The 144,179-nt window shown below is 38.7% G+C and overlaps 1 protein-coding gene across 1 annotated transcript; it reads left to right on the top strand.

Annotated features, from left to right (window-relative positions):
• Nucleotides 1–44,180: 44,180 nt before the first annotated feature.
• KLHL4 (kelch like family member 4) lies at nucleotides 44,181–128,991 on the top strand. Its single transcript, XM_032771354.2, has 11 exons — nucleotides 44,181–44,851; nucleotides 97,645–97,818; nucleotides 98,276–98,412; nucleotides 102,530–102,726; nucleotides 108,893–109,105; nucleotides 112,458–112,644; nucleotides 117,743–117,967; nucleotides 119,764–119,926; nucleotides 123,160–123,372; nucleotides 126,284–126,455; nucleotides 128,301–128,991. Exons 1-11 carry the CDS (start codon nucleotides 44,433–44,435, stop codon nucleotides 128,358–128,360), a joined length of 2,160 nt encoding a protein of 719 aa, XP_032627245.1. The 5' UTR covers nucleotides 44,181–44,432; the 3' UTR covers nucleotides 128,361–128,991.
• Nucleotides 128,992–144,179: the final 15,188 nt, after the last annotated feature.

Raw genomic sequence — 144,179 nt, 5'->3', positions numbered from 1 at the left:
GGGACTCTTGCTTGGCTTTTTATCATAAGTGTTCTCAACGTTAGTGGCTAAGATAATAATCTGACAGAGAGTAAGTAGAAGCCCATTGCTGGAATGAACTCATTCGTGAATGCAATCCCTAGAATCATAGATTAATTAGGGTTGGAAGACCTCAGGAGATCATCTAGTCAATCCTGCTCAAACGCAGGATCAATCCCCAACTAATCCCCAAATGGACCCTTCAAAGGATTGAACTCTACAACTGTAGGTTTAAACAGGCTAGGCTCACACTGAACATCCCTCCCCAGTTGGTCTCCACTGTACAGCCTACTGGAGATGCGAACACTGGGACACTGGATTGGGGGAGCCAGTGCTCTGAGGTGCGGCACTAAAGCATGTCCTCTTTCCTAAATGCTTGTCTGGCCTGGTGCTTTGCTCACAGGTTAGGGTCAAACTGATGCACAAATAGTAAGGTCTGGCAAGGAATTGTCCTCTCGGTCAGATTTTTGGGGTGGGGTTTCACATTCCTCTTCAGTATGTAGGTTTGGGAAAGCACTTGTCAAGATTATGCTGGGTATACCTTACTAATCATTGTGTCCTGCCACAGGAGGGGCCTCAGGCAACTAGTGCACCAATCTCCTCCTATTATCTTCCTCTTGCACATAATCAGACCTGTTCATGATGACAACAGCACTTCCTTTATCAGTCTCTTTGATTATAAGGTCAGGGTGGTTTCTGAGGCTGTGGATGGCATTGCGTTCTGCACGACTTAGGTTACGAGGCAAGTGATATTGTTTTTCCACAATTTCTGCCTGTGCACGTCGGCGGAAGCATTCTATGTATAGATCCAGACTGTCATTTCGACCCTCAGGAGGAGTCCATGTGGAGTTCTTCTATCTAGGCCCAAGCTGGTTGAAAATGATTGAAATGCATATGGAGGCATATTAAAGGAAGTGAGTAGAATGAGGAATTCAAAAGTCATACACAAGAAAAATGTTGCAATAGTCAATTTTGGTGAAAATTCTTTTTTTTTTAAGTATTTATGGACAATAAAATGTGCTAATAAACTAAAAATTCTTGCCCTCTTGGGGTGTTTTAATGCATCAATATTTTCTACAATCATAAGTCTAAAAGCTAATATGCAACAAATTAGAATCATAGAATCGTAGGACTGGAAAGGATCTCAGGAGATCATCTAGTCCAGTCCCCTGCACTCAAGACAGGACTAAGTATTATCTAGACCATCCCTGAAGAGGTGTTGGTCTAACCTGCTCTTAAAAATCTCTAATGATGGAGATTCCACAGGCTCCCTGTTGTGGAATCCAGTGCTTAACTACTCTGAAAGTTAGGGATTTTTTCCTAATATCCAACCTAATCTGCCCTTGCTGCAATTTAAACCCATTGCTTCTTGTTCTCTCCTAAAAGGTTAAGATGAACAATTTTTCTCCCTCCTCCTTGTCACAACCTTTTATGTACAGTAAAAGCTTTTTTTATCCAGCATTTTGGGGCAATGTGGGATGCTGGTAAGTGAAAAATGCTGGTTAACTAAGAAAAAGGGAGTTTAACTGTGGGAGGGGGCTCAGGTCTGGGGGTTGGGGCAGGGAGGGGGCTCTGGCTCTGCGAGGGAGTTTGGGTGCAGGAGGGACTCTGGTCAGGGGGTTGAGGCATGGGAGGGGTTTTGGGGTGCTGGATCTGGGGGTGCACTCACCTCAGGCAACTCCCCGCAAGCAGCGGCCTGTCCCTGCTGCTTCTAGGTGAAGGTGTGGCAGAAGGCTCTGCACACTGTCCCCGTGCCACCCCGAGCACTGGCTCCGCAGCTCCCATTGGCCAGGAACCACAGCCAATGGGAGCTGTGGGGGTGGTGCCTTCAAGTGGAGGCATAATGTGGAGCCACCTGCCATGCTTCCGCCGAACTCCCTCCCAGAGCCTGTGCCCCACACCCCCTCCCACACGCCAAACCCCTTGTGGCCGTTCCTCTGCCTAGGAGCAGCAGGGATGTCTCGCCGCTTCTGGCCAGCCACACGGAGCCAGGTATCGATCCTACTGCCCCCCCCCACCAGACTATAAACTGGACTTTCTATGAAGATTAAAAATGCCAGTTAATAGACATTTCAGATTCACATAGGGCTGGATAACACAGCATTTACTGTACTTGGAAACTGTTATGTCCCCTCTGAGTCTTTTCTCCAAGCTAAACAAAACCAATTTTTTCAATCTTCCTGCAGAGGTCATGTTTTCTAGACCTTTAATCAGTTTTGTTGCTCTTCTCCGGACTTTCTCCAATTTTTCCACATCTTTCCTGAAATGTGATGTCTAGAACTGGACACAATACTCCAGTTGACGTCTAATCAGCATGGAGTAAAGCAGAATAATTATTTCTTGTGTCTGGCTTACAACACTCCTGCTAATACATCCCAGAATAATATTTGCTTTTTTTGCAACAGTGTTACACTCTTGACTCATATTTAGCATGTAATCCACTATGTACCCCAGATCGCTTGCTGCAGTACTCCTTCCTAGGCAGTCATTTCCCAGTTTATATGTGTACAACTGATTGTTCCTTCTTAAGTGTTTATCTTTTGGTAGTTAGTATAGGTTAAGGTATTACCTCATTCCCATAATTTGTTTTCATTGGCAATACTAATCTTTCACTGTAAGACTGGATTATGTTACCATTTACCCTCAAGAGAAATGTTTATACAACAGTCTAATTATGTGACATGAAAAATTTAATATATCTGATACATTTTTCTATGTAAATATTATTTTCCTTGACAACCAGCAAAGTTTCCTCAGCAATAGCACTAAAAAAGTAAAACACAAACCTTTTAACTGGAATCCTTTTGTATATGACATTTATTTCTCAAATATTTATAAGTAACAGCTTATTTGGATTGTTATGAACTGACATAATTATTGATATAAATCAAAATTTTATTTCCTTGTTCAATTCCACTGCTCATTACAAATTATGTGTACTGCTATTGGCACTGTGGTACTTATTCCCCAAATAAAATAATTTTTTATTTCCCAGTCTGTCACGTCATCAGTGTGAATGACAGGTTCAGCAGCTTGTCACTACTCTTGTACTTCTGATACTTACACAAGTCTGTGCAAGAAAGCTGAGCAGCAGAAGAGGAACACATTTCATAATGCACTGCCTGCAACATACTGTCTGGTACTAGACTTCCTGTCATCCAGCTGATGGCAAGTTCCTTGTTTTCTAAATGCTATCCATGGCCAACGTGGGAAGGAGCATGAATCCAGTTGATAAGAGAGAGCACCTCATAATAGCAGCCTGGTAATTTGCCTGCTTACTGCGTTGGTATAGAGCATCAGATGTTAGCAGCAGGCTCCATTCAGGCATGAAAATGATGCTAGGTAGAACATCTTGTATCGGGCTCCCTTGACATCCTGCGGTGAAGCTTGGCCATACAGATGAACAAAATTTCTCAAGCACAAGGAATGTTGAGTCTTGAAGTGTGAAAACCTTCCCAAGGTCTGTGAGAACATCAAATATCTTCACTCTCAAAGACCACAGCAAATGCCTTTTTCTCTTCCCATAGAAGGCACATGTGAATGTGTGGAGTCCTATACGGGGGAGGTAAAAGACCTTTGGATCTAGAGTTGAAGGGACTTTCTCCACATCAATAATGCGGCTTTGATTCCCAGCATAAGTGATGAAATGCAAATTAACTAGCAGTTATGACTTAAGACTGATGCCTATGACTGCAACATCTGTACCTGGGCTCCTAATGATCACATTCTGGTAGTCCTTGGCAGCATGTTTCATTTGAAGAAATAGACATGTGTCACATTTTTCATGGTCATCATTTACTTCATGAACAGTTGTGGCTGTCACTGAACCCTTCTGCACAGCCAGTGACAAGCCTACAGTATGGAAATATGCATCTCTTCACACTGTGTACAAGAATATCTGAAGTGCTTTATTTTTGTTGTCATCAGAAAAAAAAAACTAACTGGTGGTTTTCTAGTCCCTTCTGTAGCTATATATAGTTTGGGAGCAACCAATTCCACATTTTTGATGCTCATATTAGAATATTGATCTATGACAAAATCTTGATACTGATCTATGACAAAATCCAAATGAGAACACTTGTACTTTCCTGCTAGCTTGATCGTATACAGTAAAATGGTGTCTGCAAGCTCACCAAATGTTGAAGAAATATCATGTAGTGTTTGGATGACAGACATTCCAACAAAAAATATTGCACCATTCGCTGGAACATGGTCAATACATCAGTCTTCACCTCTTGATTGAAGCAGATCAAGCAGAGTTGATTTGTTGGTTTTTGCCAGAGTACTGTCAGTACTAGCAAAAAGGCAGGAAACTGCTCCCAAATAATACAACAAGATTTCCCTGAGATCAATTTTCCTGCTTTGATCTAATACAATAAGTCTTGCAAAGTGTTTCTTGTCACTGTGAAGAATCACATCTTTGTTTTTCCATCAGATTTGTTGTGCATAAGCACATATTGCTTGGTCAATGACCAAGACTTCATGCTTAAGTTCAAGCTGTTCAGCTATAGCAATACTTCTTTTCAGAGTAATGTAGATGTAGACATCTCTGTTGGTGATACATCAATGACTGGAAGGTAACGGATAACTGAATTCTTGAGACTGCACTGCCGCCTATTGCAGTGTGGGCAAGGGAAGGCAGCTATTATTCCCTTTCTTCAGTGACTGACCAAGATTTTGGGTGGACAGAGGGCAATGGCACTGCTTAGCAGCCCCTGAAGACAATGGATGGGAGAGCTGCCCATCCACCAACAATAGAGTAAGGACATTAGTCTTCACACAGAAGAGGATAGTGCTAGTAATGTACACCTGAAAGGGGACTCCATGGAGACAGACAGTGTGAAGTGATGAATCTCCCACAGATTCAGTTTAGGTAAGCCTCTAAATTCTCAAATTTTTGGAGTTTTCCCCCATCGCTAAACTGATATGGAGTTTGACTGAATGAGGGCTGGTTAATAATTAATTTTACATGGAGTTTTGGCAATAAAAAAGCCTGTTTTGGCTGTGTTTTTACATGTAATATTACTGAGACTTGTTCACAGTGTGCTGTTATATAGTTTGGGTATTGTGCTGCTGGTTTAAAACATTCTTTCACACACATATGTTGACTATAATGCTTGAGGTTTGTAACTGTTTTTTGAAAGATATTACTTTCCCTGTAGAATATTGTATAGGAATAAGAATCCATAATACTTTAGGTAAACTGGTGGGAACACTCATGGGATCTTAACAGGAAAAGCTGTGATTAATGTACTGCCACGCTATAAAAAAAACAAAAACAAAAAAACCCACACACAACAACAATAATCACAGCCTCATACTTCTTTCTTTTACTCCTGGTTTAAAGCTGCATGCCTGAATGGGTATAGAGTCTAACAGATTCCTAGGTTACTTCTAGTAGTTAAATCAGATGGCATAAGTCCCTGGCTTTTTCTGTCCCTGCCTGCCCTGGTGTACATATCTGTGTGTCTCTGTACTACTCAATATGCATAGGGGTCATTGAATCAGGCGATTAAGAAGAAACATTACAGTTTATGAAATTCACCAATGGCTGGCTCAGGTCCTGGCATCAAACCATACAAAACATTCAATCTTAGGCATGTACATTATGCATGACTAGGTAATAATATGATCCACCTCAGAACCTCAGAGAATCCTGTGGCACCTTATAGACTAACAGACGTTTTGGAGCGTGAGCTTTCGTGGGTGAATACCCACTTCGTCAGACGCAGGTATTCACCCACGAAAGCTCACGCTCCAAAACGTCTGTTAGTCTATAAGGTGCCACAGGATTCTCTGCTGCTTTTACAGATCCAGACTAACACGGCTACCCCTCTGATACTCAGAACCTCAGATACCTCTATCCCTGGAGCTTTGAGCTACATGCTTTTCCACATTAATTTCATTATTAATTAATTATTGATTTATATGGCACCTTTCAAACATTTCAGAAGTGCATTATTGATTGAAAAACTGTACAAATCTAGGGATCATTTCATTTCACCCGTCACTGAAATGCAACCACCTCAGGGGCATACTCTTTGAAGATTAGAAACGTTGTTCATTGTGTTTTAAGTGACAGTGAACAAAAGATACTCTCTGAAAGATGAACATGAGAACTATCAGAGAATGGAAGATTGACCTCAGGCATAAGTCCTTATTCTGTCAAGGCCCTGAGATGTCATTTAATGAAAATCTATGCTGATGAGTGCCAAGCCTACACACTAGCTGTGTTTAGAGGTATGCCTGCTCCCTTGCACACTCTTTATCACTAGTGAATAAATGAAAAATTCCAGATATGTTGCACATGGAAATTCCAACCATCTATGGATGCTTGAATCCCTCTGCTCAAATTATTTGCTGACACAAGGTTGGACAGTTCATATTTCAGTCAAAAACTTATTATAAATGTATTGATTAATTAGTTGTTGGATGACAACAGTGCATGTGGTGCTATGCAGAAGAATGCATTTCTTACAATTTTATGAAGACCCATTCAATAAAAAGGTTATTTACCTTACAGTAACTGGAGCTCTTCAAAATGCTTTTCTCCACACAGACCCCACTATGGGTGTATGCACCCCATTCACATAAACTTGGAATCATTTAGTCAGCAGTGTCCGATGAGGCTGAGTATGCACCCTGAAGACCCTTGCATGGCCTCCTTCAAGGGCATAAAGGGTGGAACAGCCCTACCTGCCAATCAATTCCTTTGCTAATACAGATATCCAGGTATAGGACTTTGCATCAGTGGGGAAGAAGGGCAGATCATTGAATCCATGTGGATAAAGGCATCTTGAAGAACTCCAGTTACTGTAAGGTAAGTAATCTCTTTTTCTTCATCCATTTGTCTAGACGGATCCCACTGTAGGGGAGTTACCGCTCACCTGCTACTAACGTGAATTCTTCACCTTTCTTCACATGAGCCTGAGTAAGGTTTAAGAGAGACTTTTCACTGTTGTGGTCATTAATCTAAGATATTCCTCATGAATTACCACTGAAATACCACTGAAACTAGATAAAATTACTTACTGTACAAATAGAACACAGGCAGAAATGTATCAGAGTGAAAATATAATGGAAATATCACCATACCTCTCAGACATTTGTTTTTACCCACTCACGTTTTACATGGTTTGTTCACCCTTAAAAGTCATCAAAGATGTTGAGTTAAGAAGATGTCTTTGGAAGTGACAGTGAAATGATGGCAAAACATTCAGTGTCTGATCATGTTGACCATCTCTGACAAGAGGCCTGCTCATTTCAACAGGATCAACATCCAAAGGGGAGGTAAAGTAACAAAGAGAGTTCAATAAAATGACTAAAATTATGAGGCTACTGAAACAGGCCCTGAAGTTAAAAGTAAAGAAAGTACAATCCATGGGGTATGGATGCTACTCAGAAAACACAAAATATCAGAAGTCATGTGTACTACTGAACAAAAACTATGTGATCTCTCATCAAAAATAACTTCTATTCTGAAGGACTGGAAGGTAATGTATAAATGTAACAATTTTACAAAAGATTGAGCTCTACCAGTGAGGCACTGAATGCGATACACTCACAAAGAAAACAATGGGTGTTAAAGTGTAGAGAACTTTAAAGGAGTGGCTGAGCAAAACGTGAAATTTCTGTTCCATGAAAAATTCTGCTATTTCAACATTTGTTTTTTGCCCTGAACCAGAACAAAAAAAGTTGAAATATCAACATTTTCAATGGAATCAAAACATTTAAACTCAAAACATGTTGCTTTGGCATTTCCAGCCAAAACCAAAACATTTAGAGATATTCAAAATGTTTCATTTCAGTTTGTTGAACTAATTTGAAATGTCTTGTGTCAAGTCACTTTATCATTAAACTACATTATCATATTGTGGCACATAGTCACATGGAAGTTGTAGATCAAGTTGCCTGATGAAACCATTCTTTCATATTGACCAAGATCCCTGGCCAAAGTCTTCCATGATGTACCTGCAGTCATGGGACTACCATAATGCACCCACACTGCTCTGTCAGCAGGAAGACTGCATTGTGTCATGGGAGATGAAATCCAATCAAAGAGCCCAGCTCAGAGGAGAAAATGGGAGCCCAAACTACAACTCCCAGGAGGTAATGCACAAGAATATGGAAATGCAGTTTAATGTTGAACTGTCTCAAAAAGAAAAATTTTGAGTCAGTTCACCAACCTGAAATATTCCAATCTGGGTCAAACTCACCTAAAACAAAATTTTGGTTTTCCTGCCAGAAAACTGAAGTTTCAGCAAAATCAAAATTTTCACATGGAAACTGCATTTTCCATCCAAAAATAATTCCAAAGAAAAATTCCTGACTGGCTCTACTTGCTACAACTGTTTTATATAGAACTGGTCAGAAAGTGCTTTTCCCTCCACTTCCCCACATAAATGTTTTCTGATTTTCAGGCAATAAATGAAAACAAATAAATGAAGATAATTTTTTTTACTCCAAGTCAAAATTTCCTGTGGCAAACAGATACTTTCTCTGAAAAAAATTGCTTAGTCAAAAAAAATTCCCACTAAAAAACAGCTTTGTCAGAAAATTTTTGACCAATCCCAGTTTCATGTCTTAGCAAATGTCTTGAAAGTAGAGAAATGACATTAAATTGAACATTGCCAAGAAGAAAAATCACTATAAAGAAAACGCACACATGAAACTATCTGAAGTGTAAATTAGTGGCATATAATAACAAAAAATACCCATCTTTCTCTGACTCTTATTTTACGGTAATTTTATCTGATGAAATTACCAGATTTTTGTATAATTTTTGTCATCATTTTGATGCTGCAGTTTAGTTTCATTTTCTTTAATAAAACTTCACTTAATGCATTTGAGAAAGTCATATCACTTAATGAGCAAAGTAACAGGAAATAAAATTCTTACATCTCAAGACAGTGTAATATGTCATATATTGTTCATTCTTTAAAAGAGCAACATTTACTCAGAAAGTTCAACAATCAACTGTATTTATTCACTTTTCTCCATTAATTTAGTGCACTCAAAGGGCACCACAACTGGGAAAATATTTCTATTCCCAAAGCTGCTTTAATAAACTCACGGGGAGACTTACACATCTCCAGGTACTATGAGAGGGATCACAGAACATCTTCTCCATAACTCACTAGAGCAGGTGCAGTGGGAGTAAGAGAGTTTAAGTTATCATGCATTACCGTTGGGGAAGGAGCCTCCCATGACCAAGATAATTCATCTTTCAGTTTTGGAGTGGCATTGATTTATTTTGAAAACCCTGTTGAGACGGTCATCCCGGCATCCCCTCTCAAGAGATAGGTTCCAAAACAGAGAGAGCAGCCACCATCCCCTCCCCAATAGACATGAAATCAGAACAAGGTTTTGGGGGAGAAGGGAATGGGTTGGGCCCAAATGCTGTTAGGGCCATCTGAATAGTATCACACTATAGTTGTGAGTAATCCTGAACGTGGACTGATGCTCATGAATACCCTCATCTTGGATGGGTTCTATGTAAACTGTTTATGCAGCTCTAATTGGGATATTTCTAGTAGTTCCAGTACTTGTCTGGTCTAGGAGGAGGTATTGCTTTTCTGGCAGTACCCCCCAAATGAGGAAAATGCAAGGTATGTAACAAATTAAAAATGAGAGTAGACAAAGCTTTTTTCAAAACAAAAGTTGTTTTGAGTTTTATGCATTTATTTAAGTGCTACACTGGTTAAAATAAAATATTTTAGTGAGTTAAGGAGCATAACTTTTCCCTATAAAAGAACATGGCAGTGAAGAACACTTTAATCATTAACACTGATCCTAACCCCGTGCAAAGGTAAAAGGAAACTCTAGGATCTAGTAAAATTACTGCACCTCAAATTATCACCTAAGTGACCTCTTGGACACAGAGGAATGAACTCTAGACAAGTTTACAGACAGGGCAAATGAGTAATAGAAAATGAAGAGACTTTATAATGGTTCCACAGGAAGTCTGTGGAAAACTAGAGTGCAACCTCATATCTTGTGTGGTAGAGCCATCTTTTACCCATTAGTACCTCTTCTACAGAACTGTGTCCAGTTCTGGTATCCACAATTTTACAAAGATATTGAAAAATTGGGAAAGGCTCAGAGAAGAGTTACAAGAATCATTCATGAGCTGAAAACATGATTTTACAATGAGTGAACTAAAGGAGCTCAATCTATTTAGTTTAACAAAGAGATGGCAAAGGTGCGATTTGATTTTAGATTGCAAGCCTACAGTGGAAAGAGAGATGATACTTGTGGGTTCTTTAATCTAGAATCTAATGGCTGAAAATTTAAGTCAGCAAAGTTTAAACTGGAGACAAGTATAGATTTTTAACAGTGATGGTAATTAACCATTGCAACAGATTACCAAGGGATGTCATAAAATTTCAGTTATCTGGAGTCTTTCCTATCAAGATGAGATGCCTTTCTAAAATTTAAGTCCTTACTCAGCAACAAAATGCTGGGCTATATCCAGGAAGAAAAATTCTATGGCCTGTGTTATGTAGGTGGTCACACTAGATGATCATGATCCTTCTGGCCTTAAAGTCTGTGAAATAGGTTTAAATTAGGTTGACTTTAAAATGTGTTTAATAATACTTATTCACATTTGTAAAGTGCTTTGAGATACATAGTTGATATTAAATATAAAACCATATTAGCTATACTTTTCAGATGCAGTAATTTAGACTTAGAAAGATTCAGCAAATGAGCTTGGAGACAGGGTGTCTTATTGGACTATGCAGTAGCTCTGCAATGAAGATTCATAGGTTCTAGCCTTGTATTTTCTAAGATATTTTAGCACATTTTCCAAACATTGTGAGTGAGGGTGGGCTGTTCCACATATGTATTTGTGGCTTATTTAGATATGTAGTATTTTATTAGCTGGATGCCAAATGTGGCATCACTCCATCAAGCCATTAGCTTGACCACATCCACTGAATTCTTTAATTACGTAATCTGATAATACATATATCCTATATATTCAAAATTTGAATAGACAGACAAAATTGTGAGACAGATCATCAGCTTGTTTAAATTAGTATAATATGCTTATGAAAACAATCCTAAAGATTTTAGGATTTAGAAAAATCCTATAATATTTCACAGAAAACAGTATCTTTTCTGCAGAAATTTTAAACTAATCTGCAGGTTTTGAAGCAGGATTATAATTAGTTAATAAATTTGATAATTTAGTTTAGATTTTAATAGAAAATGTCTTCAGAATTTTTAGAGGTGATTAGTGTTATATTGATGTTTTAGCTAATAAGATTTTTCCCTAAGCAATGGAGAACAAGATCCCCACAGAACATTCATAAAACTATTTCTTTGGGGACAGAAGAAAGAGGGAAGCACAGCATGAAATCAGCATTCCTTTCCACGCCTTCTCACTTGCCAGGATTCATGGTGATTTTGGTATTCTCCACTTGTAGAACAAGAGGTTATTTGGCTGAGAAAAAGAAGACTCAGCTTGGATTTTTCATTGCTTGTACACTTTGTTTTAATATTTAGTGCATTTAAGCACTGTTTTTCCTCATTCTATTACAGACTAAGATACTGTCACATTCTTGTCAATCCAGGATGATAACTGTAGATCCTTTGGGGGATGGAAAACATCTAACTGAAGCACACTCAAATTTATGCAAATAGCATGCTTCCCTTAAAAAAAAAAACAAAAACAGTTATTAAATGACACCTTCATCCTTTCAGACAGGACATGCTGGTTATAGCTGCTGCTGCCACCCTGCCAAAGAACAGGAAAGTCAGTTGCCTAGTGGTTAGAGGCAGGAACTTGGAGTCAGGTCTAACTTCACTTTCCAACATTAGCACTGCCACTTGACCTTAAGCGAACTATTTTAACCATCTGTAAAGAAAGTATAAAAAACCTAACTAACTTCCTCAAAGTGATATTACAAGACATAATATGTTAGCGTGCTTTGAGATTGTTAGATGAAAGAAGCTAAAAGTGTAAATATTTAATACAGAAATAACTCCGTTTATAAGAGCAGAAGAAAGCTGTTTGACCAATTTTTAATTTCACAATTCAATTACATCTAAATTACAGGATGCTGAGGAAGCTATTGTGCCTCCAATTTTTACTTTTTTTCTTTTTGTTTTTGTTTTGCTAAGCTTATCCTTACCTCTGATTCATTCACTTCCCTTAAAGTTAGATAACAGAAATATTCTAGCTGAAGTGCACAAAGCACGTTTAGAAAACAAACTCTCAGGTATGCTGAATTGCGGCAGATGCTATCTTTTTAAAAGACATTAGATATGAACACTGTTTTGTGTTGCATGAACTGAACACTTCTTACCAGCCACACTGCAGTTGTTATTCATACATAGACATGGAAGCTGCATAAAAATGCAACTATTAATTCTAGTCATATTCTTCTCTCAAATTTTATTTTTAAATTGAGAACTTTTGCAACTTAAAAATAAGCATTTCCAAAGATCATGGTGGCATTATAGAAAAATGGACAGTGCCATCTTTTGCTCAACATAAGATTAATGTATCTGATCAAAAGTTATAATTCAGTTTTATTTAAAAAGTAATGTCTTTTTTTTGAATTTCCTCACCAGAGAGGCACAGGACACTGAAAAACCACAAGTAGAAATTGTCCTTGCTTTGTCCAAACAGTAAATGATGAGCAATTTTTCTTTACTCGGTAAGCTTTGAGTTCAAGGCTCTGGACCAAATTCTGCTCTACTACATTGGCGTAACCTGGAGTAATGTCAATGAAGTAAGTGTTTACACTGATGTAGCTGAGCAATATTTGACTGTCCAGGTACCACTTTTGTTGGTAAAATTGCTAACTCTAAGGCAGTGCATAAGCTTTCTGCATTGTTTAGATATTTGCGCTTTCACTGATACTTTCAGGGGGAAATATATCTGAACTCATGTCTTGGAAGGGAAACTTCCTTTCAGGTCACCTTTAAAATGTATTATTCTGCTTCTGAGGTGTCAAATCGGATTTAAATTAAGGAGTTGTTAATTCATGTTGATGGAGAAACTGGTGAGGCATTCTTTTCTATTCTGTTTTTATTGCCGTTATGTGCATTGTTCCTGTTGCTTTGAGCAGCGATAGTAAACGAAAAAAGAAGAAAACTTAAAACATACCTGTGATATTACGCTCCATATTCTTCATAGAAATATTGTCATGATATGAATATGGCATAATTAAGATATGTTTTATGCAAGATGGGTCACGTGAGATATTATTGGAAAGGTTGTGATTGGCTGAATGTGTTTATCCCATTTGTATGTATGTATCATTTCTGTATCCGGAATTAGGAATATTAACTATGTAACAATTACAACTGTGTTTTCACCTGGGAAGCGCCCACCAGACAGTAGGTAAAGAGCCTGGATGAGCCATTAAGGAGAACAATAGAATTTTGAAAATGCTAATATCACTCCTTCCTGAGAAGTTTACTGGGATGCTACATTAACCCAGCAGGGTCAGATGACCGTGTCACCTGGTACTGGACAATATGTTAACTTGCTGGTATTTTTCCACTGTATGGGGATGTGGATCAAACAAAGGATTCCCGCCTTAGATAAACCCTTTTTAAGGCTGGGGGTGGGGTGTTTTAATCTTATCTCACCCTCCATTGCATGCCCAAGAAGGAAGACTGCTAAAAACAACTAGGGGGAAAGGCAGGGTAGAGTCCAGAGTAAGATACGGGTCCAGTCTGTAAAGAGAAATAACTGCAACTCTAAGCTATGGAAACTCTGCAACTTGCCTTAAACAACATTGAGAGTGAGAAATTACATTCTGTAACCTGCTTGTTGAGTGTATTAAGCCTAGTTTGTTTAATCTGCTTTGTTCTGTTTGCTATCCCTTATAATAACTTAAAATTTACCTTTTGTAGTTAATAAACTTATTTCTTGTTCATAACATAACCCAGCTTGTGGAATTCATATCTGGGGGAGAGGGTGCAAGAAGCTGTGCATAGCTCTCTCCACATTGAGGGAGAGGGCAATTTTTACGAGCTTGCGCTGTGCAGATTTTTCTATATAATGCCAGATATTATTATTTTGGGTTTACTCCCTGAAGGGGGTATGCAAATGAGTGCTGAGTAAATCTCCAGACTGATTCTTCCCACACAGTACTGATTTCAGTCAGTGTCTGCACCTCTGTGTGGCCTTACCTGTGTACATGCTAGAAACGGCTTGAGGGGCTGGCACAACTAAGACAGGGTGAGGAAACCCAGGCTGATGGAATGGGTGGAACCAGTGGGACCCCAGCACATTAGGTGACATCCCGGATGGAGGGGGCTAACATGTCACAATACCACTACAATATATTCTCACTCCAGCAATATACAGTGGTGTCCAAAATCTCCAGCCATTCTGTTTCTCTCATTGCCTCTTTTCCAAGGCACTGCTTCAAACTGCTATAGTCCAAACACACTGAAGCCCTGATATAGGAACATATGCTTGCCCTGTCACCTAAAAATTATTACTCTAACATAGAAGTAAAAAACTGAATTTGAGGCTTGTGCAAGTGAAATGCCATCTCCAGACATTCTTAACCAATCTAACTGGAGTAATCTTGCTTACAAATAAGGAATAATTTTAACATACTACATCTGAAAGCAATTCCTGCCCAGCACGCAATGTGGTAATTATCTTCTAAATTCCTCATTCAATACAAGTGCATTAAGAAGTGATTCATTATCCACAGCCAAAGGAAAATCAGAGCTGCTTTTCATAGAGCCAGTGCTAATACATTGTTGCTTTTACTACTTGGTTACTGTATTTGGACCCCAACCTGAAAGAGACTTGAGTGCTCCCTGCAAATTATTGAATAGCCTCAACCTGCAGTGCTGTCACTGAGAGATGAGAGTACTCAACTCCCTACAGCAGTAGTTTTCAACCTATGGTCTGCGCCCCCCTGTGGGTCCGCAGACTATTTCTAAGGGGTTCTCAAAAAGTTGTCATTACCATAGAACAGTGGTATCTGCAGACTATGTCTAAGATTTCCAAAGGGGTCCATGCCTCCATTTGAAAATGTTTGGGGTCTGCAAATGAAAAAAGGTTCAAAACCACTGTCCTACAGGATCAGGCACTTTATTTTTAATCTGCTAAAGCAATGTAGAGTGCTAAATTATATAGCAGTGTTTCCAGTAGGAATTGTAGTGAAATTAACTCATTTAATTTAGTCCACTGAACTACCATGCATAGGAATGACTCTCACTCTCTATCAAACTGTGCTGGATTTTAACAGCTGATCTGGAGGTAAAAAGCTCTATATCACAACATTCTTTAGACCAGTGGTCCTCAAGCTTTTATTTTCGCAGACCACTTGAAAATTGGTGAGGGTCTTAGCGAACCACTTAATGATCTTTCCAAATGTTGTTTGTATCGTTAGCTAACTACTGAAAAGCACTTTGGATAAAAGCCCTAAATAAAAAAAACCTTAATAATAATTAACATTTTTTGTTCTACAAATAAAAGCACAGAATTAATATTTTACTATCAGTAGTATTTCCTTTCTAATGTAATGAATGTGCCCTCTCTCCTCTGCCATAGCAGCCACAGAGCAGAGGCTCAGAAGGAGGGCTATCTGTCCCCAGCAGCCACAGCCCTGGATCTTGGGAAAGTTGCCTCTTTCTCTGGCTGCTGCAGCCCTGCATATCCCAAATTCTCCCCATCCCCTCCTCTCACCCCACTGCCCCCTCCCACCTACCCTGTATTCCCCCCAAGGTCACCACTTCACCTTACATGTGCATCTTCTCGAGGGTCCAGGCACATAATTAGTGGAGCCACACCTGCGCGACTCCATTAATTAGGTGGGTGGTCCTTCATTCTCTCATGTGCGTCCACCTAGGCCCGCACTTTACAGGGATCTATCCACGGACTACCTGAATGGAGCTCACGGACCACAGTTTGAGAACCTCTGCTTTAGACAATTAGGGCTGGCCTACAGTAAAGCTGTAAGTCGATCTAAGTTGTCTACACCACACAATGTTGTGCTATGTCACTGTCCTCCTGACTTACCTTCCACCTCTCAGGGAGAGCGCTTTCCCATTGACTTAGCTTGTTTTCACCAGACCCACTAAATTAATACAACTGCATTGAACACAGCAGTGCCTATTTAGCCAGAAGTGTAGACTTGACCTTAGTCCCTACTCATAAGTTACACTGAAAAAGCGTCTTATGACTTGGAGCATGTGATAGGTAGTGGATTCATGCCAATTCTAAATTATTGCACTGATGTGTCATAGCATTAAACTGGATAGTTACTGGAGCTTTGTACACTATACATGTTTCATTTTCCCCCAAGAGCCAAGATATCCATAGATTTTAAGGTCAGAAGGGACCATTATAATAATCTTTCCTGATCTCCTGTATAAACACAGGGCAAAGAATTTCATCCAATGATTCCTGCATCAGGACCATAACTTCTCTAACAGAATAAGGAAACATTTTTTCCTAAGTCTTCAATCTTGTTTTAAGGATTTTAAGAGACTGAGAATCCAGCATTTTTGCAGGCAAATAGTTCCAAAGGTTAATTACTCCCATGGTTAAACATTTACACATATCTAGCCTGTAGTATTCCAGCTGTTGGTTCAGCTTCCAGCTATTGGATCATATTGTGCTTCCTCCTGCTAGACTGAAGAGCTCCCTCCTATCAGAAAACCTCTACCTACATAGGTACTTATGGACCATGATCAAGTCACTTCTTAATCTTCTCCTGGATAAAATGAACAGACTGAGCTTCCTTAATCTTTCACTGTAAGATTTTTATTCTAGACCTAAAATAAATTCTTGCAGGACTTAATCCTTTTCAATTGGTCAACATCCTTTTGAAGTGTTCGCACCAGAGTGGGACACAGTATTCCAGAAATGATCTCATTAATGCTCTGTACAGAGCATTGCCTATACTCTGAACAGAATAATGTCACCCCCTTACCTAATCAATATTCTCTTGCTTATCCACCCAGGAATTACATTAACCCTTTTAGCTACACCAGAAGCTAATGTTTGGTTGCTTATCCACCATGAATCCTAAATCCTCAAAGAATCACCTGTTACACTTTGCAGAATACAATCGTCGTCCTTGAAGTCTGACCTACATTCTTTGTTCCTCGATATATGAGCCTGCATTTGGTTGTTTTTAAAAGGTATGTTGTTCAAATGACTCAATTTTACCATGAAATCCAAATTGCCCTATATAAATGACCTATCAATATTTGCCACTCTGTCAAATTGCCATCTGAATACTTTATCAGCAATGATTTTATATTTTTCTTCCAAATCATTGAATCATTATACACCAGCAAAAGAAGCACCATGTTACCTTTAAATTATCAGTGCTATTGATGAATAATAATTGTTGAACATTTAGGTACATAGTCAAGGATCAAAGAAAAAAAGTAAACAACTTCTGAAAGATATAAAAGGACATACATTTACCTAATGCATTTACCTAGGACAATGTAATGGATTATGGCTTTAAATTTTGTTGTATAATTTTCTGAAATGCCAACTCAATGTACCAGCTGCTAGGTTAAATTGCACTGCAGGTGTAGTGAGGATGCTTAGAAATATGTAGGACTCATGCATGAAGAATGATTTTTTCTGTCTTTCTAAAAATACATTTTTGTTCCGATAGATATTAATGAGCTATGGCCTTTCTTAGGATGGAAAATACACAATCATCTTTCTAGCAGGCTCACCCTATTTATTCTTTAGGGAATGACATATTTTAAATTAAATTAGCAGACATATTAAAAAACAAGTCAAATGAACACTGAGTGAAATTGTTGAAAAACAATCACATCTCTCAATACTGGAGAGTTTGAAAATAAGAATGCACATCTCAATCTATTACCATTCTCATGAATCAAAGTCAATTATGGAATATTTACAGTCATTACTAACAAAGCATAACGTATCATATACTAACTGCATGTGATTTGTTAGTGTAATTAAAAGTTAAACAGATCATCTTATTACTTACCAGTTCCAATAACAGTAAAGATAAAATACATGGTATCAACTGTATTTTGATACAGTGTATGTTAGGTTAAAAATAAAACTGTAAACAGTGTGTTGATTTGAATTTCCTCATGACTAACAATGCCAAATTCTCAAAATCTCAGCCTCAGGGGAATTGTTTTCCCATTTGATTCAGAATAGCAATGAAATAAAAAGTAGTACCCCAGCTCCTCTAACAATCTCAAAGCAAGGGCCATGCAATTCAACTGCTGACACATTTAACAAGCAACCAGTGTGGGTATGTTTGCAAATGCTCCAATCTGCTTTCCTGAAAAACTGCTTTTGTAGATTGAAAACACAACCACCAAAAAGGAAAATGTCATCACTCAACAAAAATTGGATGCAAATACACTTTAAAAAAAATCCACTTGCAACAATTACTTCTCAGATATTCATCTCCTGTTGAAGTTATCTGGTCACTATGTTTGTTTTCAGAACTAGAGCAAAGACTTTGTATATTACCAACATTGACAGAAAAATACATTCAAACCACAACAGGCTAATCAGCATTCAAACTTATTACAATATATGACAAACTAGTTCTTTGATGCATTCTTGTGTTTATATGCTAGTGATTTGTACACTGTTTTTTGTAATAGAAAGAGGTAGCTTAAATTATTTAAAACAATACATACAAGAGAGCTTCATGAAAAGGTAATTACAGATAGCAGTGATTTTGTTCTGAATTACTTGAAATTCTTAGGACACATTTGGGACATACTTGCCAAAGCAAAAACTGCTTCATCAACAATGAACTCATCTGAGAGGGAAACTCAGCTTTATTTACATTTATTACTAGGTGATTTCACATTTCCATTCTTGTCAAGGTTAACAGGGATAAAGAGAGACTTCCTACATTCATAAAAAGAAAGACAATGTTAGTTTTCCAAGCAGGAAACATATGCTATAAAATATAAAGTAGTTCTAGTGAAAATAAAAGTATGGTTCTTTGTCTCTTTCACTATTCAAATCTGGCAAATAACATTGGCACTTGCTTGAACAATGCCACCAGGCTTGTTTTGACAAAGATGGTTCAATTCTGGTACTCAGTAGCCCTGTCTGCCTATTGGTAAAAAAGGTGGTGTGTGTACATGGGTTTTCCCCCCTCGAGAGATTTAAGATACCTTAGGCTCCCACTAAGCTACAACATTAAGACAGTTTGTGTTTGTTAAGATGTTAAACCATGTTTCTGTGGGTGTTAAGTGAGGGGGCAGGTTCAAATGAGTTAAGGAAACTTGATTGAAAATGAACACCCCCTTTTTTGGCCTATGTAGAGACAGGGCCACTGATACCATTTTGTTCAGCATAAAGTTCATGTGAGTGTGATATAGTTATGTTATTGAACCATAAGCTCAGATTAGCTCTAGAATGGTCTTTCTAGACCTTCTCACTGAAAGTGCCATTGACTCTGATACACTGTAGTGCTTTAGTTGAATTAAACTTGGATTTATGATGATGATTTTTATGGTCCTCTAACTTCCTTGAGACTCTGCCCCTTGATTGCTTATAGTAAGTAACAGTATCATAGCCACATTATAACATACATTAATAACGTATTATGGCAAGAAAAGAGAATGGCAACCATCCTCAAATGGACAGAAGTTTTGTTTTTTTTGAGAAGACATCTGTTGATGAGGGTGTTCTTGCTTCACTGACAAAAGAAATTGCTTCTGTTTCTGGAATTGTCCTCCAGTTGTTCAATGTCTTGCCCCTTTTTAGGGAAGGTGACAAAGAACGTGGTGGCTATTCAATTACAGGTGTGGTCAGACACCAGTAGGGTTCTGGCTTTGCTTAGCAGTTGAGAACGCTCTGCTGATTTTAAATGAAGGTCAGTACGCCATTTTGGTTAGCTATTATGCTTGATACAAAAGAACATGGGTGCTGTTTTGATGACAAAGGAACATGACTCAACTGCTGTCCAGTGGTTCATGTTATAACTAGAAGACCTTGTAAGAGTTCGTCACTGATTGATATCTCTGTATCACAACTTAGGGGTTTGGTATGTGGCATCTCAAGGATCTGTCCATCTTCCACTACATATGTGCAAAACATCTGAGGCCTCTTGGCAAGATAGTTTGTAAACACATGATGGAGTATTATCAAGATGCCATATGTCTTGTCCTATAAATATTGTAACTTTCTCCTTAGGGTTATTTAGATAATAGTGCTAACTAAATGTATCTTAGCTTCCATATCCTCACCATGGGAAAACATATCTTGCAGCATGGTGGAAGTTGCCATTGTGAAGATATTCTCATTTTCTTCATGTTCTGTGAATGGACTTGTTTACAAGGAGTTGAGGTGAAGATCTCAATGTCACAGTAGAACTTTCCCTTTGCCTAAAGAGCCTCATGGTGCAAAATATTTTTTCGTGTCATGGGTTAGTGAGGCTGCACACCAATTTATCACATGCTGACCTGCAACACTTACATACTACTGATTACAAGGGGTTTGATTATTGAGATTCTCTGTTATCAGGGCATCTCTTTTACCTGCAGATTGTTCAGAATACAGCAACATATTTAGTCATTGGCCCTAATTTATGTTCTTTACATTGACTATCTATAAAGTGGCAAATTGACTAGTTTGATCCAGTTTATTTTAAAACCCTAAATATTGTAAGCCATATATATATTCAAACCTCCTATTGATCAGTAGCTGAGCAGACACATATCCTGTATCGCACAATCACATTCTAAGTTGGCCTGTGAACATGCCTTTTTTGTAGTAGGCAGTAGGATGTAGAACTTCTTCCATCACAAATTTCTTCTGCTCAGCTTAACACTTTCCTGTTAGAAATCTGATTTTATTATTGACTCTATATTTTGCACTGGAACCTATTGGCTTTTATTTGAACAAGATTTTAATAAAGGTTTCAATGTATTTAACCACATTTAAATATGTTGTACAGCACTCTGACATATTGTAGAGGGTGCTTCCAAAATAAAATTATTATTTTTGTAAAGCAGCATGCTAACAACATTGGTTCCAGCTTGAAACATATTGCACATTCCAGCCTGCTTTCCTCTTTGGTGATCATAAATATCTTGTAGAAATTATTTGCTTTCCCCAGCAATTTCATAGCCAGGAAAAAATAATTTAATGGTAATATCTGACAATATACAATTAAAATATTGTAGAGGAAAAATATTGGGTAACTGTAACAGTAATTAAATTCAGCCTAATGTCTCTACAAAGTAGAGGGCAAAGCTTATACTTAATTATTAAGAACTACATTTAAGTAAAAGGAAGATTTTTGTGAAGTCATAAAATAAAAGTCTGATTCTAAGATGTGCTGAGTATAGAATCATAAAGATTAGGGTTGAAAGAGACCTCACGAGGTCATCTAGTTCAACCCCCTGCTCAGAGCAGGACCAATCCCCAACTAAATCATCCCAGCCAGGGCTTTGTCAAGCTGGGCCTTAAAAACCTCTAAGGATGGAGATTCCATCATCCCCCTAGGTAACCTGTTCCAGTGCGTCACCACCCTCCTAGTGATATAGTTTTGCCTAATATCCAACCTAGACCTCCCCCACTGCAACTTGAGACTATTGTTCCTTGTTTTGTCATCTACCATCACTGAGAACAGCCTATCTCCATCCTCTTTGGAATCCCTCTTCGGGTAGTTGAAGGCTGCTATCATATCCCTCCTCGCTCTTCTTTTCTGCAGACTAAATAAGCCCAGTTCCCTCAGCCTCTCCTCATAAGTCATGTGCTCCAGCCATTTCATTTTCATTTTCATTGCCCTGGACTATCTCCAATTTGCTCACATCCGTGAGGGGGAAGGGAGCAAAACTGGACACAACACTCCAGATGTGGCCTCGCCAGTGCAAAAAGAGGGGAATAATCACTTCCCTCGATCTGCTGACAATGCTCCTAATAATGCAGCCCAATATGCCATGAGCCTTCTTGAAAACAAGGGCATACTGTTGACTCATATCTGGCTTTTTCTTGTCCACTGTAATCCCCAGATCCTTTTCTGAAGAATTGCCGCTTAGCCAGTCAGTTCCCAGCCTGTAGCAGTGCATGGAATTCTTCTGTCCTAAATTCAGGACTCTGCACTTGTCCTTGTTGAACCTCATCAGATTTCTTTTGGCCCAATCCTCCAATTTGTGTAGGTCACTCAGGACTCTATCCCTACCTTCCAGTGTATCTACCTCCCCCCACCAGCATAGTCTCATCTGCAAACTTGCTGAGGGTGCAATCTATCCCATTATCCAGATCATTAATGAAGATGTTAAACAAAACTGGCCCCAGGACCGACCCCTGGGGCACTCTGCTTGATACTGTCTGCCAACTAGACATAAAGCCGTTGATCACTACCCATTGAGCCTGTACAGCAACTCCTAATCATGACATTGAATCTCTCAGCAATGGGTCAGTAAGTTCAGACTGAAAATCTCAACCAGCAGTGAAAAAAAAGGAACAACAAAGAGATAAGAAGAAATTTAAGTCTTGTCCTTTTAAGAAGACAGTAGCTTGTTAAAAATAACTAAGCCAAAATGTACCCATCTGTCCTCTCCTTTATAAGCAATAGCAAAGCATCAAGCTTAATGGATCACTTATTTATCAGTATAGTGCAAATCCTAACAACAAGGAGTAGGATACTTGCATATTGGCCAGGATTCACCTACATGCAGCTGGTCTGTGCAAGTCTTCTTTGCTTAAATCTCCGGTGTATTTTGGGCGAAAGGAATGTTTTCAAGGGGGGTCTGTCATTTGACTTAGATTAGGCCAGTATGAGGAAAGGAAGATAACCTACATGAATCCCACGTACACTCCCCCCTACTCACATAATGGTCACTATTCCAGCAGATAGGAACAACCTTCCTAGATGGGATGTTTTGCAGCCCCCTGGCTTACCTGTGAATTAAATCAGTGGATTCTAGAAAACACTCGAACTTGGCTGCCTGTCTACACTAACCTGCCACTATCACTACCACTGGTGGAGTTTGCAATATTGTAGCAAAAGTGTAAAATTTTAAGGGGGGGAAAAAAAGTATGGAGAAGGAGGATTTTCAAGCATGACCAGTATTTTAGGTACCCAACTCAGAACAACTTAATGATTATTACAAAGTGCTGAACTTCTTCTCTCAATAGCAAACCAGTCTTCAAGATGTCTCAGATTAGATACGCAAAATCATAAGTCACAATCTTGGCTCTGGAGACCAAAATCTATGTCACTGTTAAGAGCTACTGGAATTTAACCACCCTTTCTGAAGTGGCAATAGGCCCATGAGTGTGAAATCCAAATGATGAACACTGTTTTGTGGACTTAATGTACTTATCAGTTTAAAGAACTGAGTTAACATTGTTATGGGGATCAGAAATATGGGTGCTACAAGGGACTTAATGCAGTAGATTCATCCATGCAACTATTGTGTTGCTAAGCAACTTCCATGCTGCTGCATCAGCACTGGACATATTAGGATATTGCAGCTCTATCTATGTAATTGGAACCAGCATATATTTCATGCCAGTAAAGTTATTTTCCCAGGGATCACTGCATTCTCTCTTTTGAAACATTATTACAATATGCAGCTATACAGGTAATTTGTGTGTGGTAGTTTTGGTGGTAAAGGTTGGGGAGACTTAACAAGGTGACATCTGCTGTATAATTTAGGTGAGTAATGGCATGTCTCCTTACCACGCGTGAATTTAATTGCAGTGACTGTTTAATGGCATATCTAACTCTGGTAGGCAACTTAGTAAAGTTTTTCTTTCCCTTCCACTTTTTGAATGCTGTATTATGACACTTGATCTTCTATATCAATAAGTAATGAAACATCATTCACAATAAAAGGCTTTGTATGTATTTTTCTGGAGTGGAGCACTTTGAAATATCAAGAAAATCACATTATGTATTACATAGATGAAAGTGAACAGGTTTAATCAAGTGATGTCTGGCACTACCAAGAATAAATCTGGCTAACCTTATTTGTGTAGCTGTGACATTTGTATAAGTAATCTTTCCTGATATTAGCCTATTATAAGGGTTTAAACAAATGTGGGCAGAAAAATGCAAAGCTGAAAAATGAAGTTTAAAATAGGATACTGTCATAAACATACAGATAAGGGTAGCATAAAATCCCTCCTTACCTGTAAAGGGTTAAGAAGCTCAGATAACCTGGTTGGCACCTGAGAAAAAAAAACCAATAAGGGGAGAAGATCCTTCCCCCACAGATTTGAAAGCTTTTTTTTTGTTCTCTCAGAATCAGCAAGGAACCAGGGCAGCGAAAATACATCTCCCTAAGCCATATCTGAACTAAGCATCTAATATTGCAGAAATAGTAAGTACTAGTAAGGAAATGCATTACATTATCTTTTGTGGTAGCTTGTGAATTTTCCCTGTGCTAGAGGGAGGTTTATCCCTGTTTTTTCCCCCTGTTTTTTTAACTTTAAAGTTTTGCCTAGAGTGGAAATCCTCTGTGTTATTGAATATTTTGTTATTCTGTAAAGTATTTACCATCCTGATTTTACAGAGGTGATTCTTTCACCTTTTCTTTAATTAAAATTCTTCTTTTAAGAACCTGATTGATTTTTCATTGTTTTAAGATCCAAGGGTTTGGGTCTGTGTTCGCCTGTACCAGTTGGTGAGGATATTATTCTCAAGCCTTCCCCAGGAAAGGGGGTGTAGGGCTTGGGGGAATAGGACTCCAAGTGGTCCTTTTCCTGATTCTTTATCTAAATCACTTGGTGGTAGCAGCAAACTGTTCAAGGACAAGGTGGAATTTGTGCCTTGGGAAAGTTTTTAACCTAAGCTGGTAAAAATAAGCTTAGAGGGTCTTTCATGCGGGTCCCCACATCTGTATCCCAGAGTTCAGAGCGGGGAAGGAACCCTGACAGATACTGAATCAGAACTACAATTGGTATCATAAGCAATCATTACTTAACTATAACTTTCCACCATTTAATTATACCTTTAATCACTGTCATTCAGGCAAAGTCATGAAACCTAAGAAGACATATTTACTTCCCCTCCACTACATGAGCTTATCTTTTTTCCTTATGTTTTCTTCCCAATATTTGTTTCTTAACAAGATATTTGTTTCTAAATCAAACTATCCTCTCCATTTCCAGCCTCTATCTTCTGCCTAATTGACTCACTGAGACCATGACCATTGTTTCTCATATCAAAATTCAGCACCACAGGGTCAATAATGATAATATAGACCCTGGGTTTGGGCATCACTTGACAAATAAGACACGTGTAAAGAAAGAAAGGTTCCTTAGAAAGAGAAAAGCTCCTGTTTATTCTAAAATATTTTGATAATCAGCAACACTGAGAAAGGCAATATAAAACATGTAAATATATGACAGCAGTTTTAAATTGATTAACCTGCAGCTTTCTGGAAATCTTGCCTATTTTTCCAGACTGATTGCCAGATTCTCATCTTACATCCCTAAATATCAGGAGAAATGTGTCACTGTGCTTACACATGCATGGGAAACAGCAGACTTTTTGATTAATTTGGCAAAATAAACTGTATATCATGATTTAAACCTTCTGGTCCTGTCATATGTTTTAAATTAATGTGGGGTTGCAATTTGAATCTTTTCATAAGCATTTCAACTGCTAATAGCAACCCCTACGCCTACACAGAGGTGCTCTTTGTTGTTCTTGAAAATATCAATCAATAACTGACGGAGAAAATTCATGTTCCAAAATGAATTAACAAACAATGCTTCTTGACAATATTTTTTATTACAAATGGACAAGAAAGATTTCTTTATTTAAAAAATGCTAATTACCTATTTCCAGAAACTGTACAAACATTTCTTTTGGAAAAATGCTTAAAACATGGCTTGGGAACAGGAAGAGTCACTCACTTCCTTTTTGTTGTGAGGAAGTTTAAATTAAAAACAATTTTATACAGCTCCTAATTCAAGAGCAATACTAACCAATTACAGTTATAATCTTCTTAAAACTAATTCCTGCTCTTAAGATCTGAATAATAGATTTTTCTCAAAGATTCAATTTGCTTATCCAACCCATTTGAAGCCTCCCTATTTTCCACCATATCCAAAACCAACACAAATCTTCTAAATAGATGAAGAATCTTCAGGGACAACATCTCTACATTTGCTTTCTTAACAATATGGTTAATGGATACTTTTTAGATCAGGCTGAAGTGTCTTTTCCAGCATCTGTCAGGACCCTTTGGGGTGAGTGTAGTTATTGGTGTCTTCAGAACACCCCGTGCAAGAACCCCCCATGCCTCCCAAGCAGCAGGTAGTGGCGCTTAGCAATTCTGACCCCAAATGTGAAATTTGGTCTTGTGAGGATTTCCTCTTTATTAATGCCCCATAGTAGCATGAAAATATAATTAGCACAAAATTTAAGGCTGCTTAAGTGCAGTCTGAGGCTTACGGTATGTCTACACTACAGGATTATTCCAATTTTACAGAAATCGTTTTTTGGAAACAGATTGTATAAAGTCGAGTGCACGTGGCCACACTAAGCACATTAATTCGGTGGTGTGTGTCCATGTACTGAGGCTAGCGTCGATTTCCAGAGCTTTGCACTGGGTAGCTATCCCATAGTTCCCACAGTTTCCCCCAGCCCTCTGGAATTCTGAGTTGAGATCAAAATGCATGATGGGGCAAAAACAGTGTCGCGGGTGATTTGGGATAAATGTCATCCGTACTTATCTTCATATCTGTCTGTAAAGCACCAAGCTTTATTTTGGAGACTATTTTTTTAGTAATTATTGTTTGGCTTTATTCATTGCACAGTCATCTTGATTTGCATGCATCATTTACAAACAGTACACTTGGGTGCACTCCTTGATCTATGATGTCCCTGATTCTCCCAGCAGTTAAGTTGTTTAAGCTGCTGGAGTCAAATGTTATGACCATCTTGTGGTTTCTGAATTTAAATTTTCAAATGCTGAAACGTGTACAAAATGAAAATAGATCAGCTAAAGCCAAATGAGTAACAAATAGATCAAGAGGGTAACAAATCTTACAAATGAGAGCAATTAAGTGATTACATTTTATTGAAAATATTCAAACAAGTATTTCTTCACTACTTTTGACAAAGCCAATTTTTTTCATCTTCACTTTCATATCCATCATATTTAAATTGCTGAAGTAGTGATTTATCTGCTGCAGACTGCTTAGGTTAGAAGATTGTCAGCGTACACAAGGGCAGAGAATATTAACAGATTTTACCCTTGGAAAATAAATTACAGTATCTGTTTCTTAAACATTATAACATTTTTGGTGGCTCCATCACTGGTACTAGAACAAACTGCACAGTTCCAGCTAGTTTACTGGAAAGCTGCATAGGGAAGAAAGAAGAAATAATTATCCCTATTTAAAACCAAATTTAATTAATGGGTTCAGTTTTTAAAAATGTATCTAATTTATCATTATTTGTGCCTGGTTGCAAAATATGTAGTCCCCTTATTAGTTTGCTCCTGCAGTTAAAGGGAACATGTGCTTTTCTTATGAGTTGTATCTGCCTGATGCTTCCTTTTAATCCCGCAAAACTGCAGTTTCTGAAAACAGGAGACAAACATATTTTTAAAGTAATGTACCTTTTAGTCTTCAAACAATTTTATTAGAAGTTGTCAACATGTTATCTAGTGACAGTTAATTTGCAAAAGTTTAGAGGAGTGATTCAGTTAACATAAGTATCTGAAAAGCTTATACAAAAACTCTCATCTAGTAACTGGGGTGGAGATCTCATGAAAGAAGTTCTCCTCTGAGATTTCCAGTGCTACTTGTTTTTAGACTTAGAAATACTGTGAAAAATAGCCATAATGCAAGAAGAAAATTTTCTATTCCTGCTTCCTGTCCTAGATGAATCAGGAAGTAAAGACATGCAAAACTATAAACAAGTTTAAAAAAAATTACCAGACCTTTTCAAATTTCTAAAACTGTTTCAGTTCAATCATATTTTATTTACTACCATTCATTCACACAGCCTTGCTAACTCCAATTTCCAATTACTTGTCAACAGCTTTAGGTAACAAGGTATCCCCCAAAGTCAAATATCAACTTGAAAGTGCAGACAGGCAGTAATGGGATTTCTTGAAAGCTGCAACTGTATCACTTAAAGATACCACCCTAATATTGATGGATAAACAGGAATTTGGGGGATAATAAAAAACTATGTGGCCCTTCACAACATCCGCTTTGCTCTTGCTTTTCTACAATAGTTTTGTCTTAAAAAGCTACCAACATTTTATTTTTAAAATATTAATTAATGGCTTGGGTTTTTTTGCATTTGATCTTACAGACGGGTCAAATTTTGAAGACGAAAGCCTTTCGAAGCAACTGAAAGTATTATCCACATTCTTTTGTTCTAGAACTTGGCTCAAGTTCTCTTGAGTTGTTAACCTGGAAGTTTAAAGCCAGTAAGTGTAAGAGATCATAGGGAAAGTAGAGCTGTTGCTGGCTTGGGCAAAGGACACCAAACAATAGAGGGAACTGGCTGCAAGAAAGAGTGACCAAAGCATTGCAATATCTAATGAGAGTGTTTTAAAACTATAGGCACAAGTATTGAGATAAAGGGAATAAATATAGAGCCTGGTTGCAGTAACCAATAAATGTTAGAAGGAGTTGGCTGTGTTGGAGTGGCCTGGCAGCAGGCCCTGTAAGAAAGGGATCAGTTATGCGGTGATGTCAAGAGGCTAGAAGGTAAATTAAGAGTGCTACAGGTGGGGCTAGCTATCTTCCCTTTAATGGCAAGTCACCCTGTGACAGCACTGTAAAACACAGAACAAAAAGACAGTCCACTACCTAAAGAATTTACAATTTATTAACTTGAAGGCATTTATATTTGCAGTTTCCTGAAGCAGTGGTAGAAAACTGATATGGTGTTACAATTCCTTCATAGTCCTGCTAAAAATCTTAACATAACTCTTATTATTACAGTACACGTAAAGCTGGGGTTATACAGACTGATCTGGAGAACCAAAAAAGACTATATCTCTGTACCTTTTCATTTATAGAATTTATAGAAGTCCAATTAAACTATAAGGTTCTGAAAAATTCTGATACATTTTCCCCCAATCTTCCAATTCCTGTTTCTGGCTGGAACCAGATGTGCTGAAAGGCTTGTATCATTGTTTTCTGGCTGTAAAAAATAGCCAGTTTTCCCCAGAGTGTAGATTTGAGGAATGGGCTTAAGGGCCAGCCCTCTAAAAAATTTCATGAGACATAGATCAGTTGGTTGGCCCCAGAAGTTAGAAAAGAGGAGTAGGTTGGCCTATCAGCCACTTACTTTAAGAAATGGGTTTGGAAAAACAGAAATGGCTACAGTCATCTCATTAGGAGATGGCACTGGAAGAGGGTCCCTCTACAAGAAGATACTCCAACAAGCTGCGGGAAGTAGGGCATTTTGAGATTAAAGGTATTTATATGACTTGCATGGTGGAATCTAAAAACAGATATGGATTAACACCTGAATTTTTCAATATTTGTTTCAACTCAAACTATCAGTGGATTTGAGGTTCATGCTCACTATGGGTATGTCTATACTGCAATTAAAAACATATGGCTGGCCCATGCCACCAGGTTTGGGCTCAGGCTAAGGGGCACTGTAGACATGGCTTCTGTGAGGGGGAAGGTCCCAAAACTCAGGATCCAGCCCAGCCCTGAACATCTATACACAATTAAATAGCCCCTTAACCCAAATCAGTTGGTACGGTCAGCCACACATGTTTAATTGAAGTGTAGATATACCCTATATAATTTCTCATCTTTCTACCACTTTATGTATTTGATACAAAGTTATGACTAGAGCTAGGTGAGCACAGAAATTCTATTTCATGGAGGATTTCGAGATCTCAAAATTTGCTTTTGTTCTGATTCAGTCAGAACAAAATCTGAAAATTTCCATAGTCTCCATGAAAGGAAATTCTGATTAATTTTGTTTCACATCAACTGAAATGTTTTGTTTCCACAAAACCGAATAATTTATTTTCAATATTTACTTAACATTTATATGATATTATGATATAATATAAAATAAAATTAAAAAGAAGTCATTTCAATAGCTAAAAAATCAAAAAGTTTGATTAAAAAATATCAAAATGCTACTTATCTACACTGTTGGAACTCCTCCCTCCCTTTTTTTTCTGTGAAATTAAATTTCAGCAAAAATCAATAAGCTTTCCCAAAGCATTTATATTTTGATAAAACTGCATTTTCTGATGAAAAACTGTTTCTAAGTTTTTTCCAACCAGCACTAATTCACGATAGAACTGGAAAAAATCCCTTGTTTTAATCCTATGGTAAACAACTGGTAAACATGGTGGTGTTGCAAAAGTGGGAAAATGGCATATTTAGAGAATTCTGGACAGACAGAAGTTTCTAAAATGTGATTATCTATTTAATTTTTATTATTATACGCATACAAAACTAGAAGTTAGAATTTCAGAATTCTACATTTGTATTTTGTACAACAGTGAATATTACTTCTGAGAACCAGAATTATTTCTAACACGCAAAAGGAAGGAATGAACTAATTCAACAAAATAGAAAACTAGTTAAAACCATTCAAAACTTTAACCTGAGGCTTGAACCAAATGGAAATAGAACCTTTTATGAGGGTAGAAATCCTCAATAAACTTATTAGAAAATTTTCTAACACACTTACACAGACAACATGGTTTTGCCTGAAATAAAATAGTGGGCATATCACAGGAAATTCTCTTCTTTTGAGATTTCCAGCCTAAAGAGGTGAAAACAAACATTTGAAATGTTTATGCTTATTTAAATTGAATCAAAATTTGATATATTTTGTGGTTAGGGCACTCACCTGAGATGTGAGAAACCTGGTTTCAAGTCTATGCTCAGAGCAACTTTTTAGGTGTGGGGCAGTGACTGTGCTTAGGCAGATTTTCTGGCTATGAGGAAAGAATGACAGGAGACATTAGATAGGGGTTTAATCAGGCCGCAACTTTATTATTAGACTGATGTCTGGGACTAACACGGCGGATAAAATGTGTGCAGTGCAGGTGCAAAATCTATGTCCCTCCAGCAGATTCACTGCCAGGACCCTCCACTTCCAGTCAATTTTGCGGGGGGGGGGAACCACGCGCGCGCCGCCGGCCGCGCAGGGGGGTGGGGGGGGGGGGGGAGCTTCCACCAGCTCCCCTTTTCATTCCAGGCTCTTCTAAGCATTTCCTCCGCTTCCAATTCAGGCCATTTGGGGGGGGGGGGCTTCACAGGTCCCGCTATTGTATCTTTCAGATCTTGTATACGAATAAAAACTAGCAGGATCTTAAGAGGGACAAGACATTTGTAACATTTGATTGAAATACCATCAATAAAATAAAAGATAACAGCAAACAATGTGTTTGGTTACTTACACACAGTCAAAGCAACATGTTGTTTTGGTTCTTATTCCTATGATTATATATATATATAAATATATATATATTATATATAAAGAAAAAAAAAAATTCTCATAAAATGTGTCTTTCCTCCTCGGTCCTCTACCAGGGCCTGGGAGTTTGAGGGTTCTGCGCAGTATCTTAGCTTGTCCTAGACTGCACTCTTCTGGACAGACTGTCTGATGTTGTTCCTGGATCTGTGGAGCCGGCTCACCGCTTAGAGTCACAACACTCGGACCACTTTGGCCTTCACTTTCCACATTCTCTCTATTCTCCTCTTTCAGGCCTGGTACTTTCTCCAGCTTCATATTCCCTTTCTGCTGACTGTCTGCACAGTCACTTGGCCAAATATATCTATCAAACCCCCGTGTCTTCTGGTCCTTGTCTATTCAACAATGTCTGGTTGATTGGCCAGTCATGCCTGTCCGTCTGGATTGGAAGTCACAGAATCTTAGCCCTGCTATTCTCCACAACCTTTGTGAATCTCCAACTGGTCTCGGGAGGGTCTAGCCCATACCGCGGTGCAGATGTTCCTGTACACAATGCCGACATTGGTTGTGCCGTTCAGTGTATGCGTTTCCTTGCCTGCATCTTAACCCTGCACTTTATGTGTTGACTGTCCTGTGAGGCTCTCTGCACAGTCTGCACCTTGGGTCCTCTCTAGTTGTGGTAGATCCTGCTTCATGGTCTGGTGCTCAGTGCCTGTTCCTGGTCTGCTATGATCGGTGCCTCAGTGCTGTTTTAGTCCAGCCTTTCAGCCACTGTAGGATTTCCCAATGTCAGCCACCTCAGCTTATTGTCGATGGTAAATCCATGCAGGGTCTTGTCTGCCATGGCATTCTTCTGCTTGTCTTCCTCCATGTCTGCTGCTTGCCTCAGGCATTCTCTCAGCACTCATCTTTGGGGGCCATCTTACTGATGTACTCCTGGATGTTCCGGGTTTTCAGTAACAGTGGCTTTGACGCTTCACAAGCCCCGCCCGCCTTCTTTCCGGCTGGTATACAGTCTCTGGGTGTTGGACTTGGGTGGAAACCTCGTGCATTGGAGGAGCTTCCGGGTTTTCACATCGAGCGCCTCCATGCATGTCCTTCTTGGTCAGCTCAATACTCAGGCAGGGTATCTGATGACTGGCAGGGCGTATCTGTTTGCACGTGGATCTTGTTCTTTCCCAAGAGCTGGTCTCTCAGAGACCTGTATTATTCCTTTGTTGATAACTTGGATTGTTGCTGTCTTCCTTGCCTTCTCATCAATGGTTTCCATGTGACTCTGTGGTACTGTCCAAGGATTACTGTAGCATGGTCTTTGTATGTCTGCTTGGTGCCCACGCTTGGTAGTTTTCAACCTCATCGGTCTTGACTACTTCCTCTTCTTCAACTACCATCCGGCCATAACTTCTCCGTCGAATGCATCCCGATATCTCACTGTAGATGTCCGATCAGGTGGATTAAGCGAGTCCAATGTCTCGTTCAATTTCTTAGCATTACAGTCTTGATGTCATCATGTAGAGGAGGTGGCGTGAGTGTAAGTTCCTCCTAACCTGTACGTATCCAGTCTTGTAATACTGGCTGGAGGGGGTTTAGCCTGCTGAACTATGCAGGTGGGGACAGTGCATTTCACCTTTGGTATATGCCACATTGCAATGGCACACTTGTGCAAGCTGCCTTGAGTTGACTCTAGTGTTGTACTTCCATTAGTCCCATTGGTTTTGAGAAGGTCCTTAGTTTGTCCTGTTGACTTTGTATAGCGCCAGACATTTCACAGAATCCCTGTGTGCGCATTGGATCGAGGTTCCGTAGTAATAGTGTACAGATTGGTTCTGTCATAGATCTTGAGCGGACTGTTTCTATCTATGGACAACTAGCGCTTTGCAGCTCTGGTGTTGTTCCCAATGCTTAATGAGCTGTGCTTCATTGGTGGTCTTTGTAGCTTGGCAATAGATGCTGATAGGACTTTTCCATGTGTGGGGATGGCGCGGTTATTGGCGGTTTCTGTCCCCTTGGGGGTCTTCATGTAATCAGTCACTGTCCTTCCTTGTGTTAAACCAGTTGGGTGGGGTAGCCTGCTCGTCTAGCAGTGTGTTTATCTGTGTGCTAGGTCGTTATGCATGCTGTTAGTTTTCTTAGCCAGTAGCTGTGATGTCGGTCCAGGCTAGTCAGCTCTTCATGTTCTGACCGTAGCAATGCGATGTCTTCACTGTGATTTGTCTGCACAGTGTTCTCTGTTGCGGGATTGCTGTGCTCGCGTTCTCAGTCCTGCAGCCACTTTGCACTGGTGTATGAGCTCCCCCATATTTTTCCAGTATGTCAGTTTCTGCTGTTATTGTGTTGTTGCACTGCAGTGGGAGTACACCTTGGATGGTTCTTTGGAGAACAGGCTATTTACTATTAGTCTCTCTTCTTAGTTATATTACCTACTGGCTAGCTTGCTGTGAGCCTTTTTACGTCTCAGGCGATCAGATGGGTCAGGTCCTTTGTATTCTTTTCAGTAGCCGAGTCTTATCCTTAATCTCTACCACCCTTCTTGTAGTTCCACCAGTGGACTAACTTCTCTTCCGAGTCCCTTGACTTATCCTCCACCTCATTTTCAGGGTGAGTACATACTGTTGTTCTTTTGATCTGTTTGTTGTAACCAAGCATCTCCAGTTACAGTAGGCTGTAGCGATCATACCAGTTCATTGGTTTGAGTTATGGTTGCAGTAGGATGTATGAGGGCTTATTGATTATTAGAATCTTATGAGACTTCATTCTGGAGCCTTGGTAATTGGTGCTCGGTGATTGACTGTTAGCTAGTTTCTCTCTATTGTTTTATGCCTCATTTATTTCAGTTTGCTGTGCTCTCAATGGAGGGTGGTGGCATGAATGTTTTTCAGCTCAGGTGTGTGGCTGCACATCCACTTTTCTTCAGTTATTCTTGGTCTGGATGTTAATGTGGAGTTGGTTATTCCTAATGTCTGTATGAGCAGCTCCTCTTACTATGTCTAAGTTAGTTGAGGTTGGTAACTTAGGCTTTTTCTTCTTATATATTTGTAGTGTGGATGTAGGTTCTTTGTCTTCATCCATATGTCCCTTCTTCATTACATTTTCATATATCCCCTTCTATTTAGGTCTACTGTTTGTTATATGATTTCTCTCTAGTTCATGTTTTCTTGTCTCGTATAGAATTGTTTTGTTCCGTATCCTATTTTATCGTTCAGATTTTGTCCTGGTGTTCCTCATACATTCTGGCGCGGACCTTGTTTAATCCGGGCGACGTTTCCGAGCTGGCAGACTCTTTGTCGTTCCCAGTGTCACTCTCATTATTTGAGGTAGGTCAGTGTGAAGCGTTTAGGGGGTCTTTTGCTCCAATGGACCCCCTACTGGACAGTGTGAGTGACGGTGGTGGGGTGTACCAACGGGATTGAAACCGGTCTCTCGTTTATAACTAGGCGGCGCTCTTACCACTATCGCTATTCTTCAGTTTGGCTATATATATGATTATTATTTCCATTCAAATTCATTCTTTCATACAAGTTCTGTGTGTAGTTATATATTGTTCTCATGCTAATGTTGCTGTGACTGTACGAGTCTCTGTAGCCATTTGTCAAGAGTGGAGCCCGAGTCCGGTTAGAGGTGACTCTGAATGTCCTCTGGAGGCTGGCAGAAAAACAAGACTCAAAGTCCTCAGTTCTTCAGAGTTTCAGCTTTATAGGAATTTTTCCTCATGTTAGTTATGGAGTTGCTTTTCATTCTGCTGTTTGTTATAATTAATCGCAGGTGGCTGGCTCCACGTTGGCAGCAGATATGTTACCAAAGTCTCTTATCTACCCTTCTTTTTTTACTGGCTTTTAGTTTGGATTTAAAGTCTATAGGCTCTTGCTGTGTCACGCTGCCTTTGGTTTGGATTGATCACCTGTCATGCAGGCGTGACTTTCAGCCTTGAACCTGGCTTTGATCTTCCTTCTGTTGTTCTTTTGTCCTTTTCTTTAGGGTGGATGCTTTTTACTTTGTTTCACTGTTGTCTAGGTCTTCAGCCGTTGGTAGTTGAACTTCACCTCATCAGACAGGCTGGGCTGGAGGTTGATTTTTATCATCATACATGCCTCATTCACACATCTAAACTACTAATAGATTACAGCAGGGTTTGCAAAATGAAGTTGGAGGAAGCTTTTTTACAAAAATGGAGTGAGCGTTTTTAAAATGGGCTTTGAATTACAATATGGCAAACAGTGAACAGAAGTTACAATGCAGGCAAGTGTAGTGAATGGTGAACAGAAGTTACATTAATAAAGTGAATAATTAAAAACAATTTCATTTATCAGTTCTACACTTCCAGCAATTCTCTTGCTGGGATCTTACCAATCCCAGCCAATTCCAGGGGGGCTTTCACCAGCTCCCCCCGAATTTCATCCAGGCCTCTCCAGCAATTCCCTTGCCAGGACCTTACCGACCACTCCCCCTCATACGAGGGGTTAAGCTGGGCTATAATGATGCGGGGGTTGGCTCCCTGCTGAACAAATCCATAGGAGTCTCCAACTGCCTCTGGCTTGCTGAGTTACCAAGCACCTCTCCTTAATTCCTTTTCCAAGCAATTTTTCTGTTCTTTTGTGCCTTAATTTATGGAGTACCTGCACTAAACATCCGCTATGCACTTAAATAAAGAGTTGCGACATATGGCTTACCGCCCATCATGCTATGCATGAACAGAGCCCAGCTGAACCTGCTGTGAGGAAGGCGAAACCCCGCCACTGCACTTGGCCAATATGGCAGTAAGGAAAAAATTCCTTCCCAGCCTCCCGTAATGGGGCAGCTAGTGTAATATCCACAGCAGATATAGTTAAACACTCGGCATATCTGTGACCTAATTAGGGAGAAATAGTGGGTGCTGCCCAGCCTATTCCGAGTGGTGAGGGGAGGGGCCAAGCCTAGGCCCAGGCTGATCTTTTTAAACTCCTCATTCCTAGGTGGTGAGTCATCCACCATGCTGACTGCTTTTCCGGCAGTTTTACTTCTCTCCTCCTCTCACAAGCCAGAAAGCATTGCCTTCTTCTCCCAGCCAGCCAGACAAACCCCTCCCTGCTCAAAGTGCAGGGCAGTGATTTGCACATAACTATTGGCAGAAACCTAGGTGCCTACAAGATTAGGCAGCAGGTCAGTGGTTATTTTGAGATAGTCAGTGGTGCGTAAACAGTGTAAAGAGGCAACTAGGTGCCTAAATACCTTTTTGGATCTTGCCCTCAGTGCCTAACTTCCTTAAGATCCTTTGAAAATCCCAGCCTAATTTTTTGTAACCCATCTTCTAAGGTCAGAATTCCTATTCCCTTCATTTTAGAACACAAATATCAAGATTTAGGTCTAATTAATTAGAAGCAAGTGTGTGGCATACTGCTGTAAAATGGAGGTGATGTTCCATGCTAAAAGGCTTGGGACATCAGTTTACTTTTACCATACTAGGAAAATATTTTGACATTTCACTTGAGATTTTGAATGGTGATATGAAGCTATAAACACAAATAAAACATAGTATACATTATCTGTGTGATGAATAATCCATGTATGCTTTATCTGAGTTGTGCTCCACATCTCAGGATAGCATTCTAAGTAAAAAAGACTGTTCAGAGAGTGTCCATTAACAACTTTTTAATACCAGCATGACACTCTTTACCTCCGTCTGGAAATGTGCTTGAGTTAGCAGAAAATAATCTGTAGTTTGTAATTCACAAACTGGAATGCATAAAGTGCATGCTTAAGCAACATTCAAGTAATGTACTTTTTAATCTGTCATAATCACTTCAAATATACTAAATTATTGTTGCAGATGGCTTATGATCAGGTGTAAAGGAAATACTAACAGAAATGCTGAAGTTTTGTGAAAAGATTGAAGAAATATGGGTTAAATATAGCAGAGCTGCTGCTAAGCAGAAATGACAGAGCTGCTGCTGTAGCTCAATGACCTGATTAAGAGGATACAGTGAGATACCATGGTCCTTGTCCATCTTAACAACATTCCACCATAAATTAGCCTATTAACTTTTTAATACGTAGAAAATCTCTCTACTAAACTGGTAGTTAGATTGTTGTAAGACATATATTCATGTGTTCTCTGTTACTTCTTTGAAAGTAATAGGAAAATGTCACAATATAGATATTAAGGTTGAAATCCAGAGTTTGGGATAGTTTTTTTTCCTGCCACAAGGGTTAGTAAACATTAAATAAAACCTATTAAAAACAGTAACAACGAAAAATAAATACATAAAAATAAAATAAAATTAGCATAAAAAAATTGTTAATAAAATTAACAAAATTTCATATTGTTAGTAACGATATTCCCCAAACCGGGAGTGATTAAGTATATTCTAAGTGTACACTAAGTTTACACCCATTCACCAGTCCTGGAACAAAGGTGGTCACAAACAACCTGCACTTCCTTCTTTCAAGAGTCTCAGAATGCTAGGTTGCCATGGAATACTGTGAATCTAATCAGAAACTAATTTAAGAGAGTAAACTCTCCCATGGCTAATAGAGATCCTCTCCCCTTACATAACAAAACTGACATCACTGCATAGCATGTCTTCCTAAGATTGAACATCTTCTAGTACCATGCAAAGAAAAACAGCTTGGAAGATCATGCCTAACAGCACTACCAGATTATGCCTAACAGCTCTACTTTGCTGTAAGTATACACTATGGCTGACAAGAGAAAAGAAAGGTCTAGAGTTACTATATGGATAAACAAAATATATGGCACAGACCCTAGCTCAAATTAGACAATCCAGAATGGGATGCATGAGTGCTCCACTTGACCAAGGACTGCCAGTCCTTTTAATGTGACCTTGACTAAACACCCAGGGATTCTGGAGTCTGAACAGAGTCCACGCACTGTCTCTGTACTTTGGGGACTCTAAGCATACTCTTGGGGTACAGGTCGTTTATTTAGTACCCTTGTCCTCAGAGCTGCAATCACATGGCCTACTGCCCACTGCTGGGAACCAGTGGCAACCCCTCAGGTTCCCTCCATAGTTTAAACACACTTTCTCAGAACTCTAGCCTCGTGGATGATCTGGGCCCCCAGATTACCTGTTCAAAGGGCATGAGAAGAGCATAACAGAGACAGACTTTGCACAGGATTCTAAAACCATTACTCTTTATTTAATTGCATTAGAAACAGATATACACAAAATAAGAAACCCTAAAGGCATATCCACACCGCTTCAGAGCATTCTTTAGGCTGGGGTCAGGGTCTTTCTGTTGCAGTGCATAGTTTGTATTCTGAAAAGAATGGTTACTCACCTTTCAGAACTGTTGTTATTCAAGATGTGATGCATATGCCAATTATACTAGGTGTGAGTGTGTCTGGTCCTGACTACAGTTAAATCAAGGACTGCTTTTATAAATTCTGTTCTCTGGAGGGGTACTAGCATTGATTTCTCCTTTCTCACTTCCAGGCCTAGGAATCAAAACAGGAGGAGTATTTGATGGATACTTTCCTCCACCCATTGACAAGAGCAGTCCCACAGCAGCAAGTTGTCCTGGTAGGGGTATACCTGGACATCAGCAGAGGTATGCTTCTATCACTGTTATGCATTTGTTTAAACCCCTCAGTACATATGATAGGCTAACCCATGGAACTGTAAACTGTAAGTGATCTCCTCCTACTATGAACCTTAAACATTTTCTGTGGCCAGGGTGAATAGTGACTTGGAAATATACATCCTTCAAGTCAAGGGCAGCACACCTGTCTCCAGGATCTAATGAAGGGATAATAGTTGTAGAAAAGATCATGGAGAACTATAATTTCTTGATGTATTTGTTTAGGCTCTGAAGGTCCAGAATGGGTCTAAGACTCCTTTTGCTTTGTGTATTAGGAAGTATTGGGAGTAGAAACCCTTGTTCAGATACTGAGAAGGCCCTCATTCTGTGGCTCCTAAAGAACATGTCTGCCCTCAGAACTGACTTGTGAGATGGGTCCCTGAAAAAGGAGTGGGAAAATGGGGAGTAAGGAGGGGAGCACAAGAATAGGAGGATATATCCTGATTCCAATGTGCTTAGCACCCACTTGGTGGTGGTGATGGATTACCACAAGCTTAGGAAATGTGACAACCTGCTCCCAATGAGGACAATGTATACATAGAAGGCAGGTTAGAACCCTCCTGGGGCTGGTTGAAAACTGCAGACATAGAAGGCCTGTCTGAAACCAACAGCAGGCAGTCCCATCCTGGGTGCTGCACAGAAGGGTCAAGGAACCTATCACTATTACACAGGAACACTTTGCCCTGAGGGATTATTTCTGTAGTGTAGCAGTTGCCTGGTACCAACTTCCAACTATCTATTGGTACCAGGTGGAGAGACTTCCCTTCTTGGGACTTGGTTTCTGCAGTGCAGCGCAGGGCCAGTGATGGAGCTGGTATAGTACTTGAGGTCATCTATGTCTAGACCAGACCCTCCAATCTGCTCTTGTCATGGTAGCTCCTACAAGTGCAGTCACCATCTCTAGAGGATGCCCTGGATTCCCTGTAGTTGGAGACTAAGAAACCCATTTCAGACTCTGAGGAGGAATGAGAGTACTCTGCAGGCCAGGGAGATGTGATACTGGGTGGCACCATCAGAGATTGGGACCAAAATCTATGACTGGACTGCAATACCAGTGGCAACATAAGGGACTTCCTGATTATCAGTACTGCATGCTGAGGCAGAGCAGTTACTGATCGTATCGGAGCTGACATCATGATAGATGAATGTGGTACTGGACTTGAAGTGACTGGTGTCATAATGGACACTGACACAGAAGGCAACATATGCATCATGTGCAACAGCCCTGAGAAGACACTACTGGTCTGATTAATCAGCAGTGGTGGTGCTGAGGGGCTCAAGAGATCTTTTGCAGCTGTGCAGGCCTCTGGGATGGTTGCCCCATTGTGATCAAGGGCAACAGTTCCAGTGCTGGCTTCAAGGAAACAGCCAGCTTTGATGGTACCAACTTAGGAACCAGACAGTCAATTGCTCTGCCTTGATGGAGCTAGTAGGGAGCAGTACTGGACAGTGCCAAGCTAAAGGGTGTGCTCTACCTTTGATAACAAAAGAGCTAGCCGCTGCAGCTGAGGATTCCCACACCAAAGGTTTTGACAACATGGAAGCTGTCCCTTTCTTTGGCTTCAGAGGCTGAGAGGGCTTTGAGCAATGATGTCTCTTTGAAGAGTGCCTTTGTGAAGGGGATCTCCTCCTATCTCTTTCTTCTGGTCAGGTCAGGGGAACATTTTTGGGCAGAGAGGAACTCCCTGTAATCAGATGAGGTGGTAACAAGACAATGCCTGGTGAAGGGAGGCCTCTGTAACAATGTACCTGAGTGGTTCTTCTCTCACCTTCTTGTTTCTTGTCTTGGCAAATGAGACACCTGTCCCTGACATGATCCTCACTCAAGAACTTCAGGGAGAAAGACCATCGCTCACAAGCCTCTCTGGAGCAAGGTTTGAAACCAGGGGATGTAGGCACAGGCCCCCTGCATACCAGGCAGAGCCTGGAGTTGCCTAATGTATAAACAGTGGCAGGAAACAGGTAAAGAAAAAGAAGAGAAAGAAAGAAAAGAAGATTTAAGAACCCCCTAATAAGTATCATTAACTAGGCAAAACACTAACTGCACATTCACAGAGGAACCACTGACCATGGGTGGTGAACAGGAACTGAAGAGTAGGCAGGATGGCCCTTCCCTTTCATACCTTCAGTTTGGACTGGTGGGAGGGGAGGGAGCCACAAGGCAGAGCTGTCATCACCCACCCCTCCAAGAGGCTAAGGAAATCATTTCAACACTGGAGTACACGAGGCGCACACACCTAGTCTAATGGAAATATGCAATCACTTGAACAACAAGGAACTTTCTTTCCTCAGCTTACCTTCTCTGACCTGGTCAGTCCATTCCCTTCTCCTCTCCTGCCCAATACTCCATGTGCGGCTCTCAGTTCTCACTCTAAGGCAAGGTCTACACTGCGACTTTAAATCGGTTTAATGGCCGATATACCGATTTAACGCTGTATCCGTTCACACGACGTCGTCATTAATATCGAGTTAACCGCCTCCTTAAATCGATTTCGGAACTCCTCCCAAACGAGAGGAGTATCGCTAAATTCGATAGTGATAACTCGGATTAGGGTTCGTGTGGACGGAAATCGACGTTATTGGCCTCCGGGCGGCATCCCAGAGTGCAGCACTGACCGCTCTGGACAGCAATCTGAACTCGGATGCAGCGGGCAGGTAAACAGGAAAAGCCCCGCGAACTTTTGAATTACATTTCCTGCTTGTCCAGCGTGGAGCTCTGATCAGCACGGCTGGCGATGCAGTCTCAAATCCAAAAAGAGCTCCAGCATGGACCGTACGGGAGATACTAGGTCTGATCGCTGTATGGGGAGACAAATCTGTTGTATCCAGCTCCGTTACAGAACACGAAATGCCAAAGCGTTTGAATAAAAAACTGCAGGATACACAGCGCTGCGTGACAAGCGTAACGGGAAGCCAGAGACTCAAATGGACGCTCATGAAGGGAGGGAGGGGGTACTGAGGACTCCAGCTATCCCACAGTCCACAGCAGTCTCTGAAAATTATTTGCATTCTTGGCTGAGCTCCCAATGTCTGTAGGTTCAAACACAGTGTCTGGCGTGGTTCAGGGAACAGCTCCTCAGTTTATTTCCCCCCACCACCACGTGAAAAAAAAAAGGGAAAGATTGCTGTGCTATGGCGTTTGCTCAATGCACTCCGCGAAAAAGGCGCCAAAGGGTTGTCTGCTGCCTTCACAAAGGGAGGGGTGAGGCTGTACCCAGCACCACCCGGGGCAGTGTTTTCTGCCCCATCAGGCACTGTGCTCTCAACACGGAAGTGGGAACTATGGGATAGCTGAGGAACAGCTACCCACAGTGCACCGCTCCTGAAATCGATGGTAGCTTTGGACCATGGACGCAAACAATCAATTTCGGGATCCCACTGTGGACGCGCTAAACCAATTTTATTAGATCTGTTTTGTAATATCGGTTTAAGCTAATTCGAAATAATCGTGCAGTGTAGACGTACCCTAAGAGTCCTTTTAAAACTCCGACTTTGTCCTCTCTGTCTCAGTCTGGTTTGGGAATTTTGCACTTCTGTGCTGTCTTGCTGTGGACAAGTTGGGGGAAGTCCCCAGGTCAAGCTAGCCCATTGTAATCCAGGTGTTTCCATCTGAATAAGTGGTCTTTGAGTCCTAACAACATACCATTGGACCTATCAGTGGTCGTCATATACTGTCAATTGGCCCTATCTGGAAAGGATGTAACACACCCTTGCCAGCAATAGTGGACATACAGACAGAGAGGCATTCCACGATAAAGCAATTTCATAACAACTTTGCAATACCAACCAGAATTCACAGGTTGTACAGATAGAGTCCCCAAAGCACCGCACCTGCAAATAACTACTTTCCCCTTCCTCATATATGTAAAATCACTCTTATATTCCTCCTTCATTATTTCACTTCTTCCCCCTTCCCTCAAACTCCTTCTTCCCTCTGTCCCCCAATTAATTTCACACTGCTCCAATCCATGGTACTATCTAGATTTGGCATGGGAGTAAGAATGAAACCTCATGACCCAACATAAATAAAGTCTGATGGTTCTTCAGTCCTATCCCTCATTCATTTTGCTTTGTCCTCACCCCATACTGCTTGGATTTGAACTATCCCTGACTCTAAGGGCCAGGGCGGGAAAGGGAAAGTGGATTTCAGAATCTGAGTGTTGTTCGACAGTGGAATTTTGGAGATCAAGAAAAGAAAAATGTTTGGAAAATGGAGAACAATATAGGTAAGTTGGAGGAGAGAGAGCAAAAAAGAATTGGGGATGGGGGGAGTGCTGCATTAAGTTTGGATCAGTACCCACACCTCTCAGGGCTTATCCAAACTGAACTGCAGTCTTTTGAGGTTTTGGCTATCACTAGCTGTTATTTAAAATAGTACTTAAAGAATGGTACACAGACAACTCCACATGATATATTGCCAAATAAGACAAACTGAGTGTCTTTTTCTAATGCTCTCAATTTTTGTGTGTCACAAAGTTATGTACATTACTATCTAATTTATAATACACTTCACACAGTTCTAAACATTTAATACTTGTCTAATAATGAATCTCTAAAATATAATTAATTTTGTTCAAAACATGTTTTGATGCACACTATCAAAAGAATGGTTTAAAAAAATCCCACCCTGTGACAGAGGGTGGGACAGGGCAAGAGGGTGTTTACACAGGCATTTAGCCAGGAAGCACTGTGTTTTTCACAGATATGGTCATTTAGGGAGGGTTTCACCTCCAATTTTTATAAGCTCTTCCTTTTCTCATACCCACACATAGTCAGACTGATACACCAGAAATGCTATCCCTAGCTAAGAAAATATTTCCTACACTACTGCACAATGTTTTTTAAATAAGAAAGTTCACTTTCTTTTAGGTAAGCACTTCAACTCTTAAAGCTATTTTTAGATATTTCACAGAGTTAAGTAAGGTCTACTGCAATAAATGTAGGAAACCTGTTAAAGAAAATGTGAGCTGCAGGATACTTTCACAGTGAATCATTAGCAAAATCCACGTAAGTAGTTCACCATTCATAATATTGTAGTGAAATGCAGTATTGTTTATTAGCAGGCTTCATGCAAATCCTCATGGGAAACAAGGTCTTACCACTTTATTTGTATGTGCTTCTCTGCATCTTAAGTTGCTGCCTAAGATCCCTCAGGATCATGTGAGGCTAGGTTATATCTGAGAGCTCTGTGCTGTAGTGCTGTATGTAAGCTTAGCAGCTGGGTAGTGTTATGGTAGCTGCTTTCCTGTACTAAGCTGATTTACTTGTTTAAGGTCTGACCTCATCATCCTGTCCGTATGGATTCCCACCTATACAGTTAACAGCAGCTTAGCATCGGCTTGAAGTGCTAGCAGTATATTAGTCAGAAAAAAAGAGGGCTACTGGTATTTGTTCCTTTGTTGTCTTTTCTTAAGAAGAGGTGCTGAAACGCAAGAGATAAAGAATCCATTTCCTTTCTAAAAGAATAGGCTTTTGTTCTTTTTTCCTGCAAAAATGTCAGTTTCTGGAAAGAAAGAGTTTGATGTGAAACAGATCCTAAGGCTACGCTGGAGGTGGTTCACTCACCCCTCTCAAGGTTCCACAGGCACTGGAGGCTGCCTTCAGGAAGGATATGAGCATAGAGGGACACCGGTTCAGAATAGGTTGAAGAGCCACTCTCGGGACAGAAATGGGCTAAAGAAAAACAACAGTCCTGTTCACCACAACATACTGGCACCAGTGCCAGGTCCAACCCCTGTGCACCACCGATCTGTTCAAACCTGGCATCAACAAAACCTCATAGAACAGCTGCGAGCAAATGAGGATATCCCCAAAGCAAGCACAGAGGAAAATTGTGTTAAAGAAGATTCAAGCAAAAATATACAGGAGTTGCAGATGATCACAGACGAAAATACAGATGAATCCACTGAGAGGTAGGAGTTTTAGATGTCTGCCCTATGAAAGCTATACTCCAATCCAAATTATTCTTAAATAATGTCTTTGTTTTTAACTAGAGTTGCCTACTACATTCCTTAAACTTGCACTGTAAAATACAGACGTGACTGATAAAGAATATTTATAAACAAAAAAGTGTTCAAAAAGCCTTGTCATGCATTTTTTATATATTTTATGCTTTGCATCTTTCATTTTTGAGATCTAGTTCCTAATGAACAAGATCTGTCACTGTTTCCTTTGTTACTGCATATAGCATCTCCAAAAAGCATGTTAATTTGTTGCCCTAATTTGTTATGCATAAAAACAATGAAAAACGATCCATCACAAAACACAGTCCCCATTCTGATTTTATCAATAACTGCAACTTTGAGAAATGTAAAATGTTGGAGACGCACCCATTATGTTGTTGCCACCAGTCTGTTAGCATCTTCACTGCCCCTTTTTACTGCCTTCTTGATAAACATAATTAACCTTGAACCATGTGGAAAGAAACCCATTTGGCATTGCTTTGAAAAGGTTCATTTCAAATCATATTACCTTCACAGCTAATTTGCTACAGTGATAGACTAAATACTCTCTGCAAGCTCAGGTAATGAAATATTACTTACAGCTATGAGATCTTAATGCAGGAAGCACAGGGTACGAATTATTTTAAAATGCTAATATTGAGGGCTAAGATATTTATACAAGTCATTTGATTGAGGGTGACATGTAATATGCTTATTTTATTTTTGCTGATTTTTTCTAAGCAGATACCAACGTTATTACAATACCACATAAAATTAGATCCAATCAAGTGTATATTTTAACATGGTAATTTATTTGTTGTATTTTGTGGATTTGCTATCCTCTACCAGGAAAACTCAGGATCTGTACACTAACAAAAATACAAGACTAGTTTACTTAGAGACAGTTTCTGGCAGTAAGACACAGTTGACAGTTTGTGTATTTTTAGCAGTTATTTGTTCAAATTGTGAAATATAGGACATCTGTGATTCCTTAAACATGTCTGTACAAAAGAAGATGCATTCTGAAATTTCTTAGCCTGAAACTTCATTTCAAGTAGCATCCTAGCAGGTAGTGTTTAGTATACAAATTAATCACAAAACAAAATCAAATAGGGAGCAGTGTATATAAGTCACTGAAATTCTCAAACACAATCAGATCAGATAAAATTAGGTGTATGCAGGTTAACTTGGTCAATCATTTGTAAGGAGGTATGGAAGAGCTAAAATATAAAGTCAGAACATGTCTTGTTGAGATAATACTAGATATTTGAACTGTTATGTAAAAAAAAACAAAGTTTCCTAAAAATTAAGTCTAAGTTTGCTGAGAAAGTATGTGAATGAAAAGAGTGCCAGCAAGAAATGTATTGAATCAGAGAAGTGTCCACTGACCTTTGTGAAACTACTGACCATCAAATTTTTTAAAAAAACTATACATTTTGACATTCTGTCTGTATGAAGTGAACCCCCCCCCCAAATGATCAAATTCTATTAGAGAAGTTATTAAGGATCTGTCTCTCAAAACAATCTATTCACCATATTTACCCTTTTGTATATAAACATTCTATCAAAATGTGACAAAATTCTGTGACCTAACATTTCAGCCAATGAGTCATTTCAAGAATCTATAGAAGTACTACAGTCTACTTCTTTCTCAACTGCCCCCTATATATAAATATACAGCATATGTTAGTATGTGCACACAGCGAAAACAAGTCTCTCTTGACTCTTCTCCTTTTACAGTCTCTTGGAAAAGTTTTATACTAAGATTATCAATTTTTTACAAATATAAGCCTCTTATGAAATAATGCAGCTATTCAAGCTAGTGGTTTTTCCACAGAAATATTAAGAAAATATTATTCTGCTTTGTTTCATATTTTAAAAAAAGCCAGTTAAACTTGAAAATATAAAATCTAACTTCAAGGGGGGAGAAATACCTTAAAAGAAGTTTTAATACATACAAAAAATCTTCCTTTAGCTCCCATATCTCAATTTCCATCATCAACCCCCCCTCCCTCCATGTTACTTCCATGCCATACAACACCATATACAAACCACACACACTAATTCACATTGTCATTGCAAGAGTAGACATTAAATACTAGATGCACTACAGTTCATAACGAAGACAAAGCCTTTACTACGTCACCAGTAGAGGTTGTTGCTATCATAAATTGACACATACATTTTCTGCTCTTTAATGCTCTAGTTGTTCAGTTACCTATGAAAGGAGTCATCTTAAACCACACAGGGCCTGATTTTTCCCCAGAGATGTTGGGAAGCCATGAGTCACTGGGAACTGACAATGCTCAGGACTTCTGAAATATCAATCCCATTCAGTCTTCTGGATCTGCTTACTACATGGTTAAAGCTGTGGCAGATTACCACAGCCATACACTCCAAGTTTCACATCCATGCCTGAATCCATACAAAAGGTGTTATCAACCATATCTCTTGTTCTAGGAGTGTAATGCCTCCACAGAAGTGTCTTGCTGCCATACTCTTTAAGTATGCAGTCATGTAGCCATGGAATCACTATACTATAGTAGATAGCAATCAGGAGGTATGCACAATCCCAGTATTGAAAACACAGAAATTGTAAGTACCATGATTTTTCTAACCATCCCTCTGCTCCTCTCTAGATTCCAGCTACAAATAGGGCTTTTGACTCTAAAGAAGAGAGGAGGAGTTCTAAGGGTCGCTTTGACCGTACCAGAGACAGTAAGAACTCTGTGATAAATGGGAAAGGACAGGAAACTAGGTCAAGACCTTTGCCATAAACAGACTTTTGAAACCACTTCCATTTGACAGTGTAACTCTTCCTAGTAGATAGGTTTTGAGACTTTAATATGATTGCCTTGGTCTCAGAAAAAAAAAGACATCTTGTTTTAGAAATCCAGCAGCCATGTCATCAGAGGAAAGTTCCTGAAATCCAGATGTACCTCTGTGTTCTCCTGGAAGAAGAGTTCCTGACTCAGGAGAAAACTCAATGGATCATTTCTGGAGAGAGCAAAAAAACTCCAAGAAACTATTCTGCCATGCCCATATTGGAGAACCAGCTGAGTGGCTCAATTCCAACAAATTTATTTAGAGCCTGAACTACTCAGCTCTCCCAAGACCATGATTAGTAAAAGACCCAAGACGTGGTCTCCAGCCGGGACTGGCAACATTTGTGTTTGTCATTATCAGAGGAACAAGCTCAGAGAACCATTCCCTTCAAGATATCTTCTTGGCAGTATCCTAGTAGAGGGTCTTTGATCTGCTGATGGAGAAACACTATAATATCCAAGCTATCAACACTTCATTTGCATACTGATTTCAATTATACTTGTAAGAGTTGCATCTGCAAATCTGTAGAACACACAATAAAGGTGCAGTCAGCCATTAAGCCTAGCAATGACAGATAAAAAAATCTCACTGGCCTTCTATTGTGTTCACTGTCTGGATGAGATCTTGGAACCTGTCCTTGGGTGGAATTTAGGGTGGCCCTTATATTAGTTAAAACCTGATTTGGTGCTAAGGTAGATCTTGTATTTATTCAGAGAGATTTTTGAAGAGAAATCAGGTCTGTGACAGGCATGAACTTCTCCAGTGCAATATTGGGGATTGTGGCCAATCATATAGATATACCTGGAAGATGGTATGATGCAGATAAACTGCAAACACCACCAAGCACTTGCAGCTTGATTGAAAGTCAGTGGAAGCCTTTCCAGGGACTTCAGTGGGCTTTAAATTAAGGCCCTGGTGAATACTACTGCTATCTCAGAGGTGCTGGCAGACTGTAAGGAACTAGAAGTATTCTTCTGGTAACTACTGCCTGAACTGCTGAAACCATCTCTTATGGAATTTAGGTGAAAATTTCCTGCAAAAAACAAATTGATCCAAACCTGAAGATCTGGCTAGCGTGTTTGAAGTTTTCATTTTTTCCTAAGGACTCATCTGTCTTCCAACTGTAAAGGTCTGTGCCTACAGAAGACAGTACAAAACTTCAGCCTTGGGCCTCAGAAAGTCCACAATTCCTTGAGGTAGGCAAGTTCTGAGAGAGAGGTGGCAGCGATGCCAGAGATACCAAAGGAAGTCCTGAGGGAACATTTGGACACATACAGAATTTCTTTTCCATTCCCTTTTTCTGGAATGTACTGGGCTCAAGAGAGAGCTTTGTGTCATGTAGATAAATATACTTCCAAACCTATATAGATATATCAATAACAGCTGATAATTGGCATTTCTCAAACTCAGGAACCCTAATTTATTAAATAAGCAAACTCTTTCAAAGTACATGGAGACACCTGTCTTCAAGCAGACAAATACAATAAAATGATTGGTATTTTTAGGCCAAGCTGTTTTTGAGACACTATAAGCCAAAAACACTATAAGACAAAAAGCTGAGAAGATAATACCTGATTTTAAAAAAGATTAGCATCCCAAAAATACATGGTAAAATGTTCCTTACACTTTAAAAATAAAAATCTATTTTGGCATCAGATCCTATATGGACAGTCTTATTTCAATTTGGTAAAATTAGGAGGAAGGGCACTAACAGATTTTAACAGAAATTTAGTTCTAATGTCAGATATGGACAGAGATAAAATGCAGAAGTGAAAGTCTGATAAATGGAGGCTACTTACATTATAGAAGTCATGCTTTTGAGGTGAAAAATATACATACATACATAACAGTATACCAGAGGGGTGACTAGAGAAGGGAAAAAGCAAAGGCTGCTTAGGTTACACACTAATTGGAAGATAGATTAAAATTAACAAAATAGACTATTGAAGAGTGATCCCTGTAGAAAATCAAAAAATTACCTAAACAAATAAATTCCAGTTAATATTTTGTAGGTAACTTCCCGCAGCAAATCAATATATTACCTGGATATTAAATATCTGTTAGCTATATTTTTTATGAACACATTAATCTGGAATTGATACCTGATAGATGTGACTATGTATCTGGATCTGTGGAAGCATACAGTATCTACAAAAACAGAGATGTATTATTCCAGGAAATACACCACCACATGTGTATTGTTTAACACTATGTTCATCCAGGTTATTGTACAGTATGTGGGAATTAGAATTAACTGTGGTATGCAAGATACCACAGCTATTGCCATTTTTCAGCAGAGAGGAAACTGTAGTGTCTATGATATTACTATGTGTTACCTACAGGTAAATGTGAACATTGTCCAAGTGAGGGGCTTTTGAAAAATCTCAGCCTTGGAAATTTAGATGTACAACTCCCATTAATTTCAGTAGGAATTTTCCCTCTAAATTGTAAGGTGGTTTTGAAAGTCTTAGTACTGGTGTATAGTACGTTGAAGTATATATTCAGTAGGAGTCCTTTCTCCATTGAGGCAATGTATTTTCTGTAGTTTTCATTTACAATTTTCAGTTATATCTGGTAATTCATTTGGAAAGATTTTGAAGTTTCTGAGATTCCACTTGAGGAAATGTTGAGAGGATAGTCTGAAGTATCTTATAAGAAATGTGTGGTAGATTTCTTATTTAAGACCGAAAACTCATTTAAATGTCAGCTATGTATGCCATCCACACAGAGAAACTTTATTACACATCCTATTCCTCACTGTCTCTGATAGACATCTATCTATCTATACCTTAGGGCAGTAGACCCTTCATATATTATCTCTCTCATAGCTACTCAAGATGGGGTGAACCCCATCACAGGATGGAAAGGGAAAGTTAATTATAGCACAGGTGTAATGGATGTACCTAATGATATGCATATCATATATGCATAGGATTCATTAGGTGATAACTTCATGGACACCTTGGCTGTGTTATGTGTGAAGGAGGCTATCTCAGACCACTCGAGAACAGAACCTTTCCCAAAGGACAGTGCCTATTGGCTTGATGACATGGTGGTTGTGTCCTGATAGGAACTCATTGAATAAAGTATCTGAATGAATAATTTTAGAACACTTTCAATGAGTCTTGCCTGCTGGATCCCAAAGTTGGGTCCAAAGGTTTTGGCCTTGCTCCACCAGAGAGGTTATAGAGATGAAAGAGGCCTATCTAGACACTGAGGTCATTGAACAGCCCAAGAGATGGGCAAAGCTAAGGGTCAAGAGAGGTGGGATGAAGGGGAACTCTAAGCCCCAGAGGGCAAAAGTCACACATGAGGAGAAAAATTTCTAGACAGTTCTAAGTCCCAGGGACAAGAGGAGCTAGCAATACCTCAGCAGTTCCCATAAACCCATTACGGACCATCAGGCAGCAATCAAGAACACCCTGTGGTCTGTTTTTGCAATAGCCAACATAGCAACATAAAAAGAAACTGCCCCCATATGGAATGCGGTTACCTGGCATGCTATTATAGCCTTGTTTGTGGTCCGGGAGGTTCCCATAATAGGGTTGAACCCTACCATATGCCATTAGATTAGGGAACCGGTAATAAAAAACTCTAGACTAATGGAATACGACTCTGGCTGATATTTAATCAAGGGCAACAATAATAAAGGTGGACAGACACTTGCTGGTACACATTTCCTGTATGCATGGAGAGATTCACATGTACCTGACTGTGGAGGTGGACAGTGAAGTATGAGGTCAGCAGGGCCAGCTGAGGGTTGGGGTGGTAAAGAACCTCTCCTGGTCTGTGATTGTTGGCCAAAACTAGTGGTGTTTCATGACCCCCATACAACACAAGATATCACTGAACTGATAGCTGACAAGATAATGCTGGCCCAGGAACTGAGGCTTAGGGCTGGTTAATCTTGCTGAATAGGCTGGAAGTAATCAGACACACCAGAAAGGCTTGGCAGGTGCTGAAAGAATCAAAGATGAGGTTTTAAGTTGTCTCCAAAGCCTGGAGGTGAAATTAAAGCCTCTTTAAAGCCTGGCCATGCAATCACAAGAGGTGAACTGAGAGGTGGAGGAAACAAAGGGCTCCTGGCAGAAGGTTATGATGGAAGAAGAGAAATAGGAACAGGAACTGATCCAAACCAAGATGGAGCTGGACCGTATCCATCAACTGTTCAAAGAGGGGCTGAATATGTTGTGGGTAGTAAAAGAATTTGGACCCTTCAACCCAGGAACAAGCACCCGTGAACTTGAAAAAGAAGGAAATTGGGTAGACCTCTGGGAAAAGGATGCCCTCAGTGAGAAGACAAAGTACGCTGCACTGGCCACAGAAACAGATTCTCAACTTGGAGAGATACCAGAAAAGGATGAGGGGAAAGCTCAGGGTACACAGATTGTTGACTGCTGATCAGGCCATACAAAAAGATCACACAAGACGAAGAACAGCTGGAGGAATACTATCAAAAGAGTCTGCAGAAAAAAAAAACTAGGGTTTATGTGGGTGCATGAACTAAAAAAAGAACTAGAACAGGAATTTGGATAGCACAGTAATTTCCAAAGAGTACCCCCAATAGATACTGTTTAAAGGAGGAGGTAACGTGTGAGGAGATAAAAACAATCACAGCTGACAGGGTAATAATTATGAAATGGATGCAATAGATTACTTAATTAGTTATATCTCAACCACAGGGTGTGGGACTGGAAGGTATTGAGTGATAACTTAGTGGACATCGAGGCCCCAGAAAAGGCAGGAAAATTCTCTTTGATCAGAGAGCCACAGGAAGCAGACAAGATCCTATGAAAGGCTGAAGTGCCAGAGGCTGTTGAAGGCTGGAAGTTCTAAGGAGCTTCATGTCAGAGCTGGAGAGAGGCAATGGAACCCCAGGAAAAGGGTTAAGCACCAGACCCAGAAGAGAGGTTGATTCTCTTCAGGACTTTAAACTGTACTGGGACATCTGTTGCCCCAGAAGTGAGTTAGTTTAGCAACTTCTCAGCTAGAGAGCTGAGTGGTGCACAAAGAAAGATGACTTGCAGGGGGCACCAGAGAAAAAATCCCCGCAAAATCACACCCTGACACAAGGGGGTATACCGGAGGTGAGTATGATAGACAAACACTACAGTTCTGTTTCTTTTTTTAAAAAATATCTGATATCAGATAAAAGCCTCAGCTGACATTTTTCAGGTAGGAACATTATGAAAGAATTATCCATTTGATTGTTGCAATATCCCAACAGATTGAGAGAGGGTAGAATATTAAACCATGGAAAAATGAATCACTGAGAGTTCTCTGGTCCTAATTGCCAGATCAAGGTAATATCATTTTGTCTTAGTTAATGTGGCATTTGCCAGTGGCACAGTCTGTCACATTTATTATTAATAAAGGACCCTTTTGGGGATGCTTTCACACTACACACTCATCAGGGCCATCTACGTTTTGCAACAGACATTCAGTGACACATGATATCATTTTAATTTCTCAGAAGCAAAAGATCAGTTCCTATCAGAAAGGATGAGAGTGGGTAATTTCTTTGAAAAGAGAACATCAACTTTGGTCTTAACTACTTGGAGCAGTTTAGTATCATCTGCAAACTTTGCCACCTCATTGTTTACCCCTTTCTCCAGACCATTTATGAACAAGTTGAATAGCATTGGTCCTAGGACTGACCTTTGGAGAACACCACTAGTTACCCCTATCCATTCTGAAAATTTACCATTTATGACTACTCTTTGTTCCCTGTCTTTTAATCAGTTTTCAATCCATGAAAGGATCTTTCCTCTTATCCCATGACAACTTAATTTATGTACGAGCCTTTGGTGAGGGACCTTGTTAAAGGCTTTCTGGAAATCCAAGTACAGACCCCTTCAAAGAACTGTAATAGATTAGTAAGACATGATTTTCCTTTGCAGAAACCATGCTGACATCTCTCCCATTTTTTTCTTTAGGCAAAACATCACATTGATGCTTCATCTTTACATATATACAGAATGATCTCTTGAATCAAACGTAGTTCTGTATGGTTAATAAAATATCCTCTGTTATGTGCCACATATGAGACAATTAGAGGAAAATGCCATTATTTCATTCCTGCTGGTTACTACTGTGACACTTCATAAACCAAACTGATGTTTATGGTGACAGGATTTTAAAATTCATAAATTTCATTATTTCAGATATTTAAATCTAAAATGTCACAGTATTTTAGCTGTAGGGGTCCTGATCCAAAAGGGGGGGGGGGGGGGAGAGACACAAGATTATTGTAGCAAAGTTGGGCAGCCAGAGAGCAGCAGCTGCTGGCTGGGAGCTCAGCTCTGAAGGCAGTGCTGGTGCCAACAGCAGTAAGGATGGCACAGTATGGTATTGCCACCGTTAACTTCTGCACTGTTGCCTTCAGAGCTGGACAATACCATGATTCTCTCCCCGCTCCCAGCAGCCCCCTTTTGGGTCAGGACCCCAGTTTGAGAAATGATGGTCAGGGTAAAAGTACAAAAAAAGAACATATTCCACGGGGGAGACAAGATGTCATGGTCCATGATGCATTTTTCACAGCCGTGAATTTGCTAGGGTCCTACATATACACTCTAGTTACCCTTGCTCTGGTACACATGAATGGTCATGATCTGGCCCTCTCTCTCTCTGTCCCCTCCCCAGAGCTGTGAAAAAGTTCTTAATATTAAGTTCCCTTAACGAGATGTGACATTTTTGCTAAAAAGTATGTGCAAATATATATCAGTAAAGAAAAATGCATGGATGAAATTTTATAAATTGAGACTAAAAATAAAATTAAAGTAAGTATTATAAGAAGTGTGTGGTCAGAATTATTTCTGGAAATCTATAGCACTGCATGACAAACCTACTTTTTTGGTAAATTTAACGCCACGATTTTAAGCTTCCTTTTTTATGAATTAGTATTTACCTTTTCTTACAAGTTTTCAACACTTGCCTCTGCAAATAGGCTGTTCACTTGAGTCTCCAGTGTTGTTTGCTTGTGTCATACATAACAGGGTATGCTTTCAGAGTGATGCACTGTGTTTTAGCCATATAACTGCCTTCAGTATGTCTCCATGTACAATATACAAAAGGGATGTTTAAGCAAACAGAGGCACACTCCTCCAATTGGCTAAGTCTCTCAAAAGAATTTTTACAGTGAACAATTTACATGACCCCATGAACATGGCTCTCTAATTAACAGATTAGTTTTAATAAGCTGGTATTAGAAATCCTTAATTGAGATTTTGTATATTCCTTTAAGTGAATGTTTTCAGTTGCTCAAGCAAGAGGAAAAAGGAAATAAAGGAGGAGACTCCACCAGTCTCTATTTCTGATTGATAATTCCACTGACATTAGGAGCATGATACTCATATCATGAGATGGGTAAACTTCAAAGAAAGACATGTACTACTTGACTGCCAGTGGGTGTGTAAATGCAACAATTAGTATACATATACAACAACAAGTGTGAAACTCAAATCTGTTCTTGAATTCAGATGTTCTACACCTCAAGGTAATGTGCTGCCACTTCATTAAAATAGACATGCTAACTTACATCACTATAAAAAAATTGTCAAAATGTGTCTGCAATTACTTAAAAATATCCTCCTCAAAATCAGTAACTCTGTGACCAAAATCTCTAATTCTAAAAAAAGGTATGAGAAGGTAACCTGTGTAATTCTGCACAATACCATTGACCTACAAGTTAACATATCTAATCATTCTTTGCAATCACTGCAGAAAACTGGCTCATCTGAAATATATGCCTTTCTTTTTTGCTAAATCCACTTAAGTGCTATCAAACGAAGGTCTGGAAAACCCAAGAAACTTTGATGAAGCAAGTGGATCATGTGAGTCTGAGATGAAAGTACATTTTTAACACATGACCTTATTTGCAAGCAGCGTTTTTCCACTTTGCATGAATACTCACACAGACAGAACTCAAGGAAATGTCAGTTTCTTGTGAATTTTTCTTCTCTATACAGTATCTCAGATTATATAAGCAGAAAATAATTTTAACATTGGAAATCCACTGTCTAAATAGAGCCAAATCCTAGCCTTGCTTGGCAGCAAGAGGCACAGTACCCACTTTCTGACAATATAGCTATTGATCACACTGAGCAGACTAATCTTAATGAGGGCCCTAAGGTTTGGAGAGCAGAATCTGATGAATCTTGAATGGAAGGGAAACTCTTCCTACCTCTCCACTTGAGCAGTCCTCCATAGATCCTGTCCCTTTCCCTTTCCTGTGCTATAGCTTTCAAAGCCGTGCAACACCCAATTAAACTTGCTTGGGAAGAGAGAGAAAAGACTAGGAATGTGGAGCGAACAAAAGAAGAAAAGAAAAAAATCATTGGGGAGGAGTTAGAGGCTATTGGGGGTGACATCTTCCCTAATGTTGCTAGAACCCCAGGTGTTATATTTCACTTCCACCCCTAGGAAGGAGACAGAGCTGACTGAAAGTATATGAGTTGTGTATCAGCCATTGCGTTGGGAAGGGGTCTTTCTGGAGCATCTCCAAAGAGCACAGAAGAAATACACAAGTCTTGAGTGCTCTGATGCATGGAGGCACAAATCATAGATATGGTTAGGCCCTTAGTGAATCACATCTAGGTGTGGATGTTGTCTAGCAAAATTAAATTATATTTTGTTCTAAGGCTCAAATTCTATCTCCTCCACTTCTGTGGTGGTACAGTGAAGTGTCCGGGAGGCAGGCAGTCTTGCATAGTGGTCACAGCTGGGTTGAGGCCTGCACATCAGGTCGCTAAGCAGAGGTAGGAAGAATCACAAGAGCCAGATCCTGTAAGCAAGAGTAAGAGTCAGGCCAGAGTTGGAGACCGGAGGTAGAACCAGGCTGGAATCAGGAGGCAAGAGTTAGAATCAAGCTAGAATCAGAGACTGGAGGTCAAAGGCACTACCAGGCTAGAATCAGGAGGCAGAAATCAAGGTGAGAGTCAGACTGGAGTCAGAGAGCAGAGATCAAAGTCTGGCATTACAGCAAGCAAAGTCTGTGTAGTTGCCCAGATAACTTCCTGGGGCAACCCATGGGGTTAAATAGGGCACTCGGCGAATCAGATGGCCACAGGATAAAATCATTCTCGTTTTCTTGGACAGTATTATTCCACAGCGCTCCCTGACTTTGCATCTGCATGGCCTCCAGGTGGCAGAGGGTCCCTGAAACAGGGAACTTCTAGGCTTTTTCTGTATATGGGAAGGCAATGATTCTCGGAGCCCATGCATAGGGTTTTCATCCTCTTCACAATGTGGAACTCAGTTCTTCAAAAATTCTTTGTAGGAAGATAAATGGTGTGTCAGTGTGAGGGAGGATCTGCCATTATATGGATCTTCTAGTCTTTTATATATATATAAATTGTGGGGTATACACAGACATTCAGATAAAGTAATGAGCATATTGTAACAAACTATAAGCTAGGGACACAATTATGGTAGATTTTTCTGCTGGTTTCTTAAAGATTTGAAAATTCTATTACTGCAAAAAATGTTCTAAACAGATTGTTTTCCCACTGAAAACAATTGGTGTCCCTACTCTTTTTATACCATGTGAACTAGTGTATTTCTACAACTATTGGGATTCCATTGAATTTGGAGTCATATTTGTACTTTCTATGTAGATTACATGGATTTTGGCCATCAAGCAAGGTAAGATGTAATAACGAACTTCAATAAACATCTTTCAGTAAGGTCAGAGTCAGCTATACAGAAAGTCATTAAGCTGTCCACCAACATGAACACTTTGGATTCAAGGCTGACATACATGAACATGCCATGCCTTTGAAAAGCAAATACAATTATCTGTCTCTAACTTAGCTCATGTCTCATGGAAATGCTAACAGCAGATTGGCAGTCATGTGTTAGAAAAGCTTATATACCATAAATTCTCTTTTGTTACAAGAATACCTTTGTCTCATGTACATAAACAGTCTTGGCCTTATTTACTTGCAAATAATTTTCCAGTTAGATGCCTTTATCACATTTGAAGTGGGATGTACAGATACAGAAAATACACTTTCTTCACAGTTATAGGATCAAGTTTATCCCTGATCAATGGAGCTACATTGGGAGTATTTAGCTCATATTGTCTGAATCACTACCAGGTGTTTGAAGATCCCTTGATAGACAACCTGTATCAGATACAGTAGTGAAGGAGTGTGGCCTGGAATATACACTGGAAGGTCTAACTAAATGTCTTTTCCTTTTTAGTGTTAAATCAGCTTTAGCTCTAGAGATTACAACTGCTTGTTAATTAATATTTGTATAACACTATGCCTTAGTTTATTTAATTGCAAGGTATTTCACATTTGAAATAGGACTCAGTCATTCACACACGTATGTAACTTTGCACATATAGTACCATTACATTCAATGGTAGTACTCACGTGTATAAAATTATGTGCTTTCATATGTTTTTGCAGCATTGGGGCTTAATATTACCTTCCTATCTGATCTTAGTCCTCAGAGAAAATGAAAAAACACAAATAGAGAAAATATATATTTTTAAAAACAGACTACATAATTGACAACCAGCCTTGATTAAAAAGACAGGGTTAAAAAATTGCTAAAGTAGTACTAGACACATGCACCAAGGAGTAAGAATACCGATTAGATCCCTATGCAGGCTGACCAATTTAATAATTCTACTAATTGTATAAAATAGTATAGTGTGTACAGACATACACTGTATACACACACACACACTCTTTTCATTGCTGAAGCTTTAAACAGGAGTGAGGAAAATCCCATTTACTAAATGAAAATATACTTGAATGATAAAGAAATTGTTTTGAATGGATGCAATAGTCATATTTTCATGTCTCTTTTAAAGTTTACCCTCAGCAACAACAGTTGAGTTACCTTTTAAAATGTTTTCAAAGTTACACAGATTAACTGTGTGACGGATGAAGAGCAGCAAGATATTTTCATTTTTTTTTTAACAAACGAAACATATGTGATTATGAAATAAATAGAAAATAGCATGGTTGCTAATGCATTTTTTTTTATAATGATAAAAGAATGATTTCTTAATTTGAAAGTGCAATAAAAAGAGCATTTTAAAATGAATGGACAAGTAAGGTTATTTTATGTCAGAATCAAATTATTCCAAACTATTTAAGGCTTTGTGATCGACTCAGACCATTAGTAGAAGATGCTTCATGTTTTAAGAACCACATTATTCCAAGTTATACATGCTTTACCTACGTGACTACTTGCACAAATAAGAATATTCTTGATCAAATTACTATAAAAGTGAGCCCAAACACAGTACTGGGTTAGGTTTGACAACTAGATCCCTTCACAGAGAAAATTAAAATGACTAATGTATTTAGATTGCTACTGTTTCAATTGATTTGGGATAACCTAGCCTTTGCCTTGCGTTCAGTTTGTATGGGTTCACCCCACAAATTTCATATCAGCTTGGGTTTCAAATAAATCTTAAGGCTCAGACTGAAAGAGCTGACCTAGCTATGATGTTAAACTGTATCAGCTCGGGTGTCTTCATAAACAAAAGTCTAATATTAGTGAATCTTTTGATGAACTTCAGCTGAGTTCAGAGCTTGTAACAAAACCTGATAAGTTTCACATTGTTTCAGGTTTTGATGAGAACATTTCTTACAGCTCATTTAATTTCTCTGTATATTTTAGTGGCTCTTGAAAAATCCTCTTTGAAACTGGAGTTCTGCTGAAGCCTTGTGAATTAAAATTGCTTCAAAAGCAGTGAAAGAATTTTCAACAAACAATCCCCTCTCACTTTTGCTAGTATATTTTGATAATTTTCTCTTGTAAAGCATGCTACAGGGAGGTAATTTTATTGTATTACATAAAAACAACACTTGTGCATCACCAACAACAACCTTTAAGTCAAAGGGTAAATGTTGCATTCCATGAGGCTAACCTGAGAGATTGTAAGGGTCCATTGTCCATGAGAAAGCAATAGGCTTGACTGACTGGAAATTATGGATACCACAAGCACTCTCCCCTTTTCTTTAATCAAAAGATTTTAGAAGAGAGGTCTTAGGGAACCCTGAAACTGTTAGAAAAGACCTGTCTCTTCCCAGTCTCAACTGTTCATTTGTCCCTAAATCTCAGAATTCATTAATGTGTCCCATCCTGAAGTTTTCCTTTGATTTTTTCTCTTCTGTCTTTGTTGTTCTTGTGCCATAGGTAGAGAACAGAGGATCATAAATCACAAAAATTATTGTAAGAACAGATGCTACATCAACATTAGAGGAAATGTACATGGGATTGTAGGCAGTCTAACCATACATACAAAGGGGCAGAGAGAAGAAATTGGTTAAGGTATATTGGACTCCTGAGAAAAAGCAGAGTGAAAAAGAAAAAAATATGTTTTTAAAGATATAAAATACCAAAATTGCAATTATTGCTGTCTAGTGTTTTTCTCTATTCATTTTGACATGAAAACGGGGCCAATATTTTTTTGTACTTTCAGTTTTCAGGTAAGGTTGCATTGTCAATGTAACCATCCCTCCGTGGATCACAACTGAGAATACCAAATTCAGGACAAACTGCTGAAAAATAGGGCAGAAAACACCCCCAAACTGGAGGTTATTCTCCCAAAAGTAAAATTCTGTTTCACCACACTGATTAACAAGAAGTCATAAAAGCAATTTCCTTAGGCATTCCAGTCCTTATATTACCACCAAAAACACTAGACTTAGAGATGAGTAGTTCTCAAATCTACACAAATAAAAGGTTTTTCTGATCCCAAAGGACCAGCCACATACTCAGATCAATATATAACTCAGATCTTACTCCAAAATCACACAGTATCTAAAATCTAAAGGTTTGTTTATAAAAAAGAAAGAAAGAAAGGTGAGAGTTAAAATTGGTTAAAGGAATTAAATACATACAATAATTGCAAAGTTCTTGGTTCATGCTTATAGCAGTGATGGAATAAACTGCTGGCTTGATAAGTCTCTAGTTACTTCCAAATCACTGGAAGGTCCTCAGTCCATTGGTTAGAATGCTCCCATTAGTATAAGTTCATAGTCCAGAGACTAGGGCAGGATAGAGGCTGGAGCAGGAAAGAAGTAGAATGGAGGTATTTCCAGGGCCTTTTATAGCTTCTGCCATATGGAGGGAAACCCATTGTTTCAAACAAAGCCCTCAGCATAGCTAGTGGAAAATTACAGGTAAAAGATGGGAGATTGGAGTCACATGGGCAAGTCACATGTCCCTGCATAGTTTTGCTTAGTCATAGCAGGAAAGTCCATTATCTGTAGATAGGTGTCTCCCATGGTCCATTGTGGGTTAAGTGTCCCTTCATGAGCCAATTAATTTGAATAGTCCCTTCAAGATATGCAGGCTGAATACTCTGTAGGCATTACCCCAGGAACAAACATTTGAAATAGAGCCAATACTCATGATTTCAAATACAAAAATGATACATGCATACAAATAGCATAATCATATTCAGCAAATCATAACCTTTCCCTAGACATCTTACATGCCACATTTAGTACAAGATTTGTTGCAAACATTTAACAGTGGTTGCAACAATCATCTATATAGTCATATTTTAATCAGATAATGTCACAGTAGGAGAATAGGGTGGAGATGGGAACTAAGTATAAGGCTAGTAAAAATCAACAGCTAACTAAACATTGAGCATAGGTTAAGAGTAACACTGTCCTACAGCCCCTAGAATTGCACGAAAGGAAAATTCCCTTTACGTAATTTCATTTTTGAGAGGCCAAAGTGGTAGAATTAAGGCAGAGACAATTTAACAGGAACAAATGTAGCTAGATAGGCAGGGCAACAACCAAGGGTAATGTTGGAAAATGAGAAGCAGATCATTCCCTCCCACATGACAACCAGCGGAAAGGGATTTCTTTGATAAGATTCTCCTGTAACATACTGCCAAGGTGGTGGGGTTCACTCCTGTGTAAAAGTCACTCCAAGCCTACTGGATCCCAGGAACTCCCAGAATGCCCTGTGACCCTGCAGGGGGGTTGCCCTCCACAGCCCTCTGCTAACATAGCTCCAATGGAACTGTGAATCTCTGGCCATGATTTTTCTCTAAAGGGATAGCCTTCAGAAAAATTAATACAGTCCCATGTTACATTAACTTTTCTTTGTAACATTGTCAACAGACTTGAATGGCTGACTCAGCTTGTAAGTATTGACACAGGTGCTTTTGTGAATCATGTAAAGAATAAAGCTCATTTATTATCTGCCATTTCTTACCTTTGGGGCCAGCACCAAAAATAGAAAGCCAACCAAACACATACCTCAGCTTGTTAACGCAGTCTGCATCACCAGAAAATATTAAGACTCAGATCCACAAAGGTACTTAGGTCTCTGAGTCCCAACTTTGCTCCACCTAGCTCCTGCTTAAGCCCCAGAGTGATTCACGAATTGGGAGAAGATAAGCATTCAGCTCTCCCTTGTGCAGGGCCTGTTTCAGTAGGCACACTCAGAGGCTGCCTACCAGATCAGATCCTATTCAAAATCTGACTGGAAGAAGTGGTGGTCACCTTATAAAGTTTAGCCAACTGGTTAGCACACTCTCTGGAATGTGGGAGACCCAGGCTCAATTTCCTACTCTCTGCCAAAGAGGAAGAAATTATTTGAACAGCCGTCTTACCACCTGTCAGGAGAGAGCTCTAACTAATGGGCTAAGTTACAAGGTGAGCCCCACCAGCACTTCCTCCTCCTCTGGCTTGTTTGTGTGGAGCGAGACAGGCACCTAACTCATTCTCATAAGATGTGCCTAGGCACCTAAGCCACCTGACTCTAGGAGATGGGTTCCTGTTTGTGGATCACTAGCAGAGGTGGGCACCTCCCTGCAGCCTGGATTTAGGAGTCTAGTTCCACAAGTGGGGCAGAATTTAGGACATACCCGTCATCAACATTTCCCACTGGTTAGCTTAGGCAGCTCCTTGCCTAACATACTGGCTTTTGTGCCTATCCCTCCTATTCATTGTATAGAGAGCCTAGGAATCTCAGCTTTTGTCAATTGTAGTGCTGGTCTTGTGATTTTCTAGGCACTGTAGTGCTGGGCATTGCAATGCCTAAGTCCCTTTGTGGATCCCTCCATAACTATGTGGGATTTAGTTAGTTATTAAAGTTTCTCTTGTCCTTCTTATAGTTTCCTGTTGGCGTGACTGAGGCTCCCTCCTGCTCCCTTTCATTACTAACCAACACCTAGGCCTATATCATCCAAGGAAATTAGGCACCTAACTTTCCTTTAAGGAACTGGACTCTGATTCCCACATTCAAGTGCTTGGCTATGACTACCTAGACTGTTAGGAAATGAATTGGGGGAATGGAAGGGCTGCCCTCCTAGAGCGAGAGAAAGGATTTAAACAAGAGTTTCCCACCTCTCAGGAGAAGTGCTCTAGCCCCTGAGCCATGAGATATTCTGATAGCTACTTTTGCAGCTGCTGCACAATGCATAAACTAGTGATTGGAGCAGAAAGACTGGACCTGGGTTTTCCCACTTCCCTGGTGGGTCCCCTAACCATTGGACTGCACAGTCATTCTTTCCTTCTCTTTATCGCTCTCTCTGGCGCAACAGCTACAGTAGAACCTCAGAGTTACAAACACCTTGGAAATGGAGGTTGTTCATAACTCTGAAATGTTCATAACTCCGAACCTTATGGTTCTTTCCAAAGTTTACAGTTTTGAAACCTGACTATGCAGAAGAAAAATGCCGCTTTCCCTTGATATTTTTTTAGTACTGTAGTTTACCTTTAACACAGTACTGTACTGTATTAGCTTTTTTTTCCTTTGTCTCTGCTGCTGCCTTAAGTTGTACTTCTGGTTCCAAATGAGGTGTGTGGTAAACTTGTCAGTTCGTAACTGTGGTGTTTACATTTAAATGTATATTTAAGCTGTAGAGAAACATGAGAGAGAGTGATAGTATCTAACTTTGTGGCTCCCATGCCTTTTGACTATGTACATTTGGGTCTTAAAATCAAAACTGTTACGGTCTATTCCAAGTTTTGTTGTTGACCTGCTCTATAAACTTGAGCAAACAATCCAACTTATCTGTGCCTCAGTTTACCCATGTTAAAGTTAAGTATCAATTACCTACCTTTCAAGGACAATATAAAGCTTAATCAGTGTTTGCAAACACCCATGATTTTTGCATGAAAGATGCTATACAGGAGCAAAGCATTTTTAATAACATTAATAAATAAATTATGTTGATACAGTGTACCACTTTGCTTCACAGCTCATTTTTTCCATGACATTATCTGGCACAAAAATCTCAGCTACACTATTTTACTGTTACTACTGTTTAGATCATTGTATTGCAAGAGAAAATGTAACAGACAGTGGCAAAATTGGAGTGTTTTCATCGGACAAAGAGGGCAGGTATTGCCAACATTTGCTATGCTTCAGTTCCCCTTACAAGTTCGAAGTTAAGAGCAGAAGATGCCAATCTTGCAAAGTGCTGAGTATTTTCAATGCATGTTGATTTTAATGAAAGTTGTGGAAATTCAGCACCTTTCAGAATTGGGCAATATATACCTGGATGTAAAGGAAAACTGACCTGTGAACCACTGAAAGGTAAGAAATCTTAAGTGTGGAAGAACAGCTATTGTGAGATCTTTCATATGGTGTGTGTTGCCAGGGAAACCTTTTTTTTTTTTTTTTTTTTTTAACACAATGAATACTCAGGATCCAGGAATTGAAAGTGCTTTGAGATTTATTGACAAAAAGTGCTATGTAATATTAGGAATTATATATAGAGAGATTCTCCTAAATGGGTTATATATGAATTATATATTCTTAAATATTTATTGTTTGAATATGTATCTGATTAATTATGTTTTACCCATGACCTATATTTGCAGGGGATCTCTCTTGTGTTTTGTCTCATTTGCCACATTCATTGTGATTTTCTTGCTTCTGGGACACAAGCTTAGCTTTAAATGCAATTTTGAAAATATCAGGCTGCAGTTCTTAGTTTTCACAGTAAAAGTGTTCGCTCAGAGTTTCTTAAATTCTGATCCATACAGGTTCTGCATTTTAGATTATAAAATGTTGGGGGCAGTGATCTTATCTTTGCATGTTTGTACAGTGTCCAGTACAGTGGAAATAAGTCCACCTCTGGTGTCCAGACTTTGTAATGGATGTTGAAAGAGTAGACAGGGTTCAGAGAACAGCTAGAAATGATTTGTGTTCTGAGACAACAAAAAAAAAGCTCCTATTTTTACCTTCAATAATAATTTAATAAAGTGCATCTAAGACTGTCCTGTCAATCCATAATCTGATACATTCCATGACAGGCAGTTACCTGCATTGACAAATTGCTCATAAACTCTAGAGTTGTTTTATTTTGTTTGTTAGTTAAATCTATAACATAACAAAAAGTTCTTTACCGATAAAGAAATGAAATGAGACGAATGTCACTAAAATAAAAATTGTGATGATATATATATATATTAGATTGGAACTACATTTATAAAGATGACAACAAAACTCACCAAATCTTAAGTAGTGCTATATAATGTAGAAACTGGACAAATTGCTGTTTCTTTGTAGACCATGCCGTCCATTAAAGTATCGTTGGATAACAAGTGGAGAAAGAAAGAGACGCGTAGTTGTGCAGCTGTAAAGTCTCAGAACTACCAGAACAGCTCGAAGCTGGATTGGAGAGCAAGGGGGAAATTGATTCTTGCTATGAGGCAATCTAGTTGCTATAGTGAAAGGCATCGTTCAGTTATGAAGCAGACATCAGCCATTCCACACAAATTATTCCCAAGTCATCAGATTCTATCTTTTCGGGTGCACCAATAATTCTGAGATTGAGAATTTTCTGCTGGTTTCCCAGCTCATTAGCTCTGACAGCTTCTTATCATTCAAAACTGATGTATATATTAAACCATAGCAGTACAAAGAATTTTAAATCTGACACAAACACACACCACTTTGTGTTGTACCTTGTCAGAAACATTCAATCTTTTTATCTATTCTACTAAAAAATATCCTGCCATACGTCTACTTCAGTATTTTGTACAGTAAATCCTTACATTTGGCAATAGCAATTTCCCCAGTTTCCTATTGTAGTAACCCAGGCAGTTATTGTTGCTCCACCAGGCAAAGTCTCAGCTTGCGATAACAGTCCCTCTAGATAGGGAAGGTTATGGAGGACAGAGGAAAAAACCCACAACAAAACCACCATAAGAATGCTGGGGAGTTATTTTCTTTCTCTCTCTCTCTCTCTTTTTTTTTCATACTTTGAACCAGACCTACATGAATCTTGAAGGAAAACTAATGTCTTTAGATCACATTTATGTTAAAATATACAAATAAAGATGTTCCGTATGAAGCTTTCATGTGAGTCCTCTAAGCAATAGCGCTCAGGCACATGCTCTCCCATTTATCCTTATGAGCAAATCACTATCTAGTTCAGATACTAGTTAGCTTTGTTTAAATTAAGGCGTCATTACTCTGTTTTAGTTAGTGTGGAACAACTGTGCAACCTATTTAATCATTCAAGAGTATTCGTCAGCTATAAAACTCCTATTTGTACTGCACAAAGTATAGGAACATAAGAACGGACATACTGGGTCAGACCAAAGGTCTGTCCAACCCAGTATCCTGTCCACTGACAGTGGCCAGTGCCAGGTGCCCCAGAGAGTGTGAACCTAACAGGTAATGTTCAAGTGATTTCTCTCTTGCCATCCATCACCACCCTCTGACAAACAGAGGCTAGGGACACCATTCCTTACCCATCCTGGCTAATAGCCATTAATGGACTTAACCTCCATGANATCTCAACCACAGGGTGTGGGACTGGAAGGTATTGAGTGATAACTTAGTGGACATCGAGGCCCCAGAAAAGGCAGGAAAATTCTCTTTGATCAGAGAGCCACAGGAAGCAGACAAGATCCTATGAAAGGCTGAAGTGCCAGAGGCTGTTGAAGGCTGGAAGTTCTAAGGAGCTTCATGTCAGAGCTGGAGAGAGGCAATGGAACCCCAGGAAAAGGGTTAAGCACCAGACCCAGAAGAGAGGTTGATTCTCTTCAGGACTTTAAACTGTACTGGGACATCTGTTGCCCCAGAAGTGAGTTAGTTTAGCAACTTCTCAGCTAGAGAGCTGAGTGGTGCACAAAGAAAGATGACTTGCAGGGGGCACCAGAGAAAAAATCCCCGCAAAATCACACCCTGACACAAGGGGGTATACCGGAGGTGAGTATGATAGACAAACACTACAGTTCTGTTTCTTTTTTTAAAAAATATCTGATATCAGATAAAAGCCTCAGCTGACATTTTTCAGGTAGGAACATTATGAAAGAATTATCCATTTGATTGTTGCAATATCCCAACAGATTGAGAGAGGGTAGAATATTAAACCATGGAAAAATGAATCACTGAGAGTTCTCTGGTCCTAATTGCCAGATCAAGGTAATATCATTTTGTCTTAGTTAATGTGGCATTTGCCAGTGGCACAGTCTGTCACATTTATTATTAATAAAGGACCCTTTTGGGGATGCTTTCACACTACACACTCATCAGGGCCATCTACGTTTTGCAACAGACATTCAGTGACACATGATATCATTTTAATTTCTCAGAAGCAAAAGATCAGTTCCTATCAGAAAGGATGAGAGTGGGTAATTTCTTTGAAAAGAGAACATCAACTTTGGTCTTAACTACTTGGAGCAGTTTAGTATCATCTGCAAACTTTGCCACCTCATTGTTTACCCCTTTCTCCAGACCATTTATGAACAAGTTGAATAGCATTGGTCCTAGGACTGACCTTTGGGGAACACCACTAGTTACCCCTCTCCATTCTGAAAATTTACCATTTATGACTACTCTTTGTTCCCTGTCTTTTAATCAGTTTTCAATCCATGAAAGGATCTTTCCTCTTATCCCATGACAACTTAATTTATGTACGGGCCTTTGGTGAGGGACCTTGTTAAAGGCTTTCTGGAAATCCAAGTACAGACCCCTTCAAAGAACTGTAATAGATTAGTAAGACATGATTTTCCTTTGCAGAAACCATGCTGACATCTCTCCCATTTTTTTCTTTAGGCAAAACATCACATTGATGCTTCATCTTTACATATATACAGAATGATCTCTTGAATCAAACGTAGTTCTGTATGGTTAATAAAATATCCTCTGTTATGTGCCACATGTGAGACAATTAGAGGAAAATGCCATTATTTCATTCCTGCTGGTTCCTACTGTGACATTTCATAAACCAAATTGATGGTGATCATTGATCTGATTTTCCTGTTTGTCATCTTTTAATATGAAAGTCATATCATGTATTTAAAAGAGGTTAAAATGCCGGAAATATGAATGGCAAAATTGTTACTTGTTTCTTTTGTAATCAGCCCATCACATTTATCAGGATTTTTTGTGTTGTCCTACATAAGCAGATCCTTAAAATAAAACACTCCTGTCCTGAGTGTTATGATATACTTAAAGCAAAATTTTAATGTAAGAATGGCTGGTAGAAAGCAGGAAGGGATTGCCATAGCTTTCAGTGTTCTGTAGAAAACTCACAGGATAAAAAAGGAAAGCAACAGGAAAAAAAGGTCCTGACCCAGATAAAATATAAATATTGTTTCAACTTTGCCTGTCCATTTCTTACATCAGCAATTTATGTTGGATTTTCTCCAGTAGACTATGTTCAAAAGCATGTCTGCGTTTAAACAGGGGATGGTGTATAGAGAATGATGGACCTACCCGAAAAAAGTTATATCAGTTCTGGAATAACGTTTTGGTAAAAGTTAGGAGTACAGTTACTTAATATGGCCTACACCAGCGATTCTCAACCTGCAGCCCAATCAGCACACAGCTGTGGCCCACGTGACATCCCCAGGGCCATATAGGTAGTACCTATATTGTGTGAATGTGGCCCACAGAACACACAGAAAGCTGCATATGGTGCTCACAATGGTAAATAGGTTGAGAACAACTGGCCTACACTAACAACCAGTGGGAACATAGACATTGGCATACAGGTTCAGACCAGCACCAGATATTTCAGAGGAAGGTGAAAGAAAACTTGCATGCAAAATTAAGGAGAAATCTGCCTACAGATAGCAAGATCATGGCCTTTATACCACATCCCTGGGCACCGCATTAGCAACTTCAACAGGTTCTCCTTGAATTACTGTTTTTACTGTTGAAATGCTCAAATAAAATCTACTAAAGAGGCACTTGTTTTCTTTTGCAGAACTTCTGCTGGTTTGTTCCAGTTATCTTCACTGGGTGTTTTATAATTCTACTTTTAAATTATAATGTCATTCAATTTATTTATTACTAAAGGAAGACTCACTGATTTGTAATTTCAGTTTCATTCTTTTTTTTTTTTTTTGAAATTAGGTACATATTTGCTACTCTTCCGTCCTTTGTTATGGAAGTTGATACTAATGAGATATTGCAAGATTCTGTTAGCAGTTCAGCACTTAAAAATTAAGTTCTTTAGAACTCTTTGATTAATAACCAGCCAGCCTCAACAACCAGTTGATCTTCAATTTATTACTTGGTTCCAGCATTACTATTTCTAGCACCTCAATCTCTGACAGAACAGCATCTTAACCTGCCAAAATAAACCTTTTGAGGGATTTTTGTACAAAAACTGAGGACTTCTGGCAAAAATCATATATCCTGAAATAGTTTTAGCTAACACATGTAGAATTTCTGCAGGGCTTATTCATTTCTGTTTGGTTTGGTTCAGAGTTCTATTTAGGAGAAAATTGCAGTATTAAGAAGAGATGGGCCCCCCAAATCAAAATGCAAAAGCTGCAATCACAAACTTTGAGAATATTTAAATTTCATGCGATTAACTCAAAAAAATTGATCACAATTAAAAAAATAATCGTGATTAATTGCAGTTTTAATCACACTGTTAAACTATAGAATACCAATTGAAATATATTAAATATTTTGGATGTTTTTCTACATTTTCATATATATTGTATTTTGTGTTGTAACTGAAATCAAAGTGTATATTATTTTTTATTACACATATTTGCACTGTAAAAATAAAAAATAAAAAAAAAAGTATTTTTCAGTTCACGTTATACAAGTAGTGTAGTGCAATCTCCTTGTTGTGAAAGTGCAATGTACAAGTGTAGATTTTTTGTTACATAACTGCACTCAAAAACAAAATAATGTAAAACTTCAGACCCTACAAGTCCACTCAGTCCTACTTCTTGTTCAGCCAATCACTCAGACAAACAAGTTTGTTTACATTTACAGGAGATAATGCTGCCTCTTCTTATTTACAGTGACACCAGAAAGTGAGAACAAGCATTTGCATGGCACTTTTGTAGCTGACATTGCAAGGTATTTACATGCCAGATATGCTAAACATTCGTATGCCCCTTTATGCTTTGGCCACCATTCCAGAGGACATGCTGCCATGCTAATGATGCTTGTGAAAAAATAGTGGGTTAATTAAATTTGTGATTGAACTCCTTGGGGGAGTATTGTATATCTCCTGCTCTGGTTTTACCTGTATTCTGCCATATATTTCATGATATAGCAGTCTCGGATGATGACCCAGCACATGTTCATTTTAAGAACACTTTCACTGGAGATTTGACAAAACACAAAAAAGGTACCAATGTAAGATTTCTAAAGATAGCTACAGTACTCGACTCAAGGTTTAAGAATCTGAAGTGCCTTCCAGAATCTGAGAGGGACAAGGTGTGGAGCATGCGTCAGAAGTCTTAAAAGAGCAACACTCTGATGCGGAAACTACAGAACACGAACCACCAAAAAAGAAAATCAATCTCCTGCTGGAGGCATCTGACTCAGATAATGAACATGAACATGTGTTGGACCACACTGCTTTGGATTGTTATTACACAGAATCCGTCATCAGCATGGACACATGTCCCCTGGAATGGTGGTTGAAGCATGAAGAGGAATATGAATCTTTAGTGCATCTGGCACATAAATATCTTGCAATGCCAACTACAACAGTGTTATGGGAATGCCTGTTCTCACTTTCAGGGGACATTGTAAGAAGTGGGCAGCATCACCTCCTGCAAATGTAAACAAACTTGTTTGTTCTGAGTGACTAGCTGAACATGAAGTAGGACTGAGTGAACTTTCAGGCTCTAAAATTTTACATTGTTTTATTTGAATGTTGGGTTTTTTTACATAATTCTATATTTGTAAGTTCAACTTCCATGATAAAGAGATTGCACTACAGCACTTGTATTAGCTGAATTGAAAAGTACTATTTCTTTTGTTTTTTTTACAGTGCAAATATTTGTAATAAAAATAAATATAAAGTGAGCACTGTACACACTTTGTTTTTGTGTTGTAATTGAAATCAATATATTTGAAAATGTAGAAAACAGTCAAAAATATTTAAATAAATGGTATTCTGTTATTGTTTAACAGTGTGGTTAATTTTTTTAATCTCTTGACAGCCTTACTATTTTTCCATCAAATACATAAATGTTGTCTAGAAAAAAGTTAGATGGCAGATTTGTATTTAAATGAAGACTAAATAATATTTTCAAACTCATGTTAGGTTCTGAATAAAAGTTATTTTTCCTTTCAGCTAATGATTTTTTTTCTTTACTATAAGCTTAGTTACCATTATCTGGATATACTGCAAGAAGGACAGGAGACTTGTTATGGGTTTTAATCAGGCTGTGGCTTTACTATATAGATGTCTGGGACCACCCAGCAGATTAAGTGTACAGTGCAGGCAAATCCATGCTTATTCAAATCAATTCTCCGGGGCTTTCACCAGCCCCCCTTTGTTTAATCCATGCTTATTCAAGTCAATTCTCCGGGGCTTCCGCCAGCCCTCCCTATGGAGTACCTGCACTGAACATCCGCCCAATATTACAAAATAAATTGCAACGTATAGCCTACCACCTTTTCTATTCACCAGCAAAGGTCCATCCTCACACCCGCTGTGAGGAAGTTGAAAAAAAAAACCACACTCCACTGAAGCCAATACTGGTGTTGGCTAGAGAAGTGTGGAAAGTTCCCAACAGTTTGAGGGAGACAGCATAACCACACATTTAGGAAGGGGAAGGCAGTAACTGGTGTCAGTGCACCTACAGAAAGCAGAGAGTGAAACTATCCTGCCAGCCCATCCAGCACAGGATGCTGCTTATTGTACAGCAAACAGAAAAGCTAAGAAGCTGGCATTGCCAGGGACTAGAGAAAGAGAGGGGCACTACATAAAATAGGAGAGATAGGCTCATTATGTTTAAATCGGGTTGGGTTTGGAAGGGAATGTTCGCCACTTGAGACAGGATGTACTGCCATGGCCATTGGTGTCAAATGAGGACTAGCTGTATTATCACACATTTTGTAGCGTCTGGAAGGTGAAACAAGCTTTAATTTCAGTCAATTGTAGATCCAGGGTTCTGCAGTGTCTTTCACTAGTTTGGAGGAGGTGGAGTCTGTCTGATATATATAGGACAATAAGTTTCTCAGTGTCTTTATGGCCAGCGTGACTGAGCCAAACTCAGTCAAAAAAAAAAAAAGGCAAAATAACCGCCCCCCACCCCTGTTCTTCTTTGTTCTTTTTGAGCCTAGCTAACCCATCTCAGATTTGTTTTATCTTTTCAGTGAAATAGGCAGCTAGCTCCTCATGGTGGGAGGTACTCCGCTATGGGGATGAGCACAGGCTGTACTGATGTAACTGGTTTTCTGTGTAGTATAGTTATGCTGATTTAGATCCAGCTGGATGGAGAAAAGATGATTTTGGCTTCTTTCACAGCTAAAAAGGAATGAAACAGGTTTTGCTCTTTCCTATTGAAATCAGAGATGATGATGCACCACTAGCATTTCTAATCCTTTGCCATTGCACATCATCTGATGTGATGCATCCTTGAAACATGGTGAGCAGTACTGTCAGTGAATGAGTGAGAAGTTGTGCTGTGGCATCATCAGGGATACTGTTCCTGACAGCTTGTATTTCATCTGTGTGTGGGATGTTTGTGTAGAGAGCCTCTACATCCATGGTGGCTAGGATGGTGTTTTCTGGAAGGTCACCAATGCATTGTAGTTTTCTCAGGAAATCAGTGGTGTCATGGAGATAGCTGGGAGTGCTGGTGGCATAGGGTCTGAGTAGAGAATCCACATATCCAGACAGTCCGATGAAGTGGGTATTCACCAAGAGCTCATGCTCCAATACGTCTGTAAGTCTATAATACAGTGAAACCCCGCTATAACGTGATGTTTGGGGTCCAAAACCTTCCATCACGCTAAATGCGGGGTCGTGGTATAGCGGGGTTTCAAACCACTCAGTTTGTCAGTGCATTGCTCTGTCCCCAAAGCAGTGCATTGACGTGCGCTACCTAGTGCCCTAGTGCCTCATGCCCAGCAGGGGAGAGGAGCCGTGGCCCCCCGCCTGCAGGGGACAGAGAACTCCAGGGCTGCGGGCGCCGGTGCTCTCTGTCCCTGGCAGGCATGGGGCCGTGGCTTCTCTCCGGCTTCAAGAGGAGCCGCAGCTCCCCACCCACCGGGGACAGAGAGCACCAGCACCCGCAGCCCTGGAGTTCTCTGTCCCCGGCAGACGGGGAGCTGCGGCTCCTCTTTAAGCTGGAGAGAAGCCGCGGCCCCGTGCCTGCCAGGGACAGAGAGCACCAGCGCCCGCAGCCTCAGACTTCTCTGTCCCTGGCAGGAGCGAGGCTGCAGCTTCTCTCCCCTGCAATGGTATTGGGGACTACTGGTACTATACAGTACTGTGAAAACATTATCCAAGTTGTATCTGCCTTAAAGGGGAGCCAACCCATGATCGCATTATATGCGATTTTGTGTTATAGCGGGGCGCATTATTGCGAGGTTTGACTGTATGTCTAAGTTTTGTCCCTCAAAATACTTTGTTTACGTTCCCACCCAAAGAAACAAACCACAAACTTCCATCACTGTCCAGCATCTAGAGTAATTACTTTTTGTTCTCAACATGCTTTGACAACTTGACATGCCTTATCTTATGGCTTCTAGTCATTTTAATTTATTGTGCTCTCTAGAAAGAGGTTATTAAACTACTTAACAGTATGATCACCAGCTTAATGAAAATCATTGAGGAGGACAAGAGGGAAACTACACTGAATATCTCCTTGAGAGACTTAATTTCTCACAATATATTCATGTAATATAAAAGGTTAAATTGGATTATAAATCATGCATTGCATGTAGTGGCTGCATAGTTCTCCTTGCACAATCGTTAGAGTCTGTCTGTACCAAAAAAGAATGTGCAAAAATAATCACAAAATCAAATTCACTGTGCAAGATGTATTTTCTAACGTATGCTGTAAGGCAAATTCTATCTTGCACCAAGATCTGCAAGAGACTGGGGTTGCAAAGTGTTAGTAGCTAGTAACAGGTCTCTGCTCTCTGTAGCCACAGCATGAGTTAGAACAGAGGTGCTCACCCTTTTTCTTCCTGAGGCCTCCTCAACATGCTATAAAAACTCCATGGCCCAGCTGTGCTACAACTGTTTTTCTCCATATAAAAGTCAGGGCCAGCATTAGGGGGTAGCAAGCAGGGCAATTGTCTGGGGCCTTACACTATAGGAGACCCCACAAAGCTAAGTTACCCAGGCTTCGGTTTCAGCCCTGGGTGATGGGGCTCAGGGCCCTGGGCTGCAGTCTTGCACTGTGGGACTTTGGCTTTCTGCCCTGGGCCCTAGTGAGTCTACTGCTGGTCACACTTGGAGGGCCCCCTGAAACCTGCTTGCAGCCCCCCAGGGGACCCCAGACCCCTGGTTAAGAAACCACTGAGTTAGAATACTCATGGAACTGCTGGAATTTACGCCAGCTGAGTACAGTCCTTAAATAGTGCAAAGTAGCTGTATCAGAGAAAAGAATCTGCCTATGCTCGTTACAGTAAATAATAACTACCAGTATGTAGCAGAATCATCAGCCACATAATGCAAGCCCAAACTGCATTGACTTCAGTGGAATTGCTCCTGCTTACATCAGGGTTTAATGTGGTCCTTTGTCATCAAATGTTTCAGTTAGTTCTGATGACTCATTGCTGGTGAGTCATATGTAACTATAGTTCATCAATCAATCAGCACCTCGATTAATTTATTTCCTGAACCCATCCAGGTTTCTATCTATCCTTGCATAGATAGATTAGATTATACAGATTTTATATGAAGATTTACATTAACAAATTTTGAAATTATTTTCAACTAAATGGAATTTCTGATTTAAAAAAAAAATCAAAAATAAAATATATAAATTTTCTATAAAAACAATAATCAAATAGTAAAATTAAAAGATGTAATAATTTGTAAAACTAACTGATATGATTATGGGAAAAAAACAAACAAAGCAGAACTGAAGTAAAGATATTTATTTCTATCTAGCTAATTGAAGTGAGTAACCCTTCACTCCCAGCTCATGTTTTGGCAAAGACATTTGGGATAATACAGAAGATGCCCAGTAAATAGGACAATAATATATCTGCCTTATTGATCTAACATTATTTTACTGGGGGTATTTTTCTGAATGATTGTATAACTTGCTATGTAGTCCAATAGCCATAACTAGAACCACTAATGGGAAGAGATGCAAATGTCAAATGAAATCGGGAAATTACTGATGTCAGCTTCTTCAATTCTTTAGCATCCCATTCTATCCAAATATGTTTATGCTGCTCCGGGAAGAAGTAACGTGATTCCTTACATATTTACTAAGTTCCAAGTATTTCATGTTTGGCACCGAATCAGGCTTGTATAAAAACATCACTCACAAATGATCTAGGTGCCCCCATAAAAGTGAAATGAAAATGCTAATTGCATTCCAGGCATGTTATTTTCTTCTTTCTGCTGTGCATTTGTTGGTCTACTGAGATGAATAAAAATGGTGCATGTACACTTCTCCTCCCAAGATAATATAAAGGAGATTTTTGAATTTTGAATCATATGTTCTGGTTGTTCTTGCACCAGTGAGCTAAGGAATGTGGTGCAAAATAATATAAACAAAAACAAAGAAAAAACACCCATACAGGATGAAAGTTCCTACATAGAACACACTCCATCTTCCTAGTAGGAGATCACATATTCTGTAGTTCTATAGAAATGTCAAATGGTAGTGGAGATGGGAGGGCAGTTAGCTACATGTAGGAAGTTACCACTTCTCAGGCCACCATACTTCAGGTGTAATAGTAACTTTACAGAGGCAAGGAGCATGCTGAGGTCTGTGCTGATTTCAGGAGCCTTCTCTAGGACTCTTTTTTAACTAGAGTATGGTTTAAATGAAATATCTTAAATGAATGAACAATTCTTAAATGAATTGTTCTGTGATAAATCCTACACTGCTACGACGACCCTCAAACAGCAGCAGAAAAATCAGTACTGTGCATGTTGACACTTGAACAAATAGTTTAGTTCACTGATACTTTATTATTATTAGAGATTCGTAGCTGTCATAGCCAAAGGAGAACTGAACCATGTTATTTTCATTTTACTCAATAAGATACAAGTGACAATTTTACATTAAAGCCTCCTAGTTATATAATATACCCTAGAAAGCAAACTGTTGGTGTAAAACTGTAAGACAGGCACAGGATGTCAATACAAAAAAATCACAACATGCTGGCTTAGATAAAGTGCTTCAGATAATCTACCATATTTAATTAAAAAAACTGAACAATGGGAATACACACAACCATTAATAATCTACATTGCAATCGTCTTGAACATTAAATTTTACAATTAATCATACAATTAGCCTAATATCAGTATAAGAATTTGGGGACTACTTCTTGAGACTGTTTCAGGTAACATTATATCTTTTTGTATTTTCCTGAATAGTTCATAGAATGAATAGTAAGTTTATTGTTTTGTCTGTTTATCAGTTTATGGCAGCTCTAAATGTTTTTGTATCCTGCCAGCATTTCCAGTTTCTTTGTTTGCCAGTGGACTACCTCCAGATTTTCCCAAATTGTGTCTGATGCAAATTATAGTGGCATTTCTTTATACATCATTGTGCTTGAGGGAGGGGGGAGAGGAAATACAACTGAAGTACTTTTTCTTAATATATAAATGCCACACTTTGAACATTTCTGTATAAATGCCAATGAGTACGTGTACTTGTAATACAGGAGATAACTTATTTTAACCCTTTCCAACACTGAAAAGTGACAAAATTATGTCAATAATGAGTAAAAAACATTACTATAAACAGGAGGCTGAGAGCACATACCATGTACCACAGAAATGTAAAACTACCAGTTTAAAGTTTGCTCTAGATATGCTGCATTTCAGCAATCACTCAACAAAGCGAGAGAATCACACAGATAATTTGGTATCTCTAATGATCAAAAGTACCAACTACTGAATGTACTACAGTTACTGTATTCCTACCAGGAAATAGACATCTATCATTCTTATCATAATAGAAATTTAGAGCCCTGATGCTATAATAAGCTAGATGACATCAGACTCTTGTGCTTACATGTGGAAGCTTGCAGGATCAGGGCCTGAGAGAATTACTATGTTTCTAATACAATTCTATCACCCGCAATGTTTACTCTAGTTAATTAACATAAATTAACATAAATTAACATAAAATAATCAGTTTGGGAGGAGGGACACAAACTAATATTTGCTAAATGGAAAAATTATTCAGTACAAGGACCAGGAAAAGGAGCTGGGACTAACATGACAAAATAAAAATCTATCAGTGCAGATTAACATGACAAAATGCAAATTAATTACCAGCTTCTATTGGTGTTTCATTCATAAAACAGAAATGATCTTGTGACTAGAGCTCGGCAGGAACTAGATTTTCTGTTTAATGGGAAATTCCACAACTTTAAAAATTTTTCCATTCCAAAATGGAACAAAACCAAAACAACTGAAATTTACCATTAAACAAAGTTCTGGGAAAAAAGTATTTTGGATCAATTAAAATGTTATGTTTCAATTAAATTGAAACATTTTGGTCTAATTTTGATTTTTAAAATGTTTTTTATCATGCCAGATAAAATTTAAAAACAAAGTTATTTAGAAATAGAAAATCAAAATGTTTCATTTGAATATGGTTGAAATGTAACCTTTTGATCTTAATATTCAGTTCCATTTTCTTAATATGGAATTTAATCAAAATCAATACATTTCCACAATGCTTCACTACCAATTAATAGTAAAATTTATGTGTGCCTTACCTTAAGTTTCCTTTCTTAGAGTAATAAGGTTCACAGACACTGGGTCTCTGCTTTCTGCAGCCATGGAAGATGACCAACCTTGTCAATCAGTGGCAGTGAAGGGTAGTCCCACCTCTGAAAAACATAGGTTTATGGAAAACAGATCCTGTCAAACTAACTTGACATCTTTTTTGATGAGATTATAAGTTTGATTGATAAAATATTGATGTAATAAATTTAGACTTCTGTACGGCATTCAACATAGTACCACGTGACATTTTGATTAAAAAAACAACCATACAAAATAAATATAGCACACATGAAACAGGTTAAAACTGCCTGAAAGGTCTCTAAATGTAATTGTAGACAGAGATTCATCATCAAGATGGTGATGAGGCATAGCAAACTGAAACAGGAGGTAGGAGCAATATCCTGAACATGAGGGCCTGGTGACCCACAGAGCCAACTGGGAATGACAGCCCAAAAGTTAGGTCATAGTAATCCAAAGCAGCTTCTGAGGATGACAAACCAATACTTTCCCAATCTCAGATATGGCAGGAGATCCCTGTGATGGGTTGGGTCATAGAAATCCCCTTGTGAAGTGCCACCTGATGTGCTGAGACTACTTCTGAACCCGTTTTCCCTGGCAGCTTGGGACTTCAGCACCTTTCCTGGTTGTGCCAGACATGCTAGCCTGCTACATACATAGACCCAGGTCTGAATCACGTCCCCCAAAAGCTGCAGGCTTAACTGAAAACAGCTTAAGAAGTTATCCTGTCTCCAACACCCAGATACCTAGTTCCCAATGGGATCCAAATCCTAAATAAATCCATTTTACTCTGTATAAAGCTTATACAGGATAAACTCATATATTATTTTCCCTCTATAACACTGATAGAGAGATATGCACAGCTGTTTGCTCCCCCAGGAATTAATACTTTCTCTGGGTTAAATGATAAGTAAAAAGTTATTTTATTAAACATAAAAAAGTAGGATTTAAGTGGTTCCAATTAATAACAGACAGAACGAAGCAAGTTACCAAGCAAAATACAATAAAACACGCAAGTCTAAGCCTAATACAGTAAGAAACTAAATGCAGGTAAATCTCACCCTTAGAGATGTTCTAATAAGCTTCTTTTACAGACTAGACTTCCTCCTAGTCTGGGTCCAGCAATCACTCACACCCTTGTAGTTACTGCCCTTTGTTTCAGTTTCTTTCAAGCATCTCCTTGGGGTGGAGAGGCTATCTTTTGTGCCACTTCAAGACGAAATGGAGGGGTTTCCAGGGGCTTATATAGTCTCTCTCTTGGGAGTGGAAACCTCTCTCTCCCCCTGAGTAGAATCACAACTACAAGATGGAGTTTTGGAGTCACATGGGCAAGTCAAATGTCCATGCACGACTCAGATCTTTAGAGACAGATGCCATTGCCTACGTCAGCCCGAACATTCCCAGGAAAGCTCAGATGTGGACTGGTGTGTAGCAAGGTCGATTGTTAGATAAGTACTCCCAATTACATGAATAACCCCTTCACACCATGTTTACCAAATCTGCCTTAGGTGCTTCCTACAGCAAACACTTTAAATACAAGCACAGAGCCAAACACGCATAACTTCAGATATAAAAATGATACATGCATACAAATGGGATGAATGCATTTAGTAGAACATAACCTTTGCAAAGACATGTTACATGGCATATCTAGCATAAAACATATTCCAGTTATGTCATATTTACATGCATAAGCATATTTTATAAAGCATTATGGGGTGCAACATCACAATCCCTAACCCACTATTAAACCTCCCAGGGTATATGACAAGGAACACATACCGTAGTTTCTCTAGGACAGCTGAAGACCTCCTAAACATCATTTACAATATTCACGGCATTGTTGCCTGAAAAGTCTATTCTCTGTAGTTTTAGTTTTTTGAGGAGGGTTTGGTTTTTTTAGGTTTACTTTTTGAGTCTTTATCTGATCTGGAATGGTGGCCTTACTTTCCCATGGAGGGAGAATTCCCTTTGTTGACAAGAGCTTATGCATACCTAGAGGAATCAATGCAACACTATGGCCTGGTGTTTTCTGCATTGATTTGCTATGCTGCACTCTGTGAGGGTGATCATGGGAAGCTGGGGGGGGGAATATTTTCCCTCATGCGGCATACTTTGAAGGGGAGTAGGGGGAAAAAGTGCTAAGGAGTGTCTGCCCTGATGCACTCTGCAGATTTATGTGGCTTGAGGGAAACAGAAATCTCCTGGACCAGAATCTTCAGAAGACAAAGGGAATCAGTGGGCTTTTCTTCTCTTTGATTAGTACTTTTTTGGAGTGTGGGAGGGTGATTAGAGGGGTCTCAACTTATGTGAGACCTCTTCTGAGCAGCTTTTTTTCCCAGGGTCCCATGTTTTATTCAAGGAAGATTCCAGGCCATGACCTGGACATAGGCCGATCCCATTCTGGGGCACCAAGCTCCAACCCTGGACATTCAAAAGGAGTTTCAGAGCCTGTGGTGGTGAAAGATAGAGATTAACAATGAAATCAAACGTTTATTCAGCTATCAGTTTCTAAAAATAAAACTTTCAAGGGACATATTTTCATGGAAGGTGAGAGTTCAAGACCCTTACTCACCTGTATGTGCATTTTGGTGAATTTTTGGTTATTATTTCTATATATACAGTAACTCCTCACTTAAAGTCATCCCAGTTAAGGTTGTTTCATTGTTATGTTGCTGATCAGTTAGAGAACATGCTCTTTTAAAGTTGTCCAGTGCTCCCTTATAATGTTGTTTGGCAGCCACCTGCTTTGTCCACTGTTTGCAGAAAGAGCTAGCTGGTTGGGTCTTGGAACCAGGGTGGACCGGCAACCCGCCATCAGCTCCCCGCTCCCTTAAGTTCCCTGTGCAGCAGCCACCCGGCAGGCTATCAATTGCCCAGCAGTTCAGCTGTCCCTCCCCCCACTGCCATGTGCTGCTCCTGCCTTGGAGCTGCTCCCGGGAGCCTCCTGCTTGCTGTTACTGTGTGAGGGAAGGGAGGGGAAGAAGAGTGCTAATGTCAGGGTGTACCGCTGCCCCCCCCCACTTACCCCATCTCCATAAAGCACCTTCCCCCATCTCCATAGAGCAGGGGGGGATATGACAGGGCTCAAGAGGGAGGGAGCTTGCTGGCAGCAGCTGCTATCTCAACTTGCGGAACTACTTAAAAGGGCAGCGTACTTAGAGTGGGTCAGCATACTTAAAGGGGCAATGTTTGTCTGTCTCTCATACACATGTGTATGTCTCTGTCTCTCTCTGCCATGCTGTCTCCCCTCCCTCCATTTGTGCTGCCTTGTGGAGTGTGAGGCTACATTAACAACGTGTTAACCCTTGAGGGCTCGGCTGAGTGCTAGTTCATCATTTAGCAGCAAGGCATTCCCTGGGAAATATCCCACCCTCTTCCACCCTCTGACTTCACCACCTCAATCATCGTTGTGTACAGTATTAAATTGTTGTTTAAATTGTATATATAATCTTTTGCCTGGCAAAAAAAAAATTCCCTGGAACCTAAACCCCCCTATTTACATTAATTCTTACAGGAAAATTGGATTAGCTTTACATAGTTTCACTTAAAGTAGTATTTTTCAGGAACATAACTACAACATTAAGCAAGGAGTTACTGTACTGGGTTTTAGAAGATCAAAAAAGGCAGACAAAAGTAGCTAGGTAGCAGGGAGGCCAGCCTATTTCTTGGGTGTTTCTAAACTTCTACCTCTCAGTTCAGACTCACTTTTCCCTACCTATATCACCCCTGGTAGAGCACATTCTGCTTCATGCCGTGACATCTTATTGTTCTGACTGGGGATAACCAGCAACATCTGAAAGCACTTTTTTGACAGACCCTCTAGAACTTTTGAGGATCACCAATCAACACTGTTTACCTATACCTAAAAACTGGACTACAAGTGAGTCTGTAGATGGTACCACAGAAGCAGCACATTGCATAGCTTAAAAAGAAGACAGAATACCACATCAACAATAAGCAACCTGTAAGCTTTAATTTCCTCTCTGCACCTTCTCCAATAACTATATGCATGGTTAAGGAATTAAGACAACAATCTCATAGAGAAATGAAAAAAATATTAACACATCTTGCTATAACTCATGACAACTCTTGTCAAAGAGAAGCTTATTGCATTTTTGCTCCTCCTCTCACTAATCTCCTCCAGAATGACTTAGCAGTCTGCAGCACATCAGACTTTCTAGAAGAACAAGGATATGCATTCCTACTTTTAGAACCAAAGAGCATTAGAATCCTCAGGTTCCAGAAGGGTACATTTTTTAAAAGGTAAGAAACACGTAGTGCTTTTAAACTTAAAAGGAATGTTCCCAATTAAATACAAAGACAGAATTAAACATACATGCCAAACCTCTGTGAACCTATTTGCTGTGTGGCATATGTGCATTCACACTAAGTTCATTGGGCGTGTACAAATGCAACAGAAGTATTTGGCCCAGCGTTTTTTCGCAAAAATATACATATCTGTTGTATCATCTCTAATCCATAACCCTTATTGTAATTCTTTAGTTTTAGTGTCTGTACTTAAGGTTTTGGGAAACTTTCAAAAACCAATGTCATTTTCCATAAGAGTATTATAGTTCCTATTACACATTACTCACTTAAGCCCCACTCCCCCCAGCTCCTCCTGCCTACCCGCAGCCCTGCAGATCAGCTGCTACCCCTTCCTCCCAGTGCCTCTCACTCGCTGCGGATCTGCTGTTCAGCGGCATGCAGAAGGCACTGGTTGTGGTGCGGGAAGAGTGGGAGCAGGAAGAGGAGGGAGTGGAATAGGGCAGGGCCTGAAGAGGCAGGGCAGAGTTGGGGACTTGGGGAAAGAGGTGGAGTGGGGAGGGGCCTGGGACAAAGCTGGGGTGGGAAGAGGCAGGGTGGAGGCTTGGAGGAAGGGTGGAATGAGGGCAAGGCCTGGGGCAGAGCGGGAGTCAAGTACTCACCTAGTATCTTAGTAAGTCAACATCTATGCCTAATCCTGTAAAGACTTTGCAGGACCTAAGCCCAAGCGTTTTTTGCCTTTCTCTGCAGTGTGGGGCCTGGGTCACTTGCAGGCTTAAACTAGAGTAAATAGTGGATTCTCTGTAAATTGAAATCATGATTTGAAGACTTCAGTAACTCAGCCAGAGATTGTGGGTCTAATAAAGGAGTGGATGGGCAAGATTCTGTGGCCTGCAATCTGCAGGAGGTCAGACTAGATGATTTTGATCGTCCCTTCTGGCCTTAATGTCTATGGATATGTCTGTACAGCAAAAAAAAACAAAACCGCATCTGGCCCATGCCAACTGACGCAGGCTCACAGGGCTCGGACTATGAAACACCGAATTTCTGAGCAATCACCAAATTACTGAAGAGCATTCTTTCAATCATGAGGCTGTTAATAGTTGCAATTACTGTACTTCAATTAACTGCAGCACAGTAATTCAATATAAAATCAGTTAAAATAGTAAATAATGTGTACCACCAGAAAAATATATGCCACCATCACTAGTAGACTCTTTCTGATGCCAAAAGAAAGTGATACAGTGAAGTGTGTTAGAAATGGGTGATTTTTATTATGATAATTCTCAATAGTCTTCTCACAGAGATTTTAAGGTGGCTGGATCCATTTCATTATATATTATATCTACTGATAAGTCACATTCCTGAGTCCAGTGTACTGTAATCAAATTTTAAATGTATGCTCTTATGTTCACAAATAGTAAAATTATTATTATAAGATAGTTGGCTAAATAATAACAGAATCCAGTATCATTAGGCCAACAGGTAATCAGTTGGCCTAATCAGCTCTGCCATTCCTGTATCTTGCATGGAGGATTTCTGTTAGATGAATTTTTAATTAAAATATTTATTCTGTATTTCCTACATCCAATGGGCTTGTTCAGACAATCAAACCGTTGTTGGTGATTTAATTAGAAAACAAACAGAAAAGAATATGGAATGCTTAAGGACTGCATGTTTATGGATTTTATGGTACAAGTAAAGTTTCAAAGGTGGGTTTTTTGGTAAACAAGAAAATTTTTTGTCCCTGGATCTTTGTTGTATTCAGTGTTCTGTACATGGGGAACCACTTTATTCTGTTAAAGATTTGCTGCACTTAGGTTTCCACATTGATTTTTCTCAAGTTGCTTCTTCATAAATATAAACAAGGGCTTGGTTTAAACTGATGTGTAAGGGCACTGATGCAAGCAGAATTAGCACAGTAAACTCCACCTCATAATAGATTGGACCTGATCACAACAGGCAATCAATAACATACCTCAAATATTTTCCATATTAAACGTATTACATTTAATTCATGCTTCTCTTATTATATTGGGCACAGACACACCTCTTCTAATAGTCATGTTCTTTATCTTCTTCTATATTAGAAAAGGGAAGTGGTCAGCTGGTGTGTACAGCTGACAGATACAGACAAGATGAGATGGCAAACTGCAAAGATTTTCCACAATATAATTTCCCTAACCTCTGCTGACAATATATTTGTACATTTGCTCTCCAGTTCCTCTGTGTATAATAGGCATTTGATATAACGTACAAAAGATTGAGCACAGATGTGCCTTTTATATAACCAGCAGGCATGTCACCACAATACTAATGCAAAGAGACCATCTTAATTTTCTTGTAAATAGGTTTTCTAACATATCAACCTTATTATTCTGTTTGCCAATGAAAAGGAAAAAAATAAAACATTAAAATCAAACAAAGAAAACTTGTATTCTGTCAATAAGAATAAATAAGAGAAGAGAAATCACCTCAATATAGACAAATATCCAACTCAAATTTAATTTTTATAGTTTGGTTACTAATTCAACATTCATCCCTCTCCCTCCTGGCCACTTCCTGGCCTCTCTTTCCTTTCTTCTATTGATATGGCTGTTTCTCTCCATGCTTCACTCTCCTCCAATTTTAACTTTTTTGCTCCTGTCCCCCATTGCAAGCTCATCTCCATCAACTCCTAGCCCTGGATCACCTCCCAACATCCACTTCTGCTTTCATTGTGCAGTACATAACTGGCAGAAATTCCATGACAGATTGACTTTCTCCACTACAAATTCATTTTTTCCTCCTTTGGTTCTGCCTTCCTATCTGAACAACTCTATTTCTTCAACTTAACTGAATTCCACTCTACAATCCCTGCTGCCTTTTCACCACTTTGACGCTCTCAGCAAACACTCCCGCATTCCTACCACCACTTTTCTGCATGCACAGAATCTTCCTGATTTCTTCCAATAAAAGGTCATGTAGCATTTTGTCAAATTTCCTCTTGCCTCAGCCTTTGCTTTCCCATCTATAACACTCTCCCTCCTCCTTTCACTGTCAGAGAGACAGCATTTTCGTATCTGCTCTCCTCTTCTAACTCCTCCACTTGTCCCCATGATCCTACCACGTCTGCTCACTTGCTAATCAATTCCCTTACTTTTCTCCTTAACCTCTCACTCTCCTCTGGCTCTTCTCTTCATGATATAAACAAACTTTATTCCCTCCCATCTTAAAACTCACCACTTGCTTCTCCACATACTGCCCCATCTCATTTCTCCTATACATCTAAAGCTCAATGGATAAGTGGTCTACAATTGATGTCTGGAGCTCTCCTCCAATTCCATACTAGACCCTTCTAATCCAGCTTCTCCCCATTGCATTTAGATGAAACCACTCTCATCAAAAAGTTTCTAAAGACCTCTTCCTAGCAAAATCTCAGAATTGGTTTTCCATCATCCGTCTTGACCTGTTAGCTGCCTTTGAGACTCACCCATGCTCCTCTTTTTGAAATCTTTTCTTCCCTTGGCTTCCATGACTCTGTCTTCTCCTAGTTGTCCTCTTACCTCAAGTTGCTCATTCAGAATTTTCTGTGGTGGATGCTTTTCATCCCTTCCCCCTCCCCCCCACAGCTTTCTGTGGAGGTTCCACAGGGCTCTCTCCTTGGTCCTAATATCTTCTTCCTCTATACTTTATTTCTGGGTAATCTCATCCACAAATACAAATTCAACCATATCTTTATATTGATGACTCAGATCTGCCTTTCTATTCCTGACCTGTCTCTTTCTGTCCAAATTAAAATCTCAGACTGTCTCTGGTGCCTCCTCATGAATATATAGCCATCTGCTCAAGCTCAACAAGTTCTAATCAATTGCTATTCTAAATCTGAACCTTCCCCCTAAACTCTCCATCAATTCTTGATCACTGCAGACACAACCACCACCCTGCCTGTCACTTAAGCCCTCTCTATGTCCTCACACCCAGGTTATGTCTAAATCTTGCAGATTCTGCATAGCATCTTTATGATATGGCCTTTTGTACGCTTATAAAATTTGCAGACAATATCAAGCTGGGAAAGGGTGCAAGTGTTTTCGAGAATAGGATTATAATTCAAAATGATCTGGACAAACTGGAGAAATAGTCTGAAGTAAATAGGATGAAATTCAATAAGGACAAATGTGAAGTACTCCAATTAGGAAGGAACAATCAGTTGCACACATACAAAATGGGAAATGACTGCCTAGGAAGGAGTACTGTGGAAAGGGATCTGGAGGTCATAGGGGACACAAACTAAATATGAGTCAACAGGGATGTATTAGCAGGAGCGTTGTAAGCAAGACACAAGAAGTAATTCGTCCACTATACTCTGCACTCTTTAGGCCTCAGCTGGAGTCTTGTGTCCAGTTCTGGTGCCACATTTCAGGAAAGATGTAGACAAATTTGAGAAAGTCCAGAGAAGATCAACAAAAATGATTAAAAGTCTAGAAAATGTGACCTATGAGGGAAGATTGAAAAAATTGGGTTTGTTTATTCTGGAAAAGGGAAGACTGAGAGGGGACATGGTAACAGTTTCCAAATACATAAAAGGTTGTTACAAGGAGGAGGGAGAAAAATTGTTCTTCTTAACCTCTGAGGATAGGACAAGAAGCTAAGGGCTTAAATTGCAGCAAGGGAGGTTTAGGTTGGACATCAGGAAAAACTTCCTAACTGTCAGGGTGAGTAAGCATTGGAATAAATTGCTTAAGGAGGTTGTGGAATCTCCATCACTGGAGATTTTTAAGAATAGGTTAGACAAACACCTGTCAGGGATGGTTTAGATAATACTTAGTCCTGCCATGAGTACAGGGGACTGGACTAGATGACCTCTCAAGGTCCCTTCCAGTCCTATGTTCCTATGATTCTATACATACACATAGCTAAAAATCTCATCTAGATGCTCATCAGCCCAATTACTACAACCTCCTTTTCTCTTCTCTTGACAAATGTAATCTTGCCTCACTAATATCCACTCGGAATGCTGCTACTAAGATTACTCTCTGAGGCCATCACACCATGTCACTCTACTTTTTGCATCCCTCAGCTGTCTTCCCTTTCTGTATCACATCAAACATAAGCTGCTTGTCTTCACTTTTAAGGCCCTTCATGGACTATCCCCATCTTAACTATCATCTATCATTCATTATCCAAACATCGACTCCTGCCCCCAATTGTTCCATAATGCCAACTTCCACCATCCACTTTTTAAAATTTTTAAACAAGCACCTTTGTGCTTTCTTCCATGCAGCCCCTTACACTTGGTTCATAATTAGGGCTCCTAGATGTTATGGTAACACAAATAATTAAATGAAATAATATAATTATTAATTGATAAAATCTGCTTCTCCGGTATGGTTTTCTGAATAAAACTGTCCTAGACATAAACTTAAAATAATTACAGCACTGCAAGAGCTAAATGAAATCTGTATGGCTCTGTTCATGATGGAGTTGCCAAACTGAACTCATAAGGTTCAACTAGAATTATAATGGAAATTACAATAAATTTGAAACACAAGATGGCTGCTAGAGCATTGACCTTTATTTCCTAAACCCAGTCATCTGACCTTGGTCAGGGTTTTGTTACTATTCTTGTGACACTGTGTCCAGTGGTTAGCATTGCAGGGAGATAATTAGATACACAAATGTAGAGAAACTGAAATCATCTGCAGTAGAAAGACACATCAAGCATCAATCTAAATCCACTGCTACCTAAATTTTTATATAGCAATGTTAGTTGTAAAAAGGAATATTTAATGCTTGTATCCAATTTGTAAGTGTTTTACAGGTCATATTTCAAAATGTCACATGCACTGGTAAAGCAATTTAACTTGCTCACTGCATTAAACAACACATTAGCTGCTGATTTGCTAACAGAAATATTTACCTATTTGAGGGGTTTTTTTTATTGGGAGAAGTGGGGAAAAAACCAGGGTGAGGTATTCCTCCAGTGCTAGAAAGGAAAACAGCTGATCCTGATGGTAATAAACCATCTACAATACTAATATACATAGACTACCTCCTTTAATTTCCTATAATATTACACAAATGCAAGTGACACTGAGCGGATTGCCAACCAGTGAAAATCCATATCATTATTGTAAAAAGAGCTCATTGTATTAAAAAAGTATTTGACAACAAAATGATGGTTTCTAACTTATAGGTGTTCCCCCCCCATAAAGCAATTATTTCCTCAGCTGTTTGTTAACTAAATGCACAGCATGCCTTTCTAAAGCACACTAGCTTTCTAATTAATCATTCTTCTAATGATTTTCTTTGGTGATAAATGTCATTTAAATTTTGTAAGAGCAATTTCTTCTAGAAGCTCTTCATGGAAGCGAATCCAAATACATAGAAGAGAATAAATGATGAGTACGTGCTATAATGATGTTTAAAGTTAGAATTTGGAGGTGAAGTTGAATGTGATATTTAAAGCTTGAGGCACAAGCAATGGAAGAGGGACACCCAGTTCTACATGCCATTAGCAATACAACATGTGTATGCCTCATCACTGGTGAATAATAAATCGAAAAGTGCAACAACATTTGTTTAATGTACTGTACTGAGAAGATGATAGAAAAGCAAGTCTAAAGCATAATTAGGAACAGAATAAAAAAGACAGACGAAAGATGAATATGTCCCTGATTAGTACTATAGGTTGGTTTAAAGGACAAAGGAATGGGAAAGGACAGAATATTTTTCTGTGAGTCATTTCTTAATCTCTGTTAAGCATGACATTGAATGTCACTCTTGCGTTATTCTGCTGGAATGTTTTATTTCTCCTTTTGTTTATTACAAACATTTTATGAGAAAAGAGATAGAGATATTAAATATTTTATCTCAGTGTATCAGAATCTCTCAGTGGGACTATGGGGGTAAGTCTGTGACAGCACATTTGATGAGGTAATCATTCATTGTTATTGAACTGAGTAGGAAAATTCTATTTTCCTGAATCTGCACATTACACTGGTCCATCAACATAGCTATCATTTTTTTGTTTCCACTAGCACCCATATGGCCAGATTTTGCCACCCTTCTTCATGATGTGTTGCACCTTACTCATTTCAATGGGATTCCTCAAGGAATAAAATACTACTTAACGTGAAGAAAGGTGGCAGAGTCTGGTCCATAGCTTACTGGGTGCTGAATAAACACAAAGATGACATGGTCCCTGCCCCAATAGCTCACATTTATAGTTTCCTCAAACATTCTGTGAATCACTCCTCCATTTTGAATTACCTGTATTTTGATTACTAAAGCAGGATACTTGTGTAACTCCCTCATTTTCCCCTCCTCCATTGTGATTTGTTACCTTAGGAGGAGAGCGACTCATTTTGGAGCGGGTTTAACAAATCACAAAAACAGTATATAATTTATATCTTATTCTGAAAAGTCAGAGAAAAAAGCATCAGTGTGATTGTTATGTAATGAGTAGAATGTTAGCGGACACAGGACTGGAACTCATTGAATTCTCTAACACTTAGTAAGAATACAATTTAACATTAGTACTGCCGTTCTAAAATGTGAAAACAGTTGTGAAAAAATGTTTTGTTTGCATTTGCCTACATTATTCATTAGCATTCTGAAAATTTTTGACTGGCTCTAATTATAATATTGTTTTGCTATAACTATGTTTAATATAGTTACTTGGCAGTCTTGCATCTCACTGTTGACTACTGGCATCTTGTTACAGTAGTTTGAGGGAATGAAAGGGATCACAGCACAAGGAGTAATGGTTTTGCTTTTATCCACAGGCCACTCTGCACCGGCCAAACTGTACCACAGAGTAGAGACAATCATTGGCAATTTTTGAAATGGTTGGTCTTAATGGTCTAAGCAAGATTCCAGGAGATCCAAATTATTCCATAATGAACAAAACAAAACACCAAAAGAAAACAAAAAAACAACTAAGAAAAAGAAACCCAACCAAGTTGCAGTGTGGCCATTTTTTGCACATATTGTGGAGTGTCAAAAATGTACAGCTTCTACTGTGTGAGAATAAAATTTTTGTAGAGGAGCTTTTTGTGGGATGGGGCCTAATTAAGTGGAAAATTGTATGCAATTCACAGTGAAGTGAAATCTTTCTTTGGAAGCATTTCTCTGTTTTCTCTGGGGTTTTTCCTCAGTCCCAGTGTGTTTTTAACAAGGTGTGGTTTAAGTGCAGATCCAGAGAAGCTCTAGTCTTGCAGAGATTAGGCATTTTAGCCAATAAACTCTTCAGAAACTGGATTTTTCAATGTGGGTTTTTAAAGCACTTAAGTAGCTCTGCAATCTACATTGTCTGCTGGAAACACCTCCATGTATATACACTCACAAAACCACAAAGTAAAATGATAAGTAGACATTCATGCACAAGAATATGTTTGCTAAAGATTTTCTTGGAAACATAAGTAGACAATTTCTTGTATTCTAACTACACAGGTGAATGAAAAATCAAAATGAGGGGAAGGCACATGAAGTAGGTGGCATACCAATTTACAAAAGCAAATTGTCATGGATTACTGCATGAAACAAAAACATTTTATAGCATCTAATTCGAAAACCAACCATATGTGAAATTATGCAGCAGTTTAGCTTTCTACTATATGATTACAAAACAATACCACATAATCAGGGGTGGGGCAAATTCAAATAATTTTGATGTTGTTTTCCTCCTGTCTACCTTTCTCCATTTCTGTCTTTGTGTGTCAATTAAAATATTTTTATAACCATACCTAGAAGGTTCACTTGTTTTCAATCACTGCCATCTAATGTAACTAGTATGTCTGTAAAAATAGATTATTTGAGAAAATCAGAGTAAAATTTGACAAAGAAAGTCCCAACAAATTATGAAATGACATAAATCCAGAAATGTATAGCGAATGGCATACAATGAGAGCATGTCTACACTACAAATGCTTTGCTGGTATAGCTATAGCACTAACTATACTAGCAGTGCCCATAATGCAGATGCTGCTTATGACAATGGAAGGACCCATATTAACTATGACCCATATTAACTATGTTGACAGCAGCACTCTTATGGGTGTTTTGCCAGTATAGCTATATTGGCAAAGAGTGTACCTTTTTCACAGACATTCTGACCAATATCACTGTCCCGACAAAACTTTGTAGTGTAGAGCTGGCTTGAGCGCATGAGACACCAAAAAGAAAGGAGTACTTTCCATACCAACTTTAAAAAGGGTAAAGGAAAAATAAAAAAGCTCCTCTGTATTTTCCTAAGAGAACACACATAACAGCAACCACCCTCTCAAACCCCAGTAACCTTCCTCCTTACTTATATTTTACACATTTATGTGTGCATTTCAAGATCATCAACACAATGGGCTGACGTACAATGAAGATTTTCATCCTCCATGAATTGCACCACTTCAAAACATTTACAAAACTTTCCAACTTATTTATAGTGTGCTACTTCTAAATTTTCTAACTAAACTAATTACACTGCAGACTCACGATATTTGTGATATATATCATCTTAATCTAAAATGTACTAGGCCTACTGATTTCATTTATATTATAGAATACAAACATACATATAACACTGCTAGCTAATTTTTCCTTTTGCCAGAAACCATACACATTATGAATTCCTGAGAGCTCACTGTAGCTTCAGAGATGGCAGGAAAGATAACACTGTAATGCTTTACAAATCTTTGTGCTCACAAAGCTATTTGACGGAATAGCCAGATTATTGTTTAGGTAAAAGGATATAACAAGTGGCTAAATGGAAAACACTTCTAAATTCCTTCAGCAGTATTACTATTCTGTCAGCATAAAAGTTAATGGAATGCTTCAGTAGAAATTTATTCAGTGGAGAAATATCATTGTATGTGCATTCTCAGGTGCTAAAACACAAGAGTTTAAAAAAAGAACTTATCACACTTAACTTAAATACCAATTAAGGCATTTGAATCACTACTTCTAGTTAAAGCAGAAGTGCTATTTAGTAATAGCGGTCAGAGTAATGTAGAAGTATAGAGGCATACAGGAGTATGGTTTTGTATTGGGGGCGGGGGAGAAAGGAAGAGGGAATAAGACTGGAGCCACTTCATCATAGACTTAATTTGTGTAACAGCCAGCCAACTCTGTCTGCAGCTTCTCCACTGGATTTTTTCTCTGCTTGTCAGTGAGGCACTAGCATTACCCTACTGTCTGTGTCAGATTCCCTCTCTGAAGTGTGATTTTATTGTACTGTGTCCAAGTCTGTACAGATCTCTGAAGGACAGGGAAACTATAATTAATACATTTTAAAAAAATGATAAAAATTACCAAATATAGCACTTCTATGCATTTTTATCATGACTTCTGCACATTTTAGGAGAAAAAGAGGAAATATTTATTTTAAATTTTATTTCAAAATTAGTGTCAGGCAGGTACTCAGAGGCTAAGCATTTGAGGGTGCAAACTCAACATTTGAGGGTGCCTCCTTGCTATCCCCCTCCTTTGGGCACATAATACTGTGGTGCTTTTCACTTGGAACACTTGTGCCTATAATGGCAAATTAAGTCAGAAATATTTCCCCCAATCAGAGCGAATCAGAACAAAATTTTTGATTCTTTCTGCCAGATGAGAGGAGAAGAGCCCAAGCCTTATTTACACCGGTGGTGGTGTGTAGGCTACGTGTAGCTACATGCTGCAGTGAAAGGAAAACTTCATCCACAATGCAGCGTGTACCTACACACAGTAGTGAAAGGCTCTGGCAAGGGAGAGGCAGCAGGGAAAGATTCCAGCACCGGGGAGCTGCCAGAGCTTCTCTCTATTGCTGGAGTCTTTCACGGAGTGGAAGGAGGCTCTGGCAATAGGGAGGGAGTGGGACACTACACTGTAGACATGAGATGCACTGCTTGATTGTAAAGAGCACCATGTAGGGCATAAACCCTTGACATTACTATAAGGTGGGAGTAAAATGTATGAAAGACTGTATTAAGAGAGTAGTTAATTATCAATGGTTTGCTGTCAAACAGATTGTTTAGGATCCCTTAGGCCTCTGTCCTGGGTCTGGTACTATTCAATATTTTCATTAATGACTTTGATAACGCAGTGGATACTATACTTAATAAAATTTGCAGATGACACCAAGCTGGAAGGGTTGCAAGCACTTTGGAGAACAGGATTAGAATGCAAAATGGCCTTGATAAACTGGAGGATTGGTCTCTAATCAAGAAGATGAGATTTATTTAATAAAGACAAGTGCACAGTGCTGTACTTAGGAATAACAACATCAAATGCACAAGTACAAAATGGGTAATGACTGGGGAAAAGATTTTTCTCCATGTCCTACAAGGATAGGTCAAGAAGTAATTAGCCTAACATGCAGCAAGAATGATTTAGGCTAAATATTCTGGGGGAAAACATTCTAACTTTAAGGACAGTCAAATACTAAAATAGGCTTCCAATGAAGGTTGTGGAGTCCCAGTTATTGGAAGTTTTCAGGAACAAGTTACACAAACACTTAATCAGGAATGGTCTAGGTATAGTTGGTGCTGTCTCAGCACAGGAGGCTGGACTAGGTGACCTCTCGAGGTCCCTTCCAGCCCTATATTTTTGTGATTCTATTATTTGATTGGCATCAAGTAGAGGCCCTTACTTGGTCAGATTGTGGGTCATTATTTGTCTTGTGTCATCTTGCTAGAATTTTACTTGTTACTACTTCATGGGAAACCAGCTTAATTTTTATTCAGTTTCATTTTATGTATCAAGTGAAATTTACACTTGCTTCTTTGCATACTAGATAAATATATCACATGCAATTAAATCTCTATCATCAGCTTTCTGGATCTGGCATGATGCACCCAAATTACAAGATTGTTTGTGACACAGAGGTTTGATATCAAATACTTTTTGAATTAGGTACAGCACCTGCAGTTTGCCTTCGTGTAAAAAAATGAAAAACCTCAGAAAAACCTTGACTGGAATAAATAAGGAATATATTCAATTCCTTAACCAGAAACAACCGATACTCCCATAATCCCCAAAAATCTACAAAAATATATTCAATCTAAGTAGTACGAGTATGATAATATTATTCTGTTTTCACCTTTGGGGTCACAAAAATTAGTCTGCAATCTAGATAGCTAGACTGTGAAGAATACAGACATTATGAACACATGCATAACAGAAGATGTTTCTTAGCAACAAGAACTACGTGAAAGCTTCTGGCATTTCTTATTAACTCAACTTATTATTTCTTCTATGTAATAATGGATTGCATATTCTGTGTGGTTAACAAGCAGAATCAGACACACAGTATATAGTTCTCCTGCACAAGACAAACTGAATAATTGCAGTTGTTATGAAGAGGGAAAGAATGAGAAATAAAATGAAGAAATTCCAAGAATGAATGGGCAGGGAAAATCTAAATTCCATTCCAAACTATTTAATGTGAAAAGGAAACTTCACTTTAAAGAATAAGAAAAGAGCTCATTCTGTTGGGGGGGCGGGGGAGAGCTAAGGGACACGTGAAAATGCTGCCGCGCTCCAGTAGAATCTTTATTTTGTTGTTGCTGACGGGCCTGCTCTCTTTTAAGACAATGGAATGCCTGCCATTCACTTTAATAGAAGTTGAATTAGGTGCAAAATTAATGGTCTCAGGTAGACTTTGAAGTTACACTTTCTCAAATGTCTGGTTTACACTACAGACCTATGTCGGTATAACAACAGTTGCTTAGGGGTGTGAAAAATCCATACCCCTGAATGACAGTTATACTGTGGGAGAGCGTCTCTCACCGACTTAGCAACTGCCTCTTGGGGACGTGGATTAAGTAGGCTCACCAGAGACCTCTCTCCCATTGGCTTAGAGCATCTTCATTAAAGCACTACAGTGGAGCAGCTGCTGCAGCATTTTAAGTGTAGACTTGCCCTAAGTAAATAGGTTTTACACAATGTGCAGATAGTGCCAAAATACAAACATAGCTTAGTAACCAAAAGAAGGCTGAGTGGGGGATATCATTGCTCTTTATAAATATATCAGAGGGATAAATATTAGGGAGGGAGAGGAATTATTTAAGCTTAGTACCAATGTGGACACAAGAACAAATGGATATAAACTGGACACTAGGAAGTTTAGACTTGAAATTAGATGAAGGTTTCTAACCGATATAACACCTGAGGGTACAGCTCGTAAGGACGAGGCCAACGTTTGTTAGGACGGTGAAATTAGATGAAGGTTCTCTAATAGGATCAACCATTAGAGGAGTGAAAATCTGGAACAGCCCTGCCCAAGGGGAAAGTGTGGGGCAAAAGGACGACATATCTGCTTTAAAGACTAAAAGCTGATAAGTTTACTGGAGGGGATGGTAATGGAAGGAGATAGGCTTAATCTTTTGGTGCAATGTCATGATTGGGCAGTTGATATTGAAAAGAGAAAAAATCGCATAACAGGTTAAAGGACTAAACAAGCCCACGTGACGGTGAGGATGCCAGAAGGGGTGGAATTCTGAGTTACGACCAGGAGATATCCTCTTGCCTGGGCTAGCTGCTGGGTGCTCTTACTTTGTTCTCATTAGCCACACATGCCTCAGGGTTAACCTGATCGCCATATTGGGGGCCGGAAGGAAATTCCTCCAGGGCAAGATTGGCATAGGCCCTGGAGGTTCCACTGCCCTGCAGCCATGGGGCAATGGGTCACTTGCTGAGGATTCTCTGCAGCCGAGGTTTCAACTAAATATTGAGGACTTCAATAACAGATATAGCTAAGGGTTTTGCCCAGGAGTGGGTGGGTGAGATGCCGTGGCCTGCATTGTGCAAGGGGTCAGACTAGATGATCATAATTGTCCCTTCTGACCTTAAAGTCTATGAGATCTACGCTAGAAAACTTTGCTGGCATAGTAAAGTCGGTGAGGTGTGTAATTTTTGAACAATCCCTCTGTAGAGGGAAAATCACTAGTGTAGATGCAGTTATACTAACATTAAAATGCTTTTGTCAGTGTAGCTAGTTTCACTCAGAGAACTGGTAGATGCTATATCAGCAATAGAACTCTTGCCTGCATAATATGCGTTTATACTAGGAGACCTCTTCTACTGCAGACCTGGCCTAATGCACACACACAATGGCAGCAACCCTACAGGACCAAAGTGTTATGTTATGAAGACTACCTTCAAAAACAGTAAAAGTGAGAAATTTCTTTAAAATGGAAGTTTTGATTCTACAATACCAGAACATGTTGCTGAAAGACCTTAATATCATGAAAACTGCTTATTTCTTTCACTTGAGTTTTCACATGCACAATGCATGATCCCCAAAGGACTCAGGTTTGCTGCTGCTTCTTGACATCTTCAGGCCCACTGTAAATCCAAATGTAACTGTGAAGATAATTTGTCAGCAGGAAAAAAATATATAGCAAACTAGATTTCATCAACACAACAAACAGTCAAATAAATCATTCATCTTAACTCAAGAGGAGTTAGGAAAGTGTATACATCAATTAAAAGTTAACAAAAAAATAAAAACAAAAGATCATTTAGAGAGATGATTAAAAGAGCTGGAGAAAATAATATGCATATCAGACTGTTAAAATCCACAGGAATGACCAGCAGATTGGGTACCTACTTGTTAAAAAAAAATAAAAAATCATGCAGGGGGTAATATGGTATTCAGCAAGAAGAAGAGAGGTCCAATCATGAATTCATTGAGACTTTTCACATTACATTTATTGACACACATGTTCTTGCTGATTAATTAATATGATTTATCAAATGTTTGATGGTCAAAAACCAGTGTCTTTCTGATGTTTTTTTTAGGAGTGTAATGTAATCTGTTATTTTTGTATTGAAGTTTTGGATTTGCCATGAACCTTTTAGACCATGACACTTCTATCTTCATAGGGTCTACCCATGTAAACCTTTACTAGCCTGAATAGTTGTCTAACTGATGCCCATGGAACTGCTCTTGGTAGAAATTGCTGGACTTAGTTGTCCTTGCAGGATCAGGCCCATAGTTAAAAAACTTGATTTTAGAATTACTTCCTATCAGTATTACATTCATATTAATAAATTGGTAGACATACTTATGACAGTTGCCTGAAGCACACATCTGCTAAGTAAAGACAATTTACAATAATTGGAAATACCCAAATTATATTTTCTGTATGATTTAATAAAATCAGCTCAGAAATGAGACGGAAGTAGTATCTGGAGGAAAAAAACTGCCCCACCCACCCTTGATTCATAATCTCTTTTACTCAAATCTAGAATCCTCTACAGGACTTCATAGAACTCACTAAAATAGTGTAATATATCCTTAAAATTATTTATATTTGCATATATATGATTCCTTTCTTTTTATTTTGTTTCTCTCTCTTAGAAAATAAGAGTTTTAAACAATAAGTTTTAAAATAGTTTACAAAAGGTCTGAAGTATAATTAAAAGAAACAAATGGAAAAGACACATTAAGTCCACTCTCACTAGATCAATATATTTAAAGACTTCCTGTTATACTGCAATTTCCACAGCTCAATTAAAGCTGAAGTGAAAAGCATTCTCAGGTTTGATAATGCTACAGTAACTGCATTTTCTCTTTCTTTAACAGATTATCAATAACTAGCTATTCATCCACTGGAATGAACACCAATGGCTCAGATGAATACTTCCAATCCACAAATCATGCAGAGCAGACATTCCGCAAGATGGAGAACTATCTCCAACAGAAGCAACTGTGTGATGTTCTGCTCATTGCTGGAAATCACAAGATTCCAGCTCACAGGTGGAATTTTCCTTATTGTTTACAAGCCTTTATAGCCTGACAGTTCTGAGAGCTCAGATAATGTGAATTCTCACCTTGTCCCTGATTAGTTATGAATGAATGGTTACAATAATTAGCACATCAGCTGAAGACAGTTAAAGGATATGATCACAGCTTTAAATTCATTATTTAAGTAGAAAGAAATTCAAGTATGAACCAGTTTCTCTGTTCTGCTATAGTCAAACTTTAGAGGGATGAATGAAGCAAACAGCACAAACATACCCTCTGAAAGAAAATTAGATTACTTACCGGAATTACCCATTTAACTTCACTACTAACCACTGTAAGGATAGAGTCTCAGGCAGAAGATATGTTTCTCCTACACACACAAATGAATTGTATAATAATGGGCTGAGTTTTTGCTTCCCATTGAGATTATGAACTCATTTAAATCCCTCTAAAATGTTTCTATTTCAAGATTGGTTCTTAGTGCTGTATCTGATTATTTCGCTGCAATGTTTACTAATGATGTGCGTGAAGCGAAAGAAGAGGAGATCAAAATGGAAGGAGTGGACCCAGATGCACTGAAAGCTTTGGTGCACTATGCCTATACAGGTAATTCATAATCTATTCTCTAATTCTGTAAAGAAAGGTGAACACTATCTAGCGTGCAAACATTTTTCACCTCATCCATTTTATATTAGTGCCTAGATACATACCCAATACTGGAAAATATATTTGTGAAGTATGCTATTTACCAAATATGATGACAAAATAAAAATAACCTCAACAACCCTTGCTAGCTCTTGTTGTGAGGAAAAATAAGAATATGTCATAGTTATAGGGTAAGCTATAATTTAAACCCTTTTGTATCCTTTGAGTGCACCCCTAAGATGAAAGTTCTGGCTTCATTCATCTCTCTGAAAGGTGGAACAATATGGTTCAAGCCTTCTGGGACTGGACCTCTGGGTGGTAAGTTCAATTCAGTCCAGTTACTTCCATGTCAGCTGGGAGAAGCAGACTGCCTTGCTGCATTCTTTCCCTCCTTCCATGAGTCTGCATCGGCATCTCCATCTCAGGCAGCTTCTGAAAACGGAATCAATCCCTCTTCTTACCTGTGCCAGCACCTTTAAGGTTTCAGAATCCACTTAGATACTTGGCCCTGTGAAGAATAAACATCACTGGAGCGAGGCAGAGGCTAAGGAGTATTCCCCTATTACTAACTACCTCCATTGTTTCCTTAAGGGTCCACAAGTTATTTTCTCAGATGGTACCTATTCTTTGCCATTGTTTTGTTTCCTATTTCTCTCCTCCCCTGTCTCCAAAAAGCCTCCTTTGATTCACCTCTTTGCAGTCAAGCAGGATAATATCAAATAAGTAAACTGAAGTGCACGTGATATATATAAAAATAGACAACTCCCTCTCATCCACATCTTGCATGACCAATAGCTTATTCTTTTATTGGACCAACCTCTGTTGGTGAAAGAGAGAAGTTTCTGAAGCTGAGGAAGAGCTCTGTGTAACTTGAAAACTTGTCTCTTTCACCAACAGAAGCTGGTCCAATAAAATTATCTCACTCACCCTGTCTCTCTAACATTCTGGGACCAACATGGCTATATCAACACTGCAAGTAGCGTATTCCAACAGATATACAAATATCAAAATATTCTGTTACTCTATACTCAATTAGAACATCTGCTATTTTTAATTCAGACACAAAGAAGAGCAATAGTAATTTAAATTAATAAAGGTCAGATTCTGCCTGTTGCTTTGCTCATGAAGTTATATGGGAAGAGCATGCTGAGAACCTTTGTGCTTTGGATGGCCCCAAAAATGGTGAGGTTCAACTTCAGCAACCCATCTCCTTCAGGGGGAGAAGCACAGGCCCATCCCTGGAGATGGACCAATATAGCAAGGGGAATAAGATATACTCCTTAATGCCATGAACTAGACACACATTTGAAAAATTAAGCAATATGTTTACTTGAAAAAAAAATTGTCTAAGATATTTTATGTTAGTAGCAGAGTATTTTGAGGTTTTCTATTCTACTCTCTCCCCTCTTTTCAGTACAATTGCACCCAAATGTTTACATTAATTACTAATTTGATTGTGAGACCTTAGTCAATAGCCAAAAGACCAAACCAGAGAAGCGTGAGTTGTCTTTTCCTTGCTGCTCTGTAATCTGTGGAGAAAAAATGTAGAACAGATTGCACACTAGAGTAACAGAAATCCAATTAAAAATATCCACAGCATTCAAAGTTATACAAGCATTGAAAGGCTGCAGATACTAGCTCTTTGGGAGGCTATTCAACTCAGAAGAAAGGTTACTCTGCCGTAGATGCCACAGAAGTTCTTTCTCCCATGCCTGAATCTTGAGAAGATGGGAAAACAGTCTTCCAGAATGTAGCAGTTTTGACAACGTTCCTCCTCTACCTTGGTGGGTCCTGCGCTTATTGCCAGATTTGTTCACCTCAGTGATCTTCCCTTCTTGTGGAACCCACAGTCTGGGTCAGCTCCTCCTGTGTCTGATCAGGAGTTGGGAGGTTTGGGGGGAACCCGGGCCCACCATCTACTCCGGGTTCCAGCCCAGGCACCTTGGGGATCGCAGCTGTCTATAGTGCCTCATGTAACAGCTGCATGACAGCTACAACTCCCTGGGCTACTTCCCCATGGCCTCCTCCAACACCTTCTTTATCCTCACCAAGGACCTTCCTCCTGGTGTCTTGATAAGCTTGTCTCCTCATCCTCCACAGTACACTCTCTTACTCTCAGCTCCTTGCCTTCTTGCCTCCAGCTCCTCACACACACTCCTTCCCTCTGGCTCCTCCCTGCCTGACTGGAGTGAGCTCCTTTTTAAACCCAGGTGCCCTGATTAGCTGCCTTGACTTGGCTCATGGTGTTCTAAATTAAGTAAGCTATCTCTCACTGCCTTCATAGAGATGAAATTCAATTGGCTCCAGGTGCCTTGATTAACCTGGAGCAACTGCCATTTGGTTACCAGGGTACTAGGGATTTGTTTAGCCTGGGGCTAACATACCTGTTTCTCAGTACCTTACTGTAGCCATCTGGCCTTGCCCCATCACACAGCATACAAATTACCAGAACAACATCCTTGCAGAGTCAATGGTACAGAGATAAACTATCTCCCACTGATCCACCATTCATTCCATTCTCCCTTTCTCATACATGCACTCTCTGCATGAGCCTCCAGAATGGGACATGAAGAACTGTGGCTCATACCTGTTGAGCGGGTCCAACCTTTCCATGAATCATTTCAAAGGGAGTAAAAAATTATTTCCTGGCAAATATAAGTAAAATTAAATTTTAAAAAGGTTACTGTGTAAGAAGGGACATTTAAAATGGTTTCCAAGTGCCCATTTTATTTATTGTGTTTTGATATTGACATTAAAGTGCTAAAAATATAGAAGACTGTTTTCACTTTGATTGTCTCAGAACCTGTGGAAATATCTGGAGTTATGTAAAGAGATGATTGTCAAAAGAGAAAAGTGCAATTTACAACTACAGATTTTACACCAATATTCTAATAAACCTCACAACAATGATATAATTGAACAAAATTTGTAAGCATAATTAAAGGAAATGGATGAATGCAATTATTTTATAAAAGTTTAACACATTTTACTTGGTAAAATTAAAAGAAAAATGTGATTAATATAAATTAATTGTAAAAAAGTCTTTTAAAAGTCAGATATAGGAAAAGCTTTAATTCATATTTAACGTCAGAATTTAAATTAATCTACAGGCATAGTATTTCATTTGAAACTAAATGCATAGTATATAAGCATGAAATAAACTTTCCACGTTGTTATATTAGTTGACCCCTTCAATACTATGTTGCATTAAACAGAGTCTACCAACCCCCTACCAAGTACAAAATTATCAGTTTTCTGGGGTTTGGGTTAGTGAGTAACTCAAACAAGATGCCGTGAATCTCAGCCTAAGATTTCTCCCCATTCTAGTTGTTTGTAGATTTTCCCTGCAGGTCCTCCTCCATCCCAATCCCTTGATTCCTCTTTGCAGAGATACAGTTTATATCCCTTTATATCCTGGTTAGCAGTGCTGACCCAACCTCAGAATGATTAACAAACATATTTCTGTATCTTGACTCAGAATTAGCATGAACTGGTATATTGGAAGTAGGTTGGTGAAAATTAGATAAGAGCCAGTTGCTGACAAATGCACACAGAAGGGATGTAGGACGACAGCCGTCTCAGTTGCAGTCTAGACTAAAACAGTGGCTATGGAGGGGTGGTGATTCCCCAGATTTTTCACAGATTTTCCCAATGAGGAAAGACTCTAGGGGGAAAAAAATGCAAACAGACCCATGGGGTACATCTATGCTACAAGCTATGACTGTGAGTCCCAGCTTGTGTACACATACTTGTGCTAGCTCTCATCTGAGCTAACACATCAAAAATAGTAGCGTAGCCATGGTAGCACAGGCAGTGGCTGTAGCGGTACAGGCTAGCTGACCCAAATACAAAACTTTCTGAACTCTGTGGGTATATACGTTGGATGGCAAACCCATGCTGCTGTCTGTACTATGGCAATGCTATTTTTCCTATGCTAGCTCAGATAAGAGCTAGCACGAGTATGCATATGGGAACTGGGAATCACACCCATTGCTCATAGTATAGTTGTAGCCATAGGTACAAGGGAAATGAATGGCAAACCAATTAATGCATAATTTTCGTGATCTAAACCACACAGGTGTTTTAGAGTTAAAGGAAGACACTATAGAAAGTTTGCTGGCTGCAGCTTGTCTTCTCCAGCTATCTCAAGTCATTGAAGTGTGTTGCAACTTTCTTATGAAACAGCTCCATCCTTCAAACTGCTTAGGGATTCGATCCTTTGGAGACGCGCAGGGTTGCATGGAACTCTTGAAAGTGGCGCATCTGTACACTATGGTAAGATTAATAATCCAACCATTTTGAAATGACAGTATGAAGAGCAGGCATGAATACTATATTGGATCTGCAAAATCAATGAGGTGATGGAAAGATGGCCAGGGGTTATTGCAGGAGAACTAGCTGAGTGCAGAGGTGTATGGATGCTGCAATTTCACAGACTGATGCAGAAGCTGTGCTCTCCATTTGCACCCCTGAGATCCAGAGACACTGAGCCTTGCATCCAAGCACTCCCAGTGCAGGAGTATCCTGCACAATGCCTAACAAGAAATATGTGCCACAACCCATCCTCAAAAGGAAAATGTAATAGGTATAATTACTGGGATGAAATTGAGAGTTGATAAAAACGTTAGTAAGAAATGTTTGATTTTGCTGTTTATATCTTTGACATGTTATTTAATAACTTGCTGTTATTAAAAAGAAAGTATGAACAGCCATCTTTTTGTATTTGAAGAAGATACAATACAGCTTGCATACAGTGTCCTTAGAAAAGTCAACAGTATTCTGGTCTAGCGGATGTCAAGGAAGGACAACAGTTCATCTTTACTGACTAATGGCAGTGCAAAGAGAAGTCCAACACTGCTTTCAAGGTGTAGGCAAACAATAAGAACATTAAGAAAGGCAAAAAAGAAAAAGTGAATGAGATTTAGAAAAAAATATACAAAAAAGTGGCAATTATTATAGAAAAATTAATGCAAGAGGAAACCTTCAGAGGAAACAAATAGCAATTTTATTCTCAAACTAAGAGCACAAGATACCAACAAATTTTGTAGCAGCATAAAGGCTTCACAATTCTAAAGCCATTCCAGAGATAGAATGCTTTTACACTCAGAAGTAAATTAATTTGGACATGGTGGCAAATGAGGATAAACACTGGGATGAATTTTAAGTCATAGATTACAACTTTATTAAATTTAACACAGTGGAGAGGTATTACCCCCCTTGCCAACTATACTCTCACATACAAGGTGTTTTAATTGGTTCCAGTGCAGGGTTACATGGCTCCTACCATATAACCTATAGAGTCTCCTCAGCCTAACCCTAGGACTCAGATTGGTCTTCGGAATCCTATCACTGTATCTGTTTCACTGCAAGGGGAACAGAGGGTATTAATGGGGAACCTTGGCCTCAAAAGGCCGCAAGGTCTGCCCATCCCAGGAGCACAAGGCTCATCAGCAAAATGTCAGGGTTTTTTTTTAATTTTTTATTTTTTACACTTCTGGGAACTGTTGCTTTCTTCCTTTTAACATTGGAAACTAGCTACAGGTTGTGACAAACTTACATCCCTACCTAGCACTACATCCTATTCTTATTTAACTCCTCCAGGATGCTGTGAGGAAGGTAAAATACACACAAGGCCTTAGCCAATTTGGCCCCTATGGGAAGAAAAAAATCCTTCTTGACCCCAAAACAGGTCAACCCCACTGCATCTGCAATAACGCAGCTCTGAAGCTACCAGTTCAATGTGGGAAGAGTGGGGCTACTGAAATTGGTCAAAATGAGCCTTGGCTAGGGTTTAAGTTAATGAAAGGGATTCATTAGGGACCAATCACTACCCTCTCTCTCCCATCTGGCCAATGAATGGCTGGAGACTAAGCAGTGGGAGAGGCCATCTCTGCATTCCCCTCCCCCGCATCACTGCTGGCCCCCATTCAGTTTTCCACCCATTAAGGTGCGTGAGTGGCATGAACAGATTGATGGCACTGTTTGTGTCCCTTTCTATTATATATAACACGTATATACACAAGGTGGGAGGGGCTGAAAGTGTTTTGGAGGATAGGATTAAAATTCAAAATCATAGAATATTATGGTTGGAAGGGACCTCAGGAGACCATCTAGTCCAACCCCCTGCTCAAAGCAGGACCAATCCCCAAATGGTCCCCTCAAGGATTGAACTAACAACCCTGGGTTTAGCAGGCCAATGTTCAAACCACTGTGCTATGATCTGTACAAAGTAGAGAAATGGTCTGAAGTAAACAGGATGAAATTCAATAAGGACAAATGCAAAATACTCCACTTAAGAAGGAACAATCAGTTGCACACATACAAAATGGAAAATAACTGCCTAGGAAGAAGTACTGCAGAAAGGGATCTGGGGGTCATAGTGGATCACAAGCTATGAGTCAGTGTAACACTGTCTCAAAAAGCAAACATCATTCTGGGATGTATTACCAGGAGTGTTGTAAACAAGACACAAGAAGTAATTCTTCCACTCTGCTCTGCACTCATTAGGCCTCAGATGGAGTATTGTATCCAGTTCTGGGCACCACATTACAGGAAAGATGTGGACAAATTGGAGAAAGTCCAGAGAAGAGCCACAAAACTGATTAAAGGTCTAGAAAACGTGACCTATGGGGGAAGATTGCTCCAGACTAAACAAACCTAATTTTTTCAGAGAAGACTGAGGGAGGGACACGATAACAGTTTCCAAATACATAAAAGATTGTTACAATGAGGAGGGAGAACATTTTTTCTTGTTAACCTCTTAAATACTCACATGTATCCCGGAGCTGAGGATTTCATAAGAATATAAAATATATCAAGACTCAGGGTAAAGTTATGAGATTTGACCACACTGCACAGATGTTACTCCTGCTCCCCTTTTTCCTGCTACCCAGCTGGAGCAAATCCTAGCCTCCAGAACTGGCTCCTGTTCTTGTTTACAGAATGAAGCACGGTGCTGGAGAAGTGGGGCAGAGAAAAACACTGCAAGCCCTAGAAGGGGTACTTATATCACCCAGTCCCTAAGTGCTTAGGGGCAAAAAAGGAAACCTGCACCTTCTGGAACCAGTTTAGGAATAAATTTAAAAGAAAATTTGCTCTAAAGCAGATTGAACCTGTCTTACAAAAAATTTGTGGGTAACAGTGCACACGCTCTGAACTTCAGGGGAAAGGACTGAATAAAAGGTTCTGATTTTGGTCCATCGCCAGTTGAAATGTAAAAATATCCCAATTAAGGGAGTAATTTATAAAGGCTTATTGCAAATAGAGAGATTGCTTGCAATTTGAGCTAACAGTAAACAGATTAAAAAATCAGCCACAAAAAAGCAAACCTGAGAACTTCTGTTCTATTACTTTAGTTATTGATGCAAAGTATTAACAATTTCCTGTCTGGTATCTCTCTCATGCAGATGAAGCCTGTTCTGATAAACAGCTTGCAGTATTTTTGTAACTCAAAGTGGATTTGTCTTCCTGTTCCTATTCCCTGGATATCACAACATTAGAGCAGGATGTGTATTAAGGACCAAAGTGAACATCTCCTTTAAACCCCCAATACTGCTATTTTTATATCTATTTTAAATACAATAACTTTTCAAGTTTAATAGTAATAAAGTCTCTAACATTAAAGTCTAACATATTACTGCCCACAAACAAAATGCATTATATTTTCAACTTTGAAATGTCTTCAACTCCTTGTTCCAGGTTGCATTATATTTTCAAATATGATATACTATTTTATGTAATTGTAGATATTAATTTATCCATTGAATGCAAACATACCTGGATACATGTGTACAACAAAAACATATCTTTAATGTATTTTCCTTACTGTTGACTTGTAATTAGACTTCCTAAAGTACTGTTTTAAAAATATTGCTTTGAATAAAAGATTTTAGCACACCAAGATTCATGGCAAAATCCTGCAGTCCATGGAGAACTGTACCTGAATAAGAACTGCAGGCCTGGATCCCAAGTATTTTAGATTTTAGTGGGAGAAATGTATAACCAGAACTGAATGAATTTCCATTGTTCATAGAATCATAGAATGTCAGGGTTGGAAGGGACCTCAGGAGGTCATCTAGTCCAACCCCCTGCTCAAAGCAGGACTCAGCCCCAGAAAGATTTTTGCACCAGATCCCTAAATGGCCCCCTCAAAGATTGAACTCACAACCTTGGGTTTAAGCAGGCCAATGCTCAAACCACTGGGGTCTAACAAAAGGTATTGTTAAAGAGAATTTGTTTTCTCTTGCTATCTTTTCTGCCATTAGTAGTACAAATATATGGTCAAGACTTGGCACAGTTTACTGCAAAAGAATATTGAGGTAAGAACTTGGTGTGTTTAAGAAATTTGCATTCATCAATATCTAACCAGCAATAAATTGACACTCAAACTGATTGTATGCATTCTATTCCAGGTTTAACGGTATAATTTAGCTCTGATTTTCCATCTTAAATTGTTTTAGAACAACATATAGTCTTTGTGTAGAGACTATGCTGGAGTAGAGGGGCTAACCAGTACTGCTTCCTCTTCTGAAACTGGGGCAGCATGAGGCCTCCTAAACTGAGTGTAGGGTAATTTCCTTCTCCTTTTGAATGTGCTTAACAATAGATACAGATTAATGGATTACAGAGAGATAAAGTCTCAAGTTAAATCAAGATAGAAAGGCACACATATAATTTGTTAAGATTAGTCATTTAAATCAGTGGTTCTCAAAGTCAGTCCACCGCTTGTTCAGGGAAAGCCCCTGTTGCATCTGCAGGTTCGGCCGATATTTAAATAACCTGGATTTAAATCACTCCATTTTGATTCAGTGCATAAAAGGGAGTAAAAAATCCTGGATTCTATTCCTGATTTTGTCACTGACTCACTGTAAGCTTTGGACAAATCACTTACAGACTCATTTTCAGAAGTACTTAGTAACCATGCTTCTCATGCAGCTGAAACTCAGGTCATTGATCTCTGTAAAATGGGTGTAACTTACAGGGGTTCTGAGAGACCTAGAGAGTTGTTTTACGTTTAATCTTGGATGAACGATCATATTAATAGTAAAACAAATAATCTTTAATAATCCCTCTATAATTTAAGAATGAATCATTCGATCTGAGTGTTTAATACTCACAAAAGTGAGGAAGTGAACTGGGTGCTCTCTAGGCATATGGCGTACAATCTTCTCTAAATCATTGTTAATGAACTTCACCACTACTGTGCTTCTGTTCCTTGGCCTCTCTTTGAGCAGAATGTGACAACTAAGCCAAAGTGTTTGGAAAGCTTGTTCACAACAATAGCACAATGATAAAAAAATCACTACCCTGTAATTCTGCTTCTTTGAAAATGTTATCACCCAAGATTCTTGTTCTAGGGCCTCAGCTTTCTAATGCCAGACTGGTCAGAATCTCCAAGGTATTAGATTGTTGACACTGACAGTTAGGTATGAGCTCCTCCCTGGGTTCCTTCCCAAGTTTGCCTCTTTCCACTCTAGAACTTTAAATACACTCCTGAGGGAGCACTCCTAAAATTGCCAACTCACCAGGTTGCCTTTCCTTGCCACTGCTGATGTGTTACAGGATGACCACTGAGCCTGCTATGGGCCAGTGTGCTAAGGCAGGAAGAAACATAGTTCTTCTTCTACCTAGTATTGAAATGCCAAAGCAATTATGATGATGTTTGAAACCTCTCATGCATGTCAGCCCTCCATGCCTCTGATAAGGGAGTGACCAATGGCTTGAGAGAGATGGAGCTGCCTAAAAATAGTTAGTTTCCTCAAAAGAACTGTCATGGAAAAAACAATCCAGAGGGGAGCGTCTCTGCTAACCATAAAGGGACTGACTGACAGAAGATTCTAGAGGGAGCTGAGGCAGCGGTAATTGGAATGGAAGACATGGCTCAGACCCAAACCCCAGTGTCCCAGAGAACAAAGATGTAAGATCCAGGGGAATTCTAACCTATCTTGTTAGTACTGGTGTCCTATTATTTATGTATTACAGCAGTGTCCAGAGGCCCAGTTTGGATTGGGGGCTCATTGTGCTTTGCTCTGAAACAGTTCCTGGCCTCTAGATCTATCCTGTTCATACACTATCTTTAAGAAGGCTAAAGTCACAAAACTCACTTTGGTATCTTGCTTAAGTCATAAGTCACTGTCTGGCACTCACAAGTGAAAGGTTGGCATACAAACTCAGTACAAATACTCTAGATCTTTTCTATGTAGTTCTCAACTGCATTCTACATGTCAAGTTATCTATTTCTTCTTACGCATGGAAAATAATTTCTTAAAAGATTAATTTTGGCTGTACTTAAGAAACCATGTTAGATTCAGTAATCTGTAGAACATTGTCTAGATTCTATTAAGAAGCAGGCATATAATCCATGCAAAAATGCGTTCTCTGCTCAATTATATTATATTAAGGTGTCAGTAACGTGAATTCATTGAAATCTATTCCTTTCTAGGAACACTTCACAGAAGTGATAAAGAATCAGGAATTTCTTTTGCTTCCTGCTAGTGAAATAGCAAAACTCCTGTCTAGTGATGACATCAATGTACCAGATGAAGAAGCCATATTCCAGGCTTTAATGATGTGGGTGAGACATGATTTGCAAAGCAGGCAACGAGACTTAGGAATGCTCCTCTCTTATATTAGACTGCCACTACTCCCACCACAGGTATATGACTTTCCTTGATGTGATGTACCAGGGTACAATCCAGACCAATAGGGGCCTGTGTCACCCCTGCCTTACAATCTTGGATGCTTTGCTGAAGTAGCTCCCACTTGGGCCACTCAGAAACAGCCTTTCCACTATTCAAGCTACACCCTGAAGGTTTATGTGCCAACCACCTTTGGGTTACACTGTGGCTTTCACCACCCATTGGTTATTCTGCAGAGTGACCCCAACAGATTTTCCCACGGACATGTATGTCCTGCTCAGGCCTCTCTGGACCAATACACATATTTTAAATCTGTTATTCCTTTAAGGTAATAATATCCCAGTTTATTATTTCAAATAGTTATTCAGACTCCTCAATTTAAACATAGATTATTGTGATGCTCTGTACCTCAGGGGAACCCCCTGAACCCCCATGTTCATCCTTATAATATTATTGTGTGGTATCCAATGCAAAGTTTGTCATGTTGGGTGTCTTCAGAAGGTTCATGATGCACTGAGGATTGTTCTTTTAGTGATTTATAGGCTGTAATTTCACATATATAGTTATGAGGCTTAAAATGTGTCCTTATAGATTAAAACAAGCCCAGGGAAAACTCTCCAGGAGCAAAGGGGCAGTTCACACCTCATCAGGGCATGTATGGGACAAAATCGACCCAGCCCGGAACAAAGGACATGGCCTAGGCAGCAACAAAGGATCTGTTGGACTCTCGAGTGAGTCACTCCCCTTCCCTTGGTTAGTTTGGGATTACAATGAGATAATGCTTACCTGACTCTGAAGGAGGGGGGAGTGGTAGCAAAGCCAAGAGGGAAGAAACAACATGATAAAAGGGAGAGACATTTGCCCTGCAGTATCTCTTCCACCTCCATTTACAGACACCATCACCAAGTGACTGAAGTGCTGATAAAAGGGGAGAGCCTGGCTGTAGGACAACCAGCCAGTCTGTGATGAGAAGCATTTAAGTTTGTAAGGTCACTGAAAGTGTTAAGATCAGCTTAGAATGTGTTTTGCTTTTATTTCATTTGACCAGATCTGACTTCTTGTGTTTTGACTTATAATCACTTAAAATCTATCTTTTGTGGTTAATAAATTTGTTTGTTTATTCTACCTGAAGCAATGTGTTTGGTTTGAAGCATGTCAGAGACTTCCTCTGGGATAACAAACTTGGTACATAACAATTTCTTTGTTAAATTGATTAACTCATATAAGCTTGCAGCATCCAGCAGGCATAACGGGAGGTTCCTAATGTTGTGTTTGGGACTAGAGCTATTGCAAATCCAAGCAACAGCTGGCCAAAAGTGCTCATTAACATAGCTGGGAACAGCCTGGGAGTGGGGGTTCTCATAGCAGAGCAGGGTAAGGCTGGCTCCCAGAGTCGAGGATTGGAGTGATCTAGCCAATCACCAGTCCAGATAACAACAGGGGAATGTCACAATTAGTTAAAGCAGTAAAAAAGTTTATTAACTACAAAGAAATTGAATTGAGCATAAGTAATGGTACATAAAAATTAGAAGTGGTTACAAGAAAAGAGATATTTATTAATGCCCAACTATATCAGATTCAAGCAAAGTTTCTTACCACATGCTCCAGCAAATTACTGACCAAATTCTGAGGTCAGAACCGCTCACCCAGAGTCCAGTAGTCTCTTCAGATGCAGTGAATGTGATGGACAGGGGAGTAAAAGAGACCCTTGGGAGTGTTTGCCCTCCCTTTTATAGATTCAGTCTCCCTCTTGAAAAATATTTCCAGCTGGGCATTAAGAGACAAAGTCTATGTGGAAAGAATTTCCCTGCTGGCTTTTCCTCACGTGATTGAGCCTTCCTTGTTTCCCTCCCAGCTTGATGACTCTGTTTATTGCTTAAGTGCAAATTAAGGCAAACACTTTCCTTTGTCTAGGACATTCCTATTTGCTGATTTCTGTTTGGGCTGGGCTGTGGTGTTTGGAACATGTGTTAATAACAATATATAGGTAAATCTTATAACTTTATATAAAATGTTGCCACAAATATTTTATCAGGATTATACTGATCAGGAAATTATGAGTTTTTAAATGATACCTGAAAAGACATACTTTGTACAAAGATTAGTACAATAATAATAATATGCACACAGAGACTATTTACAGTTTTGGGAAAGAGCATATTTCTATAGTAAAAAGACTAGATATTTTAGTAAACAGCCAAGTAAATATTATTGATTTGCAAAGGTCCAATAAACAGATTAAAAGGATATCATAAAGCCAATGTAGTTATTCGTGCTGAAAATCTGCCCATTTTTAAAATGCCAATCCTCTGCATATCTTCCTGAAATGTAGTGAGCGCTTTGCTGTATTTTCTCATCTAGTAACAGAAACTTGGATATCCTACAAACTCACTAACTTAAATCACAAACCAATTTGAAGACTGAATAATTTTTAAAACACCCAAAACTTTTATTGTCTTTGAATTTTAGCACCATACCACACAATATAGAAACCAGCAGTATACATTTTATTACGTGCATCATTACTCAATCTTTAACATTGAAATGGACACTTTATCAAAGGGAGTCACAGAGACAGCTGTACAGTTCTGTAGTGAGCTGACATCTTATTACAGCTTTGTGATGTTTGTGGTATGAGACTGTTAATACATCCCAACATCAAAACATAACACAATGCGTTGCAGTGCCTTATATGACATGCATTGCCAGGACATCACTTCATAATTATTTTATGGCTTTCTGATTCTCTAATATTTTTATTTTTTTCATTTCAACCATACTAGTTGGTCAGAATCAGGGGTCGTTCCTCTTTCCTTCCTAGTTTTGTAAAGGGTAAGAGGGGGACCCTAGTCAGTCTGATCTGAAGGTGAGAATATGAAGTGCTGCTCAAACCTAGATTCCAACACTGCATGTAGGTTCCAAAAGAGCATAAGTTTCTACAGTTACAGGCTGGATATCGATATTGCACATATTTCATTTTAAAAAGACATACAGACTTTTAATTAGTTGCTCTATTAGCAAAGTTGCCTCCTTTATTATAATGGATGAGTTTTTGCTTCTAGCTGTGTCAAAAGGAGTTTTGCCATTGACTTGAATGGGAGCAAGATTGTGGCTGTTCATAAGAGTAAATAAAAACCTTTTAAAAGATTTTTTTTCTTATATTTATATTATGTATATACATTATATTTTTTACATTATATATTCTTATATTTACATTATTTTGCACTAGATAATTTATTTGGACCATGACAAAGCTCAGATGAAAGATGGACTCAAGAAAATAAGATCTGTGATTTTTTTTCAGATATTAATTTGTATCCCATCTTTTATTATTTAAATGAGTACAGATCAATCTGTTTTATTTCTCAGTTGCTAGCAGATCTTGAAAATAGCCCAATGTTCACGCATGACCTTGAGTGTCAGAAACTTCTTATGGAAGCTATGAAGTATCATCTCCTACCGGAAAGAAGGTCCATGATGCAGAGTCCTCGAACTAAACCTAGGAAGTCTACAGTGGGTGCACTTTATGCTGTGGGAGGCATGGATGCTACTAAAGGTAAGTTTGGAAGTTTTTTCAGTTATTTTAGGACCATTCGGATAATAATAAATGACAAAGCAGTTATAGGGTTACTAGAAAGTTTCTAAACACAGAAATTTAGGGATGAAAGAATAAAAGATCTGCTCACTCTGTGCTCTGTCTTCTAGCAGGAAGACCCACAGTTGTAAGTACTAGATTAACGTCTCAAAGTTTACACTTCAGGTTCAATTCAGAGAAGCACTCAAAAATTTAGAGGTTTATAGCAGAATTTTTCTGAAAAAAACAATGAGAAGAAAATTACACTATTTCCTACATGTGACCAGTTTGGAAATACTGTGAAACAATCTTTTGTATATTGTTCTGGAACTTTGAGCTCCAGTCTTGACCAAATCCTGAAAGGTGAGAGGGAAAAATATAGAAAATTAAAAAAACCCATCAATATTATTGGACCTTTTAAAAAGTATAATTTATTACCGCTTCTAAACAAAGCAAATCCCATCTTTAAAGTAAGAACCTTTCAATAGATTCTTGGTTTTTTCACTTTTGCAACAAAACATAACATTTTTCAGGACTGCAAAGAAAATTCTTATAGCTTGTCACTGAAGGCTAATTGTTACAGCTGTGTTCTGTGTTTTGAGACTAATTGTCTGACCATGGCAGAAGAAAAACATGAGAGAATAGATTGTGGTTGCTTAATCATTTCTATATAACCCCCAGCAAGGTCTCAGCCATCCCACTGTTGGGAAACCACTGCCTTCCCCTTATAAGAAGATTGAGGGGGCTAGAGGAGGAAAGAAGTTGGTTCCCTGGTGTTACAGATGTAGGTGCCATGAATTTCCCTTCTTCAGCTCCCATAAGGGCTGATTTCCTTTACATCCTTGTCCAATCCATTTTATCCAATAACTATAGCCTTTTCATAACAAGAACCTTCAGTGAATATATGCCACAAATTTTACTCACTAAGTTGCAACATTACAACCTAACCCCCTTGGCCACACCCTACTGGGTCCCAAACCTGCTGTGGGGAAGGGGTGAAAAAGCTCATCCTGACTCGGCCAGTCTGGCAGTGAGGGGAAAAAATCCTTCACAGCGCCCAAGAGAAAAGGGGAACTAGTGTGCTGTTCACAATGGATCATGAAGGGACTCTGTCCCTTTTTTCTAGATCCTATGGGGCACAGGGGAAGTGCTCCCAGCCTTATCCAAGTGAAGCAGAGCTTTCTCTGGGGCTGCATGAAATATGACCACCACCTTCCACTTGTCCCAATCTGTTCCAGCTATTTCCTGCTCCTCCTTACTCTGCACAAGTAAACTTTCTCCCCTTCCTCTACCTCTGCTGCCAGTTGTGGAAGGATCCCTTTAAGGTGCAACAAACCCTTTTCTTCCAACCAGCCGGACAAGAACCCAAAGCATACAGTGTAGTGAGCACATTCCCACACCTGACGTCATGTTCAGTCACAATGGCACGTACACAACCAAAAAAAATCAAGGAAATATCACTTAGTTTCTTTTCACAGTCTGCATCCTATTCTTTAATGATTTACTGTGAATTATACATAGAAATATCATTCAACAGCATTCTGTGACTAAGCCTTTTCAAACTACTAAAAAGAGGCTAGAAGCACAAGTTCATGCGAACTGTAATACTTTTATGTATGTCACTTTAAAAATGGAATAGTTCATACATTAGGGAACATGCTAATTTATGTTCTGCAGGAACCTTATCCTCACATCTACAGTGCATGAGCCTGGAAATACAATTATTCCAAAATGTCATAGGGTTACGTCACAGAGCTCCCACTCTTCAGAAAATAAGCAACACGATAGGATGTTACGATTAGTTTGAAGTTAGTGATTCGCACCTTTATTACATTTTGCTGCATGTAATGAATATTAATAGCATTTCAAGACAGTTTCCCATTCCACTTTTAGGTTTTCAAAGTATTACATATACTGAGTGAGTTCCTTGAAAAATTACAGCTCACCTCATAAACATCAAATATCCATAACAGTTAGTGTTATGAAGAGCACGAAAAATGGTTAGCATGATTGATTTGTATTTCCGGAAGAGTCTGAAATAATTGTAACTCTATAGTCTTTTAAATGCAAAACACACCTATCACTAGATAAAAAAAAGAAACTGAGGCTCTTTTCTGAAGTCAGTTTCACCAAACAAAATTATACTGTAATGGCTAGATTGATATTCTGTGTTTTGGTGAACAATATTAAGCATTATTGAACTGTGTAAATCATCTGCTACCAAGAACTGAAAGCTTAAAGATAAACTAGCTTCCCCCCCCCGATCAAAAGAAAAAAAATCCTATTTGTTTTCCAAGCAAGTACTAAAAAAAGAAAGGACATTTTTAATGAACATGTGTACTTCCTATCAGTGAGTCTTTTTACTCATTATCTTGGAAAGAGTCCATTTGTTTGAACTTTCGCCTTTTGATGGTTAGGAAGTCAGTATTTCCTCACTTCCTCACTTTCCCATGACAGCTCTGACTCACATCTTGAGCCTGCATTGGATTTGTAAGGTAAAATCAACACCTAACTACTGTGCACTAGTACAACAACATGGGGAATGGGAGTAAATTATCACCTCTACCAATAATGCATTTCTGTTAGGAGAACAAAAAACCCCAACCCTCTCACCCCCACCAAAAAAATAAAAAATAAAAACAACCTGTGGTAGCAGGCATACCTAGTACCATTCATATTTATCAGAGGATATCATGAAACAGCTCAAAGAAAGATCAAAAGTAGGCTTATTTGCTGAATTTTTCAGAGCCTAGGTTCACAAATCCCATTGAATTTGAATGAGTGTTGGATGCTTAACTCCTATAGGCAGGGCTGCTGCAACCATTTAGGCGGACTAGGCGGTTGCCTAGGGCGCCGAGATTTGGGGGGGGGCAAAAAGTGCCCTCCAATTTTTTTTTAAATGGTTGAGCAGCCACTGCTGCTAGGACAGAGAGGGAGTCTGAGCTGCCGGGAGCCGGCAGCCCAGGGTGTCCCCTGGGTCAGGACACTGCCGAGGCAGCCAGCAGTCCAGGGTGTCCCCTGGGTCAGGGCGCCGCCGGAGGGGGCGGCAGGCAGCTCCCGTGGAGCTGCTGCAGTGGTGCCTGCGGGCGGTCTGCTGGTCCGCGGCTCGGATAGAGCCGCCGCAGTCATGCCTGTGGAGGGTCAGCTGCTCACGCGGCTCCGGTGGATCTCCCGCAGGCACACCGGACCCTCTGCAGGCACCACTGCGGCAGCTCCACCGGAGCCGCGGGACCAGTGTGTGGGGCGGCGAAATTGCCATCCGCCTAGGGTGCTCAAAACCCTAGCACCGGTCCTGCCTGTAGGCTTCCCTGAAAATTACAGCTGGTATGCACAGATACACATTACATAGTTAATGTAATTTCATCTACTTTTAAAATTAGTGGGTTGACTGTTTCTTTAAATCTTTTGAAATAATCAGACTGGAGGACTTTGGGAAAGCTCACCCATTAGGAGATCAGAGCAAACTGGTAGGGGGTCAAAGGAATGAGTCGTAAATAGGCAAACAAAATGAAGAGAGCATTGAAAGAGATAGTGAAAGGAATATACAATTTCAGAATGAAAGGAGAGATTAGGGAAGAGGAAGAATGTGGACAAGATCAAAAGGGAAAGGGGGGGGGGGAGCCAAAATATAGAAAGACAAACTATTTTAAAATGTTATTTTAAACTTCTTGATCTTGTTAGTTCCATTGCCCCACTATTCCTCCAATGTATTTGGATCAGTATTTCCAAACAGGGTCTGGTAGGCAGCGATGCTTTCCAGGGTGTTAGTCAGAGCAGTAGGGATTAGTCAGATTAATTTCAAGAGTCGCTGGATTTTGAAAAGCATGCAACAGCCACCAGAAGGAGATAAAGAGAGAACATTAGAAATTGTTCTGGTTATTTCAATACACTTAACAAGCACAGTGGTGGAGTCTCTCCCAACTGGATTTGTGAGAGTACTACACAGCAAATTCTAAACCTTCTTTCCAGTTTCTTCCTCCTGTTGTGTTGGTGCCATAAACCATACTTTAATTGCTAATTACAGCTCTGTGGTACTTGCCTTCACTTCTATCAAAATTAGTAGATTTTATTCACATTAGGGGACTGGCAGAAAATCAATTTGCTTTTTCCATATGGTTGCCTTCAGGACCACTTGAATGAATCCACCCAATCATGCTAGAAGGGATCTTCAGACTCATAGGTATGATTAACAATTGCCTCCTGCCTACCTTAGTTATTGGGCAATGGCCTCCCTGATGTGTTAAATCAGCATTTACAGAAGCAACAGCAGCTACTGAATGACTGACAGGAGCCAATGCTTTGAAAAGTGTAAATTTTGACTGGCATGGAGTCAGGGTCCTAATAATAGAGGTAGAAAGGAATCTTTCACTAAAAGCATTGCAAAAAACACATCAATGTAAAAAGAAAAAGTGAAAATACAGATCATGTATTATTGCAGATTTGGGATTATTTCAAGGCCGTGATGTGGTTGGAATTTGTGGTAACCAGCAATGGGCAAGCACACAATTTTACCTTGTCTGTTTTTAATAAAGTAAAACATATATCATAAATATTGTTTTGGATGCACATGGAGGACTCAGATACATTCAAAAATATATTATAGGGCAGATATTTAAACATGGCATCTGCAATTTTTCTTATGGTTGTAACAATTTAAGTACAAATATTGCTAGGCACCACAGTGCCCCAAGATATCATACTCATAAGAAAATGAAAAGAAGAGAACCTCATAATACCTAAATAACTCATCAATTTAACAACTTTGCAAAATTAACTATAGCCAAAACATTTGTTTATATCTAATCCTGAAGCCTCTAGTGCTTGATATACTTTTATATGCCTGACTAAGCTATACCAATGCATTTAACGCAGCTGTCTCAGTAAGTCCACAGTTTTCAACCTAAGAACTAGATCTCAATTAGAATCAATGCACAGCATTGTCAAAGCCTTCACATTTCGTAATGGTATTTGTGAGGGGGAGTGGGTTGGGGGTGGAGAGGGTTTTGGAATAGAAACGACCGAATGTTAAACCCTAAGGACCATCTGTAGTTTAAAGTTTTGATAATTATGCTTTGAACAGGCACCACTACAATTGAGAAATATGACCTTAGGACAAACAGTTGGATACAAATTGGTACCATGAATGGTAGACGATTGCAGTTTGGAGTAGCAGTAATTGACAACAAGCTCTATATTGTGGGAGGAAGAGATGGCCTGAAAACCTCTAATACAGTTGAATGTTTCAATCCAGCTACCAAAGTTTGGACTATAATGCCTGCTATGTCAACTCACAGACATGGCTTAGGTAAGAGTTAGAGTTACTGTACAATATACATTGCACCACATTTACAGATTAATACTACTGCTTTTAAGGATGATAAATGTAAATGCTAACTATTGCCATAATTTTTTAAAATATTTACCAATACAAAGCAATGTCTATACAGGATATTTTTCAAATCCAGCTACTTTCCCACTGCTATAAAATCCTTCCTTGTTATTATCCTAACAAACTTGCACTGGCCTTTCAAGTTAATTTTGCTCTGAACATTTGCAAAAGTATATACAAAGGTAAAAGTAACAAATTTAGTAGAAAAATCTAAAATCCCATTGACTATCTAAGGGATCTATTTGCAATACACAATGGACTTTGCAGATGCCATTGACTTCAGTTAGCATTGGGAGTGCTCAGCACGTCTGAGGCACCTATAACACTGGCAAATATATTTAATTAAATATAAGTGTGCAAAGACTAGTATATTTACAAACATTTACATCCTATAATCAAACACACTTTACAACATCCAATGAATTTGTCCTTTCAATTCTATTTAGAAAAATATTCTTCTTCTTTACCAATTATCCCACTGAGAGAAAGCTTATACAACTCAATGTATGTTTGGACTATATCCCTCTATACATCTTTAATAACTATGTGAAATCAACAGTAATCATACAACTGTGTATTCCTATTACAGAACAACAAAAACAGGGACAATTTTAAGGCTGGGTGGGCAATATAAACAGGATTTTAAAAGGTAGAAAATCCTCCTTTGTAGAAAATTGTAGCATGTGAATTGAGAGGGACACAATTCTAGAAACATGTATTTCATGAAAATCTTTGAGCTGTTCATGAAGATAATCATTACAGTAAACACAATAAGAATAATAATTTAAAAAGTCATATGACCATACAAGCACCCCCGGTTTCATGGCATGTATTACCTTTCCACCAAGTACTCTGTACTGACATCACAGCTTAGTGCTCTTTCAAGTCTGTCAACTTCACAACTATTTGCTTTGATAAGACAAGTAGGAGCTATATATATTACATAAAACAGGTGAAATCCTAGCCACAGTTAAATCAATGGGAGATTTACTATTGACTTCAATGAGGCAGGATTCACCCAATATATAGGCTATAACGAATGTTTAAAGTTAGGTTTCTAAATCAGCCTGATTTTCAAAGCTGTCTTGAACCTATAGCTCCTCTTAGCTTCGGTTAGATTTTGTGTCTTTGAAAATCAGGTCATTTATTTTTAGGTCTGTAAATATGGATTTAAAAGCCTAACTTTAGGCATCCAGATTCAAATGAAACAAAAACTAAACATACTATAAAGCATTCTAAACAATCTGAAGGACCATCCATCCCTAAAAGGAAATGAGAAAACTCAAAGGCTCCATAATAGCTGAATGAATTTGTTCCTGTACTTAAATGCACAGCATCAAATGCAAAGCATATGTGCAACTTCTAAACGTATTAATAAATACTACTACTACTATTAACCTGAAGGGTTCAGTACAAACAGAAATGGCCGAACCCTGGAGCGGGAAGTGCCCATGTTAAAACTGCTTCCCTGTTTATCTTTGAATGAAAATCAGTGTTTTTCCAGCAGAAATACTATATTTGCGTAAAGTGTATGTGACTTTCATTCTGCTCAGTGTCATGCAGATTTTGTATAGATTTATATGAGGTGATTTTTCTGTAAAGACATTTTAGAGAAATGAAAAGCCATAACTATAGCAGGCAATGAATATTAGTTACTGAAATGTCCTGATGTCAGACCTATCTAATTTTGTCCCTAATTCTATTTTTCAAAGGCGTAGCAATGCTTGAAGGACCAATGTATGCTGTTGGCGGTCATGATGGATGGAGTTATCTTAATACAGTAGAAAGATGGGACCCCCAGGCACGGCAATGGAATTATGTTGCTAGTATGTCAACTCCTAGAAGCACAGTGGGGGTTGCAGCATTAAATAGCAAGTATGTAAACAGACAAGCTGAAGGACTGGGGGTGGGTTGGAGGGTTGTTTACTTACTTTTGCTCAGTTATGTGGTGTGACAATTTACTTCCAATATTTAATAACTTCTTCTCTGAAGAGAACTTAAGATTGTATAATAGCAGAAAGACATACCATCCCAGACCACACAATCTCAAAAAAATATTGTGGTAAATATCCTTTCAAATTTTCCCTTCATAAATTGTATCTTTATGGTATTTTAGCTATTCATAGTTACGCTAATTTGAAATGATACCATAGTCTTTTCAGAATTTCAGATTTTGGTCTTTTGATCTATTAGCTTTTTAAGAAATGTTTTCATTTTACTTCTACCTTCTAAAATCAGCAATAGACTGCTGCTACAATGTCTAGAAGGATCCACAAGCTGAAAGCAACACTTATCCACAAAGTAAATAACCATTGTAAACCTAAACCCCATCACCCCCTTCACTAGCAAGTCCAAAATAAGAATAGAACAAGAAACAAAAGGGAAAAAATACTCAAAACAGAGAGAAGGAAGGGAAAGTTTTAATCATCAGATTTGAAATAATTTATCTCCCCAGAGCCATAGTTTTTAATCTTGTCAGTGTTTATATAGCCTTTCTTCCATCTAATCTAGACAAATTGAGTTCCATGCAGTTTATTGTTCCTGGGTCTTTCAGATGAGAATTTAAAATGGATGTTCTGTGTATGTTTCAGAGATACTACCGATCCCCAGGAACTTTGCACAAAAATAGACATTCTAACCGTGCATCTAGGGCTAAAAATTGCCCCTCCTCCCAGTATTGTGTAGTGAGCCACACTCTATTTTCTTCTATTTCCCAATTTAATAAGGGGCTGCAGCATTTCAGCGGTTGGTGGAGCAATTCCTAAATTAGTATAGGATAGGATCAATTTTATCCTTCATTCCCCACACACCAGTCAGGAAGCAAATTGGAAAACCAGATGAAATGGCCCAGCTGCTTTTGGGGACAGGGGTTTCATTCTATGGAAGCCTCTAGGTATGATGTTTTGTGGGGCATAGATGAGCATGAAAAGGTCCCCTAGTTCACACACCCCTGCATCCCATGCTGCCAAATGCATTTATATAGCTTTCAAATTCAAGCAAAATTATAACCCAAAATATGGCAGAATGAAGCTGGCAAATGACCTTAAGAGTTTAATATATATCTGTTTACTCAATACGTTTACTCAGAATAGTTAGAGAAGCAGAACTAGCTATTCAAGCCCATTTTATCACAGAGGAAATACCTTGCGGACATCCTCAGTATAAGTTTTACAAGAAACTCCTCTTAGTGTCTTCTACATTGATATGCAGGAAATCCCTTTGCTAAAGAGGAAATCCAGCCCCATGCTGTCTCAGGCCTCAAGCACTCCTGAAACAGGCTGCCTGGCTCCAACCTGACCTAATTTATGACTGTTAGTTTTGTGAGGTAATCTACTGCACAATAGGGGATACGATGAGATCAGTTGTGATTCATTTAGCTCTTACTACTGCCCTCCAACTTGGTGAAAGGCTTCCATGTAGACTTTTAAAGACTTTCTCCCTTGTTTCCCCAGGATCTATTTTTTTTAAAGCAGTGGTACTGAAATTAGAATACTTGACCATCAATTATCAACCACACCAGGAAACATTTTCATTGAGTTTCAGTACACACAATGTGTTTTGCCCAAGGAAACACCTAGGAACAATTCCAGTTTATAATGGTATTTGATCTTTCCCACCTCAGAAAAAGAGAGAGGTGCATTTTATATTTAATTTTTAAAACATGTCCATCATATTGTGCCTGCATATATATTCTCACATTAAAAAATATATCAGGGTATATACCACCTCAGGCAAAACAACTGTGTAAGAAGGTGAGCTTTACCCATTGCCTGAATTCAAAAACTCAAGCTGTGTAAGGTTCAACCAATGAAGAGTGTGCCAGAGTCAAACAAATGTTAGAATTTAGGTGCTGAGAGTAAGAAGTTTGGTTTAAACAAACATTTCCTGACCAGCTCTAGTGAGAATATATCATCTGATTTCACCTGCAAAGATGGTTTTCATGGAGATAGATGATGATTTCTCTGGGGCGTAAGATAAACATCATGCAAGGTTTGAAGATCAACATGACCTTGAAGAACTACATCTAAAAGTGAATAGGGCACTCATCCAGTCTTTCAAGCACACATTTCCCCATCCGGGTACCATTAAATACACTGCACCCTTCTGCACTAGATATAATGTCTGAGCAATCTGTGAGTAGCGACTGTACAAGTCTAATCTGGAACTGAAAGCGGTATGGATGACAGATAAGGTTCATATCTGAAATAAATTCTCACACTAATCACCATCAAGGCACTGCAGCTGCCTGGGAGCAACCTCCAAGAAACAGTGGGAAATCCAGAAGGGCCCCAGGAGTCATAGAAGTTATTGAAAAAAAGTCTGAAAAATATCCTGAGTCATGGAGCAAGAACCATCCTCACCATATTTTCTCTGCCCCTAACCATTCAGTATCATTTGTGTTGTATCTGGATTGAACTTCAGTCAGATCATTTTAATCCAGGTCCTAATGTTAGCCAGGCACCAGAAAAAACAAAAGACTCTGTACTATTGAAATGAAAATGTCATCGCAATATTAACGGCAAGACAGTGCAAACTATGTCACTGTGTCCTCCAATAGCTTCACACAAGTTTAATAGAAAAGATGGATATAACAGTTCCCTCCTGAAATCTACCTTGAGGTATTTCAGACAGAGGGAATGATGTGTCTAATAATTTATCTGATATAAGATTCAGTTTATTAAAATTTTAAATTATTAATGGAATAACAACAAGTCAACCATCCAGAGATAAACATTTGTAGCATCTGTAGGAAAACAACATTATTTTTAAGACTACCTGTTTCCTGTTTTGTGTCTTCAGATTATGTTTAATGAATAGCTCATATGTGAAAAGGCTCTGTAATCTTATTTTTCTTTTCTATACTACTTAGAATACTTAATAGTGAGACATGCAAAAATATGGTAGCATTCTTTTCCTTTGAGATTAGAATCATATTCTCCAAAAAGCATTATGGAAAAAGAACCCTAGTGCACAGTTAGTTCCAAATTTCAGTCTGTGAGATTATTTTACAGCATTTTAAGTGAGGCTAAACAAATAAGATCAAATGAATGAGTGAAGACAGAACATATATTTACAACGCTAGTTTATCCTCATGTGGATTATTATAGATTATATGCAGTTGGTGGACGGGACGGCAGCTCCTGCTTAAAATCCATGGAATGCTTTGATCCTCATACTAACAAATGGAGTATGTGTGCTGCAATGTCTAAGAGGCGAGGCGGTGTTGGTGTTGCAACGTACAATGGATTTTTATATGCAGTGGGAGGTCATGACGCACCAGCTTCCAACCACTGTTCTAGACTTTCTGATTGTGTGGAAAGGTAAGGATTTTTATTTTATTTTTTTTTATATCTTTGGACACAAATTTACTTACAGCACAACAAAGGAAATCCCTTAGCTTGGAACATTACATTTGCAAAATATATTACAAAAGTAAAATCATAAAATGGGAAGGGTCTGATTTAGCTGGCAGAAGTAAGGAAATTCATACCCAGGGAAAATGCTCTATCAGCATCCACATTCTTAGGTGTAGGTGTTGCTATATAAAATCTATGGCTACAGACTATCTTACTTATTTAGCTGTATAATGAAATGGTCAGAGTTATTTTGATCTTACATTTATTTAGTAAGCAGAACCACACTATAGCTGAATTTAAATTGATTTTTTTGGAGGCTGGGGTTCATATAGAACACAAATAAGCAGAATCTGAAAATTTGGGTTTCCATACCCAGCAGGAGCAGAATCCTGCAAGTTTGATCAGTCCTATTGGTGTGTTACTTGCAGAAGGGCAATTGAACAAATTCTGTTTTCACCAAACCCCTAGGTTGCATGTATAAACTATCATGACTAATGAAGGACTCGTTCATCCCTTTACACAGCTGTTTCAGAAGCACATTAAGCTTCATCACATTTGACATATTCCCTCTCTAAATTACTGTTCTTGAAAGGTGAGCTTCATCCCTATCCAGATACCCAACACGAGGCCTATGCACCATTTAAGTCCCACTTAAACCCTCAAAGCCATCAGCTAATATGAATAGCGACAAGATATTACAAGATAGTTGCTGGGTTTGTGTGCATTTATTGAAGAAAAGATTTCAAGTTAACCCTTTTATGCAAAGATTTTTAAATGAACCTTATTTAAGCATATTTCCATATTAGGTGCTGCCAGCAGATGTACAGACTCTCAGAAAAATGCAGACACTGGTCACATCTTTTTAAAAACAATAATATTGTTATGTTATGTGCTACCCCCCTCCCTCATCTCAGTCTGCAATATGAATGAGGATAAGAGTATGTGTCATAACTAGATAGGTAAGGTAAGGGTTAAGTTTCTTTTACCTGGAAAGGGTAACCAAACACCTGACCAGAGGACCAATCAGAGAACTGGATTGTTTAAAGTCAGGGGCGGGAATTTGTATACTCGGGGTCTTTTTTGTTTTCTCGGCTGTGAGTAAACAAGGTTTCCTCCTAACTCCTTCTTATTTCAAATATTATACCAAAAGTCTGTGAGTACAAAGGAACCCCCAAAGCAATTCGGCTATGAGGAGCTTTGGGTTGTACAAATAGATGTGGATGGCTGTGTCTTTTGTTGTTTTCTCGGCTGTGAGTTAACAAGCTTTCTCCTAACTGCATCTTATCTCCAAGTGTCTCCTACACATCTGTGAGTACAAAGAAACCTCCAGCAATTCGGCTATGAGGAGCTGTGGGTTGTATTTACATGTATGTGGATTGGTTGGACTGGTTTAATCGGGCTATCTTTTAAATCAGACTGTTTCTTCATATTTTCTTATAAGCAAGAGCCTGTATTGAGTTTCTTAATGCAAGATTATTGTTTTGTATTTTCTTTCTTTTTTTTTCTATAAAGTTTTCTTTTTAAACCTGGTGAAAGTTTCTTTTCTAGTGAGGCAGAGGGGGGAGGGAAACGCCCAAACTCGGTGCCTCATCTCCCTATTGTCCCAAGGGCGGGAAAGGCTATAGGACAAAGGGAGGGGGAATTTCTTGTGTGAGCTGACTAGGTCAATACCTAGCCTCGGGGAAGCTAGATTGCTTCTCCGGTTGATTTCAAGGAGCGAAGTGTAGCATTGCACCGGCTAACCCAGGAAAGGGGGGGGAAGCTGGGAGAAGAGAGAGAGAGAGACCCAGGGCTCTGGGTTTTGGGGGGGTCCCCCAAAGGAAGAGTTGGGGACACCAGAGAGAGGAAAGGGGGAGGTCAGGCTCTCTCAATTAAATACCTGACCTGGTGGCAGCGAGAATATCCAAGCTGGTAGTGAGCTTGGGGGAGTTTCAGGTAAGCCCCCAGACTTTTGGACGCAAAAGTCCAGGTTTGGGACAGGACCAGGCTGTGGACGCTAAAGTTCAGGTCTGGGACTGGGAGGCTAGATTACCACAGTATGCTCATACCCTGCTTAAACAGTGACTTTTCTGGACATTCAATTAGCAGTATTGGCAGTATGTACAAAGAGAACTGTTGGGAATCTCCTGTAGTGCAATGCTTTGAGAAAGGCCAGAGGGACACTGGTGAACATGAAAAACACCAGAGGGGATAGATAGAATAGTTAAATTCTGCTTTCAGTTATAGTGGTGTAAATCTGGAATAACTTAACTCCAGAGGAATTGAGATTTATACCAGTGTATCCTGAAGTGATTGTATAGGCAGTAGCAAACCGAAAACTCATGTTAACTTTGCAGTATGTATTTTGAGTTGCCGACTTTCATAAAGATAATATTTTAATCAAAATAAATATTACCTACATGAGAAATGTTTCATGTTTGCAGTGAAGTTTCCTTTAAATGTTAACTCTGGCTTGAAATAGTGGCTGCATGCTTTATGAGCAGAGGGGAAGAAGAATACATTGAAATCTGCAGCAACTTACCTGATTAAGCTACTGTCACCATATTATTGCCCACACTTCATATGAAATAATAATACAGCATGAAATAATTGTATCTAAGTTGATAGGAAAATAGACAGGCTGTGACTATATCCTGTAAAACGAGAAAAGATTTTGCTGTGCGTGTGCTTGAAGAGTCCTCTAGTGGCTAAATAAAATATTGAATCATTTTACTTCTGTCTCTCTCTGCTGGTAACTGTAATTGTCCATGAAGTGGTTCATTTTCTTCTGTACCGTAGTTCATCTAATCCAAGTTGTTTAGAATTTAAAAATGTAATAATCATTATCTTACCTGTGACCAATTATTTTTCTAATCACTGTCATAAAATATCCTAGATATGATCCTAAAACTGACACCTGGACAACAGTGGCACCTTTAAGTGTACCACGTGATGCTGTTGGCGTTTGTCCTCTTGGGGACAGATTATATGCAATAGGAGGCTATGATGGACACAGTTACCTGGACACTGTGGAGTCATATGATGCACAAAATAATGAATGGACAGAGGTAATGTCATATTAATAAATTAAAAACTTGACACTAATTATTACAGGGACAACAGAGGTGTGTACATTAAAAACCAAAATAATAATTCATATATGCTGTACATTGGGACATACAAAATCAGGATAACACTTTGTGTACGTATAAAATGTTGGTAGTGCCTCATATCTGACATTAAGTTAATTCCCAGACAAAAACTATATTAAGATGGAATTAACACTGAGAGCATACATTAATAATTTACAGTAACACATTATAGGGATATGATAATCTCAAAAGCAAGCATTCTGAACCTAGGAAATTCAGAGATAATGTTAACCTTAAAAGAAATCCAAGCACGTTAATGTTTGGTAGTCCACAAACAAAACGCTCAAACAACTTTGACGTTGCTCTGTAGCGATGCTGTGCAATGAGCGTACAATTATGATGAATGTTGATTAGCATTTGTGGTCCCAGATTAGATAAAGCTGACTTTTAAAAACAAATGAGATTGTTTAAATGTTCGGTAATGTATAAACAAGTTCACACTTTTTTTAAGCTTCAATAATTTTCTAAAATTTCCTCAACAGTGAGTTCTGATTACACTTATAATGGGGCCAAGGCCAGGATATGATCTGTTGAACATAAGACTATTGCCGAGATGTATTTGATCAAATGTTAATGAACACAATCCCCCCTTCCCGAGCCAGTGGACACACAGCCATTTTCAGAGTCTGATAGGCAGAACACCTTCAGTAGATAGTACATAGTTGTTTGATTGCAGTTACAATTTAGCTGTATTGCACCACTACATATTGTGTACTGTAGCTATGCAAATTTATACAATTCTAATGTGCTGTAATAATCTACAAGATTTTGGAACATACAAGAAAAAGGTAAAATATTGATAACATGAATAAAAAGGCAGCTTTAATCAATGAAGACTATTTGCTCCTAATATAATGTATCAACCACAGTGAAAGTGGAAGTGAAAGGTCAAAGCAAATACTTTCACTTTATAATAAACCTACTGATTCTTTCAGTTCTCTTTTTCTGCCTAATAATTAAGTTTCATGTAGATTCATCCCATTTGGTGGAATTTTACATGTTGATCAAAATACTGAAATTTGCATACATTTAGTATTGCCTTGACTAATATTAGTCAAAGCACTGCCCTCTACTGGCAGATATTTTAAGAACTACTCAACTTTGTGACTTATAGACCAGTGGCTCTGAAACTTTCCAGACTACTGTACCCCTTTCAGGAGTCTGATTTGTCTTGTGTATCCCCTAGTCTCACCGCACTTAAAAACGACTTACTTACAAAAATCAGATATAAAAGTGTCACAGCATGTTATTACTGAAAAATTTCTTACTATCTTATTTTTACCACATAGTTATGAAATAAATCAATTTGAATATAAACATTACACTTACATCTCAGTGTTTAATATATAGAGCAGTATAAACAAGTCATTATCTGTATGAAGTTTGAGTTTGTACTGAATTTATGTAGTCTGTCTTAAAACTAGGTAAATATCTAGATGAGTTGATGTATCCCTGGAAAACCTCTATGTACCCCCAAGTGTACACAAACCGCTGATTGAGAACCAGTGTTCTAGACCACCTGCTATTATTTATAGTTGTCGGAGATTCTCTTCTAACTGAAAAGTCCTGTATTGCCATGAAATCATGACAGCTTTCATTAAAATTCTGCTAACAACAAACATTGCATTTTTTTAAAAAAAAATCACTCTTTTGCACAGTTCTTTTTAAACAGATTTAATTATTTTACATATACTAGGGGAAAAAAATTGTTTTTCTTTGAATCCATGACAGATTACAAAGAAATGTGTTTCCTCCTTTTAGGAAGTCCCTGTCAATATTGGAAGAGCTGGAGCCTGTGTTGTTGTGGTGAAATTGCCATGATGGATGTCCCTGGTGTGAAATAAACCCTGAGTACAGTTCCATAAAAACCATGTGACAGGAGGAGAAGAAACAAGTTCCAGAACATAATACAAACTACATACCGTATATACTCATTCATAATCCAAATATTTCTGGTAAAAAAGGGACTCATCAAGGAGCGGGGGTTGGCTTATAAACCGGTCTACCACAAAATTTGATGATTTTAAACTCTATGAAATCACTAAATTGAATATCAAATACATTGTTGTTTTGTTTACCTGGAGTGTCTGCAGGCCACAAGGAGCTGAGGCGCTCCATGCCTGCAGATGCTCTAAGTAAACAAAACATTCAGCCAGCGGCTTACCCTACCTATTTATTTATGTCAATACTACAGCCTTTTAAAGTTGCACAGGCTTTGTTTAGTGGACTGGTTGGCTTGAAAGGAATACTAAAAGAGCAGTATTGCAGATTTGCATGACATTTGACCCATGCATTTCACAAAATGCTATGCCTTACAAGCAATCAGAAAAATACAATGAATGATAATACTATAGCACTAGCGTCAATCTGCTACTGTGTAATTTGATCTATTCATGCATTTCTAGCAATGAACCTCTTGGAGTGTTTGCAGGCATGGAGCCCCTCAGCTCCCAGTGTCTGTGGTTTGCCGTTCCCAGCCACTTCCCGCAGCTCGTATTGGCTGGGAACGGCAAACTGCAGACAATGGGAGCTGAGGGGCTCCATGCCTGCAGACACTCTAGGTAAATAAAACGTCTAGGCCCGCTAGTGACTTATCCTAATGGGCCAGGAGCCAAAGTTTGCCAACCCCTGAAATATAGGGTCGGCTTATGAAAAGATCATACAGTTTTTGCTATTTTTACCTAATCATCTTTGGTGGGTGGGGGTCAGTTTATAAATGAACAGGCTAATGAATGAGTATTTACAGTACATTTCCGCAGCTCTGTACTGGAGGAAGACTCAGATTTGAGCCATTATGTGGTTTGAACACAAAACTGAAGTTTATCGCCATTGCACAGACAGGTTTTTGCAAAACATGAATCATATGCAAATATCAATATTTTGTTACACCTGCTACACAGTAATACAATAATATGTTTAAATGGTTCAAGTCTATTATAAAACTTTACTTCTTGTTATTAAGAATATATAACAGCAGCTAAAGTGATAGATGTGTGTCACTGAATAAGACATAATATACATTTTCTTGTCCATATCAGCAGCAATGTTAATACACCTCTACCCTGATATAACATGAATTTGGATATAATGTGGTAAAGCAGCACTTGGGGAAGGGGGTGAGGGGGGGGGGGGCTGGGCGCTCCAGCGGATCAAAGCAAGTTCAATACAACGTGGTTTCACCTATAACGCGGTAAGATTTTTTGGCTCACGAGGACAGCATTATATCGGGGTAGAGGTGTATGGTTAGAAAACAAGAAATTTGTATTTAAGTAAGTGAAAAGCAGACACTCGATAAAATAAATCTTCAACAATAGATAACCATGCAAAAAAGGCTATTTGAGAACTAACTCTGGCAACAGAAAATCACAATAAAAAAGTAAGCTTACGTTTAATGACATCTAATTTTACAAATGAGAATATTTAGTGGATTTTTTAAAAGTATATAGAAGCAAATTATAACAGAAAATTGTGGAACTGATTCTATGCAAAATTACAAAACCTAGTTACTAATAACAAGTGTGATACGGTCTAACTTTTCATCATTAAACACTATGACAGAATAATCATTTTTAGCAACATAGCCTATTAAATTCTCTAACATTTAAAAATATCTGCCCAACGAGTCTGAAGAAATCATTCTTTTATTAAGTTTCTGCTACTGAAATGGAATCTCATTTATAAAAAAAAGATTACCAATGTAATTTGCAGTATCTAAAAATTGGTAGTTTGATAATGTATTGATATGCACTAGTAGTATCCTGATCTCTCACACAGCCCACTAACCATCTGTCAATATATTTTAAATAAATTTGGCTTTTCTTGGAATAATCAGCATGTATTAGACTTATCACTGGTAAAATGTTAGTGTAATTACATTAATCAAATATAGCTTACTTAATGGAAAAATGTATATCATATTGATATGACAATCTATTACCTCAGCTGAAGAGTGCCAGCTTCCTCACATGTACAGTATAAAATATTGTAGTCAAGGAACATGTGTACTGTGTAACATTATGTACCATTAAAATAAGCATGTTTACATTTTATCTGAATCCATCTAGAATGCTAAGAATGAAGATAAACTTCACTGAATCAAAGGATCACTTGAAAAACAGCACATGATTTTCAGCATGCATAACATCTCTTTCCTGTGCCAGTTTATATGAAGGATTTTTTTTTCATTTCTGATCATTTTTTGTGCTGGAATTATACAGTAGGGAATGTTATCATATATGTAAAATGTTCTATACTGCAAAACATGATATTTGGGTATGTTAGCCTTTAAAACTCATCATTTCATTATGAGAAAAAATCAGGGTAAAATAGTAACAAATGTGCTTTATGAATATATAGACAACTTTGGGGATGGAATGTTGCATTTTCAGAACTCTGCAATATGCTGTTTTAACAGGCTTTATACTATATATTGTGAAGAAAAGTTCTAAGACTTAGCAACCATGGTATTATTTATAAAAAAAAAAAAAAATGTTTTTAAACTTGCAAATCAATTCACACAAATTATGTTTATAGTATGGCATGCTGAATTAAAATTTTACTTTCTCTGCTAAGAAAATCTGTATGCAATTTTAAACAGTATTTCAACAATTGTGTGATTCCAACTTGTATGTATTTCCAACAGTGCTAGTGACAAAAAGACATTTTCTTCCTAAAGTACTTTCATATAAAATACCCAGTGTTGGTCATAGTATCTCCTTTCCTGGTGATGCTGCATCAATATAGGTCATGTGTTCCTTCAAGTAGCTGAGAAATGACATTTTTAAGAGGATAGAAAATCTTACCTAGCCCTCAGCACACTAGACCCTGCTCTCCATCAGGGATCTGTGCTGTTCATCCTGCTCTTCTCTTGAGGTAATCTCACTCTCTTGACATAAGTGTACTGCATTAGTTTTAAGTAATAACCCAAGATCTACTTTTTCCCCCTCCCCCTCATGTCCAAATCCTTTAGCATCCTTACCCCTCTATTCTATGTGACCTCTAAGAAGGTTATTACAATGCTAATGCCATCACATAAGAACCCTCTTTCTATGGATGCAGGAAGACTCTCGAGTGCTTCCACTCCTTCAGATGGTTCACCACTCCAGATGGTTCACTTGCAAAGTGCTGAGGGTTCCTATTTGACAAGTTTACTTAGAGGGGACACTGTATAGTGCACTCTGTGAAGCACATGGAAACTCACTTACTAATTACCAGTTTTGAACAGACTTCGAGTTTTTGGGTTTCTAAATCCAAATCATTTTGGAGTTATTCATTACTTAATCATCTGGCTAGTATCCAAGCAACAAAAGAGAAATCTGTATTTTTCCACGTTATGTTTTATTACTATCCATGGAGTATTTATTTTACATGTATATTTATATAGCTTTATAAAAAAACACAACCAAGGACAAACTCTCTCCACACTTTAAAAACTAAGTCAAATGTGGGACACATGACAAGGGCTCAGGTGCAAGAAGGGAGGGTGGGAGACCTTGATGAAGTGACTACTTTTAGCAAAATAAATGGGTCTCAGAGGGAGAGGAAGGTTCCTACAAGGAATGGGAAGATGTTCCAAGAATATAGAATGGGGTGAAAGAAGGCACAAAGCAGCAAGTTGGAGGATCTAAAAAAGTTCTTAGGGAGAAGTGGGGAAGAATACAGAAATATAGGGTCAATGCCAAAAAACATGTTTTTTCTGGAAATGAAGGCAGAGGTGAAGATGAGGATAATTATAAAGACCTTTGAAAAGGGAAATAAGAATGCTTAATGTAGAAGACAGGGAAAGCCACTGAGAGAATTCAGAGTACAGAAATAAAATAGTAAGAATTTATTAAAGGAAATTCCCCCCCAGCCTTTCTGTATTTTCTTTCCCCTCCTCCTTCAACACCTAGTTTTGTTAGGAAATTACATAACCATTGAGAAGTGCACTCTTTTTCATTCTTCTTCATTTCAAGATACCACTGATCCAGCTATTAATACACCGTATATTAAGAAAGAAAGAAAAAGTGTGATGGTATTGTGATACTGACATAACTTTAATTAAACTAATTGTAGTAAGCCAGTTAAGAGGGGGTTGAAAAAGGTACTAGACATATGCTCTCCATGAAGCAAAGCTTTAGGGATACAACAATTTTTCCTTATTCTAAGAAAATTCCTAGTTTAGCATTAGAAGAAAATAACTCTCTTTTTTGTGGTGCTTTACCATACTCGAAAGACATGGTATCATGTGGTTGACTTTGTTTTTGAATCAGCATAAATAAGAGTGAGGAAAAATGTAGCGTTCAACTCACAACAAGCCTTTCAATTTCACAGACCCAAGGCAACCTACTACAATAAGCCAATGCCACTGAAATGGACCTTGTGAAACATACTTGAAGCTGGGAAAGAGCTTATGAGATGACCTTCTTGAAGGAGACCTAGACCAGATGCTATTGAAAGAGGGGACATCTGACACATGCAGTATAACCTGCAGTGTGCCAGTTGTAGATCTCTCTCAAGTGAAGGAAGGACTGGATAGAATGGAGAAGAACAGAATGAGAATGGTGTGTCCTACAGTGGAGAAAAATTAGCATATCTGCGTATACCTAAAGAAACTGTCAGTGCAGACACAGAGAGGGAAAGGTATATTTTTCCCAAAGGAGAAAACTCTAATTTCTTATTCTCAATATTAAATGCAGCTAGTGGATTCTGACAAGTTCCATTTTGTTCCAACAGTATCTATTGACCAAAATCCTCATCATGGATTTTATGATTTTTCTAATTCTACAGCTGCATTAGATGCCAGCTGCTACAGTCTTACTAGACAAGTTTCACAAAGGTTATTCAAATCCTATAACATATCATTCCAGATAGCATTCAGACTCCAAGACCTGCTCTCCCCATGTCCATCCATAGGAAAGTCCTGCTTGCCAGTTCAGTTTGAACTGGGACAACATAACATTGGGACTAAGGATGAGCCAGGTTGTAGTGAAAAGAGCATAAGGATGAGGATGGGGAAATTTGGTCTGTATTTATTGACCAAGAGCACAATGGAGAAAGAAACATAATACGATAAGTAAGGGGAAATAACTTGTTTAAAATATATTTTTAAAATTAGAGTTTGAAAAAAAAGTTTTTTTTGCTAAAGGGATATTAAACAAGGTGAGACTCACCAGGACAAGTTTATTAATAGGACCCATTATTAATTCTTGAAAATCCTCAAAAAATTCTAATACTACTCAAAGTGCACATGTTGTGTTCCTCTTCCAAAACAAAGTGGCAGAATTCCTGTTCTAACTGAAAATCTTAACACAACCTTAACTATGAGAGTTGCCATAGGTGCCTCTACATGTAACATACTCTGTCTCTTAATAACATGAAAGCACTACAGAAGAACTAAATGAATGCCAGTTGCCAGTAAATTTTAAAATGGAAACATGAATTCTCCCTCTTCCCAAGGCACATATTACTGGCCTGGATGTGTATTGTAATCAAACAAAATCTGATTTCCCCGGGGCACTCCTTCAAATCTCTAGCATACTCATACATTAAACAATAAAAATGGATTTTTAAAATTGCCTCTTCAAGATAAAGAAAATATTAACCTCTTTAAAAGCAAGAAGGATTGAGACTACTGAAATTAATGTTTAATAATGAAATCATGGTTACACTTGTATTTGATTTATTGTTTAGGATAATTTATTTTTAGGGTGATGGGCTGAAAGAGTCTACTGTAAATCTAGATCTAGAAGTCTTGGCTATCAAAAATGGTAGTTAGGTCAAGCCTGGATTCCAATATTAAAACAGTATAATTAAAATTATAAAAATATATAACAGACAGAACTGATTGAATACTAATCACCATTTTCTCTCAGACTTAAGATATTTGTCTTCCATTCTTCTACAATATTTGTAATTAACAATATTTGATAAATGCTGGAGAACAAAGGACCATAATCAAGTATAAGCCCGAGAGACTATTGGAAAGAGGTTGTACTGAGACCCCAAATCCAGAAAAAGGAAGATGGAAATGAGAAAAAATGTAAAGTAGGGAGTGTGAAGAAGACTATAAATGGTCCTAAGGTGAGAGGAGAACATAAGTATCCCTTACAATGAGGCTTCTTCACTTCAGATTTCCCATTAAAAAAAACCCACGAGTGGATGTAATCTACAATCATGGCAGAAGTGATGAATGGCTTTCATGTTTTACAAACTACTATATGGCAGCAGCACATACAATCCTCGTACCTGCCACTCCATCTGAAAACTTTATTTCTGGAGTAAGGTTTTAGAGAAAGTGATTTTCTCTTACCTCTCAGATCCAGTACTGTACTATCCCCCTTCATCCTGATTCTCGCCACTGGAGTGACTGCTACTCGTGCTGTCCCTCCTTCTTTGTCCAAATCACTGAATTTCTTTCCTCTCTAAGACTTGAAAATTCCTTTTCTCTTTGGATTTTGAGTGACCCTCTTTGTAACGCATTTTGTGATAATGCATATTAAGGATGTTATATAAAATTTAGTGTACAGTATGTGTAATGTACCATTTCTCAAAAAGAGAGTCTCTCTTCTATGTCAGGCCTTCCATTGGCAAAGCAGCAGTAGCACTGGTCACAGAATCAGAGTAATTAGAGATGTAAGAGAACTATTGGTTCAACTGGTTTACTCCCCTACCATGTTGTATAAGATTGTTTCTATGTTGTTTAGATACCCATTATGAGCTTGGCAATGGAACCTAAATAAAACAGATAATTCTCTATAGAATGTGACGAATTGGCTGAGCACAGATGGTTTATCTGCTGCTTCTCTTTTCTCCTTATGATTAGTTTCTGAAAGTTGGAAAGAATGGGTAACAGAGATAGGGTGTCTAGGGCCCTAATAGGAGTGTGTCTTGAGGTTCACCATGACTTAAAGCCATAGAGTGTTAGCAGCTAGAGGGATTGCAACTACATTTATAGTCATTGAGGCTTTGTCCAGTGTAACATTAAGAAAGGAAGAATGTTCCAGATGCTCATTAACTTCAGCCCTGTCAAAAAGGGCAAAGATGCTTCTGCAAAGAGGTAGCATGAAAGTTATTTATTAATAGGTCTGAACTGGGTGGGGAGAAGAAATCAGTAAAGGGCTCATGTAATCTAAATTCTTCCAGCCTTCTCACTGCATTATAGTACAGACTTTTATTATATGATCACAAACTACTTTGTTTCCACATAACCTCTGGCTCCCTAGGTGTCATGATGGACAATGCTCCGTGAGGCATTGGTTCAATATTGTTTTTTATCCCCATCTTTCAATGCATGGGCCTTATACTTTATTTATTGCTCATCACCCAAGCCCTGCACTAAATATGGAATTATGCATTTTCTCATGGGCCTTTCTAGGCCCTCATCACCATAACTGTGTGCCAAACAAAAAATAGCACCCCTCTGAAGAAGGGAAAGAATATTCATGTTTTACTGATAGGGAACAGAGTCCAGGAGAGATCGAGGCTAACGTGCATATGTGATCACTAATTTTTGATGCTACACAGATTTTCACACTGCAAGTGCATGCAAAGTTTGGTATTTGACTCTCCCCTCCCTCAGTCTAGGAATTATACTTCCTATGAGATACAGTACACAACACCTGATATTTTATGTAATGTCCTTAATATGCAGCATCACAAAATGTTTAACAGAGTCATTCATAATCCAAAAAGAGAAGTGATTTTAAATCAGAATTTAAAGAGTGAAAATAAAACAGTGATGTGGCTAGAGAGGGAGTAGTAGCTTAAGAACCTCCTCTAAGTCAAAGGCTCAGTTAAACAGTACCAAATATTCTAGAATTAATACTGAATCAACCATTACTATGGCCTAGGCCATTACTACATCAGTAGTTGCTATGCATACACAGCACAGTGATGAGTTTGGTATAAGATTCTAGATGGACTAGACTTAACTATATCATCTCAAGTTTTGTCCAGAGTAACTTATATAAAGGGGAATTCCATCACTTGGTTACTTGAAACAATACCAGAGGAACAAAGATTACTATTAATTAGAAGACTGGATTAAATAAAAGGTTAGAACTGTAAGACATTTTGTGGGAGGTTCTCTATCTCAGGCACTGACAATACAGGGATGGAAGTTAAACAGTATAAACAGACCTGGCTGAATACTATACTTCAGTTAATTTTGCTGCTTTTCATTAAGTATTTTATTCAACAAATAATTTTGTGGTGTTCAGCCAAATCTTCTTGGGTGAACACTATTTGTAGAAGAAATTATTTAACTATTTCACAATTCAAATAATTGATTCAACAACTATTTTTCTGCTATTTGTCCAGTCATAGCAAATAAGAGCCTGTTTGTTGATCTAAAAGCATTAGTTTATCTTTGAACTCAGCTCATGCAATGATTTTAACAGGAGTTAAAAAATGCTTTGCTTTTGTGTTCTCACACGTAGCTAGCTGCCAGCATCTAAAAATGCTAGCTGCCACTGTCATGCTTGTAGGTGTTTAGTTACACCTGAATGGATAGAATCATTTTGTTCTGATCATATTATTTTCGGTTTAAAATACTGTTGGTATGAAGAGAAATCGTAAGTGTCTGAGACTCCTTGTCCAAGATAATAATGGGATTTTTCTCCCTCAGTGGTCATATTCTCACCCAATATGAACCCATACTTAAGACTATGGGATTGGATAAGCAGCTTACTTGTTTTGAGCCTGCAGCCTGGTTACTGAATATGCTCACAATAGATCCCATTTCTTTTTCTTCTATTCTCACTCCCAGTTGTTAGTTCCCTGAGAAGATTTGTATCCATTTTAACATAGCCAATGAGGGTTTGACCAAATTGAGAAGCTTTTTCGCTGACCATGGTCCCTTTCCTGTGCTTGGACTTTAAAGAAATGCCAGGTAACAGATTATAAGGCTTTCTGCAGCAGTTCAGTTCATTTTTGGTCCCTAATATTAATGTGAATGCTTCTCAGGAAGTTAAAATAGAAAGGGACAGAATTTCATAAAATGTCACAGTGGTGGCCAATGAGTCTAATGTTCTATACAATTGTAATGAGGATGCTTTTTAAAAAATAAAATGTTTGTTTACCATGAAGGAAAAAAGGAGGAGAGGTACAAGAGACAAGATTCAATTCTGCACTGCTCTCAAAATGTGCTCATATACTGCGTTGATCACAAAGCAAATGAATGAATGAAGGGAGAATAAACCTTACTTTTCACATAAAAGTTCTAGAGGTTTTCTGAATAACAGATATTTAAACTTAATATGTCACAAAACTTAGGGACGGCCCAAACTAAAAACTTGACACTTTGTCATGTTTGGATTCGATCCAAACTTTGCAGTTTAAGATGTCTGTAAGAATATATTAACTTGGGGTAGGAATCCTATGGCACATGCGCTGAAGGCGGCACACAAACTGATTTTCAGAGGCACTCACGCTGCCTAGGTCCTGGCCACCGGTTCGGAGGGCTCTACATTTTAATTTAATTTTAAATGAAGCTTCTTAAACATTTTAAAAACCTTATTTACTTTACATATAACAATAGTTTAGTTATATATTATAGATTTATGGAAAGAGACCTTCTAAAAAGGTTAAAACGTATTATTGGCATGCAAAGCCTTAAATTAGAGTGAATAAATGAAGACTCGGCACCACTTCTGAAAGGTTGCCAACCCCTGTATTAACTATATGATCTTTAGCTTAGTCATACATTTTGCAATATGAAGTTTGCTCAGAAGATGGTGCTATGTGACAAGATTTTTATGAAATCTCATTTTACCATGAAAATATGGTATTGTAATAAGTTATTTTAAAGTGTGAATAAAATAGACAAATTATCTTCCCCATTTTATAATACTCAGTCTACTGCCTTCTTGTCAAAGCCATCTCCTCCATTTCTCTATATTTGGCATAGGTATGTTGTTGAATTTTTACAAACAGCTTTGGACAGAATGCCAGGCTCTGCTGAAGTTCTTACTAGTCTCCTAATTTTCCCATGATTGTCTTAATGTGACAGTAAACATGGATGATTTTATACAAATTTAATGATACATTCAGCAAGCTCAAATTAGTGTTTGAGTTCTTCCTTTTACTAGTCTATAAAGCTTACAAAAATGTGAACTGAAAGGATAAAAAGGACTCTTCCCATTTCTACAGAAAACACAATCACTACTTATGTTTCACTGTTTAGGATATCCAGAGAGGCTCACATCTACTGGTCAGTTTACTTTATAACATAACAGACAACTTGGATGCTTTGCTTTTCCCTCTAATGACCACCATGCCTGGAGGAAACATAACCACACCTGGGAAAGTTGTTCTGGGTAACTTGGCTAGTTCTGAAAACAAGGCAAAGGAAACTTTCTGTCTTTCCTTGATCAGTCTTACTTCTTACATTTAGTCTGCTTTTTAAATTTGAACTTTACAAGTACAAAAGATGACAATAAGCTTTGAAATTTAACAGCAAATTAGCAAAGACAGCCCTTACTGAATAGCTGTGCATAGGCTTCCCCATCACTACCATCTCACCCCTACAGAAACAACCATATTGGCTCTGGTACATCAGGTAACCTCTACGTGCACAGAAGCCGGATTTGCTCATACGCACACACAGAGTATCTTCACAGCATTAATTAACAACAACATAAGTGCCTATTCAAGTACTGAACACTAATGCTGATGAAGTCCAGGAAGTATTTTAACATAAAACAATACAGCTTATGCAGGAATGCCTTTCTCTCAAAAAGCAAAGGCCAAATGGACATCAAAGTTTTTCAGTGATGACAGCAGTTATACTATTTTTCATGAAGGGTCATCTCTGAATACAAATATTTATTCAGCCTTAATGCAATAGTAATAATGCAAAACATTATTATTCAAGGGCAGCATTATTGACTTTGCTTACATAAAGAAATCCAGAAGCTGGGATTGGACGATGGGATGGATCAATTAATAAACTGCCCTGTTCTGCTCACTCCATCTGAATCATCTGGCACTGGCCACTGTTGGAAGACAGGATGTTGGGCTAGGTGGACAATTGATCTGACCCAGTATGGCCATTCTTACCTTTAATGCTTGAAATGTAGACAATTCTATGCTTGGAGTACGTGACCTATGTTTTACCTAGATCTGTTTAAAAATCATAGCTAATATATAAAAGTCCTGCCATGCACTACCAGGTTTCTATGGCACAGTTCACATTTGCATTTTCAGAAGATATTGAAAACATACACCTGAGTCAAGCATAACTGGCACGCAAGCAAAAACATCACTGCAAGCCCTTGATTTCTGAAGGAAATCTGTTTGAAAACACAAGATTCCCCTTTTAATTCAACACCAAAAGAATCAATATTTCAATCATATTCAATATAACTTAAGAAACTAAGACGTACAGCATTTTAGAGATGGTGAAAAAGAAGCCACTGCATTCATTACAGTATAATGTAAACAGACATCTTTCAAAAAAGGACCATTTTAAGAAACAATGAAAATGGTACAATATCTTCTGTTTCTAGAGTGCTTATTTATGCAAAATCAACTGATATTTCTAGGTGAAAAGGGAATTAAGGTGGGAAGAAAAGTGTATTATTAATAAATAAAATAAATAAGTAAATAAGTGTGTGCGTGTGTGAGTAAGAGAAAAGAAGCTCTTTTCCCCAATTGCAGTCCTTCACGTGAGATTATCTTTTTCTGAGACTAGATCCTGAGACACTGGGAACCTAGAATTCCCTAGATCCCAGAACAAACAACAAACAGCATGAAAGCTACAGCATGGCTTCTCTCTGTACATAAACCTTTCACAACAGTTTAAATATTAAAGAGTATATTAAACTTGTAATCATTTCTCCTGCCCACTCCTTCTTTCCTCCAGAAGTCCCTTATCAGACTGCCCAATGAAGAGAGAGCTTCACCTGTTCCTCCTTTGACCTCTCTCCATTTTCTCCAAAACATGAAAGCCCCATTTTCCCTACCTCTGGCTACACTGCCCCAGCTATCATTGACTCCCCAATCCTCAAAAGGTTTGTTTCTCTAACTCAACCAATGACATGTCCCAACTTCCGAAACCCAGATGCTCTGACTCTCCGACTCGCCCATCTTCCCACTTCTAATTTTTAATATACCTACAGCTGCTGTTTGGCATTCCTTTCCTATAAAAATTTGCAAGATGAGATGGCAACAATCAGTCCCAGCAGCAATAGTAGAAGCTCCGGACATTCAAAACAGAATTCCACCAGTAGATATCAAAATAGATTATATCAAATCTTCTAGATGAGAAAAACACTTTTATCTAGCTGCTGAATAACTCTCGATTGTAATTGGAAATGGTATGTACTGCCTGAGGCATTGCTGATAAAAAGTAGTACTACTTACATCCAGACTTGGAAAAAAATTTCCCCAGATAAAGTAAAACTCAGTCCAATCATGTTTATTAACCAGTTCCTTTTATGAAAGAGGATGCACTGCAGCAGTCGTATAGCCAAACACATTTTTTTAAAAAAAGTAAAAGGTCATGGCTTCCCTCTCCCTAAGGCTACACTGTATTTACATTAACATTGTTTTGTTAGAATAGGGAAAGATTGGAGACGTTGGGTCAGAAACTGACCCAGAAAGTGAAGAGAAGGAACAAAGAAGAAGCTAGAGAGATTGGCTCAAAAAGAAATTGTGGGGAGCTTTCAAAATACATTTCATGTATTAAATTAAAAACAATCGTATCTGATTATTTACTACATCAACAAAGAACGATAATCGTGAAGGAAAGCAGAAAGCAACAGCGATATGAGACAACTTAGAAACATTCCTTTTCCTTTAGAACAAATGATATTCCACACTAAAAACAGCACAAGCCCATGGTTTTTTGCTTGTACAGCTACTTTACTTCCAAACCATGAAATAAAAGTCATACTAATTCTAATAATCTGATATATACGCAGGTTACTGAATTTCATATTCAAACATTGATAGTTATAGTTATAGCAGCATCTTATATTTCATTCAGCATTTGAGAGCCCAAAGGGCCCTACCTGACTCTTTGTAAAAGAAAGGCTACTTTTTTTTAATTCTGTACATCAAGCTCAGCCTTTGAAAATCTCACTTTACATATACTTTGTCTCCTAGCTTCATTGTATTTGTTGTGTTTTGTTCACAGCCAATTTCGTTTTTCTCCAGTACCTTGCCATCCTAAAGTACTTAAAATTCTCCCAGAATTGTCAGGTTTGCTCATCCCTTGAGAAGCAGATACATAGGATGTTCTGCTACACTGACATCTTGTCATAAACATATTGTATCTAGAGATGAAAGAAAACTTGTGCAACAGTTATTTCAAGAATGGTGTTGGGGACTTGATTAGGTAATAGTCACTATCTTGAAAGGTTTATATCCACACATGATTTATTTGAAACCTTTTATGCTTCCTGGGGAATATGTCCTTGAAATATCTTTATAGTTCACTTGTTTTGATGTAGTACTTTCCCCTCAAAATGACTTGTGGGCAAGCCCACCTCTCTTTCATTGCGCCCAATTATATGTCCAGACCATCCCAAAGCACTTACCAAAATGATATTGATGTGAATATGTAAGCATTTGGAGAAGCCACTGCATGCTCAGCAGTTGCTCGCATCCAGCTTTGGGCTTGAGAATCATTTTATGGAAAGAGAGAAAAAGTTGATCAGGAATCTTGTTATTTCCTATTCATGTATTAACGCACTAATAGGCTCTTTACATTCCTCATTTGAAAGAAGACACTTCTAAAGATATGATCCTGCCAGGTTTTCAGTACCTTGTAGAATTGAGCCCTTTCAATGAATGCTTACAAACCACAATTTTTTGGCATTGAGAGTGCTACTAACTAAGTCATTTTAACCTACAGGGCTGCTACTGAAAATGTTTCCACAGAAAACTACTGAATAAATTAAAAGTGAAAAATCAGCCAATAATAAAATCTTGTATTCTTTTGATTTCGATTCTTTCAAACGTCTATTCCTCAGGTGCAGGTTTGGGGACATTGCTTTAGCTGCATCAGGCCCTGCACTTGAATATGACTGAAGAGATAGAATATGAAGCATCAGATGCAATATCATCAATGTGAAATAAGTACCAAATGCAGCTTACCAAAAATAGAGGATAAAAGCCTCTTTCTGAAAGATACTTTGTTTAAAAATGCCTTGCTATGTGCTACCAAGATGTCAGGTCCATGATAGGAGTCTTAAGAGCTAATTAGAAAATACAATTAGAAGATCTGTTACTTTATTTAACAGTTTATGAATTCAAGCTACAAAATTCCCCATGCGATGAAATTTGTCGTACAGTGCTGTACTTTGCCCACTTGGTATACAGATTTTTTTTTTTTTTTAATTTGCCAGATTTCATAAAAACCATTAGCTCACTTCCATAGAACAGCTGCTTTTTAAAACAAAACATCTGACTGGCATGTATTCCATTATGTAGATTGTGCATTTTTCCTACAAATAAAAGTCCACCACAACTAGACAATATATGTCCACACAATGTTTATGCTATAATTAAGTAATAAACCATAAGTGGTTCATTACTTCATTTCTGTGCAATTATTCAGACTCTAAAATAGCTAGAGGATGACTAGATGTGATAGCACCATGACTTAATATGATGCTGAGGCCAACGTTCTGCCACAAATGTACCAATTTCCCTACAGACTTGGAGACAACATGACACACACAAGGGCAGATTTTGGGCCATTAAGCACAAATCACCACAGTAACCAAATCAGCAATTTTTAATTGTGTAAGTAGTCCTGTGGTTTCAATGGAACTATTAATCTGAATTATGATTATGCAGTGGTAGGGATTGCTACCCACTTCTATATAAGGTAACTGACAGAAGTAGTGTAATATTTTCAACCATTAGCTCCTTAATTGCTTAATCCAGGTCAAGACGTAAACAGCCGGTATTGTAACTTTGTGTAGCACAGGCTATGTTCTTCAGTCTGTGAGCTAAACCTAGGTTGACTCTGTAAGTGGGTTTACATTGAAAACATGCAAATTATGTCATTGTGCCCAGGTTTCACATGAATTTAGGAAAATATGACACTTTTGATTATTTAGTTTCAGTATCAAATGAACTCCAAACAAAATTAACAAAAACAAAAACAAACCCTGAATATAAGATGTCTCAGACTGAAACCAAAGAAAATAAAAAGCAAAACCACCACATTTTGAAAAGCTCATTACTAATAGCTATATCAGGCTTTCATGTTGTGACTGTCCATTTTTTAAAATCAATTTGGCCTGTAAATGGGACCGTGGAACAAAACAAAAACAAAATTACTCCAATCTTTTTTACAGTAGGGACAATTGCATTAGAATTAGTATTTCATCACTAGCTAATAACAGCAATTTAATTGTTTGGTTTATTTGTGGAAGGGGTACAGGAAGAAAAGATCTAACAACTTTCCTCTTTACAGGGAGGAAAGGCTGAAATCCCATACCTACACCTCAGTCTAATACATAACAACTTCCCAACTGGGTGGGAGAAACACCAGCTAAGACCTTTAAGCACTAATATTTTTCTTATATTAACATTCTAACAATGTCAATCTTTGGTTTATAGGCTGAATAAACAACATTTATATATTTTTAACATGATATAAATTCTTCACCAGATTGCCACTTACCTCCCTCCCTATAAAAACTC

This window comes from Chelonoidis abingdonii, chromosome 8, assembly GCF_003597395.2.
Source record: "Chelonoidis abingdonii isolate Lonesome George chromosome 8, CheloAbing_2.0, whole genome shotgun sequence".
In the NCBI taxonomy this organism is placed as follows: Eukaryota; Metazoa; Chordata; order Testudines; family Testudinidae; genus Chelonoidis; species Chelonoidis abingdonii.
This window is presented reverse-complemented; position numbering and strand designations above follow the sequence as displayed.

Coding starts and splice junctions, on each gene's coding strand:
- KLHL4 (XM_032771354.2), top strand. CDS start 44,433: ATGTCAGTTTCTGGAAAGAAAGAGTTTGATGTGAAACAGATCCTAAGG. Junction 117,968..119,763: donor AACTCACAGACATGGCTTAG/GTAAGAGTTAGA, acceptor TATTTTTCAAAG/GCGTAGCAATGCTTGAAGGA. Junction 119,927..123,159: donor GTTGCAGCATTAAATAGCAA/GTATGTAAACAG, acceptor GGATTATTATAG/ATTATATGCAGTTGGTGGAC.